This window comes from Pelodiscus sinensis, chromosome 2 (genome assembly GCF_049634645.1).
Source record: "Pelodiscus sinensis isolate JC-2024 chromosome 2, ASM4963464v1, whole genome shotgun sequence".
Lineage (NCBI taxonomy): Eukaryota > Metazoa > Chordata > Testudines > Trionychidae > Pelodiscus > Pelodiscus sinensis.
In genome coordinates this window covers 233,798,867-233,943,045 of record NC_134712.1, presented here as the reverse complement: position 1 = coordinate 233,943,045, position 144,179 = coordinate 233,798,867, and the positions used below count along the sequence as shown (strand labels likewise).

General features: G+C 43.4%; 1 long non-coding RNA gene across 1 annotated transcript; it reads left to right on the top strand.

Annotated features, from left to right (window-relative positions):
- The first annotated feature begins 31,720 nt into the window (after positions 1–31,720).
- Positions 31,721–102,085, top strand: LOC142826852 (uncharacterized). Its single transcript, XR_012901119.1, has 3 exons — positions 31,721–31,885; positions 64,877–64,971; positions 100,162–102,085. It is a non-coding gene; the product is annotated as an uncharacterized LOC142826852 (long non-coding RNA).
- Positions 102,086–144,179: the final 42,094 nt, after the last annotated feature.

Genomic DNA, 144,179 nt, shown 5'->3' with positions numbered 1-144,179 from the left:
CATTGTCTCAGCAACTTAATTACCTGCATCCTGCTTCAAAAGCCTTTTAAGACTGCACTTGAAAGAGAATCCTCTGAACTGTTATTCATGCTAAAATTCGACACTTTACACCTGAGTTTCAACAAAGGATCTAGTTATCTTACCCATTACAAAGATAGCTTCCCCAATTATCACCTCTAATATCATTAGCTCACAGACATTTACCCCCCCCCCCCTCATCCTCCTTGATTTGTCCTTTTCATATGTGTTCATTTTTTTAATTGTATCCTTTGGTATATACGGTTGTGACAATTTTCTTCCACTATTTGATCTGAGGAAGTAGGTCTGTCCCACGAAAGCTCATCATCTAGTAAACCATCTTGTTAGTCTTTAAAGTGCTACATAGTCCTTTATTTTGTTTCAGCTACACCAGACTAACACGGCTACATTTCTATCACTCAAATAACTGTCTGTTTTTTATTTATATATCATCAGAAGATTTGAATTATTAGACAGGGAATAGCTAGTTGTAATATAATTAATCGTAGGGCCTGCTCTTGCAAAGTACTTAACAGCTTCTGGCAAGTGCCAAGCACCAGCTGCAATCATAGGCTGTGTCTACACTACTGGGGTTATTTCAAAATAATAACTCCAGGTATGTCTACATGTGAAGTGGTGACCCATACAAAATGTCTGGTCCCCCTTCCCCTTTCCCCAGAACCCTTAAGCTGTCCTTTCTGTCGAGTAACTTGTAAGACCTTAGGTCCGTATATTCACCCCGGGGCGGGATGTGAGGGGGGCCTGAGCCAACCCTCTCTCCATGCCCCAGCCCAGGGCCCTAAGATGGGGGATGTCTACTCTCCTCTCACCTGGCTGATGGGGCTAAGCGCCTCAACTCATCAGCCCGCAGGCGAGCCTCCTTAAACCTGCCCTGGGCTGCTTCCTCACACCCGCTCACCAGGTCACTCCTTCAGCCCCATCTCCTCGGCCCAGTGACCCTTCGCTCGTCTGTCCTCTGTTCCCCCCTTGGTCGGGTTGGCCCTCCCTCTTTTGTAGCCCACCTGCCATCCTCCTCACCGCTCCTCCTGCACCTGAGCTGGTATCTGCCATGTTCGCTCCTCCCCCTCCTTCGCAGGCCTCCCCAGACCTGCTCTCTAGTGCTCCTGCACCGGCGTTCCTCGGGCTCCATCCCAAGACTCTGGCACTAGTGTCCTCCATGATGTGCGTTCCTCCCCCACCCTCACAGGTTTCTCCCAACCTGCCTCTTACTGTGCATGCACCGGCGCTCTTGGGGTTTGCTTCGGGGGCACCTGCGCTAGCGTCCGTCACCCTGCTGTCCACCCGGCGTGTTCTGGCCACCGCTGCTGCTTCTTCTGCCAGAAGGGAGGTCGGCCAGTTGCCGCCCGCCACTGCGGACTGGTTTGGGGCCGTGCGGGGTTTCCTCACCCTGTCACAAAACACTACAGCATTATTTCAAATAACACATCTAGACACAAATGCATTTTGAAACTGTGTTTTGCTATTTCAAAATAGTGCATCCACACTGATTGGACGTTGAATCACATTTAAGGCTGACCGGAACTGGTTTTGGATCGGCATCAAGTCAGGAGTTATCTTGTGTGGCTGCTGCCTGAGGCTATCTGAGGCCTGTGCTTAAAGGGACCCCTCCGGACAGCCAGTTCTCAGGTTTCCCTGCTTGCTTGCCTACCTTGCTGAAGGATGGCAAAGCATTTTTTTCTCTGCGTGCTCTGATTGCCCTCACTCAGGACACCACAGTATTCAGCAGCATGGAGCAGGATCCGTCCCTGGGCACTTTGGTGCTGCTCCTGGACGTGTGCTGCAAGCTGGCAGCACTTTCTGCAGGCAGTAACAGTCTCCCTGGTGTGCCCCATTGGGGGCTTGTGCCTCATTTCTCCTTCACGTCCTTCCACTTACCCCTCCCTAACCGCCCTTTTTGCTGTACAATAAAAGACGTGTTCATTACAACAAAGTCTCTTTATTGAACAAAACTGGGATGGGAGAGGAATGAATCTGAGACTGGAGAAAGAAGATGGAAGAGGGGAGGGGGAAACTGGGGAGGAGGGAGCTGGCAGGGGGAGGTAAGGGGAGGAAGGGGGAGAAGAAGCTCAGGGTTGGGGGTCTCACTGGCCCAACTGTCTCCCAACACCACGGGTGTGGGGGCCCAGCATCCCGGAGGGGGGAAGGGAACGGGTGGAGGAAGAAGTGGGAGGGGGAGAAGGTGTGGGAGGAGGAGTGGTAGCTGGGGAGGCATCAAGGGCTGGAGTGGCAGGAGGCAGCAAGCTCTGCTCCAGGGTCTGCAGATGCTCGCAGATGGCACGGCCCTGGGCAAGCTGCTCTCGCTGGAGCCACAGATCTTCACAGTGCCCCCAGGTGCTCCTGCTGGTATAGGTGGGCCCACTCCTCCACTGCATGGGTGGGCCTGCAGAGTCCTCGGGTGTGGGAGGATGTCACAGGTGGTGTGGTATGCCCTGCACTCACAGCTGTGGAGGGACAAGAGGAGTGGTCAGTTATCCCTGGGGACACAGTGGGTGAAGCCCAGCCCCCCCAGCAAGGCAAGGACGACAGGTTTCCGCACCATCAGAGCTGATGTGTTTGCACAGAGGCCATGTTCGGGATGTCCTGCTATCCCCGGAAGTGGAAGCTGCCCCTGGACTGCACCCATGCCCCTGTGCTGTATATAGTGTATGTGTGTGTATGGGGGAGAGGTCCTCTGCCTCTGCATAGAGGGGACTTGTGGAGGGAGGGCGTCCTGATGTGTCCCACCCTGGAATCAGGAGCATATCATGGCTCTTCACACATGCATGTGGTTAACAGGCCATGGCCCCTGTGTGGCAGCCAGCTGGGCACATGTGCCAAAGGGTGGCACGGCACATACACAGGTTGCTGCGTGATCCGTGGTCAGTAAGGCCCATGCGCATGGTCCCTGGTCTCCCCCCCCCATAAGGGGACAGTGATGGAACTCACATGTTGCTGCCTCCCTGGATGACACCGGAGACAGGTCCACTGCGATGGCTCGGGGGCCCTGGCTGCGCGGCACACTCCCTCTGGGCTCCTGTGGCTCCTGGCCCTCCTCCTTCTCCTCCTCCTCCATGCCCTGGTCAGGGCCCTCTGCCCCATGGTCGATGGGGTCCAGGGTGTCAAAATAGAGGCAGTTCACTGGGTCTGCCCCTGTTTGGGAGCTTCCCCCGTGGTCCTGGCATAGGCGTGCCTCAGCTCCTTAATTTTCATCTGAACCTGCTCCTGGGTTTGGATGTGGTCTTTGGTGGCCAGGCTTGCAGCCATCCTATTGTAGATGGCCGCATTCCTCCATCTAGTGCAGAGATCATGGACATTGGAGGCATCCCCCCAAACCTCAATCAGGTCCATGATCTCCACACTGAAGGTGCCCACCTTCTCTGGTCCCTGGCAGGCTCCTGGGAGCTGGAAGAATGGGCCAGGGAAGTGGTGGAGGGCTGGCTAGCACTGGCTGCCTGGCTCATGCTGGGGCCACTGGGTCAGGAGCAGTGAATACTGGATCTGGGCTGGCAGGCCTGGAGCTGACACAGACACTGTGGCCAGACTCTACCCCTTTAAAGGCTCTGGGGAAAGAGGGAGGAGAGGAGTTTTCCTGGCTGGGGCCAGAGTAGTCAGCAGGGCTCCCTGGGAAGGGCTGGAGGCCCCCCTATTTCGAAATAGCCCCTATTCCGCGTCTACACAGCACTTATTTCGAAATAGCAATTTCAAATTAGGCGCTATTCCTCTTGGAATGAGGTTTACCAAGTTCGAAATAATTATATTATTAATTAATTATTTTGAATTAATTTTGAAATAGCGGTTGGCTCGTGTAGACGCTAGTACAATAACTGACGTTATTTCGAAATAACTTTACTGTGTAGACATACCCTTCCAAAATACCTATTTTGAAATAAGCTTATTCCTCTCCCAAGCATGAGTTCTTATTTCAAAATAACTAGCCATTATTTCAAAATAAAAGGCTGGGTAATGTGGACGCTTGCCTTGTTATTTTGAAATAAGGGGAGTTATTTCAAAATAACTCCCCAGTCTAGACATGCCCATAGAGTGTTCGGGAGTCTTAAAGCTTCACGGGATGAAACCCTTCCCTAACTAGTCCTGTATACCACTTCTTGGAGGAGAAAATATTGAGGGCATTGATGAGAGAAAATATTATCTTTCTTATATAAGTTCCATAGGGGGAAACAACCTTGCCTTGTGGAATTTCATGGTTGGTAATAGTTTACAGAAAGGACAACTCTAATTTCTCCAGCTGGTAGTAAGCATTGTTATGGGAAACTGCTTTTGACTTAAAAGGACAAGCTGAAATTTCAAAGAAATGAAGAGCTGTCTTAGCATCTCACACTAGAAATGGATGGTCTCTGCTTGAAAAAATCAGAAGTGATTTGGTCTTTTCAAAATATGTTGTGCTGCTGTGGATTTTTTTTTTTTGGCATGGTGATATTTGATCTGCCCCATTTTCTGAAAAAGGAGTAATTTGGTTTCTTAGCACATATGATCAAAGTAGATGAATAGTTAAATTATTCCCAATACTTTGGATCAAATTCAAAGTCAAATTTCTTGGCTGAAAAGAGGTTGGACTCTCTTTCTCTAACTCTGTTGTCAGAACATAAACTAGAGGATATAAATAAATTCTTTATATGTTTAATAATTTATCTACCATTCTTTGCACAAAGTCCAATGACATTTGAAGAAAAAAATAGGTCTCAAACTACTACTACTACTACTACCTCTCATTTCAATCATAACTTTCATTCATAGATCTCCAAGTACTTTGAACAACAGTGATTAAGTCTCATTATTCCCCCTGTGGTATAGCTAAATATCATTATCCTTATATTACAAATGGGGGAAAGAAAAACATTAAGCAATAATAAATTGACTTGATGATGTCATTCTTAAAACAAACCATGTGTACAAAAAACCTTCATTAATCAAAAAGAGGAATTTACAGTTATTACATTCTGTAAACTATTTTTTTCCAAAAACACTAAAAAGAGGAAATGACAACTACTTTTCTATTTTCAAAAAGAATTTACAACTTTTTTTTTCCTGTTATGAATGTTTCCATTCCTGGAAACCTAGCCTAGGTGGGGGAAGTCATAGCCTTCCCAAACCACCAGGCATGGCCCCATCCACACACTGCCCCAAGAATGCCTGCTGTAGGCATTCTGGGAGTGGAGTGTTGCTGCCCCCAGAACCCACCCTCCTTGTGCTCCAGAACCGGGGAGTCTGGAGCCACAAGCCCTCCTCTCTCCCCAATGCAATGGCCCCAGGGCTCCGCTTCCTGTGGTGGTGGTGGGGGAGGGGGAGGAGAGATGTACTCAGTGCACTGTCCTGCCTCCTCCCTCCCTGTAGTGGAAGGCAAGGGTCTCAGGAGAGGGGGTGGGACTGTAGGTGAGGCTGGGGACCTGTCTCCCTCATCCCTAGCTGCACTGACTGCCCATGTTTCTGTTCTGTTCCATTTAGGTTCTTATAATTCACATGTCACACTGGAATCTGAGAACATTCATTATGGTATCTGGATATTTTATGTTATAACTTTATTTGAGATACAAATTGTTTCTCGTGATAAAATGTTTGGCAACTGGTGCTAATTTGCATAAATAATCCCAAAGATTAATTAAATGATTAAATCAAAACTTGATAGGCAGCTGGTAATAGAAACAGAACACAGTAATTGTTCTAATCTAAACTACCACATGCATTAAGCCATTTATGTGTGTATTTTTTAAGAATGGCATTACATTATATCACACAGAAATAAGATATCAGCATTATTAAAATTACAACTATTATCATATTGATAGCATCTCTTTCTAATTCAACTCTAATTATCCTGAAAGCTTTTGATTTTTTATTAATAATTTCAAAGACTGCTCCTTTTTTTCTCCTAGCATCCTTTTATTTTTTCACAAAAAATGTGTTATATATTTCACCCTGTTGACTATCTTTATTTCAGTACAATTTCAGTGACTGACTGGATTTTTGAAATTATTTTACTTAGCACACAAATTTGAAATTGTTTCAAATTAAGCCCTGCTATTGGCTCTCATTCATTCCAGTGAGGAGACATTATCAGCAATTTAGTTCCTGAGAGGAAAAACGTTAATGAAAGGAAGAGCATAATTAAACTCCGTGTAATAAATATCTGCTACATTACTGTTTGAAAGATAAAGGACAAAATAGATTTGAATTGAAAGTCAAATCTGATTTTATTATCTTGTTTTCAACATGCATAGAATATATACATTTTCTAGGTGATGTTACAGTAAAGGCTGTCATTTTAAGGTCAATTTTCTGACTGATTTACAGATGCACACAGGGGCTATGTCTACAATGGCTATGTCTACACTGAGGTCTTGCGCAAGAGGGCAGTGTGGACGCGCCACAAAGGCTTCTTGCTCAAGAACTGGCCTCCAGGAAAAAACACAGGTGGCCTCTCCGACACTCCATACGCACAATCACCACTCTCTGGTTCCCCCTAGCTGGCCTCCCCTAAAAGGCACAGGCATCCAGCAGAGCCGCGTGGCATGTGCACCCTGGGTAGCAGCCAGAGGGAGGCATGACATCTGCCCAGCCACCGCAATGTCCCACAGGCCTCACCCAGGAGCCACCCCAGAGCACCCAGCAGACCCACAGGGGCACCAAGCGGTGGGCTCCATGCTGGGGCACTGCTGAGGTCAAGGCCCTCCTGGACCTCTGGGGCCAGGAGGACACCCTCCGGGACCCCAAGTCCAGGAGGCGCAATGCACAGATCTTCACCCATATGGCCCGGGCACTGGCTGGAGAAGGACACCTGGCCTGGACCCTAGAACAGATCTGGGCCAAGGCGAAAGACCTGTGGCTCAGCTATGTGCAGGCCAGCGAGTGTGCGGGTGGCGGAGCCACTGCTTGCCCCCACTACCAACGCCTGCACAACATCTTGAGAGACATGAGGGCCGAGGCCCTGCAGGCACGGGTGGACTCATCGGTGGCCACCTCGGTGGTCCGGCCGACAGAAGCAGAGGAGGAGCATCCTGGTTGTGTGGATGCTTTCTTGCACAAGAGCTCTTGCACAAGAACCCTTGCACAAGATGTTCTTGTGCAAGAAACTGCAGTGTAGACATTGCGAGGTTTTCCAACAGCTTCTGTGGGCCCCCATGCAAGATGTGTGTGGGTGTCAACTCTGTGCTCCTGGAAGGGGCAGGACCTTGGGTGGCAAGGGAAGTGCCGGGGCAGCCAGCCCTCCGTGCTACTCAGACCACAGAGCTGCCCCCCACTCCCAAGCTCTCAGAGTTACGCAGAACATGTGGTGCTCCAGTGGCAATTTAAAGGGGCCTGGAACATTATTCTGAAATAGTGTTTACGCTACAAGGGAATTTTCATTTACACTACAAGCGACACTACTTTGTAATGTTTAGGTTGGACATTAGGAAAAAGTTCCTAACTGTCAGGGTAGTCAAACACTGGAATAAATTGCCCAGGGAGGTTGTGGAATCCCCATCTCTGGAGATATTTAAGAGTAGGTTGGATAAATGTCTATCAGGGATGGTCTAGACAGTATTTGGTTCTGCCACGAGGTCCTGCGTAACTCTCGAGGTCCCTTCCAGTTCTAGTATTCTATGATTCTATGATTATTTTGACATCATTTTGATATAATGTCAAAATAATGTTGAGCTGGAGGACTTCTTACTCTGACTGCTATAACCTTCATTTTACGAAGAGTAAAGGAAGTTGGAGGAAAAATGCTCTTTCTTGGACATAGCTTAAGTTGAGTAGCTTATTTCGGCTTTAGCCCTGCTGTATAGATGTGCCACCGATAGGCTCCAAGGAACAGGAGCTTGAATGTTTATACTGTATATTTATTTCTCATTATAGTGCCTAGGAGCTCCAAGTGCTGTACCAACACAGAACAAAAAGATGGCCGCTGCATCAAGTAGCTTCCAATCAAAGACAAAAAATGGATGTATACAGGTTGATGGGAGAATTTAAGGAAATAAGCAAACAATATTTGTAAACTTGTTAAGCTGTGGTTTCAGCACACCAGACAGCTTCATATTTTTCATTTTCTGCTTCGGCTATTGGGAACTAAAATCCATCAAGCTCAAACAACTGTGAACAGTGTAACTGTGGCCATAGTTTTCCCAACAATTGTTTATATCAAATTTGAAAAGTAACAATTGAAGCCCATAGCCCAACCTTCTTGAAACTTAGGTTCTGATCCAGCAAAACATGTAAGCACATGCTTAACTTTGGGCTGCTGATGTGTTGGGATCACAACCTAGCACACTGACTCTAAGTATATCCCTGTATCCATCAATTGTTTCTTATCTTAAAAATTAGATTGTAACATTCTTGGGGCCGAGACTGTCTTTTTGTTTTGCATTTGTATCCTGCCTAGCAAAATAGGCTGGTTCATAATTGGGATTCCCAGCACTATGATAAACGTAGGTGAATAGGGGTGTAAAAGTAAAAGGAACTACATTTATGACTAAAGCTAAGCATGAGCTCATGTGCTTTTTTGGCTTGGAGTTTTATTCTTCTTCAGAAATGTGCAGAAATACCCTGTTAAGCTGGTGAAAATGAAAATGAGTGAGCAGTGAGTAATACAGTGAAACCAAACCAAAACAATGAAGGCTGGTTTTGTCAGTCCTTACTGATTCAATGTACTATCTGAAAACTTTGTATTATTCCAGTCAGGAAACATAAGGAAAGACAGGAAATTGAGTCTTTCACTTGAAAATACTTTGTAAATTAGCAGCAGCCAACCTTTTAAGGATTTGAGGCTGAGGCTTGATTTCACATAGTTCCAAGGCCAGCATTCACTTTATTCCCTCTGTCAGTGCTTCCCATGGGATGCACCATGCAACAGTTTGCAAATATTCTGCTCAGACATTAGATCAGAATGTATGCTGGAAATGTGCAGCCAAAGTTCAATCAAAAGAAGTAATGAGAGAAAACAAAAGTAAAAACATGTATGAGCCTGTACCCTACATTAGCAGGGAGAGGGCTGCAGACAAGCTAGAGGAGGCTTGCACAACCTTGGCCAATCAGAGTGGGGAGCAGTCAGCCAATCAGGGCCAGGCTGGGTCCTAGAAAAGGCTTCAAGGGCTGAGAAGAGATGACTTTTGCTCTAGCTGTGGAGTCGGAAGGACTGGCGTCCTGATATCTAAAGAAGGCACCTGAGACTAGGGATGTAAAAGAGTAGTCGGATAGTTGACTATCTAATAAGCCTAGGCAGGGGAGGCAGAGACGCAGCAGTGTTCTGCCTTTAAAATGTAGTAAAAGCAGTCCTGGACCTACTCCCACTGCGGCTCTTTAGTTTAAATGTAGTAGGAGCTGGGCTTCCTGCATGCCCAGCTCTTATTACATTTAAACTGCAGAGCCGCAGCAGACCCTTATCAACTAATTGTGTACTGGCTACAAATTCTATTGATGTACAGTTAGTCATTTACTCAATACTTAACATTCTTACCTGAGACAGAGTAGTGCTGGGGAAATGCAGACAGAGCTAGGGAGCTAGGGAGCTCTGTCCTGACCCCAATCCCAGGCTGCAGGCCTGATACACAGTCCTGAAGGGTATTAGGGTCGCAGGGAGGAGCCAGAGCAGGAGAAGGCAGCAAGTCCATACCCTCTTGCAAATAATGAGTGGTCATTTCAGATTGTGGTTTGTCCCTGAGGCAGGAGCTAAATGACAACTAGAAGTGGGTCACTGTGGCCAGGAGGGTATAAGATGGGATGGGGAACTTTTTTGGGGTCAAGGGCTGCTGACTCACAGAAAAATCAATTGGGGGCCACTCACGAGAAGAAAAAAAACCCCTCACTGTCATGTGTCCCCCCCCCCCCCCCGACTGAGAAGGAGATACATGCTCCCTTCATTCGCCTCGCACACCAGAACCTAGGTAGGCCCACGCTAGTAGATTTTGTGTGCTCCAGCCAGCCTTCATGGGCTCCCCAATACTGAGGAGGAGCCCCTGAGTCTTAGGGACCAGATCCAGGCAGGCTGGGGGCCACATCCAGCCTCCAGGCCTTAGGTTCCCCACCCCTGATATTGGAGATTGGGGTTCTCTGGGAGGGGAGGACCTCCAGTGTGTGGGTGCATTGCTGTGGAGCAAGACCATGAGGAAAGGGCACTGTGGGCCTGAAAGGTAACTGAATGTGAGACACAGGGCAAGGGGGCGCTCCATGGTTAGAAGAGCTCATTTGCTAGGAGGCACCGTGGGGGTGCGTGATAACTTGTTCCACCCCTATATATAATAGAAGACTCTGCAGAGGATGTAGATCTGATTCTGTAGAGTGCTAAGCTCCCCGTGGCATCAATAAAACTAAGAGTACTCATCACATAGACATACTCTGGTGCTGCATCCTTGACACGAACATTATCTTAGCCTTTCCCTAGCTAATTAAATTAAATACATTACTTCACTTTAAATAGCGTAAAGGTCGAAAAACCCAAAGCTGCGCTAAGCACTAACCCCTGCTTTAAAAGAATTCTGTACCTGTGCTTGCCGAGCACACATTCTGTCTGATTTATACAAGGCATACCCAATTTGTAGAATTTTATCACCTAACTTCTGTAACACACTTTACATTGGCACCTAGACGCTGCAGCTAGCTCAGAATAAGGCAACTAACATATTTTAAGCAGGGCAACTGAGAAAGATGCTTGCACTGACCATTCATTTTTTAGCTCAATTAATTATCTTGAAACTGCTGAATTGGGCAATTTATTTATGTATTTGGATTTATAAGAACATAACACAAGAACATAAGAACGGCCGTACTGGGTCAGACCAAAGGTCCATCTAGCCCAGTATCCTGTCTGCTGACAGTGGCCAGCACCAGGAGTCCCAGAAAGGGTGGACTGAAGACAAAGATCAAGCGATTTGTCTCCTGCCATCTCTCTCCAGCCTTTGACAAACAGAGGCCAAGGACACCATTTCATCCCCTGGCTAATAGCCTTTTATGGACCTAACCTCCATGAAATTATCTAGCTTCTCTTTAAACTCTATTATAGTCCTAGGCTTCATAGCCTCCTCTGGCAAGGAGTTCCACAGGTTGGCTAGGTGGAAACATTTTCAAAGAGCTTCTTCCATATTCCCTAGAGGACCTTGAGATTACTTAAAAACCTCTGTCTACACCCCCCACCACAGTATCTCAGTCTTGAAATGTATGTAACCGCATAACACCCTGTTGGTATGTCTACACTACACTACAAACTAAGTCTTGGGGTACTAGAACTTGTGTTAGCAACTCATGTGTTTTTTTTAACCAAGGGCTTGAGAATCTATGGAATCGTTGAATGCTGAGTTCTGCCCGGGTCTCCAGCAACTTCACTGTATTATGAGACCCAAGCACTCATATTCCAGACTTTCTAGCACTCTCCTGAAATGTGGCCACTCTAGCCCTTTGCTCATGGTGCAGTGTGAAGTGTCATGATTCTTCACCAAACTTGACTGTCTAGAGGACAAAGAAAGTTGGCCTGTGGGGTATAGTTTTGTTAGGTTCCCAGAGCATAAGTCCAGTGGTGCTGCATCTATACAACAACATAATAGGACTGAAACCCCTGGTCCTGGCTTCACTCAGACTTTCAACTCTTGTGGTGCCCTGGGATTCCAGGTTTCAGTCCTGGGTCAGCATGATGTATGTGTAGATGGGAGGGTGGGCTAGATTTGAGCCTGAATTCAAAGCCTAGGCTAACATTGCAGTGTAGATATATGAAGTAGGAAAGTACTATTATCCCCATTTTACAGCTGGTGAACTGGGGCTCAAAGAAGCAAAGTGACTTGCCGAGGGTTATACAGGAGCTCCGTGGTAGATAGACGATATGGCCCTGGATTTCCCCAATATTTGGTAGTGCCCTAACTACTGGCCAGTCCTTCCTCTCTTGGTAATGGCCTGGAAACCCCACAGATGATTACTACAGTGGCCCACTATAACGCATCTCATCACTAGAAACTGGAAAGTCAGCAAATTAAATCCCCCAGCAGTTCTTTCTTCAGAATTCTCCCTAAGTTCTCCATTCTCCAATACCTGGGAAAAGATGATGTCTGCAGACTGCACTACAGTTAGAGGAGCTTGCTATCTCAGTGCCTGAGAGTGCTAAAATGCCCTTTGGGACTTTCAAATCAGAGTGTCCAAGGCTGGAATTATATTTAGGATTACCACCTTCTATAATCACATCATTGACAGGAATTTCCCTTGTGTCATTCCTGCATAGTACAAGCACACATTACTGAAAATAGGAGTTCTGGCTACCTCATACTTCAGCTGGCATGAGTTTCAGTATTTGTATAGCCTTTCTATGTAACCATATCCAGATGGAGTCCCCTCAAATACATTACTACTCACTGCAGGGACCATTGTTATCCTAATCCTTGAATGTTACATATTAAGGGTCAGATTCCACCTAGAATGTATGTGCTCTAGTGGAGGGAGGGTATAAGAAACTTTCCCACTACTATTCAAGGGCCTACATGGATTCTAGATACAATTGTAGACCCTGTGCTCATGGACTGCTCCAATCCTTTTCCCCTAGGGGTGCACAGTGCTTTGAAGTATTCAGGATGGATGAAAGTTGGGGACAATCACTGTGCCCCTCACTACACCAACCCCAGAGCTAGTGTGTTTCCTGCAAAACAGAAAACTGCACCCTTCACAACTGTGTAGCAGCAGAAGTGGGGAGCCTCTGTGGGTATGTCTAGATGACATGCCTCTGATGACATGCCTCTGCCGACCGCTCCTGTAAACCTTGTTTCACGAAGCATAAGGGAACGGTCGACAAAGTCATTCCCTGTCAACCGATCTGCATCTTGACTGCCACGCTGTGCTGAGGATCAGCTGAGCCGGCACAGCGCAGAGGCTATTTTTATTTTAATGAAGGGGGGGATATTTAAATCCCCACTTCATTGACTATGTCGGGTAGTCTAATTTACATGCCTCTGTCGGCAGAGGCATGTAGTCTAGACATACCCTGTGAATTTGGCAGATCTGATATGGTGAAGTATGTGGTGGAGTAGCTTCTCATTCATTGCTTTGGGCTGGGCATATATGTCATAGTCTAGCCCACAGTTAGTTGTCAGCATTAGTGACTCTCCAAATAATATTTGTGAGCCCAGACTTCATGAATATGTTAATTAGTTTGTTCCTACTCGTCAAGGTACCCACACAAGAAATAAAGTTAGTTTTTCCTCACAGACCGACTCAGACCAGATACTGAGTAAAAATTATGATGGGAAGAGATATACAAGATATACATTTAACAATTCTTTGAACAGAGAGAGGACAGATGGCAATAGGAGATACACACACACACACACACACACACACACACACACACACACACACACACACACACACACACACACACAGATAACTGCAAGGGATGTACTAGAACAATGTACAACACAATTACAGGTTGCACTGCCCAGTCTCAAATGAGGAAATTTGCCAGGCCAGGAGATGTCCCCTGTCACCGGCTCCTCAGTCTGCCACCAATCAGTGCAGCTGGCTCTGCTTCTGCCTCAATTGGCTGCCCTCCCCCACCTCCAATTCCTCACCATCCTGAAGGTGAGCTGGTGGGGCGGGTTCCGGTGTGGTCTAGGGACTAGGGCATTTGCCTGAGGAGGATAAGGTGGTAGGTTCAAGTCCTGCCCACCCAGAGAGAGGCAGGATAAAGGGCCCTCTACTGTCAGCTCAACCGGCACTGGCCAGCTACCTGCCAGGCTGCTGGCAGCCCCTGGTCCCAGCCAAACTGCTGAGCCACAGGCACCCTGTCTGGGCTGCTGCAGGCTCCAGCTCTGGTCCTGCTGCTGGGGGCTCTTGTGCTGCTCTGACCACACCACTGTTGCTATGGGCTCTGGCCTTACTGCCATGGGTTTCTGAGAGCTCCAACCTGTGGCTGGGCTTCTGGCCCTGGTGGGCTGCCATCCCTCTTCTGGTAGGATCACAGGACTCTAGTCCAAGAATATCTGAGATCTGGCCTGCTGCTAGGGGCTCCAGTCCAGGCCTTCAACTGCCACAAGCTGCACAGGACCACAGATGTAGTTAGACAAGAGAATTCTGGTTTTGGGAGGTGCAGCCTGTTCACAGCCAGAAGAGTGATTTCAGCAGTTTACACCAAAAAAAGAAAAATAGTGATAGATTTGCGGATGTATGCAAAATCTCTGTCCTCTTTTCCTCTTACCATCCCCTTGGGGCACCTACTTAGTTCAAAGTTGTTATACTTTAAATCCATAGCAACCATATGTGTATAAAAGTTGTCCCTCTTGCATGATATTGCCTGTTTTGGGGATTGGGGATATGCCATTTTTTCAAGGGGGCTAGTTTGCTGTTGCTCTGGGGAGGAAACATTTCTGAGATGGTATGATTTTACACATTGATGGCTTGAAGTAGCTAAGGGGATTGGGGTATTAGAATAAATCCCAGGGATGTAGATTAACGACAGAGACCAGATGATTAGATGCAGTGCATGATAAATAAATGTATCACATGAGTCTCTCTGTCTCTCTCCCTCATACACACTCACAAAACAGCCAGCCTACAGAATTTAGGTGACATATGCTATTACCTGATGTTATTTCAAGAGCCTTGACTCGAAAAAAACAGAATGTGTCTATTCAGAGGGGACAGGATGGGGGAATTGGCTTTAAGAGCTTTTTGCTTTCTAAATTGGCAATATGTGAAGTTAAATGCAGGGGATGAGAGCAAAGGAAGCTGCCTGAATAGTATTATTGTTAATTTGGAAAAAGATGTAAATTTTGCTGATTTGCAGTTTTGCAAGAATGGAAAGAGCACAATTTTATAAGTAATTTAAAAATTGCTAGAAGAAAGAATTAGAAGACACCCAGATATATGGCCCAAAGGCTAAATCATGTTCTTGACATTTCATTTTGTCTTCCATTATTCATTTCCTATTACAAAATATCCACATTTTAATGTATGTTGATATTTGTAATACATTTTTGCCTTCTTTTGGTGTGCCTTCACATACACACACACACACACACACACACACACACATAAGTACAGGCAAAAATGTATTACATTTTATATATGTGTGTGTGTGTGTGTGTGTGTGTGTGTGTGTGTGTGTGTGTGTGTGGCTACTTTTTTGGTGACATTACCTTGTATATTTAGAGAAAAGTCTGCCTGAAATTAAATCAGAGATCATTTTCTCTGCCTCACATTTCTGGATATAGTTTCCAGAATACATAGGACTAAATCTTGTGTTGACTGAATGCACTTGGGATAAAGAAGTTGTAGGAAACGGCTTTCCTTTTCTTTACCCCCAGATCCCAGTCCTGGTCCTTTTGAAGTCAATGTCAGTTTTGCCATTGATCTCAAAGACAGCAAAGTCTGGTTTCCAACCAGCAGATTTGCTCAGGAGTAGAGGAGGGCATGCTTCAGGATTTTGTGCACTGAGCAGAGACTCCAAGTGCTACACCGTTCTGTGCATGGCAGACTTAAGGAGATTTGTCTTCTAGGGCTACATCAGCTGGTGCAGGAAGTGGGCATATATTGCTTCTTCTTGAGAGTTACAGTAAAGTGAACAAACCAGTGCGCTCTGCAGTCATCAAGTCCCATGAAGACATCTCACAGACCTTCCACATGGACATTCCTTTTCTCTACCATCTCACCTCTTTCAAAGACACAGCACAGAGCAGTCAAATTTTCTCTATAGAGAACTGTCACATTTTTAATATATCAAAGCTATTGAAAATGGTTCAAAAGCTTTAAGCAATAATTGTTTCTTATTGTCACTAATAATGCATTTCTGAGATGTTGATGCTTACGCTGTCTTGGCACCAGAAAACATGATGGACAGTGGAGAAACAGCTGGTTAATGTCCATTAGTGGATAATATGCAATAGTTAATGTACTGCAATAACCCAATGGTTGACTTCAAGATCAGGACTGGCTCCTCGAACTAGGAATGAAAGTGAACTGGAAGCCTGTGAAGAGATTGGATTACATGGAGGGATAAAAGGCTCTTGGCATCTGATCCATTGGCTGGTGTATTTTGTGTGATTTGAAATCTCTGCTGCAAAACAGTTTTGATGCAATATTTTCAACCAGCTCTGTGACTATAATAGTGATGACTATAGTTTAAATGCCTTCTGGATCTTCTATTTCTACAAATTAAGTTTCCTAATTGGCTAATAAAGGTTGATAACATTTCTTAATACATTTATTTAATGTCTCCAACAATCAATATTTAAACAGCATTCATTACCTATGGTATCTTTGTACAGGTAGCACTTCTGGGACTGGTGACATTTCAGATATAATGGCCATTCTCTCTAATATTTTTATGCCAGTTCAGTTTTCACAGTATTTAAGTAAGACGCTCCAATTTGGAAACTGAGTAAATAGTAATTATACCACTTATGTTTAACATTTAGTTCTCTAACTTTTTTAAAAAATTACCAAAATAAATGGAATAGACATTTTATGTATTTGTTTTCATTGATGCACACGTTAGTTAGCTGAAACTCTGAGATACCATAATTAATAAAAAGTTATACACCAGAGGGCTTGTAATACAATCATAACAAGATTAAGTAAAAGAAATCAAAGTCAATTTGTGTTTAGTGGTTTTGGGAATAACATTTCTGTGAAGTTGTTGAACACTAATCATTAAAACACAGGAATAATCCACCTTCTAATTAAAGAACAATAAACAATTGTCAATGGCACATAATTATTAAAAGTCAACAAAGGAGGCATTAGTGTAAACAAAGATTAGAAAGAGTTCTTTAAAACTAGAATGAGAACATTATTTAATGCCTGACAGAACAGACTAAACCTAATAAGTATTTGCATTACAAAACTTGCAAATACCTGCATCAATATTGGTTAGATGGCACTGAAGCTGGGTAGTATTTTAATAACATGATGAAAGTATTTTGTCTCCCACCCTTTACTTATTTATCAAGAGATTGTTACATCCTTTGTTCCATACATTACTTTTCAATATCCCCTAACCTTAGGAGGAGGTATAATCTTAAAATAAATTTCAGGTCATTCTCTTCCATTGATGATTAATTATTTAAAAAATTGTGGGCAGATTGGAGAGGAGTTGCAATTAATTATCTGAACTGGGTCTCAGAGACCTAGTTTCAACTCCCAGCTCTGCTACAATTTGCCTGTGTGACTTGGTCAAGTCACTTAATCATTCTATGCCTTAGTTCCCCTCTTTCAAGCACAATGAACAAGTAGCTGAAAGGGGCAAGGTTACATTTGGGTACTTTTGCTCTGGATGCACCTGCCACTGACTTGGGTTTGCAAGTTTGGACTGTAAAATTGCTACAGAAACATTTAGAGCTTCTGATAGAGCCAGAACTACAGGGACCCCAGGAAGGGAGAGGGTCCTGGAAACCAAGATTTCAGCTTGAGTTTGAACATTCACTTAGCAATTTTTAGCCCTACAGCCAGAGTACCATGAACTTGTCAGCTGATCCCAGCTGGCCATGATGTGGTCTTTTATTCCAGTGCAGCAATATCCCCAAGGTCCAAATCCTAATTTGCAATAATGAAAATGAATGTTCTAGTCTTATACTAATCCTTGCGTGGAGGCACCAGAAAAGCAGCATAAAGAATTAGGCATGATTATTCATCTTGCTAGTTAAGACAGGGCCGGGACTAGGACAAGACACCACTATGATACCCATCTGGTTGTGTACACTCTATGGCTGGTGCTAACTAGGGAGGTAAGCAAGTAGTTGACTACCTGATAAACCTAGGTTTATTGGATAGTTGAGTCAACTACTTGCATTTCCTCCTTCCCCCTTGTTGCCTCTGTATCAGAGGCAGCAAGGGAGGAGGGAACAGGAACTGGTGCTGAGGGAAGCTGGCTTAAAAGCCAGTTCCCTCCAGCACCATCTCTGCAAAGCCACCTGCCTCCCACTCATAGCAGCAGAGGGAGAAGCATGGGGGCAGGGGGACAGGGGCTGCTGCTGTAAAGCAGCCTCTGCCTGAGGCAGGCCCAGGTTCACCATAAGCAGAAGCTGCTCCACATCCTGCAGAACTACTCCTGTCCTGCAGGTAGTCCCAGCAGAGAGGTAGGACTCTCTGCAGACAGGGGCTGTTGGACCTGGTGCAAACCGGGACTGAACAAGACTGGCTCATGTAGTCAATATAAATTGTATCAACTATATACAATTAGTCAGTTACTTGCCTCTTAACATCCTTCATGCTAACTGTGGGTACGTCTACACTAGTCCCCTAGTTCGAACTAGGGAGGCTAATGAGGGTGACCGAAATTGCAAATGAAGCATGGGATTCATTAGCATGTTCCCAGGCGGTCGCCATTTTGGAAACTGACTAGCCCGGAATAACTGCTCGCGTCTACACACGGCAGTGAAATGGGAGTTCGAAGTAAACCCCTAAGTCGAATTAGCTGTTACTCCTCGTGGAATGAGGTTTAACAGCTAATTCGAGTTAAGGGGTTTACTTCGAACTCCTGTTTCACTGCCGTGTGTAGATGTGGGCTAGTCAGTTTCCAAAATGGCAACTCCCTGGGAACATGCTAATGAAGCGCAGGATATTTAAATTCCGCGCTTCATTTGCAATTACGGTTGCTCTCTTTAGCCTCCCTAATTCAAACTAGGGGGCTAATGTAGACATACCCTGTGATATTAAACCCTAACCACTGAAATCATTAGATTTTCTTTCACAGCTAACTCAGCAACTGTGGGGGTAGGAGAAAGAAGAAAAGAAAAAAAATGGAGGTGGTGAAGATTCCATTTCTAAAGTATGGAAAAGTGGAATGGGTTAAATAAAGGGAAAATTAGTGGCTGCATGTTCTTTGCACCATTAAAATGATGCAATTGCCATGCTTTAATTTATTACATTTAAATACTAATAAATATTTCCAGTGATAATTGGTATATCTGTAGGTATTGAGCACAGGGGCTATGCATTTTTAAATTGCACTATAAACTATGCACTTCTTTCTCTCTAGAGTCCATGGAAACTAAGAGTTCTTTATTCTTTCATGAGCATGTATGATAGATTTCCATCTCATGAGGCTGGAGGTTTACCTTCATAAATCTGCCCTACCTCTCCAAGAAGGCAGTTTCCATCCTACACCAAAGGGAAATTGGGTGAGTTATTGCAGCCTTGGAGTTTGAATTACCAGAGTATCACACAGTTTTACACAGCTGATTCCAGTGAAGTGATGATTCAGGTCCTCATCATGCAGTGACATCTAATTATTTGCCCTGAAAGGGTTTTGGGAGATCAGATATGTGCTTCCATAGTCCTGGGAGAAGCAGAGAGCTATTGCAGAAGGACTTGGTCCTACTTTGAGCAGGGGGATTGACTAGATGACCTCCTGAGGTCTCTTCCTACCCTGATCATTTAGGATCCAGTAATGTTGGAGTCATAAGATTCTTCATCTGTGCCAGAACCAAAGAATAGGAGGGTGGTGAAACACTGAAATAGGTAACTGGAGGTAGTGGAAGCTCCATTCCTAGAGGTTTTTAAGTGCTGACTCGACAAAGCCCTGGCTGGGATGATTTAGTTGGGATTGGTCTTGCTTTTACCACAGGACTGGACTTTTCCAACACACTGGGTAATAATAAATACTTCTCTGTTCAGACATAGTAGTCCGGTTCCATTTCTATTGTAATTTTACTGTCTTTATTAGCATTTTACTACCATCAAATTTGGTATAATAACTTAGGTTTTTAGAAGAAAGCTTCTGGATAAAGGAAAATTACACAAGTACTTTAGTCCACTTCCTCAGTTGATATAAATAAGCATAGATTCATTGAGTTCAGCTAAGGATTTAGCCTATTACACCTATGAACCAATTATTAAAATTCACAGTGAAGGGGAAAATCGCAGTTGTTATAAAACATACCAAATGATAGGTTGTGAATGTTGTAGTGAAGCTTGTTAATAAATGAATGATGGAAATTGATCATCTTTGGCAGTTTTGTTCGTTATGCATATGTTTCATGCATAATCCCCTCAGATTTCAATAGAAGATTAACAAATATAATTTGCATTATAATAGTTCTTTTTTTATCCTATATAGGTTGTCCAAAGGATCTGCACACCTCATGTAATATCACCAGAAGCCTCCTTTTTTCAACTTCATTAATAGTACTTTATACATATACGATGATATCCCCGTACCTTCAAAGAAACATTCACTGAAACATCCCCTACTCACTGAAAGTACCACTATGATATCAGTGACACCATTCTAATATCATCAATATGCAGGGATTTAGATGCATAACTCCACATACACCAAGAAGGGACTATGCATTCACATTTTCCATTTATTTGCCATGATTACCATTACCAAAATCAGGTTGTTTTATTTTTATGATTGTTTGTTTGACATTGCTGAAATGATTAAGGACACAGGGGTGTACATTCTTAAGGAGAAAATGTATGGGAAAACTGCAAAGTAACATGAAAGTGATTCCAATCCATGCATCTAATTAACAAAATGTAAGTGTTTTAAAATATAAAAATAAAAGTAACAATTGAAAGATGCCAGGTGGACAGATTGCTGATGTATAGTATGTTAGGATTAGGAGTTTTCATATCCTCTTTGAATATGTGGACTTCCCAGAGATAGACATCTAGACTAGATAGACATCTATCAGGGATGATCTAGATCGGGGTGGGAAAGAGGTGGCTAGAGGGCCAGGTCCAGCGTGCTAAGCCACCAGATCTGGCCCACGGCCGCCTTGCCAGTACACTTACTACAGAGCAACTGCAGCCGCTTTAAACAGCAGGCTGTTTATTGTTCTGCAAGCTGGGCAGGGAGGAGAAAGCTTCCTGCATGGTCCCCATCCCCTAACAAAATCCGCAACCACTCATTGGCCAGTTTTCGGCCAAGGAGCTGAGACATTTTGCCGAAGGCAGGGGCAGCGAATAAAGCCTCCTCCCTCCCTCCCTGTGCAGAGCCATGTGAAGCAGCTACCTCCCCCCACCCCGCATGCACACACGCACCCACGCACACAGGGCCTTATGAGGTTCATGCAGAGCTGCTGATTGCCAACCACCTTGGTAAGTGCCAGGCAGCCAGAGCCTGCCTTTGGCACCCCACCCCTTCACTCCCCACAATTTTCTGCCCCAGGCCACCACCCAAGCCCTCTGTATACCTTATCCCCACCTCCTCCAGGTCTCTACTCTCTCCCAGACCCTGCACCCCTCCAGCACTCCTCCCCCAGGCCAGAATCCTTTCTGAAGACATACTCCTCCCTGGTCCAGCACTCCTATTCCCCTGCCCCTCATCACCACCCAAACCCTCTGCACCCCCTTTCCCTCCTCCTTGCACTTCCACCCCCAGGCCAGAATCCTCTCCTGCACCCATAACCCCTTCTGGACCTTGCAAAACCCAAACCTCTGCCCCAGATCATAACCCCCTACTTTACCCCGACTCCCTCTCAGATCCCTCACTCCCTCCTGCACCCTAGGGATCCCAAGATCCCTTCTATATCCCACCTGCCATCCCAGACTCTACACCTCCTCCACAGCAGTGCAGCTCTTGACCACTTACTAAAATCTTGGAATAGCCCCCTTTCAAAAATCATTGCCCACCTCTGATCTAGATGGTACTTGGTCCTGCTGTGAGGGCAGGGGACTGGACTTGATCATCTCTCAAGGTCCCTTCCAGTTCTAGTAGTCTATGATTTTATGAGATGTTATAAGGCAATTTTTCCTGATTTAACAAAGATTTCATGGTTAAGGGCTGGATTTTGGCTTTGTCATGATTCCTAAGCAAGCAGACTAGAAGAGAGACTGAGTACACTGCATATAATTCTTACTTAGAATGGATTAGATTGTGATATGGATAGTTACACTGATATCATCTTACTTTTCAAGTAATCTCATTGATTCCAGTGGAGCTATTTAAAACATTAATTACTACTCAAAGTAAAGATATGTGGCTGAATCTAGCCCAATTATGTTTCTAATTGTTGCACTTTTCCTTTACAAATATCTAGAAAGTTTTTTTTAAACTTACATTGCTTCAAAAACTTTTCAATTTGTCCAGAGATAATGGAGAGCTTCTTTACACATTTGATAGATCCTGTTCCTTTTAATTAAAGATACAAATATATATCTTTATTTAATTAGTTATTTAATGTATTCATTAAAGATATACGACAGCTATTGAGAGTAATTAAAATATATCATTGGGATGGCAACAGATGAGAGAACAACCCATAAGGTTGGGACTTCATGGATGTGATTCACAGGCATAATGATTTTTAATGGTAAAATAAGCCATCTTGTTCCTCTTGAAAATAATAGCAAAGCTCTAAGGGCATGTCTACACAGCAGGGCAAAAGTTAAAATAAACTACGCAACTTCAGCTATGTCAGCTGCATAGCTGAAGTCGAAATACCGGTAGCTTAATTAGGATTTTGGTGCAGTCTACACAGCAGGAAATCGAAGAAAGAACACTCTCCTCATGAAATGAGGGTTACTAGGAGTCAGAGTGAGAAGTCTTCCAGCTCAACATTATTTTAAAATAAAGGCTTGTAGTGTAGACACGCACATTTAGGGCTACGTCTAAACTGCAGGCTTTTTGCGCAAGAACAGCTGTTCTTGTGCAAAAACTTGCAGAATGTCTACACTGCACGGGTGTTCTTGCACAACTAAATTTACAGTAAAGCATTAGAAGAGAGGGCTTCTTGCACAAGAGTTATTCCTCTCCCCACGAGGAATAAGCCCTCTTGTGCAAGAGGTCTTGCGCAAGAAGGCACTGTGGATGGGAACAGGGGTTTCTTGCTCAAGAAACCCCTATGGCTAAAATGGCCATCAGAGCTTTCTTGCGCAAGAGAGCATCCATACTGCCATGGACACTTGCACAAAAGCACATCTCTTGTGCAGAAGCACATGGTAGCGTGGACGCGCTCTTGCACAAGAACTTTTGCGCAAGAACTCCTGCGCAAAAAGTTCTTGTGCAAGAAGCCTGCAGTGGAGACGTAGCCAGGGTGTCTATATGTCTCCACATTTTGCATAGTGTCCCATTTTCCCTTTGGACCTGAGATGAAGTAACCATATCCCAGAGTCTCTAGCACTCCCCTGACCCAAAATGTGGCTGCAGTGGCTCTAGGACTACACACACTGTGGGGAAACTTTACATCCCACTCTGTATTTTACAGGAAATTGGAAGCCTCTTGCTTTGCAAAAACCATCCTTGTTTGCTCTCCCTGGCAAATGCAAGAGACTCCATCCGTATGCTTTCAGATTGGTGATCACAAGAGAGTGGGTTAATGCTGACCTGAGCCATTGCTTTTGCTAAGGGAACATCGCTTCCCCTTTCAATAGACTGGATTGCAGATTGTTGGGATAGAGAGGACAAAAAAGGTGTCCCATAGAATTGTGGGATACTCCCAGGCCTCAAATCAAGCAAGGCTATGTTTACCCTGCAAAGCAATAGGCCCAGACCCTGAGTCCCACTTAACTTGAACTCAGATCCTTCATACCTACAGGGTCCTGCGACCTTGTGTCTGAGCCACAGTTTAGTGCAATTGCAGTGTAAACACAAAGGCAAGTTAGGCTTGAGCCGAGGCTCAAGCACATGCTTACATTGCAGTGCAGTCATCAGATCCTATATTACTCTTTACCCTCAAGGAAAAGAAACAGGAAGGGGAGCTTGCTGCCGAATTCATAGTTTAATGAAGTCAATGGGAGTCTTTCATTTTTTGCTTAGGTCCTCTTTTTTTTCCTACCTTTCATTCACCATTTATAGAGTTATGGTTTGAAATCCTTACCCCTTGAAGTCAGTAAGGGTATGTCTACATTAGCCCCCTAGTAAAAAGCTTCAGGCCTTTAATTACATGAATCCATTCTTTCCCCATTGAAGTCAATGAGAAACTCTTAGGGTATGTCTACACTAGCCCCTAGTTTGAGCTAGGAGGCTAATGGAGGCATTCAAAGTTGCAAATGAAGCCTGGGATTTAAATATCCCGGGCTTTATTTGCATGTTCCCGTCCGGTCACCATTTTGAAATTCCACTAGTCGGAAGTAACTTCCTGAGGCTACACGTGGCAGTGAAATGGTAATTTGAACTAACTTCTCATAGAATGAGGTGTAACAGTTAATTAGAACTAAGGACTTAGTTCGAATTACCGTTTCACTGCCGCGTGTAGCCGCAGGCAGTTACTTCAGGCTAGTAGAATTTCAAAATGGCGACTGGACAGGAACATGCAAATAAAGCCCGGGATATTTAAATCCCAGGCTTCATTTGCAACTTCGAATGCCTACATTAGCCTCCCTAGTTCGAACTAGGGGGCTAGTGTAGACATACCCTAAGAGTTTCTCATTGACTTCAATGGGGAAAGAATGGATTCATGTAATTAAAGGCCTGAAGCTTTTTACTGTGCTATTCGGCAAACACTGGGAATTGAACATAACACAAGTCTGTCCAGCTTTAGGTAAAGAACCAGGGTCTATAAGTAGGGCCTCTAAAAGATTCACATCCGCCATGGAATGGGCACAGATTGGATATATGACATACACGGACCCAGGAGTTCCAGCTGTGTATACAGAGGTACAAATATTTCTTACTTTTGTATAAAATATCAAACCATATTTTTAAAAATACATCTGAGTTCTAGATTCAAATGTAACTTGATATGTGGAAGCAAATGCTTTCATGGAATAATCACTCTCATAAAACCATTCCACATATTTACAGCAGGCCTCTTCATACAGAGTTTCCTGGCTATGGCTCTATACTTGACAGTCCCAAAAGAGATTCAATTGTAATTTTACAATCTACTAGTTCTATGATGCTGTGACGGACCGGGCCGTGTCTGGGCACAGCTGAGGGTGTCCGCTCAGGGTGAATTGCTCAAATCCGGGGCTCCTTACAGCCCCCAGACTGGTGACCTCTCCACACAGGCCACAAACCAGTCCCACAGAGCGCTTCAGCAGCCTGCCTGAAGCCTCACGAGCAAAACCCCTCCGATACCCCAGCAATAACCGTGCCCCAGATGGCCCCAGACCTCATACACAGGTGGGGGGTCCTAGCACCCAATCCCACCTACCCCGAACAAGTTCTGTCCAGTTCCAGGAAACCAGCCACAGATCTCTGGCCAATTTATCCTTTGGACCTTACCCACAAATCACGCTGGGCCAATCCTTTAGCATCTAACAACTAAAGGTTTATTAACATAAGAAAGAAAAGCATGAGAGTAAGGTTATTAAAGTACAGTACGTTACATGCACCAAATCTCCCAGTTCTCGATGCAGGCTCTAGCAGAGATGTTGCAGCTGCTGGTTTAAAAGTTCTTATTGCACATCCTAAGATCAGGATGGGTTCACAGGTCTTCCGGGCTCTTCGATCCCTGAAGTGCTGCCTCTGGGATGAAGTGCTGAGCTGAGAACAAAATGGCATCGACCACACGGCCTCTTTATACCTCCTTCCTGGCCTCTTCTGGTATGCAGCAGGTCACCTGGTCCTCAGCCTCTCTGTGTTCCCTGCTGGCTGCTCTCAGGTGACAGCCCCCATTCTTTGGGTGTGTCCTTGGCCCATTGAGAGCCATTGTTCCACAGGTAATTAGCATGTCCACAGGCTCCACAGGCTCGGCCCTGCCCAATGCTTAACCACATGCAGGGAAATCTTCAGTGTCCATACAAGTACATGCTAATAATTGCACACACAGACATTATACAAACACATGAACAGCGTACATAGGATTATCAGATAATAAGCTTCTATTCAATACCTCACATGGCCCCCTTCTATACCATTTTTGGGGCCAACACCCCCACCTATGGGTGCATCAGTGATCTGGCTGCTCCCCTCAAGATCCAGCAACATGACAGATGCCCTTAATTCATGATTAAATATACTGACACATGCTTAATTAAGGAGAACCACAGAAATGTTAGCAAGACCATTTAAGAAGAATGACCCAAGAAGAATGGGCCAAATTCTGCTTTTGAATGCACGTGCATGGCTCTTAGGAACCTCAGAGGGAGGAATGGGCATGCATCTAACTCCAGAATTTGGCACCATTGTTTAAATATAGACCTACATACAATATGTAGATGAAAAGTCTGAGTTTTCTCTTAGATGAGCCCTTCACTTCTCTCCTTCCTCAAATTGTGTGTTTGTGTTTTGGAAGGAAAACATAAAACTATTTTTACTTTAATCAGGAAAAATATGAGCTTTCTTCATTCTTTATTCTGCTGAAATTGAAATCAATGACAAAATTCCTATTGATCATGGTCTACAACTGTTATCATAATTGACAGTGATTGATCTCAAGAACTCTGTTCTTTGCATCATGCTGGCAGAGGAAAACCATATTCCTGCTGCTCTTCTAAATCCTTTTATGGTTGCAGCTCTGTAAGACTCAGGACTTTGGAAGCAGCCCAAATGGTCAGGGGAATTGCCAGAGCCTGGTGCCTAAGTAGGTGTTGGGCATCTGCACAAAACATTATAAGATTGCTATAAGATCACATCACAAAGCAAAACTTATTGGCTGCATCTAGACTGGCAAGTTTTTCCGCAAAAGTAGCTACTTTTGCAGAAAAACTTGCCAGCTGTCTACACTGGCCGCTTGAATTTCCGCAAGAACACTGACGATTTCATGTAAGATTATCAATGTTCTTGCAGAAATACTATGCTGCTCCCATTCGGGCAAAAGCTCTCTTGTGCAAATGCTTTGCTCAAAAATGCCCCAATTGCGAAAATGGCAATCGGGGCTTTCTTGCGCAAAACTGTGTCTAGATTGGCACAGACGCTTTTCCGCAAAAAGTGCTTTTGCGGAAAAGTGTCCATGCCAATCTAAATGCTCTTTTCTGCAAATGCTTTTAACGGAAAAACTTTTCTGTTAAAAGCATTTGCGGAAAATCATGCCAGTCTAGATGTAGCCATTCAGTAATTCTAAGGGACTGTATAATCACTCTTTACATTTTTGCATGTCACATGGGAGACATAGACTGAAAATCTCATGCAGCTAGTAGCAAGTAATATGCTTCTAAAAGTTATAGGTGATAAATTTCTAACCCAAACATTAGATAGCCTGACATTGGCCCTCATTATGATGTATAACAATGAATTAATACTAGATTGGAAGATGTTGGTTGCCTAAAGACAAGTGACCATGACCTGATTATGTTGAATATGTGCAACTGGGGGATGGTATGAACCAGTAATATTTAGTCCTGGCCCTTCAAGACTGCTAATTTCCCAAAGCCAAGTATAACTATGAGTAAAATAGACAGGGGGGGAATTTAGATAAAAAAATATGAATGAAAATGGAAAGTTCTTTAAGAAAATTTATTAGGTAGCCACAATTCCACAATCAAGAAGGGACAACTTTGGTTAATGAACCATCATGGTTCACTGGCAAAGGCAGCAATTTGAATTTTTAGAGTAATATAAATGCAAATTTAAAGACAAGTAAATACATAGCAATCAATATAAAATAGAAGTCATGAAGTGTAGAAAAACTGCTAAGGGAATGTAAAGACATCAGGGAAAAGTACATGTCTGGCAGTATTAAGGACAAGAAGGAATATTTTTAAGTACATTAGGAATAAAAGCAATCCTATCAGTGGTATTGGCCCATAAATAAATAGAGAAAATAAAAATTTAAACGATGATGCAGAAAAAACAGACATGTTCAATAAATATTTATAGTCTATATTTGTTAAGAAGCATGAAGATACGGTATTTTCCAGTCCATTAGTAACCAAGGAGGAAGTTCAACAACAACTGCTAGGGATACAATTTTAAAAATGATAGGTGCAGATAGTTCTTTTGTGAGTCTTGGGAGCAAGTTAATTAAGAGGAGACCTCTAGCACAGCTGTTAATTGTGAATAAATCTTGGAATACTAAGGAAATTCTAGAAGACAAGAAGAGTGCTAGTGTGGTGCCAATTTTCAAAAATTGCAAGTCACTTTAGGCTGGTTAGCCTGATATCAGTCCCAAGCAGAATAATGGAAAAGAGCTGGCTATTATATGGAATTCAATTAACAAGGAATTGAAAGGTTAGGAATATAAATAATATGACTTTACAGAAAACAAGTCCTGTCAAACAAACTTGATCTCATTCTCTGGGGAGTCATGTAGGCTGGCTAGACCTTTCAGGCAAACCAGGCTCAGTCTTGCCTCTGCCCTATCAGCTAGCCCTCAGCTGATGTGATATGGCCACAGAATGAAAAATAGTGACTACAGCTGTGAGAGTATTAGGAAAAGATTATACAAACAGAGTGGAGGATTCAGCTGAGATTTGGGGATTTGGCAGGGGAGAAATCTGCTGAGAAGGTAGGACTTGGATGTAGGCAAGAGATCCCACAGGGTGTTGGGCTAGTTTCTTAAGGACCCACACGCAGCAGCATATGTTTCTGTGAGGGAAATTGTGAGCTAAAGCCTACAAAGAGAAGGGCTGCATCTAGACTGGCATGAATTTGCGCAAATACTTTTAATGGAAAAGTTTTTCCATTAAAAGTATTTGCGCAAGAGAGTGTCTATACTGGCATGTGCCTTTGCGCAAAAGATTTGCTTTTGCTCAAAAGCATCCATGCCAGTGTAGATGCTCTCTTGTGCAAGAAAGCTCCGATGGCCATTTTAGCCATCAGGCTTTCTTGCATAAGAAATTAACATTGCTGTCTACACTGGCAGTCTTGCACAAGAATAGTTGCATAAGAGGGCTTATCCCTGAGTGGGAGCATCAGAGTATTTGTTCAAGAACCACTGCTTTTGTACATTACAAAGTCAGTGTTCTTGCGCAAATACTTGTGGCCAGTCTAGACGCAGCCAAGGGGGATCATAAGTGGAAACTGATAGTCCGGGAGGAAGAAGAAACCTGTTGAGAGAGGTTAAGATCACGTGGGGAAGGCTTATTAGTTCAACAGAGAAAGAAGGTTCCAGAGGTCCAAGAACCAGGACTGCAGTGAAACAGCACAAGGGGGATTAGAAGTAGAAAGCAGGTGAAAGAAACATCACCATGTATTGAAGAAGCAGACTGAGCCATTTCACAATATAGGGCCTCAAAGCTGGAATTTAGAGTTGGGGCCCTGAGGAAGCTAAAGCCAAGGACAAACCCAGCTGCAGGAGCAGATTAAGGCTCCTGTGTGGGAGGGCCAGTGGAATCTGAGGAAGATGGAAGAATTATGATTTGTACATTTAGCTTGAAGTTTCAGTAGGCCCTTGTGTTACCCCAGAAGTGTATTCAACTTTGTGACTTGGTTGAAGGTAGATGATCTATAGGACATGTGGGAGACAAAGGCACTTTGCCACATTGCTCTCTGACACAACCGTGAATTACAGGGGTAAGCACACAATTTTACCTTTGTTCACCAAGGCTACATCTACACTTCAGGCTTTTTGCTCAAGAACAGCTGTTCTTGTGCAAAAACTTGCTGGATGTCTACACTGCACATGAGTTCTTGTGCAAGTAAATTTACAGTACAGCTTTGGAAAACAGGGCTTCTTCCAGAAGAGTTATTCCTCTCCCCACGAGGAATAAGCCCTCTTGCGCAAGAGCTCTTCCACAAGAAGGCAGTGTAGACAGGCAACAGGATTTTCTTGCGCAAGAAACCCTTATGGCTAAAATGGCAAAAGCACATGGCAGTGAGGACGTCCTCTTGTGGAAGAACTTTTGCACAAGAACTCTTGCGCAAAAAGTTATTGCGCAAGAAGCCTGCAGTGTAGATGTAGCCCAACTGTATATTCTCCTTGTAACAGTAGGGCTACGTCTAGCCTGGCATGAGTTTTCCGTTAAAAGCATTTGCGGAAAAGAGGGTCTTGATTGGCACAGACGTGCTTTTGCGCAAAAAAGCCCCGATCGCCATTTTAGCCATTGGGGCGTTTTTGCGCAAAACAGTACTGTGCTGTCTACACTGGCCCTCTTGCACAAATCATTTGCGCAAGAGGGCTTTTGCCCGAATGGGAGCAGCATAGTATTTCCGCAAGAAGCACTGATTTCAGACAGTAGGAAGTCAGTGTTCTTGCTGAAATTCAAGTGGCCAGTGTGGACAGCTGGCATGTTTTACTGCAAAAGCAGATGATTTTGCGGAAAAACTTGCCAGTCTAGACACAGCCTAGATGTTTGTATGGCATTTGACTTAGTACCACATAACATTCTGATTACAAGATTCACAGCATACATTAATTGTGACCTGGCTAACCGATGGGTCTATCTAAAAATAGCCATTTTGGGGGAATCATCACATTAGTGTTTCTACTGAGATTGGAGAGGACCCTGCCGATGAAAACTGTCAATGACATGCAGGGCACGGGATAACCCCCAACTCTGCTGCAGGCCCTGCCACCTTGACTTTCCCCCTTGCTCCCCACCCCACTTCTTCCTGCCCCTGCTCCACTCCCACCCTATTCCCATTTTGCCATTTCTCCTAAGCCTCTGCCCTTTCCTACCTGAGGGACACCAGGAGAATGTGAGGAGAGGAGCCTTTAAAATATGCATGTACATGTGTGTACAGACTACATTGTGCTCTTTTCTCTTTAACCAAATGGTGGCTAAAAAGCTGCAGCTAGGCACTGTCACTACTGTTGACTGAGAGAAATAATCTTTCTTAAAGTTATTTAGGGTTCTAGCTCTGCTTCTAGGATGGCAGAAGCAAGTGAAGTGAGGGAAAAAGAAACATACAGTATTCAAAAAATTGTAAGATTTACAGAGTGCACGACTGGCCCCTCTTTCACCAGGCACTGTAACCCTTCGAAATAAATCCAGGGAGACTTCAGCAACTCCATGCAACACCTGAGTCCTTTACTCTTTAAACATTTTCCCACGACCATTGTCCAACTACATACAGTTGTTACAGGCTGGGTCAATAACCACACACTCTCTCTGCTCTCTCCTGGCTCATCAGGCTGGCAGGTACTCCCAGTTGTAGGCATTTCAACCAGCCCCAATTTATCTCTCTGAATTAGGATGGACATGGCAGAAGCTGATAAGGTGTGTTTGCAACAGCACCTCTCTACCACACAAATATCTTTGTACAAGTGAGGGCTTGGGACTGGAAGGGACTCTGCTTTCCCAGGGGCTTATGTCTAGACTGCAAGCCTCTTTTAAAGAGCGTCTAGACTACAACCAGTACTTTCAAAAAAGCAAGCTGCTTTTTTGAAAGAGTGTGCCCAGGCAGTCTGGATGCTCTTTCAAAAAAGACCTGTTTGCATTACATAGAGCCTTTTTTGAAAGAGCACTTTCAAAAAAAGGCATTATTCATCGTAAAATGAGGTTTTCTGTGGTCAAAAAAGCTGGCATGTTCTTTCGATTTACTTTTGAAAGAACGCAGCAGCAGTCTAGACGCAGTTGAAGTTTTTAAAAAACCCTGTAGTCTAGACACACTCTGTGTGAAAGCCTTAAGGCTGGTTGGAGCCATGCATATTTTAGTTTCTTTCCCTGATGTACTATAACCATTCTAATGAAGATTTCAGATTCATGGAAGCTGAGCAGGGGTAGTTTTAAACCTTGAGCATAAGCTGTGAAAGGCCAGTAGTGCAACAACTCACATAACTTTCCCTTATCAAAACAGGGAGAAAAAGTTAATGAGTTACTCCACAAACGTAGTTCAAGACTTTTTGCTTTAGTCTCTGTCAAAATCCATACTACTCATTTTCCCATGTCTGAACATTTTGAGTAGAGTACACTTGGTTTTGAAAGATTTCCCCCTCTAGCACTCTGTGTACTTTTATTGAAAATATTTGATTTTTTCTTCCCCCTGTGGTTTTCCTTTGGCACTTTGCAACTTATTACATTCTTCGCCTGCATGCACATGCACCTTGGCACTATGCTGCTTTAGCATTAAGATTAGGGAAATCGTGATACAACAGGTTTGCATGGCATGGCAAATACACATCTGCATGAAACATCTAAACAGAGATCTGGCATTTACTGTTTATGGAGAAGCAGCTTAAAGAAGAATGGGGTAAGGATCTAAACACATTATTCACTTCAAATCGTTAGGTTAAACAAATGTCCAAATGCATATGTATCTGAAGAATGGGGGCATGGGAAAGAAATACAATTTTCTCCATGCTGCATTTTGGAAAGCAGCATTATGTCACCATATGCCCCAAGGAAAGAAGTAAAATTGGCTGACAGGTAACAAGAGAAAAGCTAATCTTATCCCAGGCAAGTCAGGCAGTGGGAGAAGATATTAGAATGTGAAAATAAATAGTATCTGTTGCCTTAATTCATTTCACATAAAGGTAAAATCAGATATAGTCCATGTAAAAATATGACTTTAAGAGAAAAGTGCAGTTTACACTTGAGAACTCAAACAAAGGAGGAGTTAAAAAATCACAGACATAATAGTTGGATTTTCTAAACATTCCGTTTTCTAAACCAAACGCTTTAGGGCTGCATTTGGGAGGAAATTACTGGAGGCAGGCACATTTATTCTTATAAGACTTTTGCTCAGACAGATTCTGAACCTGCAAGCTGCTCTCTGCAGGACTTTGTGCAATAGAGTTCTGCACAGAAATACACTTGCATTTGCACTGGTCCCATTGAAATAAAGCATCATATCTATTTTGTAGGTTATAGGCCATATACGATACTGTAAATGACATGTTAATTTAAATACTGAGAAATAAGCACTTCCTTAATCCTTTTCAGATTAAAGGTCTACAAACCCTCCTTGCCACCAGACTTTTACATGCTGGTTTTTAGAGCAGTGTTAAGGATGTAGTAGTAGGTAACTCTGCAGCATATATGGAGGATCACATGAGTGGTCACTGCTCTAAAAATCGGCATGTTAAAGTCTGGTGGCAAGGAGGGTTTGTAGATCTTTAATCTGAAAAGGATTAAGGAAGTGCTTATTTCTCAGTATTTAAATTAACATGTCATTTACAAGTGACATGCAGCTATTGTATGTTAGGTGCAATGCATGAGATTAGCTGGATGAACTCTTGATTCCCAGAAGAAAACTCCTGTTCCCTTACAGATAGAAGCTTTCTACGGGACTGATACAAATCTGAAGAAGTTGATGGAAAAACTCCCTTTGACTTCTAGAATCTTTGGTTCAGGCTCAAATGCTATGAATTTCCTCCAAAGAGGAATTTAAATGAGGCCGATCGAAAATTCAAACGAAACGTGGATTTACAAATCTTGCACTTCATTTGCATAATTGCATGAGAGCGCTTTTTCAAAAAAGGGTTTTTCAAAAAAGAAACAGCAGTTTAGACAGGGGTCTTTTGAAAAAAAAACCTTTTTCGAAAGAACCCTGTACATCTCAAGGAGTATAGGTTCTTTTGAAATGTAGTTTAAACGTGTCCTAAATGACTATCTAGACACTAACATATCGTACAACCTATGACATATTTATGTTTCTTATTGCAGTCAGAATAGGTTTTTTTTGCCTGTCGTGATTTCATGAGAGGCAAATCTTTGGGGTAGTTATTCGCACTTTACCATCCTTGAGATAGACTCATGAAAGAGAATTTCAGTCAGTAATCTTTTCTGTATAGTATTTTGTTTGACAAGTGATATTCCATTGTGCTGTTGACCTAATACGAATTTTAAGAAATCATACCTTAGCCCACCTATCTGTCTAGCGACTATCATCTTCTACATTATATATACAGATAGGAAAACAAAACACTACACAGATTTGCAATACACAAAGTCCATTGGGAATGATAATGGAAATAATCTCATACAGTTAAAATCAAAGTAATGTGTGCAAGCTATTTTTATTAATTTGAAATGCAGCTAAGAAATTTAGGAGCCCAATTCTTATTGAAATCCCCTTGAATTTTGGTCCCTAACTCCGTTAGGCTAAATATCTGCCTTACCTTATACACTGCATGTAATCATATGATCATACAGTTCTTGGCATAAAGATAAAGCCCACTCATGTTGTTAATCCTATGGACCTCATGGGAACTAGTCACATGAGAAAAGTCACAGGATTGGGCCTACATAATGTGCTGCAATCATGTTTACTATCAGGCATTTTTAAAATTGGCTTTTCCTCCAAGATGTAAGCTAAAATAATTGTTGACAAAGGCTTCTTTCATTTCTTAAACCACAAAGAACAGAATCTGTGCCATGTTTTGCAGATGGTAGAAAAAATGCATGGGAGAAGGAAATAGAGGGGAAAAATCCAGTTACTCATAGCATTTGCAGAATGGAGGGAAACACCACCACTGCAGAACTACCACAGAAATGGAACAATCCGTTTTGATGAATGTGCATTTTGAGCCACTGAACAGCTGCAGTGGCAGGGGAGTGGTGGGATGAAAGTGAACTCTGCTGTATTATTCAAGTTGTTAGTTACCTTGCCTCACCAAGATCAGTCTAAAAGGCCATTCAACTCTTGGTCTCTACACTGCCATTAAGGATATTATTAACTAAAGCAAATACCATGTGATTATGAGCCAAACAGCTGCTGACAAAAGGAAGTGGAATGCCCCATCAAAACAAGTTACCAAACAGCCATGGAACAATAACAACTTGGGCAAGTTACATGCCCTGACCATACACTTCTCTGTTTCTCATATTCAATGATCTTACAATTTCCTGATGGTTTGGCCCTTCTCTTGTACATATGTATCTACTATCTCATTTTCATACAGAATACCTGTAACATTGACACTCACTGCTAGGTTGCATACAATGAATTATACTGAATCCTAACCCAGCTTGTTCAAGTAAATGAAAGGACTCCCCCTGTCTTCAGTGGGCTTTCAGTGTTATCCCTGATTATTTGAATATTAAAGAATTGCAATATGAATTAATAAAGAATATCTTAGAAATGCAATACTTGCCCTTACAGTTTATAGACATATAAATAGCAGGTGGGTTATCATGATTAGCAGAAAAACAAGAGCATGTTGTTTAGAATAGGAAGTCCATTAAGGTGGAATAATATAGCTTGTCCCCTAATTAAATCAAGTCTTCTTAGGAAGCTCTTTGTTAAAGCCCATGTACTGGCTTAGATTATGTTGAATCTGTCTTAGCAGTTAATGAGTAAAATGAATGCCAAATGTAACTGAAGAAAGATAAGATCAATGTATTTAACTGCAGGGCTCCAAGTGCGGGAAGCCAGAGAGTAGCTATCTTGTTTTCATTTTTTGTTACCCATCTTTGAATAGGGATGGTTTAAGTATCTTTGTTTCTTCCTTTTTGGCAATGTTTTTGTTGTTTTCTTTATTGTAGTTTCTTGTATGTATCAGCATCTTGTCTCATCACATGTCTGTATCAATGAGATTTTGTGGTTTTAGTCATGGGATTTTTTAAAATATATATACAGTAGAGCTACATCTTGTTCTCCTTCTTTTGGGAAAGCATTCTGCACAGGATCAGAGGTGATGTATCCTGGCAGAAGAACACAAGAAACATGCAGACGTTAGCTTTTTATAGCATACAGACCAGTAGATTTCAGTTATGATGTGCTCTCCATAAGATGATGGCCCTTTATGCAGTGACTTGCATGTAAAATAATGCATACAGAATAGTGGAATAAAGAGCCAAGGATATCTGAGAGGAGAACAAGTTCCCTACAATAATGATAATGAAAAGACAGGAAGGACACTGGGCCCTTTGCATTGATCATCAGAGGTAACTGACCATGAAAGCAATTGTAAGGTTTATCTTATAGTGGAGTGAAATAGTAGATGGGTACAGCCTGCCAACCCAGGAGATCCACAAATATCTCTAGGTGCTTCCATGGGAACAATGCAGGTTTGCAGTACCTCTGATTTGGCCAGATACTTCAAAGCATAAATGATCCTTAGAAACACTATTTATGTACAGCTTATTGCTGCATAAAAACTGTCTTATAGCAATTATAGCCAAATACCCATTTTTCATAATTTGGCATGTTTCTTGTTCTTTGATATTTATCAGATGTATTCACAGTTAGGTAAGAGCCATAAGTAGCTATCATGTTCTTCTTTAAGGGCAAAGAAAGGGGCTTTATTGTTCACAGTATCACATGTAACAGTGCAGAGGGGTGTATGTGTGTGTGTGTGTGAGAGAGAGAGAGAGAGAGAGAGAGAAAGGGAGGGTATTCACAAGTTTGATCATGAGTTGGGTTGTTGGCTGCTTCTAAAGCTTTGCTACGGGAACATAGTCATAGTAAATCAAAGTTATGGTCTCATTCATGTGGCATAACACATTTAATTCAAAAAAACGTTGTCTCTGTCTAAGGACGGAAGCTCATTTGAGGTTGCCTTAGACTAAAAGGTCTTCTACATGGTTTTTGTCTTCTCTTTGTTGGTACAGCACCGTTCACCAATGGTTCTGATCCTGACTGAGACACGTACAAAAATCTTTATTAAATTAATATTCATTTGGTTGCAAGGTCAAAGCATTTAAAGTTAGGAAATTCCAGCTTTTTCTTCTGTCTGGCATCCCCATTACTGTGAGTTTGCAACCAGGGTAGCCCATTTTGTACCATCCTCTGTTAATCTCTTTGCAAATCTCTTTTGGTCTACTTAGGATATTGCATTGCCCATCCAAGGTGCTTTTCTGCCTCACACTCTTCTGACATCAACTGTCCTGTCCAGAGCTCATAAACATACATCTTTAGCTGAACCTCTTAAAATGTGCCCTGCAAATTGAATCTTTTCATAAAACCTCTAAGTATGGTTTCTTGTGTTCCTTTCATCTCCAACACTTTCATTGGTTAAGTGATCTATCTATGTTATCTAGTATTTCAGAATTTTTCTATAACACCATAATATTAGGGTTTGTAGTTTCTGAATTATAGTTGTTTGATTGTCCATCTTTCACAGTTGTAATTTAACACAGAACCTTCTGGTGGGGACTTGAACTGCTGTTTAGCTGCCTGGTATGGTTGCAGGTCAGACCACCTGATGAACTTCCAGCAACTGCGCTGACAACCAGACGTTGCCAGGAGCGGGGGTACCCTTAATCCTGAGCAGCAGAAGTGTTACAAATCTCCAGTAACTTCATCAGACCTGACTTAGACAACAGAATTGTCATCAACATAGAAAACATATTCACTCATTTTACATTCAACTTCTTGTGTTTCTTCATTTAATCAAACACCTGCTATCCATACTGAATAAAGTCAGTGATATTATTTCAATTATTTCTTCATTCATTATTGGTGAGCTTACCTGATTGATCTCTAAATGAGGTTTTTCAGGCCTATTATCACCTTAGAATTCTTTGCTACATTATTACTGTCTCTCATTCTTATCTTTAGAGTCTGTCAGATATTGTCCATTTTTGTTCTTTTGAGTAATATTAATCACCTTTCTTCTGTATTTAAAGGATCTTATCTTTTGAAACATCTTACTTTGTTCTCTTTATCCAGTTCAACTTATTTGCATGTCTCATTCAGCCATTAAGACTTGGCTAAACTGCATTTATGCTTTATTAATTTATATAGTCTTTAAAATTCCTTTTTATTTTATGCTGATCTTTGTGCTTTCTCATTTTCCTTCTTTCTTCCATCGAAACAGTGATTTCATCTGTTTTCCATGGGTTTTTCTTAGCTAGTATTTTCTTCCCTACATGTTAATCTTCAATAGTAGTTTTCAGATGTTTCCAAGTCATTCGGTCTTTGTTTTCTGCAACACTTCTTCATAGTGATTTCTCAGAGGTTCAATGTTCCATTCTAGCTAGCATTTGACTTTCTGTAACTTTTTTTCAGTTTGTTATTCAGTCTCATCAACCCCAGTCTGTGAAGTGACCTATATTCTGCACTTAGCATAACCATACAACCTTAATTCTTCCCCTTTTTGCATCCACCCTGCCTCATTCAGTGCACAGGGTAAGTATAGTAAATGGTTATGTAATTATGTGTTATATTGTGAGATACAGTGATCGTGAAGCCTATTCGGTTCTCTCTTTTCCCCACAATCCTTGGGATTGGAGGAATTCCTGCTCATATGATGCTTCACTTCCAGTATGGGCAGAATACACTGGCGAGGCCATATGTGAGTTTTAAGGTGAAGCCCTAAAAGCCTAGTTCTTTTCTCCTTGCTGCTATTGGAACTGCTTTGGCAACTCCCATATAGTCCATCCTGCTGCTGCTTTTGCAATATGAATTCAGCTTTAGGATGGCAATGTCTTCAGTTAGTATTTTGGCGAGAAAGGGAAAGGGTGATTTTTAACAGTGTGTAACTCAGTGAAAACTGAACAGAAGGTTGTATCTATTGTTTGCAGCAGGCTTTTGATATTTTGCAATGCGAAAGCCCTCGGGCTAAAGAAATGTCTCATCTTTTTCCGTGTAATTTTATTCAGGTTGCACAGGAAGTGTGACCAGAAAAGAGACCCAAAATATTTTATAATGGAAAGGGTTAGCAATTTCTGTGTTTATATTGTCTACTAAGTCCCATTCATTTCAGTATTTACTTCAATACCCTGGAAACCTCAGGTTCATCTTCCATAAATTTTGTTTCCAGCCTCTCCTTCCCAGCCTCTCCTCACACCCACTTTTCCTTCCAGATGATTTCTACTCCCTCTCAACTGCAGCCATCCGCCTTACTGTTTCAGATGTGTGCTATGAAAAGTAGAGTTTATTGTAACATTACAATGTGCCAAGAGTAAGTAGGGGTACTTAGTTGTGCCACCCCAAGAGCCTAATGGGTGTGGTTCACTGTCACATGTAATGGCACTTAGAACACTTACAGCAAGAGATAAGAACAAGGGAGGCTCTTCTACAACCTAAGCTACGAACCAGGTGGGGTTATAGCTCAAGCTGTTGAAGTTCCTACAGTAAACTCTAGGGCTACGTCTACACTGGCCACAATTTCCGGAAAAGCCATGCAAATCAGGTAAGTCAGGATAGGGAAATCCGCGGGCGATTCAAATATCCCCCGCAGATTTAAATAAACATGTCCGCCGCTTTTTTTCCAGCTTGGGGAAAAGCCGGAAAAAAAGCGTCTAGACTGGCGCGATCCTCCGGAATAAAGCCCTTTTCCGGAGGATCTCTTATTCCTACTTCAAAGTAGGGATAAGAGATATCCTCCGGAAAAGGGCTTTATTCCGGAGGATCGTGCCAGTCTAGACGCTTTTTTTCCGGCTTTTCCCCAAGCCGGAAAAAAAGCGGCGGACATGTTTATTTAAATCCGCGGGGGATATTTGAATCGCCCGCGGATTTCCCTATCCTGACTTACCTGATTTGCATGGCTTTTCCGGAAATTGTGGCCAGTGTAGACGTAGCCTAGAGGTCCTATGTTCAAATCTGCCAGATAGTGGTTACAAGTGGGGGCTCATTCAGGACCCCACTAGTTGTGTGGCTTACACAGATACTCCTGAAAGTTACTAATACAGAGTCACAATTTGAGACTGTGTTCCCTCTTTGCTTTGGGCATGTGAAATCTGTATGTGCCACATGCCAGGTCCATCAGGTTATTTGTTTCCTTTCTATGCAGTTCTGTTCTGCTGACTGGTGCATGGAGGGAGCTGTTTGGATTCTGGCTGTTCTCCACTTTTGCTTGTCTCTTCCCTTTCAGTGTCCGCAGTGCTTACCTACATGGCAATGGCACTAGCAACCCCATGGAGCCTGCTCTCTGCCTGCAGTTCCATGTCCCATGTTATCAGCCACTCCCTTACATCCCTGCCTGGGTGCGCTGGGCAGGAGGCAAGCTTGCCCTTCAACAGTTAATGTTTGTACAGTAGTTCAGAGATGTAAACCACTATAGAAGAGCTGTCTGCTTAATCTCCTCTAACCCGTCTATTGTATTTTTGTAATACCCATCACTGTATACTAGGTAAACACTGAAAACTCTTTATCTTTGAAAGCTGGAGAGCTGCTCCCAACCAACTGTCATTTCTCATTTGTTTGTATTTTATTCACTTCTAAGCTGCTTTTTGTCACTCTGCTATCCACCAGTTTGATAACTGCCTACACTAGCATGACTCCATTTAATTTACTTGAGTTTCTCCTCATTTACACCAGTGTAAATTAGATCAGATTCCAGCCCAGAGGTGTTCACAGTATGAACTTTCCCTTTTATTTAAATACTAGGACTTAATATGCATGCATTTGGAAGGACTTATTTTCCAGTCTATTTCTAGTCTACTTAGTAGGTCTGGTTGATTTAAACTATTACAACTTTTCCCAGGAAAGAGTAGCTTGTTTTGCCCTTTTTATCATCCGGTAAATGCCAGATGAGTTTCGGTGCAATAACAGCCAATGTAAAAGAAAATAAGGAACCAAATAAAATTTTATTGCCTTAGAAACAAACCTATTTTCCTTTACCTTTCCTCTGAAACACTGAAACCTTCTCGGAATCGCAGCACAGAACATGTGTAGGTTTACTTTGCGAATGCTAGTAATGTATCTTTCCCTTTATGCTTCCCTGTGCAGGAATGTAAACATTCTAAACTCTGAGCAAGGAAATAAACATTTTATACAGTCATCTGAATATTGCATATGACAGAAACTCCTGCTCCAAACAGAGTGATGAGAATTGGCTTCTAAAGGAAAACATGAGTTGTGAATCACATTTCTGCAAAGGGTAGCCCAGCTTCAGGCAAGGGAGCAGTGTTGGATTCAGGGAGGCCAGGAAGAAAGGAAGAGAGAGCCCTTTTAGGATGATCTGGGGCTAGTACAGATTTTCACTGGGTGTACTTAGCCCCATTACACCCCTAGAACACAAAAGGTATGTCTAGACTACATGCCTCTGACAACAGAGGCATATAGTCTAGACGTACCCAAAGATACAGGGATGGTCTTTTGTCTCATCTAACAAAGAATTCCAAAACATCCACTGGCAGAGGTGCCGACTTTCCACTGCCCCTGTGGTGCTCACCCCCCACTCCATCCCAGTCCCCGCTGCCCCCAACCTCTTTCTGCCCTTGCTCCTCCCCAGCTCCGCCAGTGTCTCTTGTAGACTGAACAACTGATATCAGTGAGGAAGAAGTGCTGGTGGCAGGGTCTGCCACAGGACAGGAGGTGCTGGGTAGAAGAGGGAAACTTAATGAGTGGGGCTGTTGGTGAGTGTGGAGTACCCACTTGTTTTTTCTTTGCATAGGTGCTCGTGCTCTGGAGCACACACAAAGCTGATGCCTGTGGCTCACTGGTGCCACTGGTGCACTTCATGCCGTGTTTCTCTTCTGTGGCTCAGCTGCCTCAGTGCTTTCTATGCCACATGCCTAGACTTATAGGGTATGTCTACACTTGCCCCCTACTTCGAAGTAGGGAGGCAAATGAAGCATACCAAAGTTACAAATCAAGCCCAGGATTTAAATATCCCATGCTTGATTTGCATGTTCCCGGCCAGTCACCATTTTAGAAATTCACTAGCCCGGAGTAACTGCCCGCGTCTACACGCAGCAGTGAAACAGGAGTCCGATTTAAAGCCCTATCTAGAATTAGCTGGTATTCCTCCTGCAATGAGGTTTCTAAAATGGCAAATTTCTAAAATGACGACCAGCCCGGAACATGCAAATCAAGCATATTTAAATCCTGGGCTTGATTTGCAACTTCAGTATGCTTCATTTGCCTCCCTACTTCGAAGTAGACTTTAAGGTCAGAACAGACCATCATATCCTCTAGTCTGGCTTTCTGCATATTCCAGGCCTGTTTGCTGCCTTTAAATTGGTTCAATATATTTAACAATTCAGCAACGTTGTTTAATTCATTTTCTTCTATGCATGGGATGTCTTGTGCAAGGCAGAATAAATCTGCAGGTGAGCAACTTTTCTAATAAGTATCTTGATACTTTGTGTTTCTCTACTGCCTGTCACTGAAGATCTTAAAAACCACTTCCGAGTATTCTCATCTCCAGGTGAAAAACTGACTGACAAAGTGGCAATTGGCTTGAGTTACAAAAATGTTGGTTACCCAAAGGCTCCACTGAAGTCAAGTGGAGGTGTGTATGCTCTACACCTCTAATGATCACAAAGCTACAAGTGGCATATCCAAAGTCAGTCAGTGAATTAGGCCCAGCTTCTCAAATATATTTAGGGTCTTAGATTTTATTGAGTTGGGAACCTAAATACCTTTGTGAACAGGTCCATAATGACGTAATGGAGTTCAGCCTTCTAGACTCCCAGTCCTGTGTCAAATGTCTGTCTCGTAGACTTTTTAAAAGCCATATAACTTTTCCCAGAGGCTCTTGCTCTCTTCTTTTCCTCCCCCGTAGTGACACTCTTACTTTCACTGCAGCTAGGGCAGAGCCCACATTTCCACGATAAATTCACTGGGGTGCTTTCAGCCATGCTGTAAAATGGGATGTGAAGCAAATATGTCTTTGTTCTAAAGGCTTTCAACATGGGAGGGAGGAAACTATTTTCAAATCATTTTAAGTTATACAAAGTATGTGTATGTACAGACTACCTGATGGTGCTGGGTGCTGTAAAGGTTTTATTGCCATGAGTCTGAGATGATCATATTACTCAAGGGTGAGCTATGCAGGTTTTCCTAAACAAGAGGCAATAAAAACTTTACAGCTCCCCATGTCATCACATATTTTCATTATGCTACATACCATATTTTTTTGACTTTACTCACTTTTGTCTTTGCTTCTAGTCTCCTTCCAATTTTCTTTCCTCTTCGTGCTACAGACTAAGATTGATTGGAACAATGATGTCACTGACACAGATATAGCTTGACCCACATCCCGCTGAAGACAATAAGAATACTTCCAGTGTCTCCAATTGGATCAGGCCTGCGATGCTCAGTGCCAGGTCAAGTTGGTGGGCCTGACCCTGAAAGATTCATTCACAGGAGTAATACTCACACATGCAAGCCGACAAGGAGACTATTTATATTAGTAAGGATTATTTATAAAAGCAAAGAATCCTTATGTGAACAAGTCTTTACAAGATTAGGCCTAGATGAGCAAAATGCTTCCTAGTCTAATCTCATCTAATCTCTTCATATATTTCCAACTCTTTCGTCTTATTTATGGTTATTTTGATTTTATCTCTGTTCTATATTTATTACTACCAGATTTACCTGATGTTGCTTGGGTCCTTAACTTTTTTAAAATAAAATTAAAATGTACATGTTTTATTAAAATGATTATATTTTTCAAAAATACAGTGTTTATTTTTAAGAAATTAATTTTAGTAATTTTTTTTAAATTGTGATTGAATCAAGTATATTTTTCTTCATTCATATAAACCTCTAATCATTTGCTGTGTTTTAACAAAAAGGGCTATAGTCAAATTGGTTTCTAATAACATTGTCTTCTAGTTTTCAAACCTTAACCATTGGTATATCTGTACCAAAACAGAGCACTATTCCAAATTTCTCTGTTTTATCTCTTTTGGTAAGGTTTATTCAGAAGCAATCCTATTCCGGGTTCCTCCTGTTTTTCCAGCTCATTTTGGTTCAGTGTCTCTTAACATTTGCTCACTTATGTCAGTTTTTTGAGAACTGTACTTGATTTGGTGAGTCTGTCTCTTTTCTTCTGTTTAGTTTTATGAGAAGCAATTCCATTCCAGGCATATCCCATTTTCCTGGCACAACCAACACCTTGCATCGCTTAGTTATAAGAGGAAGCTTCATACCAAGTTTAGTAGTCCTAGGTCTTATCATTTAAGAGGAGTTTTTTAAATGTATAATAGAATTCCATTGTTATGGCTCCAAAGGACTTAACTTAAGGATGAAGCCCTCATTGAAAGAGACACTATGAAAACATAACAAGAAGTCCTGTGGAACCTTATAGACTAACAGATATATTGGAGCATAAGCTTTTGTGGACAAAGACCCACTTTGTCAGATGCATGTGGGTCTTTGCCCCATGAAAGCTTATGCTCCAATATATGTTAGTCTCTAAAGTGCCACAGGACTTCTCGTTGTTCTTGCAGATTCAGACTAACATGACAAACTCTCTGATACTTATGCAAACATAATAATAATAATAATAATAATTAATAATAAATAAAATCCCTGTCCCAGACAACTCAAGTTCTTGGTTTTAAAGTTCTGTACGTTCTATATCCATTTACTTTTGTGTTTATGTTCATACATCTATTTATTTAGTATCTAATACATCTATGTTCACTGCATTCATCACAATAATATCTCATTTCTTTGATTCGATTTCAGTATCTTTTGATTTATCCCTGAGTTACAGGAGGAGTTAATCTGGCTGTATTTCTATGATGGATGGAATCCTGATTCAGGGAACACTCCTTTCTAAAGAATAACATGGACACATGTGGTGGATGACTGGGTAGGTAGGCGGATGAGCCAGCAGCTGGAGGAAAATTCATTGGGTTGGATCCTTTCCTTATTTCTTATTTTTGCTTTTCCTTGGCTAAATAAATGTTCTGTTTTGTTGCTGCTGTGATTTGTTGTTTCTTAAACAAACATTGCCAGTTATCTGTCCATGTGTGTTTGTTCACTGGAGATGGGAAAAATTGTCTTTCAGAACAAAATATAATATAAAAAAGATATATAACTCTCCAAAATCATATTTAAAATACAAAAGACAGCACATTAGCTCTATAATGAGTTCTTGCTGATGTGCTTTCTTTTCCTCCCATGTAATGCATTAGAAACAGACAAGTTTCAGTCTTAATTACAAACCTCTAGTCAGTTACGACAATAACCTTACTGTTAATGACATTTTGTATCTATAGTATTCATGCTGCTGTATAAAAATACAGCAATTGGGGGTGGGGTTCAGGAAACCAAGAACCACTTTGGTCCAATATGTTCAGATCAAGCAGTTATCATCTGATTCAAGAACAATGACTGCTTAGAACTGTGAAAGAATGTGTGTTATTATTTTGGACATGCGCTTTGCAGTCATCATATGATAAGACACACTGACATGGAAAAGTTTTTGTTACAGATACCCTCAGATCAGCTGTTCTTATCTAGTTTTGGCAAGTGTTTGAAGGAAATTATCGGGCAGACTGCAGTATGATACTCCCGTTGAACATATTTTTTTCTAAAAACAACAAGTAGTCCTGTGGCCTCTTAGAGACTAATAAAAATATATAGTTTGAGCTTTCATGGGCAAAACCCACTTCATCAGATGATGAGATGATTGAATTGCCTGTTTTAGCACCTGCAGTATCCAAAGGGTTTATTAATTGCTTCGTTTGCTTTAAAGCCACCTTATTCTGTTCTGGAAAATATATAAGTGCAAGAATCTACCTCTATGCTTTTGATGAGTATCAGTAGGCCCCATAAGTAATTATGGGGCAATCCGAAGATCAAAAGTGTCAGAATCTGGCCTGTTGTGACTTAAGCCTTATACCAATGGAATTGGCCTTATACCAATGGCAATTGGGAACAACTCTGGTGAATCAAGGTACTACCAGTGGGAGATATTAAATAAGTTGAAAGATAAGTTCCACTGAAAGGAACTACCAAAATCCTAGACCCTCCAGTTTTTTAGGGACATTTCAAAGATATAAGAAACCAAAGGGAAATAGTAACATTCTCATTTACTTCAAGTGAGGCCAGAATTTCCTCCCAAATCACTTATAAACTGAGAGACATAGGGAGGAAACTGCATGCAAGAACAGTGTTCAGAGTAGTGGCTGGGTGCCTCTTATGGTAGTCCCTCATTTTTTCGTAGCATCCATCAGCGCTTTTCAGGGATTGATGGCAGTGTATGGTACTGAAATGGGAAAAGGGACTCATGCAGGAGAAAGACGTGATTCACCGCATTTCATACACAATTTAGAGGGAAGCATTTTCATTTACAACAGATACATAAAGAAAGGGCTAACGTGTGACTTTGGTCACACCCCTGGAGAAGGAGTGGTGTATAAACTTCAGTATGACAGGGCTAATCTCAAGACACATCAAAACTCAGAGATATTTCTCTGAGTCACAACTTCTACACTATCTCCTCTTCCTCTGGCATGATAGCAGTTAGTTGTTGCCCTATATTAGCAGAAAAGTAGAGCACCACTCGCTGCATCTCCAGCTCAGCTGTTCTGGCCAGTGAGTGACAAGGATGTATAACCAAGACTCCCATATTCCTCATCCCTCCCTGTCCACCTGTGCTGCGGAGTGAGTAAGAAAGCATGTGTAACCCACCAGCCAATGTGAGTTACTCATCTCCCTCTGGACCTGATCCATAGAGAATGTGGATTTATTATAATTCATAGTATAAGAGGCTGGCTCTTTTGCTCAAGATGTAAGAACTCATCCTTTCAGCTTTAGAGGTCTTCAGTTTAGTGGCACTCAAGTTGTTGGCTGAATATATGCTTATATATCCAAACCTTCAGAAGGGGATTCTCTTGCATAAGTGTATAGTCCAAGTCACAGTCTATTTCTCAATGTTGCAATTCTTCAAAGGTTTTTATATGTATACCTTATTCTATGACAATGGTAGAAACACTAAAGATCACAATACCTTCCAATATATTGCAGTACAATTTATAATACTTTGGAAAATTACCACTAAGTGTGCTTTCTTTCATGAAGGAAGTAACCCTTCTGCTGTTATGAAGTTTTGGGTATTCTGTACAACGTGTATAAATATTAACCTGACCACTGGCCAGAGAGACTTTGTACATGAGAATTTTTTCTTATTTAAGTAACATGAACTGACTGTGCTTGGAGTACTAAAAATCCCTCAGATGGTTGGAAACCCCTCTATTGTTTTAGGCAGTAGATTCATAAGGAAAACAAGTCAGGCAATAGGGAAATCCATGGGATTAATTGGAAGGATTTCCCAGCCTGCATAAGAAAGTAGAGGAGCTCACTTTGAACAGGTTAATGATATATACTCTGTCCCACAGTTCAGTGGTTCATCAAAGTCCCAGTCAGAACGTTCAGAAATATTTGGAGTCAGATTCTCATTTACACCACTGAGGATCCAGACCAGTATCATTGTAATCACTGAAATTGTTCCACTGATACAATAGAGATTTGCATTTTGCCCTGGTTTTTCCCATTGGATGCTGGATAGTGCTAAGCTTATTAGTAGTATGATACTACAAGTACAAAGAATTAATTGTGTCACTCAGGCATGTCCCAATGTAAGGTGCAGTGCAGAAACACACTCCTCAGGAAGGCCTTTGGGAACTATATCTCCTAGTGCTCCCAGGTTGTTTTGAAGGATGGATGAAGTAATATGCTTACATCCCTTTGAAAACACTGCTGGCCACTGTGTAGGCGTGGGGGCAGAATGTACCTCCTTTTATTGATTGCACACAAAAAGGATAGGAACTTTGTAGGAACTCCTGGGCTCCCTCAGGTCAGGGATTACATTACAGATTGTGTGAGAGTTGGCAGAGTCTGTTCTCCTAGTATGTCTATATAAAGGCCAGATTGTTGCTAAGGCCAGATCTACACTTGGGAAGAAAGTCAACCTAAGATACTCTGTACCTTAGTTCAAATTTCCACAGCATCCCCACTGTGGGAGGTCAGTGGGAGAAAATCTCTTGCAATTTCCCTTACTTCTTGTGACCCAGTGGAGTACTGTAGTTGATGAGAGAGCAATAATCGGTCAATTTAGAGGATCCTTACTATACCCACTAAATCAAACCCTGAGAGATTGATATCCCGAGAAGTGGAGACAAGCACTTGTGTAGCAGCATGTGAAAGGCAGATGAATGGTTAATACCCAATGGCAACAATTACAATCTGTAATTCCAAATACCTCTCAACTGATGTCTCTACAGCATACTTACCCCTCTGTTATTATTGGAAACTTAAACATTAGTCCAATTTCCAAAGCCTTATTCATTAAACTGATATATACGTGTGGCAGATTAATTTAAAAAAAGGAACAGTATTGATTTAGCTGTCATGTGGTGCAAGAAACAACACTAGCTATCCAAGGAGTACTTCTGTGTTTTCACTGTAAACAGCTTCTGGGATTTAACCAACACTTTCTCACATAGCCTGGGGCATCTAGTCATCTGCACATGCTCCGTCGATGTCAGATGACTGTCATAGTTTTCAAAGATTAAATGAATGGAACACTAAAAGATAACAAGATACAAATCAGTTATGAGTAATACAGCCTTCCGAGGTTTTTACCCAGCACTGAAACTGCAGTGTCAGAATTTTAGTGGCTAACTAGCTAGATTAAAGAGATTACAGTGATTGTCTTATTTTGCTGTTCTTTAAGGGTATGTCTACACTGCAAAGTTAATTCAAAATAACAGCCATTATTTCAAATTAACTTTAATAGAGCCTATACATGCAAACTGCTATTTCAAAATTAATTTGAAATACCGGAGCACTTAATTTGAATTTTGTAAATCTCATTTTATGAGGAGTAACGCCAAATTCTAAATAGCTATTTCTAATTAACTGCTGTGTAGACAGTTAATTCGAAATAGGGGACCTCCAGCCCTTCCCAGGGAGCCCTGGTGGCCACTCTGGGCACAACCAGGAAAACTTTCTCTCTCCTCGCCCAGCCCCGGAGCCATTAAAGGGGTAGACCCCGGCCACAGTGACTATGCCAGCTCCAAGCTTGCCAGCCCAGAGCCAGCAGTGGCCACCGGGGCCCCTGACCGAGTGACTCCAAAACATGAGCCAGCAAAGCACTGGCAGCCAGTCCTCCACCGCTCCCCAGGAGCAGTCTGCCAGCTCCTAGGAGCCTGACAGGGTCTGGAGAAGGTGGGCACCTTCCTGGTCCAGGGTGGAGATCATGGACTTTTTTAGGTTTGGTGGGGGGGATGCCCCCAACGTCTATGAGCTCCACACTAGATGGAGGAATGTGTCCTTCTATGGCAGGATAGCTGCCAGACTTGGCACCAAAGGCCACATGAGAACCCAGGAGCAGGTTTGCATGACAATCAAGTTGGTCAGGCGAGACCCCCAACCCTGGACCATGAACTTCCCATCCTCCTTCTTCTCCTTGCTTCCCCCTTCCAGCTCCCTCATCCCAGCTTTTCCCCTCCCCTCTTCCACCTCCTTTTCCCAGTCTCCCCAGAGGTTCACCCCCCCCAGCTTTGTTCAATAAACCCAGTTTCTATTTTTGAACATATGTTTCTTTTATTTGACATCAGGAAGGGGGACTAGGGAGGAGTAAGTGGAAGGACGTGAGGGAGGAATGGGGCACGAGCCCCTGGTGGGGAGGACCGGGGTGTCTCTGAGGGCTCCTTGGGGTGGACGCTCTCCCGCAGGGCCTCCTGGATCCTGACAGCCCCCCGATGAACCTCCCAGATGACAGCCTGCAGCAAGTACAGCTGGGCTGATGGTAACGACCCCACGAAACACACTGGCGTGCCCAAGGGCAGATCTGGTTCCATGTGGCCAAGTGCTGTGGTGTCCCGAGTGCAGGCACTCGGGCACTCCAAGACAGGACTGCTTTGCAGCACCTCATCAAGGTAGACAAGCAAGCGGGGAACCCTGAGAACAGTCTGTCCGGGGTAGGGGTAGTGTCCCTTTTAGCATGAAGCTCAGTTAGCCTCAGGCAGCAGCCCCACACACTAAGTCCTAACCTGATGCCCTGCCGGCACTGGTTCCAGCCAGCCTTAACTTCGGTTCAGGCTCCACTCAGTGTGGATGTGCTATTTCAAAATAGCAAAACACTATTTCGAAATAAGTTTTGTGTGTAGATGCGTTAATTCGAATTAACTATTTCGAATTAAGTTAACTCAAATTAACGCTGTAGTGTAGACATACCCTGAGAGAATAATTGTTTTTCAATTGAACGTCAATTCTTGAACTGCGGACAAACTGTATTTTGAGTTAAATCACATCTGATTTTTTTCAGAATCTAAATTAATATTTTCCCCAAGGGGGCAGTGATTTGAACCTAGATCTTTTACTTTGCAGAGAAGGACTTTAACCACTAGGCTAAATTCTGTCAGGAAAAAATAAGGGAGGTATAGGGGGTTGGGATGAGGAAGAGGGAGGAGAGAGAAGGGGCGGTCTGGATGAGACAGAAGGCACTTGCTGGCTGGGGGCAATATGGGGAAACAGAAGGCCTCTGCTGGCTGAGGGGAAGACAGAGGGCCCTTGCTAGCCGAGGGAGCTGGGGGGAAACAGAAGGTCCCTGCTGGCTGGGGAGGGAGGCTTGGTCAGAAGACAGGATAATGGGATACATGACCCAGTATGGACAGTCTTATGTTCTAGGTTAGGGTACGTCTACACTACAGCATTAATTTGAGTTAACTTAATTCAAAATAGTTAATTCAAATTAAGCTAATTTGAATTAACACATCTACACACAAAACCTATTTTGAAATAACGTTTTGCTATTTTGAAATAGCACGTCCACACTGATTGGACTCTGAACTGAAGTTAAGGCATGCCGGAACCAGTGCCGGCAGGGCATCAGGTTTGGATTCAGTGTGCAGGGCTGCTGCCTGAGGCAAACTGAACTCTGTGCTTAAAGGGACCCTATCTCCACCCTGGACAGACAGTTCTCATGGTTCCCCTCTTGCTTGTCTACCTCGATGAGAGACAGCAAAGCAGTCCTGTCTTGGAGTGCCCTGAGTGCTGCTGTGTCTCGTGGGGTTGTTGCCATCAGCCCGGCTGCACTTGCTGCAGGCTGCCATCCAGGGAGTTCATCGGGGGGCTGTCAGGATCCAGGAGGCCCTGAGGGAGAGTGTTCACCCCAAGGAGCCCTCAGAGCTTCCACAATCCACAATCACTGACTTTAAGGCTTTTGTGAAACCAAAAGCTTGATAATTATTTTGATAAAAAGATTGATAACATTTCAGTTACATTTTTGTTTTATGTAAATTATTTTGAAAAATAGTTTGAAGATATATTTCAACCATGGAAAATGTGAATGATATTGACAAATTTCAATTCAGGATACAAATGAGTCACACAGTTTTAATAGTTGAGGGTAACTATTACAGTATAACTCCAATAGTCCGGCATTCAATAGTCCGGCACTCCTGATAGTCCGGCATCAAAATGGCAAGCGCCTAGTGAGTTTGCTTCGACAAAAAATGAGTCACAAGGTAACAGCGGCAGCAGCTGAACTGAGCAAAAAGGGTAAAAAAGGTTTTAAAAAACTAAAACATTACAGTATACTGTATACAGTATGTACAATAAAGGGTATGTCTACACTACCCCGCTACTTCGAACTAGCAGGGGTAATGTAGTCATCCGCACTTGCAAATGAAGCCCGGGATTTGAATTTCCCAGGCTTCATTTGCATAAAGCCGGCCGGCGCCATTTTTAAATGCCGGCTAGTTCGAACCCCGTGCCGCGCGGCTACATGCGGCACGGAGTAGCTAGTTCGGATTAGGCTTCCTAATCCGAACTATCTGTACTCCTCATTCCTCATTCCATGAGGAGTACAGCTAGTTCGGATTAGAAGCCTAATCCGAACTAGCTACTCCGTGCCGCGTGTAGCCGCGCGGCACGGGGTTCGAACTAGCCGGCATTTAAAAATGGCGCCGGCCGGCTTTATGCAAATGAAGCCCGGGAAATTCAAATCCCGGGCTTCATTTGCAAGTGCGGATGACTACATTACCCCTGCTAGTTCGAAGTAGCGGGGTAGTGCAGACATACCCAAAAAGAGCTAAGAACACTTTATATACAGTATATAATGTACACAGTATATATATAACCACCTTATAGTACCTCCTGATAGTCCGGCATATCCGATAATCCGGTACCACTTAGGTCCCATAGGTTCCAGATTATCGGAAGTCTACTGTATTATGATTTATCTGCCAAGGTAAGTGATAAAGTTGCCATTTCTTGATATCTTTAAATCATGACTGGGTAATTCTCTGGAAGGTATGTTTTAGTCAAGCACGTTATTGGGATCCTTTCAGGGGTAACTGGTTGAAATTTCCTGGCCTGTTTTATTTCCTGATCAGACTATCCGCAGTACTCAAACGTAATTAGCCAGGGGATAGAAATGGTGTCCCTGGCCTCTGTTTGTCAGAGGCTGGAGAGGGATGGCAGGAGACAAATCACTTGATCATTTTCTTTGGTCCACCCCCTCTGGGGCACCTGGTGCTGGCCACTGTCAGCAGACAGGCTACTGGGCTTCATGGACCTTTGGTCTGACCCAGTACAGCCGTTCTTATGTTCTTATGTAATTGTACCACAACCTTCTTCTGAGAACAAAAGTTACACATGATCCCACACAGGGCTGAAAAGCCCTGCTGACTTGAGGCAGCGGGGGCGGGAAGGACCTGAAGCAGAACCTCCACTGCCGAGGGCTAAAGTCAAATCCCAAGCCATGCTACCCAGTATTGAAACCCTCAGGGTTTGGCAGGCCTGCCAATGGCAAACAGGAGGTGGGGAAAAGGGCAATTGCCCTGGGGCCCAGCAATTCAAAAGGGCCAGGGTTTTCCAGCTACTGCATTAAATCACTGTTTGAACCCTGGGCCCTTGAAATCATCACCAGAACTCTGGGTGGTGGACTCTGGGTGATGCTAAGGGCTGGTTGCTCCCAGCCCCACACCTTCTACCCAAGGCTCCACCCGTTCTGATAGTGCAGAGCCCACCCTTTCCTCCACATTGCCCAGGGGCCCAGCAAGCTTGCTGGCCCCCCAGGGTTTTGGCTTCAGTGCCAGGTGGCAGGGCTCTGGTTTCAGCTTCAGCCCCGGGCCCCAGTGACTCCACTAAAGCTGGTTCATGAGTCGTGACTCACAGTTCAACAGTCACTGGACAAAATGATCCAATGATCCTGTTTGGCCTTGACATCTACGGCCCTCTTTGGCGATGTGCAGTGAAATTGTTTTCTGTTTTTCAAACACATCTAGAGGGAAGCACTAATACTTTGCGTCTGTTAATTAAAATCTTTTGGCATTAGTTTGTGCATCTTACGTACAGCCCTGGATTAGGGGCATTGAGAAGCTGCTCTGTTCCTCAGAGAGATTGCTGGTGCCCTGTGAGAGAGGAGGTGCAGGTAGGAACACAAGATGTGCAACATTCTCCCCTTATGTGCACAGTTGGCTGTATTGAGCAATACATATCTGGGGTGAACAGGAAGCAGAGCCCTAGCCTTGACTGTTTCCTACCTGTTCCTGCTCCCTTAGGGTGCCTTGAGTTCCGGGGGAAGGGAATTTTTTTTTGCTGAGAATTTACATACCATAGTTACAAAATCAAAGAATTTCCACTGAGCGGGAGCTTTATAAATATCAGTAAATAGCTTAAATAGACAAACAATGAAATGTGCATGTTGCAGACTCATGGATGCTCCCCCTTCTTCAGTCCAGTGGTGCTTACTCAACAAAATGCCTGCAATAAAAAAATAAAAAATGATCTTTCTGAAATCTCTCCAGTTTGTAATAATCATCCACTGACTCCCCTTTCATATTAATGAATATCTGATGTAGCATGCAGGCATGCAGAAAGAGCTAGCAAATGGTGAAATGCAAGGCTTCTTACCTGTGGAACAAATAATTAAGTTTAATGAATAAATCTTCATTGCATCAAAGTACTGCATGTTGGTGCTTTGCATAATGTGAAATTCCTCTCACCAAGCAGGAGATATACTACAGTAAATGAATTAACAAAATCTCCAGGGAGTAGACTGTTCAGCGAAACACACAGACAGAAGGAGAAAGACTGCTGGAAGGAACTGCAGAAATCTTTGTTTATAAATTTCCCAGCCACCCCCAACACTCTTCATTTCACTCTGTGTTAGGAAACACAACCTGAATGTGCTGGATTTCAAAGGAAAACATGTGTGACGGGGTTTCTGGGTGCGAACACCACGCCCCTATCCCTTCGGGGGGGGGGATAGTTAGAGGGGGCTCTGCGGACCCACCCGTCTCTCCACTGTCCCGGGTGTCCCTAGCCCAGTTTAATCGCGGTGCCAGACGATGGGTGCGATCACCCCCTTTGTCCTAGGTCGGGCGGCGGGGGGGTTCGGCGGACCCACCACCGCGTGAGTCCCTTCCCCCGTGGTCCGGGACGGGGCCCCCCCACCCCTCAGGGGCTAGTAATCGTCTGGGGGGGGGTCGGGGCTGCGACTCGGTCCTCGCCCCGCCCCTGTGCGAATGTCTCTAGTTCCCAAACGCCTGCTTTGGGATTGGGGTGAGCGGGGAGTGGGGGACCCGGGCCCACCCTCACCTCCGGGTCCCAGCCTGGAGCCCTAAGTGGAGTACAGCACCTAACAGCTGTCCCCCACGGCAGACGGGGCTGGTGCCCACAACTCGCCTGCCCACGGGCGCCAAAAGGGTCCCGCTCCAGGCTGCTTCCACTCCCTGTCGGTCGGCTCCCGCGGCCGAGCTGATGCCGGTTCGCTTACCCCGCCGAAGGCGCCGAGTCCGTCCCAAGGCGAGCCGCCAGCTGCTTGCGCCGTCCTTTCTTGTTGTCCGGGGTGCCGGATGTCTGGTCCCCCTGGAAGCCAGACCGCCTGTCCGAGTCGTTCCAGTAGCTCGTCTACCCTTGGCATAGGGTACGCATCAAAGCGGGACACGGCGTTCACCTTCCGGAAATCTATGCAAAATCGAGTTGATCTGTCGGCCTTGGGGACCAGCACAATGGGGCTGCGCCACTCACTTGCTGATTCCTCTATGACCTCCCACTGCCTCATTAACTGGACCTCGCGCCTTACGGTGTGCCAGGCTTTCCGGGGCAGGGGTTGCAGTGGGTCCTGCACAATCCGGCCCTCCTCCGTGGTGATCTGGTGTATTCCTAGGGTCGTTCAGCCTGGTTGCGGCGTGAGGATCCCCTGGTACCGCTGGAGGATGTCACGTAGTTGCGCCTGTTGTTGTGGGGTCAGGTCGGGATTAAGGCTAATCTCGAGCTGTTCCGTTTCTGCCCCGCCCCATGGTCCCAGGTCGTCCTCTCCTGATGGGGGAGCGATTAGTAGGGCGTCCCAGGGTACCCACTTCTTCAGAAGATTAACGTGGAAGAGTTGGGTCCCCTGGTGTCGGCCTGACAGCTTAATTTCATAATCGACTTCCCCTATCCTCTTGATGACCTCGAAAGGTCCCTGCCATTGCGCTAGGAGCTTCGATTCTTTTGTGGGCAGGAGTAGCATAACTCGGTCACCTGTCTGGAACTCCCGCCGACGTGCATTGATGTCATAACACTTTGCTTGACGGTGTTGGGCGTCTTTGAGGTTCAGTCGAGCATACTCGCCCAGACGACTTAGTTTGTCCCAGAGCTGCACGATGTATTGCACCGTCCCCCGCCCGGTGGTAGGTTGGCTTTCCCATCCCTCCTTCAGGAGGTCGAGGATTCCTCGGGGGCGGCGTCCGTACAGCAACTCAAAAGGAGAAAAACCTGTGGAAGACTGCGGGACTTCTCTCACTGCAAACAGAAGGCTGGGTAACATCAAATCCCACCCCCTAGGGTCATCCTGCACGAACCGTCGCAGCATCCCTTTAAGTGTCTGGTTAAACCGCTCAACTAATCTGTCGGTTTGTGGGTAATAAACCAAAGTTCATAGCCGCTGAATTTTCAACATTTTGCACAGCTCTTTGATGACCAGGGAGGTCACGTTTGGGCCCTGATCCGTGAGGATCGCTTGCGGCAGCCCCGTTCTCGAAAAAATCCAGAGTAGCTCCCGCGCTAGCGTGGGGGCTTTCGTGTTCCTCAGCGGGACGGCTTCGGGGTAGCGGGTGGCGTAATCTACGACCACCATAATGTAGCGGTGCCCTCGCCCCGAGGGTTCCAAGGGCCCGACCAGATTCATGACTATCCGCTCGAATGGTACTGCCACTATAGGGAGAGGGACCAGGGGAGCTTTCGGTACGTGTGCTGGGGCCATCCTTTGGCACTCGGGGCATGACTCACAGAAATCCCGCATGGCCCGGAAAACCCCGGGCTAGTAAAATCGTTGGAGGACCCGATTCAATGTTTTCTCTCACCCGAGATGTCCTGACCAGGGGTTAGTGTGCCCCAACTCAAATACCTCCCGATGGAACCGGGCGGGAACCACTAGCTGTTTCCACACCCCCCCTCCCCACCTCCTCCGTAATCCTGTATAAGCGGTCGCCCCATACCTGGAACTGTGGCCCTTGGGGTGCCCTCGCCTCCTCCAGTCCCGCGTCCTCTGGAACGATGGCCTGGTCCCAGGCATGTTGGAGGGTGGGATCCATCCTTTGCTCTGTCATGAAATCCGGTTCCGCCTCGAGTTCCAGACAAATCGCCCCCTCTGTCGAGCTCGTCACTGGTGTCCTGGCGTCGGCTTCCTCTATCTCTTTTCCGGCCATGGGGGAGTTCTGACCCTTCAGGAACAGCTCAAACCCCGGCCAGTCCTGGCCGATGAGCACGGGGCAGGGCAGGGTCTTGGCTTTCCCCACCGGCCAGACTCGATCTTGTCCGCCCCCGGACAGGTGGAGTTGGACCGTGGGGTACTCCCTTACGTCCCCATGGATGCACCTCATCCATATGGGTTCACCTTCTGGCCATACGGGGGGGACTAGGTCGGCCCGAACGAGGGTTACTGGATGGGCCGGCCCTCCATCAACACCCTTCGTACCACGGGGCTTCCCCCGTTCCCTCCGTCCCCCTGAGCCCGGCCGCCTCCCCTTGGTTCAGGGTGCAGTCCATTAGTGGACATTCCCGCTTGAAGTGTCCTTCCTGACCACAGTGGAAGCAGGGGCCCCTTGTTCCGGGTCAGGTCTCCCGTGGTCCTCCTTCTGGCCGTTGCTTGGCTTCAGCCCTCTCGGGGGTGGGGTGGGACCAAACGGGCGCTAGCCGGGGGGGGGGGAAGTCCCGCCCTCTTCGCACCCCCTGTGGAGGTTCTCTCCCTGGGGGTCTTCCCTGGGGCCAGGGCCCCCCTACCTTCAGTCCAGGCAGGACGACTCTTCCGCCGCTACCCTCCTCTCGTTCCGCGAGGAGGTGGGCCTCCATTAACGTCACCACCTCATTGAGCATTGTGGGTTGATTCCGGCGGACCCACCTTTGCCCTTCCCTTGGCAGGATATGGATGAATTGTTCCATCACTACTATTTCAGTGACTTGGCCGCCTGTCTTGTGTTCTGGCTCTAGCCAGCGGTTGGCCCATTCCTTCAGTCGCTGAGACACTGCCCGGGGCCGTCCCCCACCTTTAAATGCCTCCTGTCGAAACCTCTGCCGGCAGGTCTCCGGGGAGTGGCCTACCTGGTCTAAGATCTTGCACCTTGTGGTAATTCAAAGCATCTGCCACTGCGAGGCTATGATAGGCGAGTTGGGCTGGTCCACTCAAGTAGGGGGCCAGTAGGGTGGCCCATTGGTCCGGAGGCCACCGGGCAACCGTCGCCACCCTCTCAAAGGTAGTGAGGAACATTTCGGGATCGTCCTGGGGACCCAGCTTTGTAAGATGTAGGGGCAGATTAGGTCCTTCCCCCACCATTCCTTGTCCTCCAGCTGCCGCCCCCATCGCTTTTCTACGGTCTGCCGCCACTGGTCCTGTTGGGCAGCTAATTCCTGGATCAGCAGCCTCTGGTGCTCCTGGAATTGAGTGGTCAGCTGCTGGACTAGTTGCATCTGTTGCTCCTGTTGAACTTGATGTTGTTGCCGCTGGGTCTCACTGAACCACTCGAGGAACTGTCGGGGCTCCATCGGATTGCCCGTCACTTCCTCGCCCACCACGGGCACTGCCGGCCGGTTGGCCTGTTCGCATTCATCTGTGGGGGAAAGTTACCTCGATACCCACGTTCTCCACCAGTGTGACGGGGTTTCTGAGTGCGAACACAGTGCCCCTATCCTTCCGGGGGAGGTTAGAGGGGGCTCTGTGGACCCACCCGTCTCTCGACTGTCCTGGGCGTCCCTAGCCCAGTTTAATCGCGGTGCCAGACGATGGGTGCGATCACCCTCTCTGCCCTAGGTCGGGCAGGAGGGGTGTTCGGTGGACCCACCACCGCGTGAATCCCTTCCCCCGTGGTCCGGGGCAGGGCCCCCCTCCGCCCCTCAGGGGCTTGTATTCATCTGGGGGGGGTCGGGGCTGCAACTTGGTCCTCGCCCCGCCCCGCCCCCGTGCGAACGTCTCTAGTTCCCGAACACCTGCTTTGGGGTTGGAGTGAGCGGGGAGTAGGGGACCCGGGCCCACCCTCACCTCCGGGTCCCAGTCTGGAGCCCTAAGTGGAGTACAGCACCTAACAGCTGTCCCCCACGGCAGACGGGGTTGGTGCCCGCAACTCGCCTGCCCACGGGCGCCAAAAGGGTCCCGCTCCGGGCTGCTTCCACTCCCCATCGGTCGGCCCCCACGGCCGAGCTGATGCCGGTTCGCTTACCCCGCCGAAGGCACCGAGTCCATCCCAAGGCGAGCCGCCAGCTGCTTGCGCCGTCCTTTCTCGTTGTCCCGGGTGCTGGGTGTCTGGTCCCCCTGGAAGCCAGGGTGACGGCTCCCTGCCCTTCCTCCTTCTGGGCGGACCACTGCCGCCTTTGTAGGCGCAGGTGAATGATGCCGTGGGGGTAAGCCCCACCTCCCCAGCGTCCTGCCCGTGGCCCTCCTCCCGCCGTACGTCCACGGCCCCGCCCTGCGAGGCGAAGTGCGGCACCCTGGCCGGGCGCGGCTCTGTGGCTTGAGCCTCCCTCCTCGTCCAGCGGCGCGCGCCTGCCCGCATCCTCTGGCGGGTCCGTGTTGGCAGTGCGCCGTTCAGCCGGCTGCCGGCCCTCGCGGCAGCTGCTCTCCCATGGACCGCAGGGGTCTCTCCCCCACGGTCAGTGCGGACCCGGCCAGGTCCGTCACTACATGGTCTTCTGATATCAGGATTACTACACTCAGTTTAGGTACCAGATAAAATAATTCAAGCACACTTGCAAAATTATAAGGTTAAGCACAATAAAATATCCATGCCATTATGAGAAAGCTATGGGAAAAATAAAGATAATAGCTATCTGTTGAAATCACTTTTAAATGCCAACCCAGCAGATCTGTAGGTTTAAACTTCAGGATTTGTGCTGACTCTTTTGCGAGTAACCCAACTCACTAGTTACATTATATGTGAAATGTGAGAAATAGGTAATATGATTACAATAACTATCCAAATCCCAGTTCAGCAGAATAACAAGGTATTATGTATACCATATGTTTTCTGAAGCAAGCTAAAAGTGTGAATAACCGAAGCAAGCAATATGGAAATGTAAAGGCAGTTTAGGTCTAAATTATAAATGAGATGCTTGCAAACAGATGGTTGACTATCAGATCTTGTCCACTAGTCAGCCTACTACTTGAGATATTGGTCCAAATTGAAACCTGACTTACAGCCTATGCTGCTTCACTACAGTTCATATGCAAGGTCGACAGCGGGTTAGAATCTGGCTCCTTTGTCTAAATGGAGTTTTACACTTACAAAAACTGGACACTCAGCAGACCAAGAGGCACAAATGAAGTCCTTATTAGCCATTTCCTGTTGTCTAAAAGGCAATCAGAAAGTAGCAGATGTTTTATCAATGGCAGCATCCAGTTCTTCACAGCAATTCATTTTCACAGTCTCCAGAAAAGCTGAAAGCCATGATACAAAACCTCTCCCCTGAGCTTCATTTAAAAAAACAAAACAAAACAAAACTGTTTCTATTGCAGCAGAATCTCCAGTAGGTGGGTTCTGACTAAAAAAAGTCTGTTATCTTTCTTTGTCAGGGTTTCAATCCTTTGTAGCAGCGAGAGTCATTCTGGAAGGCTTTCCCAGTAAATCAGGCCAAGTGGTTTCATATAGTCAAATACTTTCTAAGGGAGAAAGACTTGTCTGGTGATTAAAACAGTGGGGGTATGTCTACACTGCCACCCTAGTTTGAACTAGGGTTGCTAATGTAGGCATTCAAACTTGCAAATGAAGCCCAGAATTTAAATATCCCGGGCTTTATTTGCATGTTCCTGGGCACCGCCATTTTTAAATACCCTGTAGTTCAAACTACCTGCCCATGGCTACACACAGCACAGACTAGGTCGTTCGAATTAAAGCTCCTAATTCAAATTACCATTAAACTTCCTCCACTAGGTTACACTGCCTCTTTAGCTTTCCTAATATTTCATATTAGTTACATGGATCACCCAAACTACTCAGTGACAATGAGATGGTTTATAACATGCAGCTCAGAATAGAAAGGCTCTGGTGTTGGTAACTTTTGAAACAGTGCTATGTACACACACAAGGGTACTGGAACAATTTTTACAGTGTGGCTGCTTAAAACCATTGAACCAAACTGTAAATACTGTATATGATGGAAACCACTTCAAGCCAGGGGGTGCGGTATCACCTGTAGTTCTGGCAGGCATGTATAGGAGAGCTGACTGACTCTGGGGTACCCTGGGTAAAGTGGGGGAAGTCTCTGTGCTCCAGGAAGGGGCGGGGCCAAGAGTAGAAGGGGCAGGGTGAAAGCAGCAAGCCCTCCTTATCACATGGAGTGTGGTGCTGAACTCCCCAACCCCTGGAGTTGCTCGGAGCACAGGGCATGGTGCTGCAGCAGTTTAAGGCCCGGGGCTCTGGCCGCTGCAATAGTAGCAGCAAGTTGTAGGCCACTTTGCACTGCCAAGCCCCCGGATAATGGCCATCTTTACCTCCCGCAATCGGTGGGCCTGCTACATTCACACAATCATTCTAATCTAGAATTCGCGGGTGTAACATGAGAGTCTATTAGCCTATATTATATCTGTTGGACAGGCGATCTGTGTAGCTATTGATAATTCCACCAAACGTGCATGATTTCTTATCTGTATCACCAGAATCCAGTGTTTTCTCCATATTGAGCCAATAAACAGTGATGTGCCACTTTATATCAGCTGAGACTCTAACTCATTATTCCCATGTTAAGAATCGTCCTTTAGGGCATGTCTAAATTAGAAAATTATTTCAAAATAATTTATTTTGAAATAATAACTCCCAAATAACTATTTTGAAATAGCATGCCCACGCTACAGGAAGATTCAAAATTAATCCGAGGCAGGCTCCCTTAATATGGATGCGCTGTCTTGACTTAGAGCCCCAGGAAACAGCAGGGAATAATTACTTTGAATGACTCTGGGGAGTAGTTATTTTGAAACAGCAGCAGTGAAGCATCCTCACTTGTTATTCCTTGTGGAATGCAGGAGTTATCATTTCAAAATAACCTTATTTTGAAATAATGGGCTTGGTAGTGTGGACGCTTCACTTGTTATTTCAAAATAAGGGGAGTTGTTTTGAAATAACTCCCTAGTGTAGACCAAGGCTTAGGAAGAAAGTACAGGTTGAAACTCTCTTAACCTGGACTCTCTGCTTTGGCAACATCCATGGTCCTACCTGCCCATGGATGTTCCAGGACCAGAGAATCCCAGTAGAGGGCTAGCACCCAGGAGCCCTGCAGGCTGGCAGGATAGCAGGGCTTCCTGGGAGGATAGCGGGAGCCTCATGCATGTCAGCAGGAGCCCGGTACTGGGGCTGTGGGGCTACCTGGCAGCAGGAGCCAGGCTCTGTAGCAGGAACCCAGCATGCAGAGGCGGTGGGACTGCCAGGTGTGGTAGTGGGAGCCCAGGAAGCAGAGGCTGTGGGGCTGCCTGGTAGGGCAGCGGGGGCTGACAGGGAAGTGGAGCCAGTGTGGGGGAGAGGAAGCCAGCTGGGAGGGCAGCAGTCAGCCCAGGCTAGAGGGGGCTGGTGGCTGAGAGGCCAGAAATGACCTCCCTGGTCTGGCAAAATCCCTCATCCAGGACCAGTCAGGTCCCCAGGGTGCTGGACCAACTTGTAGATCATGATATCATGCTACTCAACATATTCACTGGTGGCATTCTTTCCTGCTAGCATAGCACACTGGTTCTACACACACACGCGTAGCAGCTAGAGGTTCTAAGCCCATTTAAGAATTAATTTGACAATGTCAGTGTGGAACAAGTCAACCTAGATAATGTTTTCAATGTGAATTACTCTGTCAGTTGAGATTAAAATCTTTAAACTACAAATTTAGAAATAACACCACTTTCTGAAATGCCACTGCAGGGACTTTGTTGATGGCTTTCACCTCCTTTCCTGCTGACACTGTTAGTCCTTGGCAAGTAGTGGTTCTTGCCACTGGTGCCGCTCATCACCTTTAATAATTTTGTCCTCACAACAGGCCAGCAAGGTGGGGATGTGGTATTATCCATGTAATAGGGGACTGAAGAACAGAGAGGTGAGACTAAGTGACTTGTCCAGCAAGGCCAGATTAAGAAGGGGGATTTAAGGGCTGCAGACCAGGGCCCCAAGATAAGGGAAATCTGGTTAGCCTGGGTCCATGGACTGCAGCCCCTAAAAACCTTGTGTTCCGGGCCAAAGCATCCTGGTATGGAGGAGAGTGATGGCTCTGCATGCTGCCAGTCCTTTCATTCCCTGGCTAACGCTGCATCATTGAAAGCACCAGGAAGCTCTGTTCTTATGCTGCCCTCAATGGTAGGCTTCACCCCTGCAGCTTCCATTAGCCAGGAATCCCAACTAAAGGGAGCTGATGGGGCAGTGCCTGCGGGCAAGCATGGGCCATGTGGAGCCAATGTTCCCCCCCACACTATAGGGGAGCTGTGCTTGCCCAAGCCCTGAGCCCCCTTCTCCACCATAACTCCCTCCCACACTCTGCACCCCAGCCCCGAGCCTTCCCTCATACACTCCCTATCTGCTTCCCAGACACCACACTCCAACTCTGAGCCTCCTCCTTTACCCTAACTTCAACTCAGACCCTGCATCCCCACTTCAAACTCCTTCTCTGAGCCTGCTCTCATACTCCAAGCCCTTTGGGCCCAGCCTGGAGCCCCCCTACTACACCTCAAATGCTTTATCATTTGACCAAATCAGGGCAATTAGAACTTGCTGATCGAGAAAGAGGTGGCTGGTAGTGTCAGTGCTTCTTCCTTTTGTGGAAATGCATGGGCAGAACTAAATAGCCTTGTGGAGTAGGAAGGAAATGGAGAAATGAGGAAGCAGCTCATTGCTAATGCTGACATCACAAATTGAAGCCAGTTGAGAATTTGAGTGCCACATCTCTGGCATGCTGTCACCCAAAGAGATTTATCTGGATCTCAGCAAAAATAGTGACTGTGGTTTGCCAACAGTATTTTGCCCTAGAACCACACGTTTAGAGCAGCAGATGGTATAGTCAGGAAATATCTCATTTGAAACCATGACTAGTTGTGCATTTGTTTATGAAGATCAACCAACCATTATGAGATTACAAACATAACTGAATTGAATAGCATAGCCTGCAGTGTTAGCAGTCTAATATAAATGGGTGTAGGCAGCCAATTGGTACAGTGGCAGAATCCAGGTATGTGTGTATTTATAGCACAGAATGTTCTGCATGTGTTGACATATACCCTGTGGTCAATTAGCACAACAGAATGGCAGAATCCAGAATTGTTCCCTGTACTCCTTGTTGGCAAGTGTTTGTGCATGTTTGGCAGGCAGAGAGAATGACCCTGCCATGGTTCTATTGCTTACAGTTCCTCTTTCCTGTTGCTGAAAATATTATTGAGTTTTGCTCTGTTGACACTGGACGTGGAGAGCGGGAGTGGGGTTGGGGATGGACACATTTTAATTTTATTTGCATCAATGTAACTCTGGAGTCACTTCATTAAAATAGTGCAGTGAAATTTTACTGATATAAAACTATCATACGTGGGCTAGTGATCAGGCCCAGAGACGTGTTTTGTTTCTTACATGTCAGATGGGAAGGTGTGATCTTCGTTTATTATGCACAGATTTCTCTTTTGTGTCCTTTCTTCTCTTAACAAGAATGACTAAAACAGCCAAGAGAGAAATGTTACTCTCTGCAGCATTTCTTTTGAATACAGAATATCTTTGTTTTGATGCCTTGTGACTGTCAATAATTTGAGGGAAAAGATTAAGCCAAATTTAATATAACAGCAAATGCTTTCACTGGAGAAGTTAATGGACATTCGGCTCTGGGCCAGGTTCACTTACATTGGGTTTACACTGGTTTTCTCCATTAACTTCAAAAATGACTCTCCATTTACATCATTGTGAGAAGCTGACAGCATGTGGGTTTGATTGCATTAAACAGTATGTTTTCCTTTTGGAACTATTTCTGTTTTGATCACTTGCTTGTTTCCATTTGTAGTTTATTCTAAGGACCTCATCAAAACCCATTTAAGCAAGTGGAAATAGACCTATTCACTTCAATGAACTTCGGATCAGTCTCTACATGATGTCAAGGCAAATATCGTTAGAAGTGGCAAGCAATAACCTAGTCACTAGAATATATTTATATTTTCTCCAGAAAGAGAATTTTTGACATTCATGTAAAAGGTGCTACATAGTTAAATCCTAATTCCTCTGAAAATCCCAGCCAGCCTCCAACTCCCTTAGGGTATGTCTACATTTGCACCCTAGTTCGAACTAGGGATGCAAATGCAGGCATTCAAAATAGTCAATGAAGCGGGGATTTAAATATCCCGTGCTTCATTAGCATGATCTCGCCGGCGCGTTACTCCACATGCCAGCTGTTTTGAAAGGGAAAGTGCGCGCCGGGACACATTATTCGAACCAAATCCCTTGGTTTGAACTAACGTTACTCCTCATTTTTTGAGGAGTAACGTTAGTTCAAACCAAGGGATTTGGTTCGAATGAATGTATCCCGGCGCGCACTTTCCCTTTCAAAACAGCTGGCATGTGGAGTAACGCGCCGGCGAGATCATGCTAATGAAGCACGGGATATTTAAATCCCCGCTTCATTGACTATTTTGAATGCCTGCATTTGCATCCCTAGTTCGAACTAGGGTGCAAGAGTAGACATATTCTCAGGCTCCTTAGCGAATTTTTACAATTAACTGAGAGTCAATGTGATCCAATGGATAGAGCAGCAGACTGCAGCACAGGACACCTTGCTTCTAGTCAATGTCTCCAGTCCTACTACTGACTTGCTGTGTGACCATGCACAAGTAAATTCACCGTTCCCGTCTGACCCTGTGTCTGGCTTGTCTATATAGATTATAAACTCTGTTTGGCAAGTGGTCTCTGACTATGAAATTATACAGAACATTAGACAGTGGAGCCCTGACTTGGTTCAGACATTTAGACACTACTGAGACAGAAATAATAATATTAGCCACAGAACAGGCAGAGCAAAGCCAGTGGGAGTAGAAGCCTCTTCACACTAAGGATGTTAAATATCGATTAATTTACTAGTCATGTAGTCGATAGGCACTTCAGCATTTCTCCATTGAAATGTACAAGTGCCCCAGCTCTTTATTTGTTATTGCAAATAAAACATATTTTTCATTTTCATCATGGTTTTTAGGCAGGTGGAAATTTGTCTCTGCAACACAGGAATGTCTGCTAAATGAACCCTGAGTGGGAACTGAAGCACTGGAGAAGAAAGACGAAGTTAAACTGGTAAAAAGAGAGGGAGCTGGAAATCTTGATTTTTTTTGTGTGCAAGGATATTTACCTGTTCATGCTTTTTGTTTTGTTTTGTTTTGTTTTGTTTGTTTGTTTGTTTGGATTCCTTTATCAAAAACTGAAAACATTCAAACAGCTCTGGAAGAAGGCTTTAGTAACATTGTAACCCCCCTACAGATCTGCTCCAATGACAATTTAAATCAATAGTAGTCTTTTCATTGACTTTACTGGGTACTGGTCTAGACATCTTAACACTACCTGATCTGTAAATATGTTACTTTATGTTAAAGTCAAACTAAATTGGAAAGAATAATTTGAACTACTCATGCACGTTGTTGAGTTTATTTGCGATAAAGGCCTGGCTATCTTTGTGAAAATATCTTTGCATGTGTAGCAGTAGTAGAAAGCAAACATAATGTAATGAAACATAAAGAATAGGATAAGGTAATTCAGAGAATATAATATCATTTTATAATGTCACAACCTCACTTGGCATATTGTATTCTTGTCTGACTATCTCTGAATGATATAATGGAAAAAGGAGTTTAGAAAGAAGAAACAAGATTAGCAATGAGAAAATTCCACATGAAGGGGGATTAAAAAGGTTGAGACTGTAAGGTTAGGAACAAATAAAAATAACAAAGTTGCAGGAAATAAAGGGTAAAAGGAGGGGGGGAAGTAGATGTTTTTCTATAATTTTCTTTGCAATCCAAGAACAAGGGGATCACCAAATGGATAAAAAGAAATAATTTTGTATGCAGTACATAAATAACTGCTAAAACTCACTCAGAAGACGCCATTGAATCTAAGAGCTTAGCAGAAGTCAGAAAAGAAAACTTTTGTGCAGATAGTAAGAACTTCTACAATTGGGTTTTGTCTACCCTGCTGGCTTTTGCCAGCAGACTATGCAAATGAAGCACTGAATAGCATTTTGTCATGCTTCATTTACATAATCTATTTGAGCCATTTTTGTGCAAAGGGATTTTGCGCAAAAACAAGCAGCGTGGATGTTTCCTTTTTGTGCAAAAAACCCTTTTTGCACAAGATCCTTATGCCTCTCCCGGAGTGTAGACATAGCCTTGGATGGACAGTTGAATGAATGAATGAATGAATGAATGAATGAATGAATGAATGAATGAATGATACAAACTATTACATTTCAGGGCATAAAACCGGCAGTTTAAATTAGAAAGAAAGTCTTTCCTATGGCCAGACTAATAAATAATTATTCCTTCTAGAGTTTATTGTACTTTTTCCAGTAAAATCAACTGAGTATCAATAATCCTTGTGTTCAATTCTGACTACATGAAGTGATGGTGGATATGGCTATTTTCTGAATTTATAGGGCAGGTCTATTGTAGCAGCATATGCTATTAGAGAGAGGGAGAGCCAGCACTGGCATCTAATCAGTATGAGAAAGCTCACATAGCTTTGCTGACAAGAATTTAAGTTAGATAACAAACATGCATTGGCTTGATAGCAGGTGGGTTAAAGGGTAGCAATTGTATTTGGGTCTTCTGTCTTTATTAGTGCGTCAACATCACATCATAGGTCAAAATAAGATATTCAATTTGAGCTACGTGAATTACATATCTTATTTCGATCTTATTTTGAAATTGCTTAGTTCATAATTTGGTGCTATCTTCACAGAACTAAAATTCAAAATAACCTGCTATTCTGAAATGACTCTTACTCTTTCTAGAATTAAGTTTACAGGAACATCGGAATAGCGAGCCCAAAATAATGAGCTTGCTGTTAAGACATGGGATAGCAATTTCGAGATACTCATGTATCATAGATTAGAAAAGCATAGATTTTTGTTTGACATGGTTTCTCCTTTCCAAAATTCCTTTAATTTTGTTTTTAAAAAATTAAAAAGTCAAAATTGAAACAAAATTTTATCAAATTGAAACATTCCCTTTGGCCCCCAAATGAATGTTTTTCAACTTTTCAACTCATCTAAAAGTTCAAAAAACTTTGGTTTTGATTTAGTGTGTAAATATGGTTTCCCCAACACTGTTTTTTGGAATTACAATAAATCTATAAGTCATACAGCCCTTCTAAAAGCTCAGGGTTGTGAGACACCTAGTTACTACCTGCTCTTAGTGTGACAAAGTATTTCTGTGACTGCTGTGGATCAGCTTTCTGTCTCCACACAAGCACTGTTTTCCAGTCCTCCACAATTGGTCATAACTCGGTTTGTTCATAAGTCGGACCCCATAGAGTTACACGTGACCGCGCTGTTTGTAAGCGCAGATTGCTTTTGTAATGCACGGTCCGCCATTTACGACAGCTTTGGTCATAACTGCGAATGGTCGTAAGTCAACCGTTCGCAACTTGGAGACCCACTGTAGTTCAACCAAGCATAAGATTGTCAAAAAGAGATTCAAAAGATAGCAAGTCAGAATATTGAAAACAAATAGTTACATTTCAGATGAAACCATACAACACTTTCTAGAGCCTTGACTTAATTCCCAGGAAAGTCCCCATCTCCTAGGCTGTGTCTAGACTGGCAAGTTTTTCCGCAAAATCATCTGCTTTTGCGGAAAAAATTGCCAGCTGTCTACACTGGCCACTTGAATTTCCGCAAGAACACTGACGATCTCATGTAAGATCATCAGAGTTCTTGCAGAAATACTGTGCTGCTCCCGTTCGGGCAAAAGCCCTCTTGCGCAAATCATTTGCGCAAGAGGGCCAGTGTAAACAGCACAGTGAAAATGGCGATCGGGGCTTTTTTGCAGAAAAGCACGTCTAGATTGGCCATGGACGCTTTTCCACAAAATGTGCTTTTGTGGAAAAGCGTCCTGTCAATCTAGACTCACTTTTCCGAAAATGCTTTTAACGGAAAACTTTTCCATTAAAAGCATTTCCGGAAAATCATGCCAGTGTAGACGTAGCCCAACGGTATAGTTTACCCCAAGTCTCTTTCTTCTCTCTTCCTCTCTCTCTCAGGCTATGTCTACTCTGCAGGCTTTTTGCGCAAGAAGCGTTTTGCAGAAGAGAACTTCAGCACGTCCACATTTCAAAAGCACCTTTTTTCTTACAAAAAAGCATTGGATATACCTATGCCACAAAAAGCCTTCTGTTCTGCCGTTCTACTATACATTTTCTTGCGCAAAAATTCTCTTGAGATGTGGAGACTCAGTGAGTTTTTGCTCAAAAAACCTGTATTGTGGATGTAGCCTTCAGATATACCAGATGAAACCTTTGAGTTTCATATGAAAACAAGGTTTTCCCCCACATGTACTGTTTATATCTCTGTATTAATTTCCTTCTGAAGTGTCCACAAGCTTTTCATTCCTATTTGACTTAGTATGCTAAAGACACAGAACACATCGGTACACCAGTGTCTTCCACCTCCTTTCTGGACAAATTTGTCCCAAGACATGCTACTTTTGAGTAATTTGCCTTAAACTTCAGGTTGAACCTCTAAAATCTGGAGTCTTTGGTCTGGTGGATTATGGATATTGCTGGACTAGAGAGCCCTGGATGGCTAGGTTCAGAATCATAGCCCAAGCTGGACTGGCAGTGGGGAGCCCAGACAGCACAGCCCTGGCTATGGCTGGTGGCAAGGAGTGCAGTCCCAAATAGGGCTGGAGGTAGTAAGGGCTGGCAGCCAGGAGCACAACCCCAATTGGGGTTGGTTCTGTGAGAAGCACAGCCTCCGTCGGGGCTCGCTCAGCGCAAGAGCACAGTCCCACATGGGGCTAGCGGCAAAGAGTTCAGCCCCAGCCAGGGTTGGAGTCAGCTGGAATCATCTGGGTGAGCAGCCTGGACCAGCAATGTGGTGAGGGTGCAGCCAATGCTGGGGTTGGAGGCATCTGGCAACCCCCATTATTCAGGAGAACTCCGGTTCTGAGGGTGCTGGACAAGAGAAGGCCAATCTGTACAAGACCTAAAGAACATAATTTTCAGCATACACACATAACTTCTCTCACATCTGCTATTATACATCTCACAAAATGACTATGAAGACCAGCGTGACACAGACTTTCACTAGAAAACGTACATGCCTTTTTTGGGGGGGCAACTCAGGAGATGCTTGTATCCTGACCTATCCCTGTGCCCTTTGCATATTGGCAACAAGAGGTCCTTGGGTCAGATTTACCAGTTTGTCTTTGGTGTAATTTTTAGCAGCTTTAGTACTGTTCCAGTTTGCACCCAGCCACAATGGTCCCAATGGGCTTTCCCACAAGTGGGAATTGTCAAGTGCAATATATCTCTAGCTATGTCCCCTTCTTATTCACATTCTTGCATCATACTTCTTAGGGAGAGGAAGGGGGATAGGTAGACCTGGTGCGGATACTTGGAAATTCCCTTGTACTTTGCCTATCTTATTTAATATATAACTTTTTACAAGAACTTATGCTAAAAAAAACAAAAAGTAAACAAATAAAACGCCGCTCATGTTTAGCTCCATTTGGACCAGTCCATAAGAAAGGAAATACCTATAAATACAGGATCATGTAAATAATCCTTCTCCTCTGTAGATTTCCAATCAATTTTGCAAAGAGTTCAGGTAAATGCCAAAGAGTTCAGGTAAATTTTGTAGTAATATTCAAACTTCCGGCTGCTTATATGCTCCAAAACTTGAAACATTTGATTTTTTAAATCAGGTGTTGCTAGTGCCTGTAAGTGCCACCCTGCACATGACTGAAAATGACTCCGCAGTCAAACTGTATTTTAGGCATGGCAAAAACTGTTACCAAAGAAATATGATATCCATTTTATTTTCTTGTGGTCCAATTCACATGAGGAGTGGGTGAAGATGCTTCTTGAGTAGATGAGCTCCCCAACCTGTGGCTTTCCCATACTCCGCCCCTTGCCACTCCATTCTGCCTAGGCCTTGTTCCCTCCCCATTTTCTCCCTCTTCTCTCTGCTCACCCATTTCAGCCAAATTCCTGAACCCAAATGTAGCAAATGACATTTGAAAATAAACACTCTTCTAAAATTTCTTTCTCAAGAAAATGGAGCTTGTTTTTACTGCATGCCAGGGTTGGAATCATGCAGACTGGACATGAAGAAGGTACTTAATTAAAAGCATTACATTTGGGGATTAAAAATGTCATTCACAGGTTTTTTGATATACCCTGAATTAGGTCAAAGATTTATTGCAAGAACTTTGTAGTAAGGGTAAGTGAGCTGTCCTGCTGACTATAACATTAAATACTATGGAATACATGATGCAGCTCTTTCTATTTAATATTTTTAAATTGGTATTTCTAAGATGGTTGTATATTTTAAATGTACTCTTAAGCCTTCATAAAGTATTCATTCCAGATTATTACATATTTAAAGCACTGAAACAAAGACATTATTTTAAATTAATCAATCTGAGCAGGTTAGTGTGTTCATAACAAAGTTCATAGCTTTAAGAAAAGCATGTATTTAAAATTTCACCATCGCTATATCTACACTGTGCCCGTTTGGTGCAAGAAATATGCAAATGAGGTGAAGCATGGAATATCACTGTGTCTTATTTGCATAATTAATTAGGCTCCATTTTTGCACAAGAGGCTTTTGCGCAAAACCCCCCTCTTGCACAAGAACCGCTCTTCCTGAAAAAAATGCGGAAGAACGGGTCTTGCGCAAGAGGGTTTTTTCGTGCAAAAAGGAGCCGTGTAGATGGCTCGCTTTTGCACAAAAGTCTCCTGTGTATAAACAGAGCCTCATTAATTATGCAAATGAGGCACCGCGATATTCCACGCTTCTCCTCATTTGTATATTTCTTGTGCCAAACGGGCGCAGTGTAGACATAGCCAATATGTTTATGTTAAAAATATGTTTCCAAAGATTTTAGGCATAACAAAGAATTTTATATATTACTAAGTTACTGATTTTGGTGAAGGGTCTCTTATTAGTTCATCAAATAATCAGAAGAAAGGAAATGTATTTCTCTAGCTATCTGGAAGAAAAGAGATGTTGTCCCTTTAAATGCTCTCCTCAACAATGGAGTGAAGAGAGAAATTACTGCAGGGATGGGCAGAAAGGAAAGGAAGACTTTGGGAGCAACTTTTTGTACCATAATATTTAAAATTCAACGTGTATATTAGATAAGGGTGGTCTTTTGAATAATTTATTTAAACAACTATATATCTAACGATCCAGACATTTAAGGCTAAAGCTGTATACTCAGATTGTGCATCTAAAAAGTGATACAAGGAATGTTTAGAGATGTGATTTTATTGTCTTCGGCCACAAACTAATAAAATATTGAAAACAAATTTTAAACTAAGGTCCTGTCATATTACGGTAATTCACAAACAACTTTTTTTTCAATTCAGAAACTAACCATATATACCTCTGGGTTGACACATGCCTATTAAATGGCTTCATTACCATTTAATGACTCTTTCACAGGTTCAAAGTTATGCTAAGCTGGCAGCTGGAAGCTAGATCCCCTCTGGAAGTAGACTCACAAGTTTGCAATAGCCTGCTCTGAGAGCCTGCAGGAATAGTTAAAATAGGGATAGGAAGAGGGGAGAGGTTAAGCACCAAGACCTAGGGAAGGCATTGCCTCTCCTTGCCTCTTATACCTGCTGCCCATGCTGATTTAGTTCCCATTAATACTAAAGGGAGTGTTTTAATTGATTACAGTGGGAATTTGGAGTGGCCCTATGAATTTAATCCTGCAAAATTTTACTCAGCCAAGTCTTTAATCATGAAATTAATCTATTGAATCCAATGATATTTCTCACATAAGGACAGTTGGCATGAGTAACAGTTGTCAGGGATGGGGCTAGGAATTAAAACAGCAGTTCTCAATCTCATTGCACTGTGGCCCACTTCTGATAACGAAAATCATTACATAACCCCAGAATGAAGGCAATGAAGTCTGACCCTGCTCAAGGTTCACTGTTCCGGGTGCGGAGGGAGGGGATCCATAGCCCAAGGGTTTAAGCTGTGGGTATGTGGGGCCTAGAATCTGAGACCTCCCCCCTGGGGCAGTGGAGCTCAGGCTTCAGCCCTGGGCCCCAATAAGTCTAGTCCTGCCCTGGTGACCTCATTAAAAAGGGGCTGACGCACACTTTGGGGTCCTGAACAATGTTCTCTTTAATCTTTTCCATCCATGTGCAGATTTTTCCCATCCATGTGTGGAATAAATGTTATATACACTGAGACATGTGTGAATATGCACCACCATTAGAAAAAAAAATGCTATAACCTGTGCGTGCTCTGCTGATCAGCTGGGCAGCATTTGAACCTCTCCTGTGTGGCTGCACAAGTGCACAGCTTAAAGGGAATACTGCTCCTGATGTATAGTTTGAGAATCCCTGAATTAAAGCTTTGTGGTTTTCTATACTTATTCTAGGAACATTAATTTTAAAAAGAACTATAAAAATATAATTTGAGTTTTCTGTCACAAAAGGAGATACCATTGACAACTTTCTTTAAGATGCTGCTTAAAATCACTATTTTCATTACTTTTAAAATCATTTTTTAAGGAACTGCCTTGGAGTTGCCAGTGAAGACACCATATCCCATTTGATGTTGACCACTTTCTGTCATGTTACACAAAATTGTCATATACATATTTCTATCCTAATTCGCATATTGGATTATATCTATGATGAGTTGTTTGAAAAAGTCAAAAAGATATGATTTTCTAATATTGTATCTAAACACTAAAGAAATTACTTTAATAGCTCAGCACACTAACAATCCGCAAGAAAACTCAATGACAAAAGTGAATAGCTATCAGTCTGATATTCACAAAAACAAAGCCTTTGTGAATATGAATTTATCTTTTTAGGGTGTGATCCTTCAGGGATTCTAACTACTGCTATGCCATTTCTAAGGCTACGTCTAGACATAAGAACATAAGTATGTCCATAGTGGTTCAGACCAAAGGTCCATCTAGCCCAGTATCCTGTCTGCCGACAGTGGCCAGTGCCAGGTGCCCCAGAGAGGGTGGACCAAAGACAATGATCAAGCGATTTGTCTCCTGCCATCCATCTCCAGACTTTGACAAACAGAGGCCAGGGGCACCATTCCTTACCCTGTGGCTAATAGCCTTTTATGGACCTAACCTCCATGAATTTATCTAGCTCTTTTTTAAACTCTGTTATAGTCCTAGCCTTCACAAGGCCTGGCAAGGAGTTCCACAGGTTGACTGTGTGCTGTGTAAAGAAGAACTTTCTTTTATTAGTTTTAAACCTGCTACCCATTAATTTCATTTGGTGTCCTCTAGTTCTTATATTATGGGAACAAATAAATAACTTTTCTTTATTCACCCTCTCCACACTACTCATGATTTTATAGACCTCTATCATATCCCCCCTCAGTCTCCACTTTTCTAAACTGAAAAAAACAGTCTCTTTAGCCTCTCTTCATATTGGACCCATTCCAAACCCCTAATGATTTTAGTTGCCCTTTTCTGAACCTTTTCTAATGCCAAAATACCTTTTTTGAAGTAAGGAGACCACATCTGTATGCAGTATTGAAGATGTAGTTTTATAGTTTATAGTATAGTTATAAAACTATACTATAGTTTTATATAGGGGGAGTAAGATATTCTGTGTCTTATTTTCTATCCCTTTTTTAATAATTCCTAGCATCCTATTTGCTTTTTTGACTGCCATTGCACACTACATGGATGTTTTCAGAGAACTATACACGATAACTCCAAGATTTCTTTCCTGATTTGTTGTAGCTAAATTAGTCTCCATCATATTGAATGTATAGTTGGGGTTATTTTTTCCAATGTGCATTACTTTACACTTATCCACATTACATTTCATTTGCCATTTAGTTGCCCAATCACTCAGGGTATGTCTACACTACAGCGCTAATTCGAACTAATTTAGTTTGAATTAGTTAAATCGAACTAAGCTAATTCGAATTAGCGCAGCTAAACCTAAAAACTAGTTCGAATTAGTGTTTTGCTAATTCGAACTAGCATGTCCACATTGAGTAGACCCTGAACAGAGGTTAAGGATGGCCGGAAGCAGTGCCGGCAGGGCATCAGAGTAGGACTTAGAGCGTGGAGCTGCTGTCTCAGGCTAGCTGAGGGCTGTGCTTAAAAGGACCCGACCCCCAACCCGGACTAACAGTTCTCAGGGGTGCCCCGCTTGCAAAGCAGTCCTGGCTTGGAGTGCCCTGAGTGCCCACTTTGGACACATCGCAGCACTCGGCCATCAGACCGGCTGCACTTGCCGCAGGCTGCCATCCGGAGGGAGGGAACAATTGGGGGGCTGCAGGAGAACTTCCACCCCGAGCAGCCCGCAGAGCCAGCCCAGTCCTCCCCATCGGGGGCTCGTACCCCCTTCCTCCCTCACCTCCTTCCACTTACCCCTCCCTAGCCCCCCTTCCTGATGTACAAAATAAAGGACACGTGTGTTTTGTCTTTATTGAACAAAACTGGGGGAGACTGGGAAAAGGAGGTGGGAGAGGGGAAGAGAGAGGCTGGGAGAGGGGAGGGCAACTAACATGAAGAGGGGTTTGGAACAGGTCTCATATGAAGAGAGGCTAAAGAGACTGGGACTTTTCAGCTTAGAGAAGAGGAGACAGAGGGGGGATATGATAGAGGTCTATAAAAGTATGAGTGGTGTGGAGAGGGTACATAAAGAAAAGTTCTCCATTAGTTCCCATAATAGAAGGACTAGAGGACACCAAAGGAAAGGAATGGGTAGCAGGCTTCAAACTAGTAACAGAAAGTTCTTCTTCACAAAGCAAATAGTCAACCTGTGGAACTCCTTGCTGCAGGAGGCTGTGAAGGCTAGAACTAGAACAGAGTTTAAAGAGAAGTTAGATCAATTCATGGAGGTTGGATCCATGGAGTGCTATTAGCCAGGGGGTAGTAATGGTGTCCCTGCTCAAAGTTTGTGGAAGGCTGGAGAGGGATGGCACGAGACAAATGGCTTGGTGGCTATCTTTGGTTCATCCCATCCAGGGTACCTAGGGTTGGCCACTGTCGGCAGACAGGCTACTGGAGTAGATGGACCTTTGGTACGGCCATTGTAAGCTCAGGGCTCAGGGTCGGGGGTCTCAGTGGACCACCTTGATTTTCATGCGAACCTGCTCCTGGGTGGCCAGGCTGGCAGCTCTCCTGCCCTAGACAGCCACTTTCCTGTGCCTAGTGCACAAGAGGTCGTGGATGAGGTCCACGATGTCTGCACTAGACCAGGCGGGTGCCTGCCTCTTGCTGTCCCGGGCAGGCTCCCGAGAGCCGCCAGCCTGGTCCCGGGAAGAGGCGGAGGGCTGGGAGGCATCAGGTGGCTGGCTCGAGCCGTGCCAGGTGCAGGGTCTGCTGGCTGGGTGCTGGCAGGCTTGCACCTGGCACGGGCACCGTAGCCAGCCCGTGCCCCTTTAAGGGGTCCAGGGCCGGGAAGGGGGCAGTAGAGTTTCCCTGGTGTTGGCCAGAGTGGCCACCAGGGAAAGCTGGGGAGGGCTAGCCTCCCACTAGTTCGAATTAAGGGGATACACAGCCCTTAATTTGAACTAGTAAGTTCGAACTAGGCTTAGTCCTCGTGGAATGAGGTTTACCTAGTTCGAACTAAGCGCTCCGCTAATTCGAATTAAGTTCGAACTAGCTGAGCGCTAGTGTAGCGCCTATCAAAGTTAATTCGAACTAACGTCCGTTAATTCGAATTAACTTTGTAGTATAGACATACCCTCAGTTTAGTGAGATCTTTTTGAAGTTCTTCACAGTCTGCTTTGGTCTTGACTATCTTGAACAATTTAGTATCATCCACAAACTTTACTGCCTCACTGCTTACCCCTTTCTCTCGATCGTTTATGCATAAGTTGAATAGGATTGGTCCTAGGACTGACTCTGGGCACTAGTTACCCCTCTCCATTCTGAAAATTTGCCATTTATTCCTACCCTTTGTTTCCTGTCTTTTAACCAGTTCTCAATCCATGAAAGGACCTTCCCTCTTATCCCATGGCAATGTAATTTACACAAGAGCCTTTGGTGAGGGACCTAGACTGCAGGCTTCTTTCGGAAGAAGCTTTTTCCAGAAGAGATCTTCTGAAAAAACTTCTTCCAAAAGAGAGTGTTGAGACTGATTGGATGCTGTCTCACATAAAAAACCACCTGGAACCACTTCAGCCAGAGCTTTAGGTCACCAGTTGCTTCCGAACTGGTGCCGGAGCCTTGCAGAGACACGCGCTTAAAGGGATCCCACGGACAGCTGTTTCTCTACTTCTGCCATGTGCTTGCCTACTTCTTTGAGGGACAGCAAAGCTCTCACAGTGCCTGCTGTGGTTGCCTTGTTTTCTTGGATGCCACAACTTTTCTCTTGGTGCCATGGAGCAGTGCTGCCTCTGGGCATGCGATGGCCCCATATGGCCATGCTGTAGTTTTTGCAGCAATTTGTGCCAGCTGCCTTTCTGCTCCTGCATGAGCTTGACCTTGAGATCATTCTTGGGACCCTAACCACATACCTTTTTCTGAAACAGCTCTTTTGGAAAAAGGCTTCTTCCTCATAGAAAAAGGAGTACCAATGCCAGAAAAAACTTTTTGTTCTTTTGATTTACTTTCAAAAGAATGCAACTGCAATGTGGATGTAACTCAGGTTTTGTCAGAAAAATGGCCATTTTTCCAACAAAACTCTGTAGAGCAGACATACCCTAATTATATCTGCATATGTAGGAAGACTAACAAGTTGATACTTTAACAGTGGTCTCCAACCTTTTTACACCCAAGATCACTTTTTAAGTCTCAGAACAGGCGAAGATCTACTGCCCCGCCCCTTCCTTGAAGCTCTGCCTACATTACATGAGGAAATCTAATGTAAATGTACTGCGCACATGCGCAGTTCAGAGAGGGCTCAAGAGCTACTCTTAGAGCCCCTGAGATCTACCGGTAGATCGCAATCTACTGGTTGGTGACTACGGCTTTATGAGATATGATCCTAGCACACTGAGATACATTTTCACTTGTTTGGCATTCTTTCATTTTGGGGTTAATTCTGTGTGTAATAATGGGCTTCAGATCAGGGATGCCAACTGCTGAAAATTTTTTTTAAGGACCACTCAACTTACAGGAGTAAGGGGAGGGACTCCTCAGCTCTACTGCAAAGCTTGGTGTTTATTTATTGATCTCTAAATGTTTTGATGGATTTTATGGAGAGGTCCGATTTTAGCTTTTTTGATGGACTGTCTATTAAATTTACTGACAGTTGGCAACCCTGCTTCAGATATCATCACCATGATCAGTTATTCAAGAACAAAATGTTGAAAATGAGTTATTCCCTGACAAGGATTCCACACAATGAAATATCCAAACAGACCTAAGTATCATAAAATGATAAGGACCTGGATTTGGGCCAGTCCTGTTTGTGTCATGAAAGGCTTCAACCGTTTTTTGTAGTGAAGCTCTTACATTTTATGTTTGGGAGCTAATCCTGCATCTATTTCAGCCAGCAGTCTTGGGATTTTAATGGAAAAAGGGTCTGAATGTTGATTTTAACTTTGTCCTTGACCTGAACAACTGATTGCACTCAGATAATATGGCCAAGCAAGTTTTGAAAGGGATCCCAGACTGTCACTTTTCAAACATTGCAGTTATTAATAAATAGGGAAATTCTCACTTTATTTATTAAACTTCAAAATCCTTAATAATATTTGTAGAAAAATAGAGTGTTTATCTACCAATAAAAATAAAATAAAATAAATAAAAAGATTACATTTGCCAAATGTAAATCATTTCATTTTTTATTATAATGAAATTTGTTTTCTAGCTTTTGAAATTAATTTATAAAGACAGAAATGTATTCTGGTCCATTGTCTTTGAGATGAATAACCACATTATTATTTGCCTGTCAGATTTAAGTACGGTTGTTAATAACAGAAAGACAGCTACTAAAAATTCAAAACAGGGAGGGTCCCTTTGGAGGAAATTGCTGTTCTAATCTCTGCTTTCCCCTCTGATTCAATTACTTCCCTTCACACATACCTTTCAATGCATGGCCTCCAATCAGGAGTGAACGATTCCAAGAATTCCATAGAAAATCTGTAAACAACTCTACAAAAGTGCAAAGCTAGCTAAGCTTCTCAAGATTCCAGAAATTATAATTTATGAGACCTGCATTCTCTCCTCACACAGCCCTAATTGAAGTAAAAATGTCTAATATAAAGAAAATGTGCTACAGGCAGTCCCCGGGTTACGTACAAGATAGGGACAGTAGGTTTGTTCTTAAGTTGAATCTGTATGTAAGTCGGAACTGGCATCCAGATTCAGCCGCTGCTGAAACTGACCAGCGGCTGACTACAGGAAGCCCGAGGCAGAGTTGCTCTGCCCCCGGCTTCCTGGAATCAGCCGCTGATCAGTTTCAACTGGCTGAATCTGGACGCCAGTTCCGACTTACATACAGATTCAACTTAAGAACCCCAGGCATCCCCAAGTCAGCTGCTGAAACTGATCAGCGGCTGATTCCAGGAAGCCTAGGGCAGACGCCGCTCCCGTCCTCCGGGGTGAGAAAAACCCTGTTCGTAACTGCGGATCCAACGTAAGTCGGATCCGCATAACTCGGGGACTGCCTGTATACATGGAGAAGTATTTTTGGTTAATATGCTTTAATAGTCTCTTTCATTAAATTAAAATTACAGCCATAATTGTGGTTTTTAATAATCCTTCTTATTTATCAGAGACTCACGCTGTGTACATTTAGATTCACATATGTTTACTTTATTGGCTTCTTAGTAATGAACCAAAGATCAAGACACCCCTGAACTTCTGATAGTCACACTGAAAAAACAAAAGAAATTAAACTAAATATTATCTTCTTTGACTTACATTAAATGTCTTTTTTCTAACTAGAGGTAGTCCAAAATCTGAACTTCCATCAGGACAAAATGTCAACATTGTTTTTAGAACACAAAATGCAGAAAAAATACAATTTGGAAATTCAGTTTGGAATTGTCTCAGAGGGTATGTCTACATTAGCCCCCTAGTTCTAACTAGGGAGGCTAATGTAGGCATTCGAAGTTGCAAATGAAGCTCGGGATTTAAATATGGTTTCCGTGGAACGAGGTGTACCGGTAGTTCGAATTAGAGATCCTAATTTGAACTACCAACTTCATGCCGCGTGTAGCCGTGGGCACGGAGTTCGGACTAAGGGACATTTAAAAATGGCGGCGCCCGGGAAGATGCAAATGAAGCCCGGGATATTTAAATCCCAGGCTTCATTTGCAACTTCAAATGCCTACATTAGCCTCCCTAGTTCGAACTAGGGGGCTAGTGTAGACATACCCAGAGGGACAATTGTTAGTCTGCATCTACAAAAACAACAAGGAGTCATGTGTCACCTTAGAAACTAACAGATTTATCAGGGAATAAACTTTTGTGTGTAAAACCCACTTCATCCAATGAATTGGAGTGGAGGTGACATAGGCCCATGTAGACCTCAGAAGAGCAGGACAATTACCTCCTGCATCTTGCATATAGCATGACTGATAATACACCCCAGAATAATATTTCTTTTGAACTGCGTCACATTATTAGCTCATATTCTGTTTGTGATACATTATAATCTCAGATATTTTAGGCACCTAGCTAGATATTTCCCATTTTGTCCTGTCTTCCAAAGTGCTTGAATCATCTGTACATTTAATAAGCATATTAATAAGCAGGATGTGGACACATTGGAGAGGGTCCAGCGGAGAGCAACCAATATGATTAGGGGGCTGGAGCAGATGACCTATGAGGAGATACTGAGGGATTGGGGTTTATTTAGTCTGCATGAGAGAAGATTGAGGGGGGATTTGATAGCAGCCTTCCACTTCCTGAAGGGAGGTTCCAGAGAAGATGGAAAGAGGCTGTTCTCAGCGGTGACAGATGGCAGAACAAGGAGCAATGGTCTCAAGTTACAGTGGGGGGGAAGTCTAGGTTGGATATTAGAAAAAAATGTTCACTCAGGCTTTGTTTATGCTGCAGGGTTTTTGTGCAAGAAGCTTTTTATGGAAGAGATCTTCTGCAAAAGCACATCCACACCTCAAAAGCGCATCGCAAAACCAATGTGCTTTGGCACAAGAGAGTGTCCACACTGCATGGACACTCTCACGCAAGAAAGCTCTGATGGCCATTAACAGAATGGTCATTGGAGTACCTGTGCTTTTTGCGCAAGAAAGGAGTTATTTCTTGTGGGGAAAGGAATAACTCTACTGGCAAAAGCCCTCTGTCCTCTCAATTTACGCACTTGAGGTGTGAATGCTCTGCCAGTTTTTGCACAAAAATGGTCATTTTTACACAAAAACCTTGTAGTGTAGACATAACCTAAGAGGGTGGTTGTGAAATACTGGAATGGGTTACCTAGGGAGGTGGTAGAATCTCCATCCCTAGAGGTTTTTAAGTCCGGGCTTAACAAAGCCCTGGCTGGGATGATTTAATTAGGGTTGGTCCTACTTCGGGCAGGGGGCTGGACTGGATCACCTCCTGAGATCTCTTCCAGCCCTAGAATTCTATGATTGTCCAAGTCATTAGTGAAAATATTGAATTGTACCTGATAGAATTGACCACTCTGTCCTACTCATGTCTTTCCATTTTGACAATGAACCCTAGATAACTATTTTGAGTATGGCCTTTCAACCAGTTTTATAATACCCACCTTCTAATAATTTAATCTACCCCACATTTCTGTAGTTTGCTTATGAGACTGTAATGTGGAAATGTGTCAAAAGCCTCAATAAAAACAAGATATGTCACCTCTACTGCTTTTCCCTAATGACTTGTCCAGTAACCCCATCAAAGAAGAAAATTAGATTGGTTTGGCATGATTTGTTCTTGACAAATACATTCTGGCTATCACTTATATCCTGATTATTCTCTAGGTGCTTACAATCTCATTGTTTTATAATATGTTCCAGAGTTTTTCCAGTTATTGAGGCTGGACTGACTGGTTTATAATTCCCTGGGTCCTCTTTTTAAATATGGGTAGTGTGTTTGTCCTGCAGTTGTCTGGGAACAAACATCCTCCGTGAGTTCTCTGAGATAATTGTGAACAGTTCTAAGATTTTTTTGGGTGGTTTTTAAATACTCAAGTATCAATTTCATTACTCTCTGATGATTTTAATACACCTAACTTGTCTAAATATAATTTAACTTTTTAGTTTCCTTTTTGTTTTATATTCCTTCTCCATTGTTAATACTAATTGTGCTGCGTACCTGGTCCCTATTAATTCTTGTAGTGGAGAATGAAATAAAATGGGCATTAAACGCCACTGATTTTTTGGTAATCAATTATTACCTCTTCTTCCCCACTGAGTAGAGGACATACACTTCCTTCATTACTTTTTCATGCTCTTCTTATTTTCTTTTATGTCCCTTGCAAGTTATTACTGATTTTGAACTTTAGTCTTTCTGATTTTGTCCCTGCATAATTATGCTTGTGTTCCTATCCTATCCTTAGCAATTTTTTTGTGTCTTCACATTTTTGTAGGGTTTCTTTTTCAACATTTTTATTCCATCAAGGACTGTTTATTGCCAGCTTACTATTCTTCCTGTCTTTTCTTTACAACTGAATAGCTGTCAATTGTCTATTTAATATTGTCTCCATAAGAAACTGCCAGGTCTCCTGGACTCCTTTATCTCTTAGATTTTCTTCCCTGGGAGCTTAACCACCAGTTGGGTTTCTTGAAGTTTGCCTCTTTGAAGTCTGTTGTCCTTATTCTGCTGCTGTCACTGCTTCCTTTCCTTTAGAATCATGAAATCTATCACTTCATGATCACTTTCATACAAATTGCCTTCCACCTTCAGATTTGCAACCACTGCCTCCCTATTGGTCAGAGATAAGTGTATAATGGCAGTCTCCCTGGATCCTTCATCCACTTTCTGAAATAAAAACTTGTCCCCAGTACTTTCCAAATACTTACTGCACATTTTGTCTATTACTTTACCATCAGATATTTGGGTATTAGAGTCCCCTGTTACTATTAAGTCATGCACCTTGCATATTTCTTTTATTTGTTTTTCTGAATTCTTCATTTATCTCCTCTTCCTGAGTTGGTGGTCTTTAGTAGACCCTAATCATGTTGTCAACCTTATTTTTTTCATTTTATCTTTACCCAGGAACATTCAACTGGTCTGCCTCTCACCTCTTTCTGGATGTCTGAAAAAAGTATACATATTTTGCTGTGTAATGCAAGACCTTCACTCTTTTCCTCCTGCCTTCCCTTATGAAACAAGCTATACCTCTATACCAGTATTACAGTCATAAGATTTACCTCACCAAATTTCCAACACCAACGGAGTCATAAAGTAGTCTAGGTACTAACTCTTCCAGTTCTTCTCCACAATCATTACATTTGTGTAGCAATGACAAGATGTTAATCAGAATTCCCCACTAATAACTTTTGTTGCTCTTATGATCCTATGGTAAATTTTCCATGTCCTCTTTAACATGGAAGTCTATGTTATAGTCACCATTCTTGTGCTTAAGTGTGGGTTTTTCATGTTGTTCTCTTTGAATCAAGTATTACAATCCAAGGTGCAAATCAGAATAGTGAGGGGTTGTATCACTAATTTTCCTGAATCCTTGGGTGCCTCACAAAGCTCTCCTGCTGCAACTCCACAACCTGTGCTCCCCACAAACAGCCAGAGAGCATGACGATCACACCCTGAGTATCAATATATAGCTGCACCCTGTTGGCAATACTCCAGTCAGCTCTCTGGCTTCTACCCGCCTTAGGGTAGTTCGAACTAGCGGGGGTAATATAGTCATCCGCACTTGCAAATGCTTGCAGTCTAGACGTAGCCTTAGAGTGAGTTGGAGTCACCCCACTACTAGTAACGGAGGGTATGTCTACACTACCCCGCTAGTTCGAACTAGCGGGGGTAATGTAGTCATCCACACTTGCAAATGAAGCCCGGGATTTGAATTTCTCGGGCTTCATTTCCATGAAGCCGGCCGGCCTCATGGAACGAGGTGTACAGCTAGTTCGGATTAGGAAGCCTAATCCGAACTAGCTAGTCCGTGCCACGTGTAGCCACGCGGCAAGGAGTCCGAACTAGCCGGCATTTAAAAATGGCGCCAGCCGGCTTCATGCAAATGAAGCCTGGGAAATTCAAATCCCGGGCTTCATTTGCAAGTGTGGATGACTACATTACCCCCACTAGTTCGAACTAGCGGGGTAGTGTAGACATACCCTCCGTTACTAGTAGTGGGGTGACTCCAACTCACTCTAAGGCTACGTCTAGACTGCAAGCTTCTTTTGGAAGAAGCTTTTCTGGAAGAGCTCTTCTGGAAAACCTTTTTTCAAAAGAGAGCATGTACACAGCAAAGCACAATGAAAAAATGATCTCTTTTTTTGAAAGATAGCATCCACGTTGATTGGACACTATCTCACATTTCAGGTGTGATTACTGTGGACGGAGTGGCCACCAGGGCACCTGTGCTTTTCCCTGGAGGTGTCTTCTTTCAAAAAAACACTCTCTTCGCTGTCCACACACACCTTTTTCTGAAAAAGCTTTTTTGGAAAAAGGCTTCTTCCCCGTAGAAAGAGGCTTACCACTGTCAGAAAAACCCCTGTGTTCTTTCAACTTTCTGTCAAAAGAATGCAATAACAGTGTAGACATAAGTGTAGTTTTTCTGGGAAAAATGGCTGGTTTTCCTGAAAACATCTCAGCTGTGTCTACACTGGGCCACTTATTCCGGAAAATCAGCCGCTTTTCTGGAATAAGCTGCGAGCTGTCTACACTGGCCCTTGAATTTCCAGAAAAGCAACGATGCTCTACTGTACAAAATCAGCCCCTATTCCGGAAAAACTATTCTGCTCCCGCTCGGGCATAAGTCCTTATTCTGGAACACTGTTCCGGAAAAGGGCCAGTGTAGACAGCCCAGTAGTCTTTTCCGGAAAAAAGCCCTAATCGCGAAAATGGCGATCGGGGCTCTTTTCCGGAAAAGCGCATCTACATTGGCCATGGATGCTTTTCCGGAAAAAGGGCTTTTCCGGAAAAGCCGCCTGACAACGTAGACGCTCCTTTTCTGGAAAAACTGAAAACGGAATAGTATTCCGTTTTAAGCATTTCCAGAAATTCATGCCAGTGTAGACACAGCCCTACAGTGTAGATATACCCTGAGTCCATATTTTTCTCTAAAACGTGTGTGTTGGACAGTTCCGATTTTAGAGATCCTCTGCCCTGCCAAAGACAATTTTCTATTTTAACTGCCATTACCAAACAATTCAGTTTAACACAGTACTTGACTATTTTTTATGTAAAGAATAAGACAAATTAATTTAAATACAAAAAGATAGTACAAGTCATTAAATTCAGAAATGGTTACAAGATTATTATAAAAATGGTTCCTGGTAGCTAAGACTTAACTAACTAGGGTTGGTTCAACATTAAATCATTCCATGTTCTCAGTAACAGGGCAAAGGTAATTTTGAGATCAGGATCTGCCTCCAAAATCCACAAATCTGATTACTTTGTCTTCTTAGTTGAGAGAGAGAGACAGAGACAGAGGTAGTTTTGCCCCTCACTTTTATAGTCCAGTCCCTCATTAACATGGATTCATCTGAGGGTTACCTCTCAAAGTAAAGTACATTCAAACAGTAAAGAAGGTGCCATGGAGCCTAGAGATGAAAGTTCCCCTGTGCTCTTTCTTCTTCCCTGTGTATGCTGAAGTGCAGATTTGCTTTGTCTCCTTGCTGTCTTCAGGATCCTGTTTGCTACTAATAAATAAATTAAAATAAGCACACATTCCTTTGTTTAAAATAGACCTGCTTAGCTACTCTTGTCCAGCTAGGGCTACCTGGGTTTGGACAAGTGCTACCAACATCAAACAGGGAAATCAATAATTTTACATATACAATTACCACATACATTTCACTATGCTTTGTTGATCATTTTCAAATGATACCTCACAACGCATATTTTCTACAAAGATTATTACACTAGTGTGTAGGATGTGAATATGGGGGTGTGTTCAGTTACATCTAATTTAAAGGCCTCCTTACTAGACTGGTGAGTTGATACACAAAGATGGTGTTCCCCTTCTTGATGAGGTGGCCGATCTCTCTTCCCAGCAGACCTTGTTCCCATGATTGAGGAAGCCAAAGCCCTCCCATCAAGACCATTTGTGCAGCATGTCTTCCCGTCCATGATGTACTAGAATGCCTGTAACTGACATGGATTTTTCACAAACCTCCTAGCCATTTGCCAGTCTGACTGACCTAATCACACAGCACTTCCTACCCACCTCTCATGGAAGTCACCTGATAACTAGGAACTCTGTTCATGAGTCACCGATAATTTGGTTATCCAAGAGTTTATCAATGGTTGGAAATAATATATTTACTTCATGGAAACTGAATTCAAATTCAGTACTCTTCACAGACAACCAAGAACAGAAGCAGTTACAAATTGCAATTAAGAAAAAAAAGACAAAGTGGGTATCTTTTTATCTTTTACAGGGCCAATTTCTGTTGGTTGAGAAGACAAGTTTTCACCACACACACATGCACTTTTCACCACAGTCAAATTCATTTCCAAAGCTTTAATGATGTGTGTTTTTTTCACAAGGGCAGTTGTACAATAGCTCATAGGGGGCAAAGGAGCTCTTTGTAGTATTATCTCTTAATTCTCAGTTGAAAAGCTGTATTTTGGATTTTTGTATTTCACGCACATTTAAAAAGGGCCTGTCTATGCAATCCTGCCACATTTGAGAGGGTTTGGGATGAACACAAAGGAAACATCCTAGAGTAATCAGACATTTTTCATGAACAATCTCATATTCTGACAAGTGGACTATTGGTGATGATTAGAGCAAAGAGGAACCTAATTGCAATATCAGATACCACTAAGTGTAACATAGCTCTAAAAATGTATCAAATTACTTATGTCAAGAAGTATACTTACTGTATAGCATGCTGACATATATATGCTTACATGAAAATGCTTTTGTAGGAATACACATCTGTATTCTATTTATAGATTCATTTCCTTTTAAAAACATACCAATAATAAATAATTTCAACCTGCTGTGATGTGGGGGATACTGTAAGAAAGAGATTCAAAATCTGAAGGGACATTGGAAAAATTATAATGTAAGATAAACAATATGATGCAGGATTGATTTGTATAAATATAACTGTCTATAGCCATCATCTCATGATGATTCATCATTTATTATCATAATTAACTTACAGTAATAAAATAAAGATAACACTAAATTTCTGAGGAACGGAAGTACATTTCCGTCACAGATGAGGAACAGTCATAAAGAATATCATGAACATAAGCAAGATGCATCCTGCCATTAGGAAAGCTTACTGCTTGAAAGAAAAAAAGAAAGAAAGAAAGAAAGAAATCTAGGGAAATGGCACCAACTGTAAAAAGAGGGGAGAAATGATACATGATACGGCATTTCGTTTTAGAGACTAAAAGATGCAGTTGATGACACAAAAGCAAAATCCAGTAACACACACAATGTATTGAAGGAAATGAAGAAAAAAAAAGGCAATAATAGCTTTTAACCAGTGCTTTTAACATGGCTAAATGGCAACAAACACCTCTCCAGAGAGTTAATCCCTCAAATTTGTGAGCTCACTAAAATCACTACTAAAACACACATTGAAAAACTAACCTGAGATTATATCAGTGAGCAGCTGAGTCACCAAACATTTCCAAAGTGCTCCAAAGAGGAGTCAACAGATCTGACAACAGCAGTTGTTAACACAAAAGATCACTGTGTTAACTCATTCAAAATCTGAGATATATGTGTGTAGAATAGTGATATAAATGTAGCCGTGAGACCAGAGAGACCACAAAGAGTAAAAGATGAAAACGGTGGTGGTGTGAGGGAGATGTTTGGGCTGAGTATAAATGACCTTAGGCTTTTTTTGTTTGTTTTGATACTCAGGTGAATATACTGCTTAAGAAAGGGGTTGGTTTCAACATAAGTAACTGAATTTCTCTGTTCACAAAGCAGAAAATGGTGAGCAGTGTCAGAGCAAGCTTTCATTCAATGCCCTTTGCCATGGAAGGACCAATTCTAGGTCAATTATGAAATTTTCAATTATGAAAAGGCCATAAAGATGGTTGAAACTTGTGAGGGGGTGAGCTGAGGGGGATTGCAAATGGCTGGTAAAAGAAACTATCCAAACAAAAACGAATTATAAAAGGTTAAGTCTAATTTCTAGTACATTTTTTCTTGAAATTTTACATTAGAATAATCTTGTCTGGCTATAAAATCCAAAACTTCTCTATCTATACTGGAACAAGGATTTTAACAATTAGTTCCATCTCTAGTCATGATTGTGGATAATGTGTCTTTCTGACTTTAGGGTAAAAAACACAAGGCAAAATATGGATGTTGCAGGTTTACTATCCACCATAAGAAATGTGGACTTAAACTGAAAGGCCTTCCTGCATTCTCCAAACACTATTTAGTGAGATGCTTCACAAAAGCTCCATGTACGGTTACTATCTACAAACCTACAATGTTCAAATCAGGTGAAAAACTTCACACATACCTAATATTTTATCATAAATATTATTGTTGCTTCCTTAAATATCCCCACTTATTATGGACAGAATTTGATTTGAACATCTACACAGTCATATGAATGTATTCTGCACCTTGGAAAAGAGATGGTTTCAAGCAACTAATATCCCACCTCCAAACACCCTGGTCTTTGGTACAGTTTGGACCCAGATCCATGCCTATACATCTTCACCAATGTCAGTGAGATATCTTTGTATAGGAGATGAGAGCGTAGAGCTGGAAATCCCATGGTCAACACAAACTCTTTTTCTCCCTGCCTCTATGGAGTACAGTACAGATGTGACAAGCTAATGGCGCTTTAATTCCCTCTGGCTGCAAGGATTTCATAAAAAGATGATTCTTTTCATGTACAAACTCTTTCTTCACCATTTCCTTTCTAAAATCCTATTTCCCCCTTTCAATAATGCAACAGGTTCTATATATTTTGCTCATTTTTCATGGTCTTCCTATTGTGTTCACTGGTCTTCCTGCTTTATTTACATTTAATAATGTTGCAGAGCATGGGGGTTGGGGCCAGTTGCCTTAATGATTGTGATTCAAAGGAGGAAGTAAATATTTGCATTATCACAGAAACTTTATAGAGGAGCACATGCAGAATCCAGCTGACACCACACTTCCTGATGGAGGGCACTGCATTTAAAGTAGCCCGAATGTTTAAAATGCATGAAGTGAATACATAAAGTATTTGAAGGGAGATTATATTTTATCATGAGTCATATGGTGAAGGTCACTTCAGAGAACATGGTTAAAAAAAAAAGAATAGGCTTAAAGAACAATATCTTTCATATTTTTTAATAAGCTGTTTTTGACAAACCGTATTCGGCATGTGAAGGGAGAACCTGTTAGCGTTGCTAAGAAATGAGCCACAATCCTTGATATTCACTAATAAGACAAGCTTGTCAGGCTGTCATAGGAGGCGCATGAGACTTTGCATACAGCCAGTTAGCCTCCTGTAAGCTCCTTAACTACTTTCTCTACAGTGCTGCACTCTAAAGATTAATAATAGGCACAGGAAATGTAAATGGAAGATTTACCAATCGACTACAGTGCTGAGTGCATTATGCCATAAACAAAATGAGATTCTCTAAAGCTCCAAATTCCTGGAAGGCCTAAACTAAAACCAGGGGGGGAAAGAATCAAAACAAGTAGCCAAGAAAATAATTGCCTTATTCCTGAAGTATTTTCTCAATCAAGAACACATTTAACTCTTCTTCTTGTTAGCTGTGAATGCAAAATGTGCTTCAAATGTGGGTGGGGGTAACACATGCAATATCATTATTCCCTAAAATTTAAATATAGGGCCTGCATCACTGTGTTAGTCCAGATTTCAATGGATTTACTCAGTCACAAATGTGGTCCAAAGGTTCTTAGAAACCTGGGAAAATAGTTGTAAGAGGGATTGCTATTCATGTATATATGTCATGGCTAGCTAGTCTTGGTCATATTCTGAGGCACTATCATCTTTAGAGTATACATCACAGAAACAACAACAAAAATGACAGCACATTTGTGCCATGTAGTGAAAAAGTGCTCATGACTCTCAGAATATATGTATGTCATTCTTTACAGCAAGAAAGAAGCTGATCTGCTTTTATGGCACCTTCTTTTTAGACATTCAGACTTTGTGTCAAGTGAAATTTACCATGCACAGAGGAGCAATACAAACATAATACAATTTGGACTTATATCCAACTTAATTGGTTTGTATTGTGCTGGCCCTCTTTAGAGGAATTCCACCCTTAGGAATGTTGAAGACAATGGGAATACAGACTGAATTGGGTGCTAGTGCTAGTGAATAAACTGGAAAACTCCTCCATGAATTTACACACCCCTTTTTTGGCATTTTCAAATTAGTGGAATTACTGAAAGGGTTCCATTAGAATGTCTCAATATGGTAAGGAATTTTTGAAATTCAGGGGTATGAAATCTCATACATTTTTGGCTAGGTTTCATGAGGCAAACCCCAGCATAATTACACTGCTCCTTTTATGATGAGAAAAAGCACATACAAATGGCATAAAGAGTATCATATTGATGGGAATCATATGGCAGATAAAAGGCTATGAGTAAGACAGCTTGAAGGAATCTTCTCATTACCTGAAAACAGAAACATTGCTGAGAATCTTATGTTAAGTGGTGTTACTAACTGCATCACAAATATTTACTATATACTTGTCCCTGCTGCACTAGAGCAGTGTTTCTCAACCAGTGGTACAAGTACCCTTAGGGGTACTTGAGAGAAGTCTGGGGGGGGGGGGGGAGTATGTCACACAACTGAAATTTGGAGAACTGATTTTTTGTTTTAAGTTTTACAGCACTTTATTATTTTTGTACTTTTTATACCTAAACATTTCATCACTCACCCAGCTACGATTAAGTTGTTTAAATGACTGTGTTGCAATGGTAGAAAAAAAATGTGTGTCTGAAAACTGTAGGTACTGGGAGTACTTATACTTTTTTTTGAAAGGGGTACTTTATAAAAAAAGGTTGAGAAGAACTGCACTAGAGTATACTGTGAATCAGTGGTTCTCAAACTATGGGTCCCGACCCTGTACTGGGTCATGGAATCTCAGGCACTGGGTCTCATTGGTTCTGGGTGATCGGGTGACCAGTGGGGATGTTAAGGCAGACTACCTGAATGTCCTGGCACTGCAGACTGCGTTGCACTCCAGAACAAACACAGGAACTCAGAATCAAATTTTTGACTCAGACATCCTTCTCCAATGTGGATCTTTATCTTCCTACTGCACCTTCATTGGCATCTGTGGAATTAGCCTTACCCTGCTGTGAGTGAATCAAGCCCTTTATGTCTGAGTACTTTAGTCTGAGATGGTTATCCCACAATCAAATGTGACTAGTATGTCAAACCTATACATTTCACATTTTGTAGACTGTTTCGATTTTTTGTTTTGTTTTTAACCTAGATCAATATTTAACTCCAGATGCCTCATCCCATTGGAGATAGAAATAGTAAGATTGTTTTTGTTGATGTAGTGTAAACTGGAAATCTAATTTTCAAATGCTTTGCATATTTTTAAAATCGCTTTTCTATCCTAACTTCTGATTAGTTGCTTTTTCATCTTTGGTGATATATACTTTAATGAAACAAAATGAATATGAAAATCAATGTTCTATTTACTGCCTTTTTCCAAGGTAATCTGCATTCCTATAAATGGGTACTCAATATAACATTGAAAAATCACTTTGTGTATGCAAGTAGGCAAAGAGTTCACTGCAATTTACATACTGAAAATAGACTAGTACAATGTGCTTATAACCAATGTGTAATAGATGTACAGTAAGTGGAATTGTCTTTTTCACTAGGGCTTTTCAGCAGCTACTGCTTGTTATTATCTTTGAGTTCTCAGAGGTATACAATAGCACAGCTGCAGAGTTCTCAGATATGAAAAAACAAAACAAAACTCAATTTCATATCCCAAGATCCAAGTCAATAAATATTTTAAATGGGCTATTATTAGTTTCTTAAATCTTGACTATCATGTGCTCTTTTGCTATGGGATCTCAGAATAAATGTCAGGAATAATTAACCGACATTTGGTGAAAATCCCCAAAGAAAGAAATTTCTGTTCTTTAAATCTCCCCACAGGAATTTCAGAAATCTTTCATTATATTTCCTTTTTATTACTGCGTAACAAGATTCTGATATGAGTGTGCCTAGAGCTGAGCCCTCTCTTTCTTTAGGAAACATCAACTGTATAGAAATCTAATTTTATTATCATTTTCATTTATTTTGCTCTGAGAAGGGTCCAATTCCAGATCCCATTGAATTCAGTGAAAAAAGGGAGCACCGAGTCCAATGGAAGAATCTTCAAGTCTTAGGGTACATCTACACTGCAAGCTTATTTCAAAATAGAGCGTCCACACTACAAGGAAGCCTCAACATTAGTCTGAGGCAGGCTCCCCTAATGTGGACGTGCTATCTCGATTTAGAGCCCCAGGAGCCACTGGGGAGGAATAACTTTAGAATGGCCCTGGTGAGGAGCTATTTTGACATAGCAGCAGTGGAGCATCCACACACACCATCTTCTGAAAGAGCTTTTTTGGAAGAAGCCTTATTCCTTGTGGAAAAAGCTTTCCGTTATTTTTATTTTCTTTTGAAATTATACAATTCCTATGTGGACACTAATATTGTTTTTCCCGAATAACGGCAGTTCTTCTGGAGAAGTAGTGCAGTGTAGATGCACCCTTAGTGTTATCATGTGTTTTGTAAAATATATATTCACACACACACACATATATAAATGTCTAAAAAGTGCATTGCACATTTTCCTTTTTCCAAGTATTTGCTTGTTCTGTAGCTGAGCAAATTTTTTTCTCAAACTTTTTCAGTGAAAAATGTGCATTACACAGCTGCAAAATATTTCACAAATTTGTGCCGCTGTTGCCAAAGTGTTCAAAACATTCTAAATATTTGAATTTGATATTTTTAAACAAAATGTTTTGATTCAAAATACCCTTTTGCTTTGAAATTTCCTTTAATTATATTTTTTAAGTTAAAAATGCTCAAAATCAAAATTATATGTTTCATTTCAGGCAGAAGAAAATGTTTTTGTTTTGTCTTAAATTATTTTTTCAACTTTCTGGGTTACCTAAAATGTTTATTTTAATTTCAAGACAACCTGAAACATTTTTTTTTTCATTTTTATGGAACAGCCATGACTCACACAGAGACAATCTAGATAAGGTTTTTTATTGGGCCAACATTTTATTGGGCCAACATTTTATTGGGCCAACTTCTGTGGGTGGGAGAGTCAAGCTTTCAAGTTTTTAGGTTCTCTCTCATCAACTGAAGTTTGTCCTCTTAGAGCATGCCTACACTTGCCATTTAAAATGCAAAAAGTCCCATTTTTTGCACAAAAACCACAGGAACATCTACACTTGACATGACTTTTTGTGGTAAAACTCGGAAGTTTCATAGCAAATAGAAAATCATTACCACAAGGAGCATACAGCTCTTAACAGCAATGCTTTTGCAGAGATGTGCAAGTGAAAACATAGCTTTTAAGCTCCAGAGCAAGGATACTCAACTTCGGAAGCCCCGGGGGCCACAATGATACTCACAGCACATAAGTGTGGTTGCATGTATATGCAAATATATATACAAATATATGCAAATAGCTTCTTTCACACTGATGGGCATGAGTACAAAGATTAAGGCAAGACTACACAACACGCAGGCCCCATTTAAGTCAGTTCTACTGGTATTTATAGAATGCAATCCTTACCCGATTTCCACCCATATGACAGCACTTTTAATGAGCAATGACAGCCCAGGGATGTAACTTCTAAAACACAAATTGTCAGAAGGCCATTATATTGATTGTGGAGCTCTATTGTGGAGCGTGTTTCCAGTGGAGGCCATGTTCAAAGGATCCCATCTGCGGGCCTCGTGTTGAGCCCTGCATGAACACAAACCACACTGCTGTCCACAAACAAAAGGGCCATGGGCAGCATGCAGCCCACGGGCCATATTTTGAGTAGTCCTGCTCCAGAGGATACTCCATAGGATCAGCAGCTCAGAAGCTCTGACACCAGGTAAACAAATGTTCACCTTTCCTCCTCTAAAGCTCAAGGGTTCCTTTTTTATTTTTTATGTTTTTTGAGAGGGGGGCAAGTGTTCTCTTATCATCTGACCAGGTGACAATGGAGGCTGTGAAGGCTAGGACTATAATAGAGTTTAAAGAGAAGCTAGATAATTTCATGGAGGTTAGGTCCATAAAAGGCTATTAGCCAGGGGATAAAATGGTGTCGTTGGCCTCTGTCTATCACAGGCTGGAGAGGGATGGCAGGAGACAAATTGCTTGATCATTGTCTTCGGTTCACCCTCTCTGGGGCACCTGGTGCTGGCCACTGTCGGTAGACAGGATACTGGGCTAGATGGACCTTTGGTCTGACCCAGTACGGCCATTCTTATGTTATCTTATGTTATGTTACAATGGCTGCTCCACATAGCAAACAATCCCCTGCAGGAAGCAATGCTGAGTTACCAGAGCTGATCAATGGTTAAAAAGAGGTGGCTCTGCAGGGACCCAGAATGCCCCATTATTACAACCCCCCGCCCACACACACATACACACACAAACACATAAGATCTATCATCAAAATGTGGAGATCTGCACTGTGGGAAAAGAACATAAGAATGGCCATACTGGGTCAGACAAAAGGTCAATTTAGCTCAGTATCCTATCTGCCGACAGTGGCCAATACCAGGTGCCCCAGAGGGAGTGAACTGAACAGGTAATGATTAAGCGATCTCTCTCCTGCCATCCATCTCCACCCTCAGTGTGCTGCTTTCATTGATGGTGGAAATGCTGCAAATGTAAATATTCTCTGATGCTTTTGGAATTGAGTGAGTACACAAACCAGCACTTTTCTTTCACTAGTTCACTATCACCAGTGAAACTCTGCAAGTATAGACAGACTCACCCATATTGTCTATCTAAAATCCTGAAACCAACTAAGCTAAAATAATGCTGTATACAGGGAAACAATCAGTTACCTACTGTGTTTTCCTAATTTAGATTTGACAGTGTTCTGACATATTTGATAGATAAAGAAAAAACCTAAACAAACCAAAATTCATGAAAATGAGTTGAAATAAAAGGGTATTTTTATATCTAGCTAGCTAGCTATTTAGCTTTCTATCTAGTTGTTTCATAAGTGTGAAATTCTCCTCACTGCAAGTTACGAGAAGCAGATCTGAGATCACCACTTCAACTCTGAGATTTAACTTATGTGTAAATTTTGTGTTGGTTCCCTAGAAAGGGAGGAGGGGTAACCCAGTGGTTTGTGTATTAGCTTACTAAATCTAGGGTTGTGAGTGAGTTCAATCCTTGCAGAGGCCATTTGGGGCAAAAATTTGTTAGGGATGGTACTTGGTCCTGATGTGAAGGCAGGGGACTGGAGTTGATAACCTTTCAAGGTCCCTTCCAGTTCTAGGAGATAGGCTATCTCAATTTAAACCATGGAGAGTATTAAAAAAAAAAATGGTTCAGAATCAGTACATAAAGTTTATAAAAACCCACATGTTCATGCATTCAGAAAATTATTTTGAATAATGAATCCACCCTAAGGGTGTATCTACACAGCAGTATTATTGCGAAATAACAGATGTTATTTCGAAATAACAACATGCGCATCTACACAGCAAGCCATTACAGGCAGTCCCCGGGTTACATGGATCCGACTTACATTGGATCCCTACTTGCAAACGGGGTGAGGCAACCCCGCACTAGCTGCTTCCCCACAGCAGACCAGGGAGACGCGAAGCTAGCGCCCCCCCCCCCCCCCGCAGACCAGGGAGACGCGGAGCGGCTTTTCTCAGCAGACACCTCAGCTTGAGAATAAAGGACTGAGGGAAGTGAGGTGTGGGAGAATAAAACTGAGCTCTGGAGAAATGTTTCCCCTACAATATGTACCAGTTCCGACTTACATACAAATTCAACTTAAGAACAAACCTACCGTCCCTATCTTGTACATAACCCGGGGACTGCCTGTATTTCAAAATATTGTCAAGATGGAGAACTTCTTACTCCAACTTCTGTAACCCTCATTTCATGAGGAGTAAGGGAAGTCAAAGGAAGAGTGTTCTTCCTTCAACTTCCTGCTGTGTAGACAGCGCCAAAAGCCAAATTAAGCTTTTTCAACTTCAGCTACGCAACTGACGTAGTTGAAGTTGCATATCTTACTTCAATTTTTGCCCTGCTGTGTAGACGTGCCCTATGAGCTGGTGATTTGGTTACAGAAAAAGACTCTAAATATGTCTGATGAATTATCAGTTGCAATTTTTTCACTTGGCTCTAATATTAATATTTTTAAAATTAAAATATGCAACCTTCAGACATAGATAGATAGATTTGGCAACTCTGAAATCTTCCTTGCTCATAATATTCAGTATATGTACCATTCATATGTAAAATAATGACATCTCCTGGATACATTCATGCCTTTGTAATGAGCATGAATCCTTATTGCAAGGATAAGAAAACACCCATCATGCATAAGCAGCCGAAAACCTCATTCCTATTTCTATTGCAGGCATTAATGACTGTCCCAAAGCAAACTTGGTATGATGACTGGTTAGGCTTGCAAGACAGGGTAGTATTTATGAATAATTTTTTGCTGACAATGTTTTTCCCTCTGTGCATTTCATGGCTTCTGAAACTGTGACTCTGGAGAAATTCCTTATTGGATAGTTATTTATGCACTTTTACAGCAGATAATGACCATCCTATGAAATAATGAAAAGGTGACTAGGAAGAGAAAAAATGTTGACCATGCAGGGCTTACAAATACTCAAGGGACACCATCTCATAGAAGCACTAAATAGAACTTAGAATAGGCAGTTTTTGCAGTCTGTATTTTCTGAGGCGAGATTAAAATTTTAGTCTGACATTTATTTTAATCTGTTTTAGGCTATGTCTAGACTGCAGGCTTCTTTTGGAAGAAGGTTTTCCAGAATAGAGCTTCTGAAAAAGCTTCTTCTGAAAGAGAGTGCCCACATAACAAAAGTGATCTGCTTTTTTGAAAGATAGAATCCACACTGAATGGACATTATTTCACATTTAAAATGAGATTACTGTGAATAGAGTGGCAACCAGGGCACCTGTACTTTTTCCTCTTTCCTCTTCTTGCGAAAGAACTCCCTCTTCCCCATCCACACACGCTTTTTCCTGAAACAACTCTTTCAGAAAAAGTCTTCTTCCTCGTAGAAAGAGGTTTACTAATTTTGGGAAAACTTCTCTGTTCTTTCGATTTTTTTTTTCAAAAACATGTGATTGCAATGTGGACATCATTGAAGTTTTTTTTGAAAAATGGCTGTTTTTCAAAAAAAAATCCCTCTGCAGTGTAGACATACCATCAGAAAGCTGCAATAACCACACTGAAAACAGGCTTGTCGTAACCCCCTGTTAGCTATAGGGTATGCATGGTTTACACCTGGACTACGTCTAGACTGGCCCCTATTCCGAAATAGCCATGCTAATTTCCAAGTTTGGAATAGGGAAATGTGCGGGGGATTTAAATATCCCCCGCGGGATTTAAATAAACATGTCCGCCGCTTTTTTTCCGGCTTGGGGAAAGTAGGACTTGAAAGTAGAAATAAGAGATCCACCGGAAAAGGGCTTTATTCCGGAGGATCGCGCCAGTCTAGATGCTTTTTTCCGGCTTTTCCCCAAGCCGGAAAAAAAGCGGCGGACATGTTTATTTAAATCCCGCGGGGGATATTTAAATCCCCCGCGCATTTCCCTATTCCAAACTTAGAAATTAGCATGGCTATTTCGGAATAGGGGCCAGTCTAGATGTAGCCCTGGAGTAATATAACAAACTATGCATTTCTTTTTTTACAGTCTGCATAAGTAAAACAGTAAAAATTAACCTCAAATGTTTTCTCTCACCCTTAAAAAAATGAAATAATTGAAGATATTGACATTTAAAATGTGAGCTCTAATGCACTGTTCAAGTGCTCCATACAATTGTAAAGGAAACAGTATGTGGAAACACAATTCTCATTAAAGTTGCTGTTGTTTGCTTTATGTTCTCTTTGTTTTTTCAAAGGGATAGGTGTCCTTTGCCCTATTACTGCAAACCTATAACAGGTATCAGGCAGGACAAATATACCCAAACATAAGGAAGAATGGGAAAAGTTACAAAACAGGGAATAGCTCTTTTTCTTTTTTTTCTTTTTTGGCTCCAGGCTGATATTTCAGGATACAGGACAACTGTGAGAAAATAGGGATAGTAGCACTCTCTCTGGAATCAGATTTCACAATGGGGCTAGGTCTACACTGCAGTGTTATTCGGAAAAAGAAACGCAATATGCAGTACACAAATTGCGTATCTTTTTCCTATTTACTTTTGAAAGAGGCTCTTTCAAAATTTGACATGTCTACCTGGCGCCAAATGTCGAAAGAAAGTGCTCTTTAGACACATCCTTTATTCCTCATTGATTTACAAGAATGGTGAAAAAGCGTGTTTGCTTTTTTGAAAAAAATTTTTTTAAGTGAACGCGTTTCTTGGACACAGCATTGCTTTTCCGGGATACCTATCCCGGAAAAGCAATGCAGTCTAGATGTAATCTAGGTTGTGATCTCATCCTAATGTGGAAGTTGAATTTCTGTGTTGGAAGGATGTGCTGCTGCATTGGTGACAAGGCTTTACTTTTACCCCACCAGCTTCCAGGTGTTAGTGATCACTGGAGGGTCGATAGTGTTCTCTGCACAAAGGAACAGCGGCTATGCTCCTTATGATTTTCTTCATCTCATGGACGATGCTTGGAAGTGTTCCCTGTAAACGGAGTTTTTGGGCAGCTACTGAGGAGAGATTCAAATGCTGCCCAGCTAATTAGCAGAGAACCCACAGCCTCCAACAGATGGCAACTTGTCTTTTTATTGGTGGTGTACATCTGCACTTTCCTTGGTACATGTAACAAAATTTATTCCACACACGGATGGAAAACATTGCTGGGTACAATCGACCACTTAAGTTTCTTCTCTGCATTTTCTCTCTCTCTTTCCTCATCTCCAGACTGGTGAGCTGAACCCAAAAGTGTTCCCTCTTTCTACCCCAAAATGTTAGGGAAGTTTGCATCTGATACAGAACTGGATCTGAATGTCACGTTCAAGATTAGGTGTGTTATAATCTAAACCAAGGTCCTCAAAACCAAACTCTTCTAAACCTCAGGTTTGGGAGCACTTAGAGGCAGTTGTGGCTATGAATTTTCCCTTTCTGGTCTGTTTCTGTTTATTAATGTCACCCTCTTCTCTCTCATCTTCAATGCCTGTACTTTCAGTGCCATATATGGCTCTTGCACGCCTTCTATTGTGCAAGTTTCTTATCTCTACTGACAGAAATATATTACACATCACCATTACAGACCTAAGAACAGAATAGCTGGCAAAGTCTGTTGATGTGAAAATCTCTCTTTGTTTTGATCCTGTTTGGGTGTGTGTAAGTGTAGAAATTTTCCTTCCAACTGGTGAGTCAACAGGCCTCATTTTCAATCTGTGCTGAACACAAATACTCATAAATGGTTTGTCAGTAAATCATGCACATTTTATGCTAATCCTTTGAATTTTTTATTATGATTATGAATATGTTCATTAGATAATATTCTTTGTAGGCCACAGCTAGTATTACGGCATCTCATTTCCCCTTTCATCATAACCATTGACCTACTGTAAAGGATTTATAGCACGCATTTAAAAATGCACTTTATTTTCTGTGCTCCTAAAATCTTTCTCTGCATAATTAACCCATAAACAATTTAAAATCATAGTGAAAAATACGTCGCAGTTATTTTTTAATTAGACACATGAAATAAAATGAGTTAGACAGTAATAGGTTTTGGATACTTTTTGCATTTAGTCATGTATGCTGAAAGATCTTTGATTTTCAAAGAGAAATTTTGTGATGTAGTAATTCCATTTTAAGCACTTTTAAGGAAGGACTGTCAAGGGGGAAGGGAGAAAATAAATAATGGCTGAATTCTAAGAAGTATTTATCTTGCAGAGCTACAAAAAGAGTATATTCAATGATTTATTTAAAAATACCACCAATTTGTGTGTGTGTGTGAAAAAAGAGAGCAAGACAGAGAGTCTGTATTTGTGTTTGTATGTCTGTGTTCATGGAGGAAGGAACAAAGCCTATAAAAAGAAGAGCACTATTTGCTCTGATCAGACAGTGAATTCTACAGTTCTCTATAACATATACAGCCATATTACGGCTCTCTTATCCTGTCAGTGGAACTCCTTGTGTGTGAGCAACTGCTGACTAGTGCAAATAACAGTGTCAAAATCTGGCACTTAGGCTGGGATTGAGCCTAAGGGAATTAGGAGTCCTTTGAACTAAACTAACTCTCTCAGGATTCCTTAGAAATCCCAGCCTTAATCTTTTGCTTTACTTGCCATTTCATTTTTTAATAATTGCTGAGCTATTTTTTCCCTTGGCTCATGAGTAATAGGGAGACTTGTTTCCCTCTGAGCATTCAGAAGTGCCAATATTCAGTTCCTGCTGGAGTAAAAATTATTCTGAAGCTCTTCTCCTGGGAGCTGGTGAACACTGTGTACACCAAAGTGACAGCTGTCACCCTGTGTCATTTGCATTGGAGAAATACTGATATTACATGTAAACACTTCACAGTCAAAGCTTAACAGGTACTTAGCTCAGGATCATTTTTTGCACTGTCAGAGCTGATGTGGGCTGTTTATATCTAACAACTACATTATTATGATTATTGAGCGCAACAGCTGCAAAATGAGTGTTCTCTTTCTTTTCATTGGCTTGCTGGAGATCAGATGGCATCAAATTACAAGTTATGTTGTTTCTATCTGAGGCTAAGAAAGAATGTTCTGAATTTTTAATCCCATAATTATTTTATGCTGTCCTTTTGTCCCATTATTCAATAGATAAAAGAAGGGATCTGAGACACAGCAGATGAATATTGTTTGTAAATATGCAAATTAAATATCTATGGTATGTTGGTGGAGTAGTTTGTGTTACAAGCCTAAAAATGTGAGACTGAGTTCAAGCTTGTGGTTTTACAGAGGTGTACAGCAGGGAGTGAAGGAATGGAAGAAGGCAGATCTATCACGTTAGAACAGATATTTTCTGATTCTGAGGCTTAATCTACAAAATAAAACCTATGTCAACACCCAAAAGTTGACAAAAAATTAATTTTCTGAGGATGTTCACTCTTGTTCCCTCTGTCAACAGATCATGTCCACATTGGAGACACCATCATCGATACAGTGAGCAATGCACTGTGGGAATGTATCCCACAGTGGTGTGTTGTGGGAAGACACAGCTGAGCTGATCCTTGTGAATCTTGGGATTCCCTCCAGGTTATCTTACAGCAGTGGTCACCAACCAGTAGATCAGGATCTATTGGTAGATCTTGGAGCCTCTGACAGGTGATCCTGACTGGTTTGTTCACGTGGCTATCAAGTGCCAGCACTTCAGCTGCCCCTCCTTCCACTGCTGCACATCTCTGGCCCTTTTCCTTGGAGCTGTTTCCCAGGAGCCTCCTGTTTGCTGGACAAGGCAGGGCAGGGATAGGATGGGTGCTGATGTCAAGGTGCTCCCTTCTCCCACCCTGTATCCTATCTCCACAGACCAGAGAGAGGGCACAACAGGACTAGGGATAGAACAAATTTGTTACCTGCTCTTGGGAGTGGTGCAGGGCCAGGGCAGGGGTGAGCCTGCCTTAGTCTCATTGCACCATCACCCAGGAGCCACCTGAGCTAAGTGGTGCCCAGCTGGAGTCCACATCCTGAACCCCTATCCCAGTCATGAACCCTCTCCTGCACCCCAAACTCCTGCCCTAGCCCCTGAGGCTCCATGCATCCAAACACCCTCCGAGAGCCTTGCCCAGATAGAGCTAATTGCACTTCATGGTGAAACCATCCTGAAAACCAGTGAGAAATCCTGACCTGGTTGAAGTCAATGGCAAAACTTCCATTGTGGAGTTGCAAAGGCCCAGGATTTCTACCACAGTTTCTAAGGGTATGTCTACACTGCAACACTATTTCAAAATAACTAGCGCTATTCCAGAATAACTTAGTCCACATCTACGCAGCAAGCAGTTATTTCAAAATAGTGTCAAAATACTGTCAAGCTGGAAAACTTCTTACTCTGATTCCTGTAACCCTCAGTGTACAAAGAGTAAGAGAAGTCAGAGGAAGAGTGCTCTATTTTGAAACAAGTGCCGTGTAGACACTCCCTATTCTGAAATATGCTATTTTGAAATAAACTATGCAATTGACATAGCTCAATTTGCATAGCTTATTTCAATTTAAGCCCTGCAGTGTAGAAGCACCCTAAGATTCAGAACAAACATAGCTTAAATAATTTTGCTGCTAGCATCATTGAACTCCTATATTACAAATAAAGGCTTTGCACACTCTAAGGCTGTGTCTAGACTGGCCAGTTTTTCTGGAAAATCAACCGCTTTTCCAGAAAAACTTGCCAGCTGTCTACACTGGCCGCTTTAATTTCCGCAAAAGCACTGACTTCCTACTGTAAGAAATCAGTGCTTTTTGCGGAAATACTATGCTGCTCCCATTCAGGCAAAAGTCCTTTTTGCACAAAAGTTTTGCGCAAAGGGCCAGTGTAGACAGCTCAGATTTGTTTTCCACAAAAAAGCCTTGATTGTGAAAATGGCGATCGGGGCTTTTTTGCGCAAAAGCACATCTAGATTGGCCATGGACGCTTTTCCGCAAAAAGTGCTTTTGCGGAAAAGCATCCGGCCAATGTAGACACTCTTTTCTGAAAATGCTTTTAACAGAAAACTTTTCCGTTAAAAGCATTTCTGGAAAATCATGCTAGTCTAGACGTAGCCTAAGGGTTTAGGAAAGTTCCAAAACATCTTAATTTATTTTAATGAATAAAATCAACTCTGTGTCTGAAATCCACTCATTACTGGTTGGTTGATTTTTTGTTTGGATTCATTTAGGAAAAGTGTTCACTGCCTAAACTTTCACTTTTTCCTTTGCAAGTGTGGCATTTTTGTTCTGTTGCTTTGGGCTTCACTGGAGACTTGTAAGAAAAAGCTTACTATATTTAAAGAGGCTAAGAGCAAATGACTAACATGCTCAAGTGGTTTAAAGACCTTTTTCATAACTCTGCCTGCTGTTGTGACCTTTAAATCCTGAATTGTTCCTTTTCAATCATAAGCCTGATCTGTAACATTTTTATACTGCACATAGATCCAGTGGATAATGATTATTCACCCCATATTTCCAAATGTTCCTTGGGGACTTGAACCCAGGTCTCAAGCTCCCAAAGTTGTACGGAGCAAGTAGATGGTGCAAGTCCCTTAGGTCACAAGGGCATCAGCAATGACTCCTGAGTCATTAACCTGAATCTTCAATTATGTGTACAAAATCTGCAAATCCTACCACCATTAAGATTTTTTCCCTGTGAGACTGTTTCTAAATTTTAATAGTTTTATTGAAATGCTAAAAACAGCAAAAGAGAAGATTATTTGTGTTAATAATTAGGATGCTGAATGCCAGCATCTCCCCCCACAGGAGCTGCCGCAATGTTATTTCTCTCACAGTTAATAGAGGTTTAAGTCTATGCATAAAGAACTATGAAAAAACAGCCTTTGCATAAATGCATGCACTTTGATCAGAATGTTGTTAGAAATAATGGAATAGTTAAAAAAGAAGAGCTAAATTGTGTCAACAGCCTGCAGCCAACAGCCTGCATGGGCCTCTGGACAAGGTGGGGGTTGTAGCTCTGTGCTCCAGGAAGTGGGCGGGGGAAGGGCTCAGGAAGAAGGGGTGGCACCTAGATCTCCATGGCACCCAGAACACAGTGTCCACCCCCACAAATCCTCAAAGCCACATGGAATGTGTCACACAGCTCTCCGGCAGCTATTTAAAGGGCCTGGGGCTCCGGCTGCCGTAGCAACAGTGGCGGCTGTGAGCCTAGGACCCCTTTGAATCACTGGACTCTGGGCAACTGCCCCCTTTGTAACCTCCCCAATCCCTGTTGGTGGGCCAGTGTCTGCCTTTCCTTCTATAGCACAAAGCACAGAGGCAATATGAAAGTTTCAGAGCATCCCATTGCTCTCTTTAGGCCATAAGAATCACGGCCCTTTGTATCAGAATCATGGTCCTGACCCTCTCTTCCCCTGTGTGCCTAATGGTAACTTCAGGCAGAAGATGATTGGGCAGACCCTTGTGGCCTTAAATTCTATAGGGCATGTCTACACAACAAAAAAAAAAAGCCACAGCTGGACTATACCAGGCAACTTGGGCTTGATTATGTGAGGGACACTGCTCAGAATGCTCTTCCTCATCCAGCATTTGTGAGTCATTCTGCCTATGTCTGCATGTCACAGCAAAAATAATTCAGAGACTACAGATTCAGTGATAATAAAGAGGCGAGGGTGAAGTGAGGTCAGAACTCATCTTCAGGTAAGGAATTTTTCATCTGGCTTCCATTCACTGAGAACACATTGTTACTTCTCCTGTAAAGCTTTAGCCTAAGTGCTGTCAGTTACACTGTCCTTCATGACTCTCATATTCTTATCAGTCTAGAAGAAACCATGGCTGTGTCTGCATGTGCGAAACATGGATATACCTTCTTACCATTTAGAGGTGCAAAAAATTGCTACTCACCATTACTGCAACCTAACATCTAGCCAGTGAGCTCAATGAGGCACATAACAATTGCACCTCCCTGACTACCAAGGAGCTGTCTCCTTCAATAGAGGGGACAGTAATTTTCTCTGCAGCTTTTTTTTTAAAATTCACCCTCTCATCCTGTGCCTGCCACTCACACAATTACCAGCATCATTTTCCTTGGGACTTGGGTTAAGATTAAGCTAATATCCAGATTCTCACTTATTTCATCCAGATTCTTATTTTTTTTCAGATAGGTACATGATGGAGCTATCTTCTGTGGGGAGGAGATACTTATAGGAGGTACTCCCGAGGTGACACATGGTAACACTCAGGAGGTCCACCACCTCTTTATGCTCTGCCAAAATTTTGGGGAGCCCCCACATGCTCCCTCCCTGACTTATGGGGGGTCCTCCCTGCATCCCCTCTCGCTGCAGGCACTAGTTGCCTCTGTCCATGTCATTCACCTTTTGTTGACTTGTTAGGCCATCTAACAAACAGGTTGAAAAGCAGAGCAGAAGGGATTAAGCTGGCAGGAGTCCATAGTTAAGAGTTCTCAGTGAGGAGAAATACCAGTCTGTCACAACTCTGCAAGAGCTGCCCAAGAGGAATGAACAGAGTCACCATTGGCCTCTGGTAAGTTGCTCAGTTAGTCACAGAGTCCTTTACAGTAGACTGAACCTGTGAAGCAGCTGGAAACAGGATTGGAGTCCTACCACAAGTATAAGGAAATGACAGTACTATCCAGTGTGACCTGTGGTATTTCTGACCCACTGTACCAATGAATGTGGAAGGGGTTCAGTTAAAAAAACAGTGTTTATCATGTAATGAAAGAATGTATCATCATGTATAAAGGGGTCGACATAAGTCTGCACAAGCAACCTCAGCTCTGGTATTCTGTGATTATTCAGTGCTTGACTTCACATGCTAGAAAATGCTCTTTTGATGTATTTGTTTCCTTGGTTTTTAATGTGTGCAAGCATAATGCCAAGGCAGATTTTTAAAGGGGAAATCAAATTCAGCTATGTGCAACTCCCTGAGACATGCAGGTATGCATCACCAGCACATTCTGATCCCTCAGACATAAGCATTGTGCCACAGACTTTTACTGTTTAAGCTACTTAAGCTATAGCAAGAGAAGATTTGTATTCTAGATGGATCCAGGTGGAACGATCAGGATGCAGTGCAGTCCAGCTCAATACTCCTCTCTCTCTCTCTCTCTCTCTCTTTCTGTTCTCCCAGCCCCCTGGAGTTGAGAAAGCTACTTTCACCTGCAGTGTCTTGGGAACTTTAAATTTGGGGGAGGGAGGTGGGAATATGCTGCTGTAATCAGATACTGGGACTGGAAGGTGAAATTAGTTGGGAAGGAAGCCCAGTCTACCCAAGCTCTGTCTCTCTTCCTACCCCTTGTTTTTCTTCCACAGGGCGGGTATGGCTCACTAAGGCCATAGCTAGGTTCAGGAGCAGGAGTTTCCCACATCCCCAGGTGCAGATGCTGCAGAAGCTGCCACTGATTTGATGGTGGCATGAACTAGGCCTCATGTTGCTCATGCATTTGGTGAGGCTGATGAAAGTGAAATGGTGATTTTATCAGTTTTATAGTTCAGCAAAAGCTGAACAGAATTTACTGGGACAAAAAGACACTTCTGTAGCCTAAGGGCATTTCTTTCTGCTGAATGTTAATGACCTTCTGCAAACAATGGCAGCGTAAATGCTTCTTAAAAAGAAGAAATCTTTTATAAAGAAAAGATGTTAACCTAAAGATAGGGACTGCTATGAGATGCCCCTGTAATACAAGAGGTGCTGCTACCAGGAAGATAATTAAAGAGAAGTTTAATATAATGAGCCAATAAGTTAGGGTAGCCTTATATCAGAGCTCACATGTCTACAGAATGCATGGATATTTAGCAGCCATCATACTATTTAAAATGTACCCAACTGATAATTATAATTTAGCATCATCAAGTATAATTGCACATAACATCTCTGTCAATTCCCTGCAAGTTAATATCTCATACTTTAAATGGGGAAGGATGAATTTTTGTGAACTCTTTAACATATGTTGGTGAAGAATGTAAAGTGCAGGAAAAAAGGAATGTAAGCAAAATCTTCTAAGCAATTCATTTCAGAGTAAAATCTTGAAAAGCTGAGCACAGATAGGGATTTTAAACAGTGCTACCCATTACAACACACTTTTGTTCTTTGGGATGGCTGAATCACAATGCAAAGAAACAGTGTTCCCGAAGTTGACAACATAGCTGGAAAGTCCAAAGTTATGTGGAAATCACTTTTGGGCAGCAATTCTTAAGGTGCCTGAGAAAGAACTCTGAATTATTTCTCACAGCATGATCAGTAATGGCTCTAGGTAGCTATTATACTATGATTGGTTTTTCAAGCTGCTGTAGTTTAAATTCCAACTACAATTTTGTCATTGACTTCAATGGGGGCAGGAAAGGGATCACACTGTCAGGAAATAGAAATAACAGAGACACAGACGTGTGAACAATTGCTGTTCCCTCACTATGAAACTGGTTAAAAACTACATCCAGGTTGCAATAGTCCTGAGTACTGATTCAGGAACTGAAAGTTACTCTGCTCTCTATTTACATGAAACAGAAGCACAAATTGAGGGTAAAGAATTAAACCTTTTACATGTACAGATTTCACTTTCTAGTAAAGCGATTATTCCAGGTGTCCATGAAAGGGACAAATCTTGCCCATTTTAGTGAAAGCAGCAGCCTCATTGTAAACATTGAGAGTACTCATTTGAAGAAGTTGATCAGAATGGGACCCTTATGGAGAGGGAAGAAGAGATTGTGACTGGGTCATAGGTATTCTTAAACTTTTTCAAAGCATGGATGACATTTTAATTCAGAGGTTGTCTCATGGATCATCTCCCTTTCTAATCAGAAATTCTCATCACCTTTCCTCTGAACCAAGAAAGTTCCTGTCATCTCCACTCAAACTTGCAACTACATCAGGTGTCTGTGGCAACTACAGTAATCAGTTTTGTGGAAAAGTGATATAGAGAAAGTAAATCATATGTCACATCAGTTGTCTTTCAACAGCACTTAGCAGCTGAAAATCAGGAGAAGAACCACACCATATCACTATTCACCTCTACATCATCAGCAAAAGCTCCTTAGACTACAGGGTGGTCCACGGACCAGTCTGGGAATCCCTGTCTTAAGGAAAAGCTTCAGCATTCATATCTTTAGCATTCTGTTTATTTTTCTCCCATATTTTTTCCATATCCATAATAGAGCTGATGGGAAACCACAGAGCATGTTCCCTAAAAAAATTAAAAAAGAAACAGAAAAAAAAATGATATTTTTTCATCACATTATTTGGTTTTCCATAAGACAATTGTTTGGGTTCATTTTTGTTGGAAAACTGGAATATGAACATTTAGTTTAGAAAAATATGTGGACATTTTCCCCTGTACCAGCTCTACTTAATGTTGTAACAGATGAACAATTGTGATCTACATAAAATCCACATTATCTCAGTAGTTGGAATTGGAGAATGTTGAATAAACTTCTCCACATCAGTATTCAAACCCAGGAGTCATGGCTCAGGGCCACAAATAATCCATCTCCAATTAGAGAAGATTGGCTATGTGCATTAGAAAATCTAAGTAGCTGTCTTTCAGGGTGCACAGCATACACAGACAAGTGCAAAGGATTTTATTGCATTAATGAAGGCTTCAATAATGGATATTATCATGAGCCCTATTTAGAAAATCAGATGATTGGAGAAATTTAGATTTCTGTTCAGTATTTCATTCATGACTGATTTCTGAGCAGTAAATTATGGTCCAAAGCCATTTTAGCTGCCAGTGGTCCTTGTGAGTTTGTGAATATCATGTGTAAGCAGGGGCTGAACTGCTGCTTGCTGTCAGCCAGCTGAAAGGAGGGGTGGGTGTGCCCACTACAGTTGTTTAGCTCTACAAGGTAATTAACTGTTAACTGTTGACATGTAAATACTGCTCAGGAGAGAATCCAAGGTGTGGCTATGTAAATCCCATTCAGCCAGGGCTGATGGAGGGTCAGTGTTGGAATGGAATGTGGAGAATTGTATATAATTTGGGACTGTTGTGGGGGTCACTAATCATGCTACCCCTAAATGTGGGAACTGTAAAACATGCCACCAGTGCTTGCAGGAGAGACACCACCATCATGGTAAGAGGTCTCGGAAGAACAAGCCTCCCCCCTTCCAGAGTTGAGAGAACAGAGCTGGGGGAAAGGGTTAAAGGACTTGAGTCAGCCTGCTTCACACCTACCAGGTGTGAGCTATAAGACTAGCCCAGCCTGCACCTTTCCCCCTTTGTTTTAAGGACAGACCTAAAGCAGACTCCCTGAGGAGTCTTTTTGTTTGCTAGTCCAGTGAAAGCTGGATTCATTTGAGAGCTGAAATCACTGGTTTGGCTGAGAGCCGAAATCACTAAGCTGAAATCACTGGTTTGGCTGAGAGCCAGACCTACTGCAGCCAGTAGAGTGGCAGCAGGCGAGGAGCGGCGACTAGCGGCGTGGCGCGGCGTGGTGCGGCAGCAGGTGAAGAGCAGCCATCAGCGGCGTGGCGTGGAGCGGCGGCAGGCGAGGAGCGGCCATTAGCGGCGTGGCATGGAGCGATGGCAGGCGAGGAGCGGCGACCAGTGGCGTGGCGTGGAGCGGCAGCAGGCGAGAAGTGGTGACAGGTGCCCAGCGGAGCGTCCAGAGGTGTGGGACGAGACAGCTGGTGAAGCGTAGCGGAGTTTTCGTATAAGGTGCCCCCTATCTATCTCCCCACCCCCATTTCTACCCAGGTTGGGAGGTGAAACCCTGCGGGTGAACTTTGGGACTCTGGGTGGCACAGAGACTTGTGGGGACAGAGACTTTTGGGGAGTCGGTGGACTTCGGGCGAATCTTGGCCGGGGTGGGGGCTCATGTTTGGGTTATGAACTCTGTTTGTGGTGTTTTCCCCAAGCTAATGCCGTATGAATTCTTCCTCTGTTTCATTAAATGTTCTTTTCCTACACTCAGACTCAGTGCTTGCGAGTGGGGAAGCATTGCCTCTCAGAGGCGCCCAGGGGTGCGTGAATTTCCCAGATCACTGGGTGGGGGCTCGAGCCGGTTCTTTGTGAGATTGACCCCAAGATATTGAACCCAGCCCTGGTTCCTGCCAGGCCTACCCGGCAGAAGGGCTACATTTTGGGGGCTCGTCCGGGATTTACTGGGTCAGTACCCCTCGCAAGCACATGTTGAGTGAGTTGCTGTTGTGGGAAATAATTGTGATTTGTATTTGAGGGCATTACTGTTTGTATCATGGCTTGTCTGTCAGGTTTGTTGGGCCCTGGCCCAGAAGCCTCTAGCTCAGAGGCAGCAACCTCAGCAGATGATTGGGCAAAAGCCCTGGGGCAAATCTTGGAGAAATGTGTGCTATCCCATGCTATGGCAAGCTCCTATTGTAAGTTAAGATTATTCCCTGGGGAAGAGGAGTTTGAACCCTGGCTGGAACACACCACTGAAATGCTAGAGCATTGGGCTGTGCCAGACGGAGAAAAACGAAGATGTTTAGTAGACAGTCTCCGGGGCCCAGCTTTAGATGTGATTCGCACCTTGAAGCTCACTAACCCTGAGGTCAGTGTAAAGGACTGCCTAGAGGCCCTCACTCACACCTTTGGGAGCATGGAGGGTCCTGAAGACAGTTTTTGTAACTTTCTCAATGCTAAGCAGCACCGAGGAGAGAAGCTCTCAGCCTATGTACAGAGGTTGGAGAAGTTGCTGCAGAGAGCTGTCATTAGGGGAGCCGTGACTGCTGAGCAGATGGACCAGACCAGATTGGCTCAAATTGTAAGAGGAACTCCATATTACAGCCCGATTCTACTACACCTCCGGCTAAGAGAACGACTGGAACACCCCCCAGCGTACTCCCAACTGATAAAGGAGGTCAGAGAGGAGGAAGAAAGGCAGGCTACCAGTGGGCTTTGGGAGGCCCAGAGGCCTAAGCCAACCAGCGCTGCACCCCGACAAACAGCCGGTGTGCTCATGGTGAACACCAGAGGAGACATTGCCCAGCAAGTTCAGGTCCTGACAGAACGGATTGCTGAGTTGCAGAGAGCCATTGACCAAGCGCGGATTTGCAGGGATGAGGAACCTCAGGCTGTGGTGATGGATAAGTCAGCGCCTGGAGCTGCCATCCCACCCAGCCAAAAGAGGAGAGGATCGTTCTTCTGCTACCGGTGTGGTCAAGATGGGCACAGGGCTGCACATTGCCCAAATGAGGAAAACCCCAGTTTAGTTTATGGAAAGCTGAGAATCAGTCATGAGACGGTCGGGGGACAGGGACCACCCAGACCCCCAGGATTTGACGGATTCCCCAGAAGAGACCACTCAGCTAGGATCCCTTCAGGACTGATAGGGCCTCGAGCAGAGGTCACTGTAAGGATTGAAGGGGCAGAGTGCAAAGCAGTGCTTGATACCGGATCTCAGGTGACAATTATATTCCAGTCATTCTACCAACAGGTGCTCAGGCACCTGCCTATCCAGCCATTGACTGGCCTTGGCCTGTGTGGTCTCAGCATGAATGAATATCCCTACAAAGGGTATGTCATAGTGCATTTGGAATTCCCTGAGGAGGTGGCAGGGGTAAGAGAAGAGGTGGACACAGTAGCCTTGATATGCCCTGACCCTAAAGGGGTCCCTGATGTGTCAGTACTGATAGGGACCAACTCCAGTCTCTTCAAGGTGCTTGCAGAATACTGCAGACGACGGGCTGGGGACCAATATCTGGATACCCTGATGATCCATACCCTTTGTGCTGAAGCCTATAGGAAGATTGAAGATGCTAAACAGGAGATGTCTGAGCTACCAATGGGTACTCTAAGGTATGCAGGCGCAAACCCTTTAGTAGTGCCTGCAAGGACAGAGCAGGAAGTGCTCGTCATGAGCACCTGGCTGAAAGGCAATAAACGAGTGTTCGCCATGGTAGAACAACCAACTGAGGGAGAGCTTCCTGATGGGGTCCTGGTCCCCTGTGGAGTTATAACTTTACCAGCAGCATCCCAGGACACAGTCACAGTACTGATTGCGAATGAAACAAGTCGTGATATTATTGTGAATCAAGGGCAAAAGATAGCAGATCTTTTCGAGACTGAATCGATTGTGAGTCCCCAGTGTGAACCGCACATTCAGACTATAGATCCATCAAGGTTTGACTTTGGAGATTCACCCTTGGACGAAGAGTGGAAGGATCGCCTGAGGAAGAAGCTCTCTGAAAGACCCAAGGTATTCTCACTGCATGAGTGGGATGTGGGGTGTGCCAAAGGGGTTGAGCATAACATCAGACTACATGATCCCCGACCTTTCAGGGAGAGATCTAGAAAAATTGCACTTTCAGAGATGGATGATGTGCGACATCACCTTCAGGAACTGGCTGCAACTGGCATCATTTCCGAGTCCCACAGCCCCTATGCTTCACCCATTGTGGTAGTCCGAAAAAAGAATGGGAAAATTCGGATGTGTATTGACTACCGCACCCTGAACCGCCGTACTGTGGTTGACCAGTACACAATGCCCCGAGTAGAAGATGCATTAGATTGTTTATTGGGAAGCCAGTGGTTCTCAGTATTGGATCTTCGAAGTGGATACTACCAGATCCCCTTGGGAGCAGAGGACAAGGAGAAGACCGCCTTCATCTGCCCATTGGGGTTTTATCAGTTTGAACGCATGCCTCAAGGGATCTCTGGGGCCCCCGCCACATTCCAGCGCCTCATGGAGAAAGTTGTAGGGGATATGAACTTACTGCAAGTCTTGGTCTATTTGGATGATCTGATTGTATTTGGAAGGACCTTGGAAGAGCATGAAGAGAGACTTCTTAAAGTACTTGACAGGTTGGAGGCCCATGGGCTGAAACTTTCCATTGATAAGTGTCAATTCTGCCGAACATCAGTGAAGTATGTTGGTCATATTGTATCCCAAGAAGGTGTGAGTACCGATCCGGATAAAGTAGAAGCACTCACTACCTGGCCGCGCCCCAGAAACTACAGAGAGCTTAAGACTTTCCTTGGATTTAGTGGCTACTATCGGAGGTTTGTGAAGAATTATGCCACCATTGTAAAGCCTCTGAATGATCTTACCAGGGGATACCCGGCCATCAAGAGGAAAGCTAAGACCAAGAATAAGGGGAGACCCCCACGACCTCCCGATCCAAGACAATATGGCCCCCTAGAGCCTTTTGGACCACGATGGGAGGAGGGATGTGAAAGGGCTTTCCGAGAGATCATTAGCTGTCTAACTCATGCTCCAGTCTTAGTTTTTGCTGACCCAAACAAGCCATTCCTCCTACATACAGACGCCAGTTTGGATGGTTTGGGAGCAGTCTTGTACCAAGATGTGAACGGCAACCGTAAACCTGTGGCCTTTGCGAGCCGAGGGCTGTCTGACAGTGAAAGTCGTTACCCCATCCACAAGTTGGAGTTCCTGGCCTTGAAGTGGGCCATCACTGAGAAATTTCGGGACTATTTGTACGGTGCTAATTTCCAGGTATGGACAGACAACAACCCACTGACTTATGTACTGACAAGTGCTAAGCTGGATGCTACTGGACAACGATGGGTGGCCGCCCTGGCCAGCTATGAGTTCAGCATACAGTACCGATCAGGGAGAAACAATGTAGATGCAGATGCGTTGTCTCGGCGTCCACAGCCAACAGAAATTGGTGAGATTCCTGTAGATGGAGTGAGAGCTATCTGCAACGGTAGTTATCAGAAATCCAAGGCACATGAGAGTCCTCATGGGTGTGTTGCAGAAACACTGGGCCTACCCCCTGAGAGTGTACCCTCTGTCTCCGTGAACTACATTATGTTGGACCAGTCCCCCTTGCCCAGGCTCAATGCTTCTGACTGGCAGAGAGCACAGCTGCAAGATGTCGACATCCGTAACACACTACTTGCAAAAAGAGAAGGGAAAAGCCCTAGTGCAGTTGCCACATCCACCCCTGAGGGTAAGCTACTGTTGCGGGAGTGGTGCAAACTGGAACTAATACAGGGGGTGCTGCACCGGATCACCGTAGATCCTTTGCAAAATCGACGAACGCAACTAGTGCTACCAAAAGAGTACAGAGCCTTGGCCATGAGAGCCCTGCATGATGATTTTGGGCATTTGGGAATGGAGAAAACCCTGGAACTTATCCGTAGTAGGTTTTACTGGCCCCGAATGGCTGAAGATGTACGAAAAAAATGTGAGACCTGCGCCCGATGTGTTCATAGGAAAACTCTGCCTACCAGAGCTGCTTATCTGGAGAATATCACCACCAGCAGGCCTTTGGAGTTGGTGTGTATCGATTTCTTGTCTTTAGAAGTGGACAGGAAAAATATGGGGAACATTTTAGTAGTGACTGACCATTATACCAGATATGCACAGGCATATCCCACACGTGACCAGCGAGCCACTACTGTGGCACGAGTTTTGTGGGAAAGATATTTTTCAGTGTATGGTCTCCCAACTCGGATACATTCTGACCAGGGGAGGGACTTTGAGAGTCACCTCTTGAAGGAGGTGCTACGATTGTCCGGAGTTAAGAAGTCCAGAACAACACCTTACCACCCCCAAGGTGACCCTCAGCCTGAGCGGTTCAATCGGACTTTACTAAATATGCTGGGGACTTTACGCCCAGACCAGAAAGCATCCTGGAGCCAGCATGTCGCATTTTTGGTGCATGCCTACAATGCTACAAGAAATGATGCTATAGGGGTCACCCCATTCTTCATGATGTTTGGACGAGAGCCGATGCTGCCTATAGACATATGCTTTGGAGTATCAGGAGATGGCGAGAGTTATGAGACACACTTGCAATATGTCTCCCGATTACGAGAAAAACTGCAGAATGCCTATCGCTTGGCTACTGCAGCTGCCCGGAAAAATGCAGACCGTAATAAACACCGATATGATGCGCGAGTGCGCCCACAAGAGCTCCAACCTGGGGACAGAGTTCTGCTACGAAATATGGGTATTGCTGGCAAACACAAGATTGCCGACAGATGGAAGGCAATGCCTTACCGGGTGGTGGAAAAACTTAGAGATCTACCGGTCTACAAGATTAAACCAGAAACTGGGCCAGGGCAAGTAAAAACAGTACATCGGAACCTTCTGCTGCCTGTGGGAGAATTGGTAGGCGCTCCTTACGAAATGGACCATGACATGGGGCCTCAGCGAAAAAGAAGTGTCCGGCCAAGTCAACCACCCATCATGTGTGGTGAGTCCAGTGAAGCTAATCTGCCTCTATCCAGCACCTTTGAGAGTGAATCTGAAGAGGAAGATGATCCCATTGAGTATACTGGGATGCAGACCAGATTCCGGACTCCATCAATGAGACATGGAGAGAGCTCCACTTCTTTGGCTCTGAATCCTATGGCTGAGGCATTTAGGCCTGTGGAAGGAGGTTCGGTGTACTCACCTAGACAAACCTCGGAGGATGAGTTTGTCCCATCTACATCTTCAGAACTTCTGGGAGAGGAACAGGCTTGTGATGACACACCTGTGTCAGTGGACAGAGAGTATGTTCCAGGGGAAGGTGTCCCCAGTGCCCTGGACATCCCAGCATCTCAACAAGAGGTGCAACGGCATGTATCTGAAGAGAGGGTACCTACACATAACCCCTTGTCAGCCCTACCCCCAGAAGAAGTCCCCACAGTTCCTGCTGTGCCTGTGCTCGATAGGCGTGATAGGGTTATAAAACCAGTGAACAGGCTAACTTACAATGCACCAGGAGTGGTTAGTGAGGATGTGATACACCTGGCACACAGGCTGGTAGAGGCCATAGTGGGGTTCCTTAGACCCTTTGAAGAGAACTCACGTTGCTGGTATAATCAGGAACATATTTTGCCGGGACGGCAAATTTTTGACTGGGGGGAGGATGTAAGCAGGGGCTGAACTGCTGCTTGCTGTCAGCCAGCTGAAAGGAGGGGTGGGTGTGCCCACTACAGTTGTTTAGCTCTACAAGGTAATTAACTGTTAACTGTTGACATGTAAATACTGCTCAGGAGAGAATCCAAGGTGTGGCTATGTAAATCCCATTCAGCCAGGGCTGATGGAGGGTCAGTGTTGGAATGGAATGTGGAGAATTGTATATAATTTGGGACTGTTGTGGGGGTCACTAATCATGCTACCCCTAAATGTGGGAACTGTAAAACATGCCACCAGTGCTTGCAGGAGAGACACCACCATCATGGTAAGAGGTCTCGGAAGAACAAGCCTCCCCCCTTCCAGAGTTGAGAGAACAGAGCTGGGGGAAAGGGTTAAAGGACTTGAGTCAGCCTGCTTCACACCTACCAGGTGTGAGCTATAAGACTAGCCCAGCCTGCACCTTTCCCCCTTTGTTTTAAGGACAGACCTAAAGCAGACTCCCTGAGGAGTCTTTTTGTTTGCTAGTCCAGTGAAAGCTGGATTCATTTGAGAGCTGAAATCACTGGTTTGGCTGAGAGCCGAAATCACTAAGCTGAAATCACTGGTTTGGCTGAGAGCCAGACCTACTGCAGCCAGTAGAGTGGCAGCAGGCGAGGAGCGGCGACTAGCGGCGTGGCGCGGCGTGGTGCGGCAGCAGGTGAAGAGCAGCCATCAGCGGCGTGGCGTGGAGCGGCGGCAGGCGAGGAGCGGCCATTAGCGGCGTGGCATGGAGCGATGGCAGGCGAGGAGCGGCGACCAGTGGCGTGGCGTGGAGCGGCAGCAGGCGAGAAGTGGTGACAGGTGCCCAGCGGAGCGTCCAGAGGTGTGGGACGAGACAGCTGGTGAAGCGTAGCGGAGTTTTCGTATAAGGTGCCCCCTATCTATCTCCCCACCCCCATTTCTACCCAGGTTGGGAGGTGAAACCCTGCGGGTGAACTTTGGGACTCTGGGTGGCACAGAGACTTGTGGGGACAGAGACTTTTGGGGAGTCGGTGGACTTCGGGCGAATCTTGGCCGGGGTGGGGGCTCATGTTTGGGTTATGAACTCTGTTTGTGGTGTTTTCCCCAAGCTAATGCCGTATGAATTCTTCCTCTGTTTCATTAAATGTTCTTTTCCTACACTCAGACTCAGTGCTTGCGAGTGGGGAAGCATTGCCTCTCAGAGGCGCCCAGGGGTGCGTGAATTTCCCAGATCACTGGGTGGGGGCTCGAGCCGGTTCTTTGTGAGATTGACCCCAAGATATTGAACCCAGCCCTGGTTCCTGCCAGGCCTACCCGGCAGAAGGGCTACACATGAATTTCAAAATGTTCAAAAATCTTTCAAATCTGCTCTGCATGTAACTACTTTAGTAGTTACATGAGAATTTAAAACATGTATTTCCTGAAAGAAAAGTGAGCAGGAGTAATTACTATTCATTTTTTTTCTTCCAGCTTTGCAAGTTAAATTGCACTCAACACTTATTTCTCCCCAGTGCATGATACAGCGGAAATCCTTCCAGAGCAAATGCACTGAACTCACACAGTTGGCTTCAGCAGCAGCAGCACTTAAAAACAAAAAAAGTAATGCAGATTAATGAATGGATGATGTAGATACACTTTGTCAGCACCATTCGCTACAGGGATCTCTTTAAACTCTGGAATTGGGACTTCCCCGGAAGGTCTGTTTGCTTATCCTGTGGTAGGTAAAACGGAGCCATATTTTTTTAGGTATTTTTATTTCTATAGTTTCAGAAAGATTGTTGTTTTCTTTTTAAACATTCCAAGGATGGATCTATTGAATAATAAAACTTAAGTGTCAAAAGACTTAATCAGTCAGCAAGAAGCCTGTGATATTTCTCTCCAGCACCATCCCACACATTCATCTGTCTTTAATAAAAGACCATATTAACTGATTTTCTATGCTTGCCTCTGACTAAGTATCATTTGTTATTTTCTTTCTGTGGGAGGGGTTTCAAGATTTATGGGTGTGCTGAGAAAACATGGGAGGAATCTGCCAGAGGGCAGTTTCTCTGTAGAGTGAAAAATGTACTCAATGAAGTGCACTTATACAAACTGTCCTTGGCTCACAATGTTACTTTCCAAGGGTATGCCTCACCCGGCCTCCTGAGAAACAACTTAGTTAGTAGTTTTCCTCTCTGTGTGGTTTGTTAACGTATGGGAACAGAAATGTTGAGGCTTGTTGCACAAACACGAGTCATCTTGTTAATGAAAGTTCTTCTGACACTGAGATTGTGGGAAAAGATAGAGGTCCTGAAGTTGTGAAACCAATACTACATCTTCATAGGTTGCTGCATGAAACTGGTGTATTATAAAAGAGTTCCATGGTTTTATATGGTAAATTATGTGAGATTCAAAGGAATGCATTCTGAAAAGGCTCTGAGTAAATAGGCATAAAGAATGCACTCTTTATTTACAGTGTTCCTGATCTTATTTATTCTGAGATTGTTGTTGTTTGTTAGCTTTTATTAGGAATTCAGAAGACACCATTCCATTGGTCCACTGATATCCTTTTTTTCAATAATAACCAATGGCTGATATCACTGCAAAAGGAAAAAAAAATCCATTTAAGATCTGCATCAAATCATGGCAAAAATAGTGAAACAATATATTTTAAAAAATCATTACAAATATTCAGCAAATATTATACAGTCAGCTCCACTTCCCACTTTGAAATGCACTTTCCCAAATGTACAATGTTGCACCTGAGTCAAAATTCTATCCTTATATTCCTGCACACCCACCACCATCCCATTGTTAATCTTATATCTTTAGGTACATGTACCAGTCTGATTAACCCATTGTTTTCAGAGAGTCATGAATAAAATTAAGCTCATTCATAAGTGTTAGGGCCTCAAATTGTAAAAGTATAAATGTCACTAATATCCACAAAAATGTTATATTAAACATTTTAAAAGGGGCATATTAAACGGACTACATAGTTTTATTTTTAACTTTAAAAAGCAGAAATCTTCTCTCCTATCAATGTTTTCTGATAGAGCCTTATATTTTATATGTCCTCGAATATATATTTAATTATATTTTATATATGAAGTATATATAAACCTGGTGTAGTGGAAAGGTAAATAGATATGGGATATTATAAAATATAGCCTGACTTGTTGCTAGAGAAAGTAGATGGTATAAGATAATTAACTTTAAAATAATTAGCCATTAAACTACAAATAATAAGCAATTGGAGAGGTTCATTCCAGGGTTTAATCTTGCCCTTGGGAGGAATTGGGAGATCAAATGCTGTAGGAGTGGGGTTGAAAAGGTTCAAAGCAGAATTTAAAGTAACTCTTCTCTAGCATAACCAACTAGCATGGCTGGTAGAGATGGAACCCTCTTTTGGCTGAATCTCCACAGGGTGTATTTGTCTTCACTGTAGGCCTGATCTGAAACTTGTTGGACAAAATAGATTCCCAGTTACTTCAATGAGTTTTGAATTTGACCCAATAAGCTTTTGTTAAGTCACAAGCTAAAGTGCCTTACCGTGAGGCCTAATTTGTGCATTAGTTCACTAGAATGGGGTGAATCTAGACCAGTGTATGCTACTGTACCAGTTCACACAATTTTTGATATATGTTAATGGGCACCCTTCCTTCTATATGAGTCAGGGAAGAAAAACAAATTGGAGTGTTACTGCAACTACAACTTCTTCTGCTCCCTAAATTAACCATTTTTCTTCCTGCATTTCTTCTTTCTTTTCCACAAGTGTATAATATATATAACTGGCCTCCAACTCTGACTTACCTACTGTCTAGAATGAAGCTCATGACTGAGACTCCAATCTAGTTAATAGACTGGATTTCTGGCTGTGTTGTAATTAGACAGCACATCAGAAAACTCATAAGCTATAAACTATGCCCTTGTGAGAGCGCTGCACCTGCTTTGATTAAACACAGCCTTTTCAAATAGATGAGTTATTGACCATAATGGCTTAAGCACCATTTCCACTACAATTACTGCTAAATAAAGAAGCTTTGAGAGGCATGTAAAAGCTAGATCTTTATGGCAAAAGGTGCAAATGTTTATGCTCTGAAAGTAATTTTCAGTGTTGAATTAAAGTCCATTAATTTAAGATGTATCTAGGACAACTAAAGAAGAAATGACCTGCTAGTATGTTTAAAAGAAAAAGAAAAAGGAGTCAAAATTAGGGCTGGATGAACTAGATGGATGAAAAAGGAAGCTTGCCCACAGCAGCTACATTAGCGTTCACTGCACTGAGCCCCCAATATTGAATGAGGTTGTGTATGCTTACTCTTGGTGAGTAGTCATTTAATCTATAAACAGTTAAATGAATAGGACTACAAACAGACTGGATGAATATTCATGTGTGTGCTGGACAGTGACCGAGGCCCAGTGTGTGAACAAGTTGCAGCAGACATATATCCTTCAAGCAAAGAATCTTTGCGATATAATGCAAACATCATCCAGTCATGCAGTGGCATTAAGGGGCTAACCAAGAAGAATCCTGCACCATGGACGTGGACTCCAAAAGGGAATATAGCACGCAAAGGTCAGCAGCTTCCAAAAAAGGTCCAGGATATAGGACTCCAGCTACAAAGAGTGAGTGACAGGAAAGAGCTTCATGGGGGCAGCTGATTACAGGAACCAGACACCAGAGTGCAGGAACACAGCTAAATACTCCCCTCAGACTGGCTCAGAAAAGCCTGGTAATAGCTTCTACTTGCTATTCTTCTTGTTTTGTGTTTCCATTAGCAGACCTACCAATGTGGGGGGCAAAGAGGCCCCTTGCCCTGGGGCTCGGTAATTCAGAGGATCTGGGGAGGGGTCCCAGCTGCTGTCAGCAGAGGCAGCTTAAACCCTGGGCCCTTTAAATCACCACCAGAGTGCCATGTGCACTCCATGCAGCTCTGAGGGCTAGGGGTGGCTGCCTCGTGGCCTGCATGGTGCATTCTGGGTAATAGCGATTACCACCATATTGTGTTAGTATTCCTTGCCAAACTTTTATTCTGAAGAGTCTTGGCTGAGCTATGTTTGTGCACGTTCATTTTTACAGTGAGGTTTTTCCTCTAACAGTACATGATTGATACCAAAAGGTCCACAGGTCACAATGAGAAGTAAGTTCCGGGTAAAGAATGTACCAAGGTTAACTTTCAAAGGCAACCTGTTCCGCTACATGCCAAACAAGAGTAGATTGAGTGACCACACCCCATGCTGACAAGAAAGGAAGTGACTAGGAGAAGACAGCAGTGAGGCGTCCTGTAACACCTTATAGACTAAATGAAATGTTGGAGCATAAGCTTTCGTGGGCAAAGACCCACTTCGTCAGATGCATCTGACGAAGTGGGTCTTTGCCCACGAAAGCTTATGCTCCAACACTTCGGTTAGTCTATAAGATGTCACGGGACTCCTTGCCGCTTTTGCAGATTCAGACTAACACGGCTACCTCTCTGATAAGAGAAAATAAGATGTCATTTACACAAGTAGAGGATGACGTTCAAGACTTTGATCAGCACTCTCTGGTCCAGGAGAAAATGGAGGAAATTAGAAAACTTTACTATTCAGGATAACAGAACAGATAATGACGACATCCTCAGATGTCTTAGCATTAGCATTCCCTTGGGCCACTGGCTGTATAGCATGGCATCAGCTGGAAACACAGGCTTTCAGTTTACTGCAGCCAGAGGGAGGTTGGTAAACGATGGGTACCTGGGCTGAGGTGAAAGGAAAAGGAGAGCAATACAAACAAATACTGTGTATCAAGTATCTTGCTTTGCAGGCAAAAATATTGATTTCCAGGTTTATACTAACTCAGAATCATAAGGAAAAATAAAAGCCACAATAATCCAACTCTGTAGTCAGTAATGTTGTGTTTTTAAATGCACCTTTGATTATTTTATTTGAATCTGTTTTAAAAAGCCTGAAAATCATTAGGAGTGTTTAATATCTCTAATTGCAAACAGGAGGGCAAATCTCTTTAGGTGCTGGCTTCAGGATAATATCAATTCCAAGACCAACCAGGCCAGCAAAATAAATACTGCTCCAATGATTATTATTTTATTCATTTGTATTACAGTACCGCTCCCCCCCCCAACCCTGATGCAATCAGAACCCCACTTTGCTGTACAGAGGCATACTAAAAGACACTCCCTGCCCTAAAGAGTTTACCAGCTAGTAGAGTAAAAGGGCAGACAGGAATTATTTATAGTCACAGTGATTCCAAGGCGAGAAGGGAACATTAGAACATCTTATCCAACCTCTAGTATCACAGAATTTCACTCAGATACCCCTGCTTTGAATCCTATATCAATGTGTTTAATTAAAGCATATCTCCTTGAAAGACATCCAGTCTTGCTTTGAAGACATGAAGAGATCAATAATTACACTTCCCTTGTGTTCAATTATTCTCACAGATTCCAAGGCCAGGAGTGACCATTGTGATCATCTCATCAGGCGTTCTGCATGACCATAAAATATTTCCTTCACATAATTCCTAGAGAAAGTCTTTTAGAAAAAAAATCAAATCTGGATTTAAAAATGGTTAGTAAATGGAGTCTCCACCATGACCTGTGGTAATTTGTTCCAATGATTAATTACTCTCAATTAAAAATGAAGCTTTATTTCTTATCTGAATTTGTCTAGCTTCAACTTCAAGCCTTTGGATCATATTTTACTTTTCTCTGCTAGTTTGAAGACTTCATTATTTAATATTAGTTCCCCAGGTAGGTACTTATAAACTGTAATCCAGTCACCCTTTAACCTTCTTGCTAAAAGGACTTTTGAAAATACAAGCAAAATGCAGATGGAGAACAAAAATTCATCTTACTAAAGGATTAAAAAATAAAACAGCTTTAATTTATGATTAATTTCCTAATGCAGGGGGTCAGCAACATTTTTCACCATGAGGACCAAAGCAGGCAGGTTCATTGACTAATCACCTTTTGAGGTTCAAGGAAGAGGATCATTTGTTTCACCAAGCAGGGTACACACATGGCCACAGATGTACCTGATCTGAAGACCATCGTAGTTAATGGAAGGATTCTCATTGACTTCTTTGCATTTTGGGTCAGGCACTGACTTTAGAAGTAGCTACTATGCATGTATGCCTAACCACAATAACAGGTTTTTTAGACATACACATATCATAGGGAGCAGGATCAATCTGTCAGTGGGCCCTCTCTGTTCTCAAGCATCTTGGTAATTAAATATGTCTGATCAACTTCTGTAGAAGGTGGGTTCATTAGTGTACTGTATTATTTAACACTTTGTATGTTTTTACAGAGCAATTAAATGCCCATGGCTGGCTCAGGTCAGCTGACTCTAGCTAATGGGGCTCATGTTGTGGTGTTGTAAAATTGTTGTGCTGACTTTAGGTCTTGAGCTGGAGCCTGAACTTTGGGTGCATGCAAGCTCTGGGACCAGGGCTATCATAATTTTTGATTGGGGGGCCACTCCAAGATTTTGGTAAGTGGTCAATGGCAACATTTTTTTATGGCAGGAATTCAGGGTCTGGGATAGAGGTTGGGGGCATAAGGAATCTCAAGGTAGAGTACTGGGGTGCAGGAGAGAGTGTGGGGTCTTAGAGGGAGTTTGGGTGAAGAAAGAGGCTATGATCTGGGGCAGGGACTTGTGGTACATGATCTGGAAGGGGGTATAGGTGCAGGAGGGGATTCTGGCCTAGGAGAGGAGTTTAGGAGGAAGTGCAGGGTCTTTGAGGGAGTTGTGACCTAGGGGAGGAGGGAAATGCAGAAGGTTTGGATATTGACCCAGGGCAGGAGGGGTGTTGATCTTGGGCAGGGAGGGGCTGGTGTTCCAGAAACGGGCTGCAGCCAGCAGGTGCTTACCTCGGTGGCTCCCAGACAGTAGCCCTGCAGGCAGGCTCCCCCAGCCACAGCTTCAGGATGCTCAAAATGGCTGGCTGCTCCCTGTGACTCTCTGCTCTGGACACTGGTGGGGTGGCCTATGAGCCAGATTGGGCAGCAGGCAGGTTGGATCAAGTGGCTTGTTGGGCAGGATCTGGGCCTGTGGGCCGTATCTAGCCCGCCCCTAATCCAACCCAAGCCCAAAGGTCTATACTGCAGTACTTAGTGCCACAGCCAGAAGTTCATGAGTCAGGATAGAGTGATGAAGGCCGAAGACAACCATGCCACAAGTCTTTTATTCCAGTATAGATGTACTTTGGCTGATATTGTTCACATACAACTATTTCACTTTGAAATTTCAGGGGATAAAGAAATATATGGATTACTATGCGTGATTTTTTTCTTGATGGGGCGATCTTTTTTTACTAAACATTCACCTATTTCATATTTGCAGCAGGCAAATTATTTTTTTTTCTTTTGAAAAAGTTATACCATCCTCAGGGTGAATAGGTGGGGAAGGAGTAAGATACTACCATTTTGACATTGAAATCTGAAGGTGTCAAGGTAAAGCATGAGAACAGCTATGACTAAGAATTAGCTTCACATTTCACGCTGAAGATGTTGCCTTCTTGGAGTTTAGATTTTCCTTTTATTTTGAAAGAAGTGTCTGGTCTCACTCTTTTAATGTTACAGAATGGCTACAATACTTTATACATGACGAGCATGAGGGAAGAACCCTATTATCATTCTCCTCGGTAACATGGTACAACGTGAATTAATCAGAGGGAAATATTCATCCATTTCATGAGGATGCCTGAAACGTTTGCTGCCAGAATTCCATGGCTGTCATTTATTACTGACATTGAGAATTTTTTTTTATGCACTTGTGAAAGAGCTTTCCAAAAACCACTAAAGTTTATGAATTGCTTGCAAATTTGCAGTGGATAAAGGTGGAATTTTTCGCTACCTTTCCAGGTTCTTGTTGCTAAACTCAGTCTTTTCGGAGCCAATTCCCCTTACATTTCAGTCGCCTTACATGGTAATTTAATCTTACCCAAAATGTTTTACAAGTTCTGAGCTGCTTTACCAGTTCTATTATTACAGTGGGGAGTTTGGTCAGTGTATTTTTATGCAGAGAGACTTCAACATCAGGGTAAAATATTGTCTACAATACAGTAAGTTTTCTAAATTCTTATTGTAAAAAGAATCGATAATGTTAACAAATATGACAACATAGTATCGGAGAAAACTTGTTGGATTTTAATATTATATGTTAAGCGTAAGATTGTAATTACCTTACTCATGGTGTTATTTGATCTTTTAATGTAATGTGGAATCCTTGAGGGTACTAAGGACTTTTTCCATAAATTAATGGAAATTAATGGTCTTCTGTATCTCTAGGTTGTTGCTGTAGACTCTGCAGGATCCAGTCTACTAAGGGATAGATGCTTGAGGAATGGAACCATTGCTTAGCTCTACTGTATCTACAGAACATAGAATATCTCATATGTTTGTCCACATTGTGTCTGGGTTAAAATTAGTAAATGTGCATATTAAGAAAATAGTTATGAAAGAAGTTAATCTTACTTTTGAGGCAAATTGATTCCCAAAGAGGTTGTCTGTGATTTATTCTGCAGGCACATGTAGCTACTGATGTGCTGCTCTAGTTAGGGTCAGTTTCCTAATTCAGTCACAGCAGAACAAACCCAAAGTATCCCCATAGAATCATCGAATTCTATGTCTGAAAGAGACTTCAGGAGCTCATCGAGTCCAATCCCCTGCCCGAGTCAGGACCAACCCCAACTAAATCATCCCAGCCAGGGCTTTGTCAAGCCAGGACTTAAAAACCTCTAGGGATGGAGATTCCACCACCTCCCTAGGTAACCCATTCCAGTATTTCACCACCTTTTTTTGTGAGATAGTTTTTCCTAATATCCAACCTAGACCTCCCCCACTGTAACTTGAGACCATTGCTCCTTGTTCTACCATCCATCACTACTGAGAATAGCCTTTCTCCATCTTCTCTGGAACCTCCCTTCAGGAAGTTGAAGGCTGCTATCAAATCCCCCCTCACTCTTCTTTTCTGCAGACTAAACAAACCCAAATCCCTCAGTCTCTCCTCAGAGGCCATGCGCTCCAGTCCCCTAATCATTTTGGTTGCCTTCTGCTGGACCCTCTCCAATGTGTCCACATCCTTTCTATAGTGGGAGGCCCAAAACTGAATGCAATACTCTAGATGTGGCCTCACCAATGTCCAATAAAGGGGAATAATAACTTATCTAGATCTGCTAAAAATCTTCCTCCTAATGCACTCCAATATGCCATTAGCCTTCTTGGCTACAAGGGCACACTGTTGACTCATATCCAGCTTCTCATCCACTGTAATCCCCTGCTAAACTATTACTTAGCCAGTTGGTCCCCAGCCTGTAATAGTGCTTGGGATTCTTCCATCCCAAGTTCGGGACTCTGCACATGTCATTGCTGAACCTCATCAGATTTCTTTTGGCCCAATCTGCCAATTTCTGTAGGTCACTCTATACCCTCTCCCTACCTTCCAACATATCTACCTCTTTCCCTAACTTAGAATCATCCACAAACTTGTTGATGGTGCAGTCCATCCTCTGATCCAGGTCATTAATAAAGATTTAGAAAACAACAGGTAGTCTGTGTAGCACTTTAAAGACTAACAAAATATGTAGATAGTATAATGAGCTTTTGTGAGTGCCCACTTCTTCAGATGACAAGAGTGTTGGATGTCCAGAACCAAAGATAAACAGTCCATTTATCCAATCCATACCTCCTTAACTTGTTGGCAAGAATATTTTGGAAGATCGTATCAAAAGCTCCACTGTATGATGAATGAGTTTCATAAGCTGGAAGTAGCCCAGAACGCAATCATGCCCTTCTATTGTAAATTTTGCAGAGCAGACATCTATCCTTGTACAAATTTTTAAAGTTCCTAGTCAAATTTAAATTAAAAAGCACCTAAATTATTTGGGAACAGTGTCTTTATGGTCCCATTTTCAAAAGTAACCGTGGCAGTGGAATTTAGGCTCCTAAACCACTTGAGCACTTTGTATTTATTTTCCACCACCATCACTATCACCATCAAAGTGAACCAATGATCATTACATTGACATGTTTCTCTCTCGTTGTCACTCTCTGTGGGTATGTCTACACTACCCTTCTAATTCGAACTAGGAGGGTAATATAGGCATACCGCACTTGCAAATGAAGCCCGGGATTTGAATTTCTCGGGCTTCATTTGCATAAACCGGGCGCCGCCATTTTTAAATTCCCGCTAGTTCGAACCCCATGCCGTGCGGCTACATGCAGCATGGAGTAGCTAGTTCGGATTAGGCTTCCTAATCCGAACTAGTTGTGCCCAGTTTATGCAAATGAAGCCCGGGAAATTCAAATCCCGGGCTTCATTTGCAAGTGCATTATGCCTACATTACCCCGCTAGTTCGAACTAGTGGGGTAGTGTAGACATACCCTTTTAAACTTAGAAATCAAAAGAATCCTTACTGATCTTCTAAGTTAATTTCTGGACCAGCTATGGAATCTTATTCTTTATTGCTTTTATTTCTGGTTTGCATTTTTTAATCACAAAATGTTCTTGATTGGTAGTCCAAGAAGATAAATACATATTTCAGTACACAAATGCCACCAGAAGCAATGCAAGTTTCCCACATGACTCAATGAAGGGAGCAAATAATATCAGAAAATGTGGAAATGGCAGATGTGCCAAATGACGTCTTGCCTTACTTTTTGGGTTTACCAAAAAGATTAACTCTGTTCAGACAGCTAACACAGTGAAAATGAGGTTGGAGCTGAGGCTAACATATGGAAAGATTAAGTTAAAAATTACTTAGAGAAATTCCAGGGAACTAGAAAAGGGCAAATATAGGGCCAATCTATAAAATGGGAATAAGGATAACCCAGAGAATTACAAATCAGTCAATTTCACATCAGCATCCAGAAAGATATTGGAGCAAATCCTGAAGCAACAAATTATTAACACCTGAAAGATAATAAGATGAAAAGTAAAAAACAACATAGAGTTGTGAAGAACAAATCATACTACACTAGCTGAATAGCTGTCTTAGGGTATGAAGCCTTGTGGATGAGAGGAAGTGGTAGATGTGGTATATCTCAGTTTTAGTAAGTCTTTTTATACCATCTTGCATGACATCCTCATAAATAAACCAGGGAAATACCACCTAGTTGGAGCTATTAGAAGGTTGGTGTTTAGTTGGAAAACTGTTTCCAGAGAGTAGTTATTGGTGGTTTAAAATCAAGCTGGAAAGGCATGTTGAATTGGGTCCCACAGGGACCTGTGTCAGTCTGCTTCTTCTCAATGTTTTCATAAATGGTTTAGATATGGCATAGCGAGTGCACTTCTAGGCTGTGTCTAGACTGGCATGATTTTATGCAAAAGCAGTTGCTTTTGCGCAAAGTCTTGCTGCCTGTCTAGACTGGCTGCGAGTATTTGCGCAAGAACACTCACTTTGTACGGTACAAAATCAGTGGTTCTTGCACAAATACTCTGACGTTCCCGCTCAGGGATAAGCCCTCTTGCGCAAGCATTCTTGCTCAAGAGGGCCAGTGTGGACAGACAAGTTGATTTTTTGCACAAGAAAGCCCGATGGCTAAAATGGTCATCGGAGCTTTCTTGAACAAGAGAGCGTCTACACTGGCATGGATGCTTTTGCGCAAAAGATGTCTTTTTCACAAAAACATCCGTGCCAGTATAGACACTCTCTTGAGCAAATACTTTTAACGGAAAAACTTTTCTACTAAAAGTGTTTGCTCAAAATCATGCCAGTCTAGACGCAGCCCTATAGTTTACAGATAATAGTAAGATGGGAAGGGTTTCAAGAGAGGAAAGGATTAAAATTGAAAAGGATCTAGACAAACTGGAGAAATTTTCTGAAATACAAGGAATGAAATTCAATAAGAACAAATGCAAATTAATTCATTTAGGAAGGAACGATCAGTTGAACACAGAGAAAATGGGAAATGACTGCCTAAGAAGGAGTACTGCAGAAAGAGACGTGGGAAAAACAGTGGATCATGGGCTAAATATAAGCCAACACAGTGACACTGTTGCAAAAAACCCCAGACCCATTCTGGAATGTATTAGCAGGAATGTTGTAAGCAAGCTAACCCACTGTGGCATTTAATGTCAGAAAGGGGAACTACACAAAAATGAGGAGGTTAGATAAACAGAAATTAAAAGGTGCAGTGACAAAAATAAAATCCTTGCAAGCTGCATGGAAACTTTTCCAAGATACCAGAATAGAGAACCAAGTTAAATGTATATCCCAAAATAAAAAACACAGTAAGAGAACCAAAACAGTGCCACTGTGGCTTAACAACCAAATAAAAGAAGCAGTGAGAGATAAAAAGGCATTGTTTAGAAAGTGGAAGTTAAATTTTAGTGAGGAAAATAGAAAGGAACATAAACACTGTTAAATTAAGTAGAAAAACATAATAAGAAAAGCCAAAAAGGAGTTTGAAAAACAGCTAGCCAAAAACTCAAAAAGCAATAGCAAAATGTTTTTTAAGTACATCAGAAGCAGGAAGCCTGCTAAACAACTACTGGGACCCCTGGATGATGGAGATGCTAAAGGAGCACTCAAAGATGATAAAGTCATTGTGGAGTAACTAAATTAATTCTTTGCTTTGGGTTTCACGGCTGAGGATGTTAGGCAGATTCCCAAACCTGAGCCATTCTTTTTGGGTGACAAATATGAGAAATTGTCCCAGATTGAGGTGTTGTTAGAGAAGATTTTAGAACAAATTAATAAACTTAACAGTAACACGTCACCAGGACCAGATGGCATTCACCCCAGATTTCTGAAAGAACTCAAACGTGAAATTGCAGACCTTTAAATAAGGAAAATGTATTTACTTTTCCCCACAACTTAAGAACGAGGGGGTCACCAAATGAAATTAATAGGTAGAAAGTTTAAAAAAAAGGATATGGCTAGTCTGTGAGGATCTATTGGAAAAAGATATGCAAAATGCGCTCTGCATTTTGCATATCCTTTTCCAATACTTTTGTTGGAAGAGGCTTTCCTGAAATTTGGCCCATCTAGACGGGGCCAAATTTTGGAACCCCCCCTCTTTTGAAAGCCCCTTTCTTCCTCATGGAACAAAGAATACAGGGGCTTCCAAAAGAGTGTTTACTCGTCCGCAAAAAAAAGCAGAAGAGCAAACATGTTCCCTGAACATGGAAGAGTTTTTTCGGGATACCTCTGGTATCTCGTCCCCTTCCCCCCCCCCCAGTCTAGCTGTACCCAAACAAAAGGAAGTTTTTTTCACACAGCACATAGTCAACCTGTGGAACTTTTTCCAGAGGAGGTTGTAAAGACCAGGACTTTAACAAGGTACAAAAAAGAACTAGATAAATTCATGGAAGTTAGGTCCATCAATAGCTATTAGCCAGGATGGGTAGGAATGGTGTCCCTAGCCTCTGTCAGAGGCTGAAAATGGATGAAAGGAGAGGGATTACTTGATGAATCTCTGTTCTGTTCACTGCCACTGGGCATTGGCATTGGCCACTGTCAGAAGATAACATATTGGCATAGATAGACTTCAGGTCTGACCCAGCATGGCCACTACACATACAAACCACTAGTTCAAACTTAATTCGAACTAGCAGAGCGCTTAATTCGAACTAGGTAAACCTCATTCCACAAGGACTAACGCCTAGTTCGAAATAACTAGTTCGAATTAAGGGCTGTGTGGCCACTTAATTCGAACTACTGGGAGGCTAGCCCTCCCCAGCTTTCTCTGGTGTCCACTCTGCGCACCACCAGGGAAACTCTTCTGCCCCCCTCCCGGCCCTGGAGCCCTTAAAGGGGCATGGGCTGGCTACGGTGCCCATGTCAGGTGCAAGCCTGCCAGCATCCAGCCAGCAGACCCTGCACCTAGCACGGCGTGAGCCAGCCACCCGCTGCCACCCAGCCCTCCGCCTCTTCCCGGGACCAGGCTGCCGGCTCACAAAAGCCTGCCCAGGTCCGCAAGAAGCGGGCGTCCACCTGATCTAGTGCGGATATCATGGACCTCATCCACAACCTCCTGTGCACTAGGCACAGGAAAGTGGCCGTCTAGGGCAGGATAGCTGCCAGCCTGGCCACCCAGGAGCAGGTGTGCATGAAAATCAAGGTGGTCCACTGAGACCCCCGACCCTGAGCCCTGAGCTTAGAATGGCCATACTGGGTCAGACCAAAGGTCCATCTAGCCCAATAGCCTGTCTGCTGACAGTGGCCAACACTAGGAACCCTGGAGGGGATGGACCGAAACAATGACCAAGCCATTTGTCTCGTGCCTTCCATCTCCAGCCTTCCACAAACAGAGGCCAGGGACACCATTTCTACCCCCTGGCTAATACCACTCCATGGACCCAGTCTCCATGAATTTATCTAACTTCTCTTTAAACTCTGTTCTAGTTCTAGCCTTTACAGCCTCCTGCAGCAAGGAGTTCCACAGGTTGACTATTTGCTTTGTGAAGAAGAACTTTCTGTTATTAGTTTGAAGCCTGCTACCCATTCATTTCATTTGGTGTCCTCTAGTCGTTCTAGTATGGGAACTAATGAAGAACTTTTCTTTATGCACCCTCTCCACACCACTCCTGCTTTCATAGACCTCTATCCTATCCCCCCTCAGTCTCCTCTTTTCTAAGCTGAGAAGTCACAGTCTCTTTAGCCTCTCTTCATATGGGACCTGTTCCAAACCCCTGATCATTTTAGTTGCCCTCCTCTCTCCCACACTCTGTCTTCCCCTCTCCCACCTCCTTTTCCCAGTCTCCCCCAGTTTTGTTCAATAAAGAGAGTTTCTATTTTTGAACACACGTGTCCTTTATTTTGTACATCAGGAAGGGGGGCTAGGGAGGGGTAAGTGGAAGGAGGTGAGGGAGGAATGGGGTATGAGCCCCCAATGGGGAGGACTGGGGTGGCTCTGCGGGCTCCTCAGGGTGGAAGCTCTCCTGAAGCCCCTTGATTAACCCCCCCTCTGGATGGCAGCCTGCGGCAAGTACAGCCGGGCTGATGTCCAAGTGCTGTGATATGCCAAGTGTGGGCACTCAGGGCACTCCAAGCCAGGACTGCTTTGCAAGCGGGGAACCCCTGAGAACTATCTGTCCGGGGTGGGGGTCGGGTCCCTTTAAGCACAGCCCTCGGCTAGCCTGAGACAGCAGCTCCACCCTCTAAGTCCTTACCTGATGCCCTGCCAGCACTGCTTCCGGCCAGCCTTAACCTTGGTTCAGGGTCCACTCAGTGTGGACATGCTAGTTCGAATTAGCAAAACGCTAATTCGAACTAGTTTTTAAGTCTAGATGTGCTAATTCGAATTAGCTTAGTTCGAATTAACTAATTCGAACTAAGTTAGTTCTAATTAGTGCTGAAGTGTAGACATACCCTAAGATAGCTATCAAGCATTTATCATCTGACAAGAACACAAAACAAAACTTTGTGTCAGTGAAGACAAAGCCTAAGAGAGAAACTACTGTATGTGTCCTTAATCCAGAAAGACTGAAACCACTTTTTTTTAAGAGGCCCAGGCAGGTTAGTCTACTGCATCAGTCATTCAAATAACCTGTGCAGATAGGTCTGATGGATAGGTACTACAATCCTCTTTGTTTCGCTGGGTCTCCTGCTGCCATTGTATCACTCTGGCATACCTCCACTCAATGAGGAATTTAGGTATGCTCAGGTTACAAAAACAAACACAACACAAAGGTCGTTCATGGGCTAAGCACTTGGTTTCAGCAAAACAAAATATGTGGTGTGCCCTGGCAGCTAATCAGGCAAATAAGAAAAAAACAATCAGCGAGATAAATTTGAAAGCAAAAAAAAAAATCCCTAAAATAATACAGGGGGAATGTTCAACCCACAATCTTTCCTTTCTTTTCCTTTCCCAACAAAAGAACTGAGAAAGTTAACTAGAGGCTTTCCTGTCTGTTTTGTGGATACATATATCCTCAATAGTTACTATAAAACCAGAACTGTATGGTTTTTTTGTAGAATGTGATTTAATAGCTCCCCCTTCTTTTTTTTTTTCTGGAGTTTCTCTGAGGCTGTGTTATTGTTCACCATCTGTGACCTTTTCACACAGATCTTTCTCTTTATTGCTATTTTTCTCTCTCGCTTATGTGTGCACGCGCACACACATACATACATACACACACACTGCAATATTTAAACCTGCTGGCATTATTTTACTGTCTCCACCACATTTGGCAATTCTTCCATCTCAGTCATTTCAAGTTGCTCTCCAGTTTCCTCATTTCTGCATAATTGATGCCATATGAAAAATTGTCTTTGATATCCCCGTTCCCTCCGACCCTCACATTTGCTCATCTCTCCTTACACCCCTTCCCTATTTTCAGCTCAAAGTCTTTTTTTTGTTTTACTAACAGCTGCTTGCTAGTACACTTGTGTTGCTATTTTTTTTTTTGACAATACTGGACTTGGAAGGGCTGCAAAAGGTACATGTGGAGTGGGGAATGTTGATTTTGCTTTAACTTTCTCTCAGCTTTTGTTTGCTCTTTAGTCAGAAAATCCCTATTTTGATCCAGCAAGAGTAATAGGGATCTATGTTTGTACTCCCAAAACCATATGACTCAAGGACTCGGGGCTCAGTTCAACAAAAAACTTAGGCACGTATGCGTTGCTTAACACACTACTGAAAACAGTTACTAAAATGGAGAGCACAGTGTGAGAATCTATACAGAACAGAAAGAATAGAATTCAGTGGGACTTATGCCTTTGCTTAAAGTACATGCTTAATGTTTTGCTGAATTGAGGTCTAGATTCTGATGCTGAACATAAGAAATCTTGTTAGTATTTATTGGTCGGTGGAATTCTGCTGTTTCACAGATTTTTACACCTGTTTTTTTAGTTTTACCTGATTCAGCAAAGCATTTCAAAACATGTTTAATGTCAGGAATATGCATAAATGCTGAATGGGGATGGATTTCAGTACATGCTTAAAATTAAGCATGTGCTTAAATGCTTTGCTGAATTGGGGACTATGTGACTAATATTTCAATTTGATTATTTTGTCTATTGTCTTTGATTACTTTGGCTTTGGAGAAGCAAAATATAAAATATTTACTACCAGGAGGAGGTAAAATTTCCATTATAAACTGTGAAGCTTGCTTGGTTCCAGTTTTGTTATGTTCAATGGGCTTGAACCAAAGCCCATTGAAGCCAATGGATGTTTTTTATTGACTTCAGTGGACTTTGGATGAAACCCAAAGTGCCTATTCTTTCAAGACTCTGAGCCTCCAGAGCTGAGTTTACTTAGCACTTTGCAGATTCAGACTCTACCAGAAATCAGCTCGGGTTTGATACAAGAATTACAAACAATTCAGAAATACTACAGGTTAAACCTCCGTGGTCCGGGACTCTCTGGGCTGGGAAGCCAGTGGGAGTGCTGGGGCATTGGCGGTGTGTGTGTGTGAAGGGGGTGGGGTGGGTAACAGAGCTTGCAGTGGGCTTTGGAAGCCAGCGGGGCTGCTGGAGTCCCCTGTGCAATGGGGGCCACAGCTGGTGGGGCCAGGAAAGAGTAGGGTGCAGAGCCCACAGTTGGCGTGACTGGCCTAGAAGGGCCACGAAAGCCCACAGATCTGTTGCCAGACCTTGTGAGGCTGGTGGGGCCTCTGGAGCTTGCAGGACTGCCAGGGCTGCTGGAGCTTGCAAGGCCGGTAGGGCTGCCAGAGCTCATGGAACTGTCTACCTGCAGGTTTGCTGCAGCCAGGGGCCTGAGGGCAGTAGAGCCAGGTAGCTGGGAAGAGGAGCCCAACAGAGAGACTGCCACGCCCCTCATACCTCCCCAAGACCTTCTCTGGTCTGAAAAACTCCCTTGTCTGGGACTCATCTGGTTCCAAAGGAGACACACTAGGGAGATCCAACCTGTATTAAGAAAACTTGAACATAGTTCCCAGCAAACCTACATCAGTTCCTAAGCCTGGAGGAAACTAGGTTTTGTCTGATCCCAAAATTCCAAGTAAAACACTCATGAATTAAAATGAAAGAAATAGTCACAGGATGTCCTATAATTTACTGTACTTCACCCAACTCTATTTTTCTTATTAAAGGCAATATCCTTCTGATTCATGTTTAAACACATAAGACATATGATTTTAAATAAACTTTTAAGAAACCCCTTCCTCTTTTTCACATTGTTTTTTAAGTAAAAAATGATATGTTTATAAGTTGCAATAAGAAAATCAACTGTAAACATATACTTTACTGGGAGCATCGTAGGCATAATTTGTCAGTGAGTCCTGATAAAGATACACATCAACACATCGTTAAAGTCACTGTGGCTTCAAATATTTAAATAACCCTCTGGGAAAGGTCATGGTACTCAATAATACTAATCCAGAACTGACTTTCACAAGTAGAGCAAGAGTGAAGATACTCTGAAATATTTTCCATATTAATATTTTGCAAAAAATTGGATAAACCCATAAATATTGTGGTGCCCTTTATGTTTTTCCTGTTTGCCATAATCATATAACTTAAAATAAAAAAAAATCCAGTTCTTAGTGCTTATTGTATCCAGCATTTTTAGTGCCAGGAAATATTCAAGGACAAAGATACACACAGAACCACACTGGTCTGATCCTGACACTGTTGGTTTGCATGGAGGGGATGTAGGACTGGGATGCATTAAGTATATAAGGGTATGTCTACACTACCCTGCTAGTTCGAACTAGCAGGGTAATGTAGGCATACCGCACTTGCAAATGAAGCCCGGGATTTGAATTTTTCGGGCTTCATTTGCATAAGCGTGGCGCCGCCATTTTTAAAACCCCGCTCGTTCGAACCCCGTGCAGCGCGGCTACACAGGGCACGAACTAAGTAGTTTGAACTAGGCTTCCTGGAATGAGGAGTAATGGTAGTTCGAACTACGAAGCCTAGTTCGAACTACCTAGTTCGTGCCCTGTGTAGCCATGCTGCACGGGGTTTGAACGAGCAGGGTTTTAAAAATGGCGGCGCCCCGCTTATGCAAATGAAGCCCGGGAAATTCAAATCCCGGGCTTCATTTGCAAGTGCGGTATGCCTACATTACCCTGCTAGTTCGAACTAGCGGGGTAGTGTAGACATACCCTCAGATAGTAATCTTCCTTACAGACAAAAGACTCATCTTCTCTGAGGGTATGTCTACACTACAAAGTTAATTCAAACTAACAGCTGTTAGTTCAAATTAACTTTAATAGGCGCTACACATACAAACCGCTAGTTCGAACTTAATTCGAACTAGCGTAGCGCTTTAATTCGAACTAGGTAAACCTCATTCTACGGGGACTAACGCCTAGTTCGAATTAAGTAGTTCGAATTAAGGGGTGTGTAGCCACTTAATTCGAACTAGTGGGAGGCTAGCCCTCCCCAGCTTGCCCTGGTGGCCACACTGGCCAAACGAGGGAAACTCTTCTGCCCCCCTCCCGGCCCCGGAGCCCTTAAATGGGCATAGTCTGGCTACAGTGTTTGTGCCAGTTGCAAGCCTGCCAGCACCCAGCCAGCAGACCCTGCACCTGGCACGCCATGAGACAGCCACCCGCTGCCACCCAGCCCTCCACCTCTTCCCAGAACCAGGCTGGCAGCTCACAGGAGCCTGCCCGGGGCCGCAAGAGGCGGGCGCCCACCTGGTCAAGTGCGGAGATCGTGGACCTCATCAAGGTTTGGGGGGAAGCCTCCAACATCCACGATCTCCACACTAGCCACAGGAACATGGCCGTCTACAGTCACATGGCTGACAGCCTGGCCGCCAGAGGCCACATATGGACCCAGGAGCAGGTCCACTGCAAAATTAAGGACCTGCGGCAGGCCTACTCCTGGGCCTGCCAGCCAGGGGCTGACCCAGAGGCCTGCCCCCACTTTGAGGCCCTGGACCACATCCTGGGTGCTCACGCCATCCATGTCCCCCGGGTGGTGATCGACCCCGGGGCAGAGAGCCCCATCCCTGATACCGAAGAGGAGGAGGAGGACGCCGAGAGCCAGGAGCCTGCCCAGGACCCAGGACCCCCGAGGCACCCCACAGAGCACATCACCTGTGTCGTCCGAGGCCAGGAAGGGGTCCACATGTGAGTACCATCATGCTCCCCTTATGTGTACGGGGGGCTGGACGGAGTGGAAGCCCAGGGACCATGTGCCTGGGCCTTGCCCACCATGGAGCAGCAGCTGGGTGTCATGCAGGGGCCCTGGCCTTGCAGAGGGGGGCTGGGTTTCACCCACCTTGTCCCCAGGGAGAATTGACCGCTGCTCTTGTTTCACCACAGCCGCAGAACCTGGGACTGCAGGGCGCACCACCCCACCTGCAACAGCCACCTGCACCCAGGCCAGCAGGTGCACCAGGAACCAGGAGGAGTACCAGCAGCGGTACCTGCAGTTCCTGGAGCACCAGCTCCGCACCCAGGACCACTGAGTCTGGGAGGACCTGCGGCTGTGGCAGTGGAGTGTGGAGGCCACCTCCAGACCTTGGTCTAGAGGTTCCTGCCTCCTCCTGCTCCGGCCCCTGCAGCCGTCCCAGCTCTCACTCCTCCTCTCACCGCTGTTCCCCCTCCTGCTTCCTCCGCACTCCCCGTCCCCACCCTCCACACCCACTCCCCCCCAACGCTCCCCCGCACTCACAGTGCTGTGAGACAAGAGAGCCAGCAGGACCCTCAAGCCTGAGCTTTCCCTTCCCTTCCTCCCCTTCCTCCCCCTTCTAGCTCCCTCCTCCCAGGTTTCCCCTCCCCTCTCCCACCCTCACTCCTCCCTCCCCCCGCCCCAGTTATGTAAAATAGAAATGAGATTTTTGTTGGCAAAACAGGTGTCTTTATTTGACATTAGGAAGGGGGTTAGGGAGACGAAGGGGAGGAGGGTGGAAGAAGTCCCCAGTGGGGCATGCAGGGAGAGGTCAGTCCTCCTCCTCCTCCACCTGAAAGCTCTCCTGCAGGGCTTCCCGGATCCGGACGGCACCCCACTGGGATTCCTGGATGGTGGCAGTGCGGGGCTGAGTGTAGTGGCCAGCCATGCACTCAGCCTCAGCCATCCAGGCTGGCAGGAAAGCCTCTCCCCTTCTCTCACACAAATTGTTCAGCACACAACATGATGCCACCATGGGAGGGATATTGTGCTCAGCGAGGTCGAGGCGGGTGAGGAGGCACCTAAATTGTGCTTTCAATCATCCAAAGGCCCCCTCCACCACGATGCGGACCCTGCTGAGCCTGGCATTGAAGGCCTGGCAGGAGGGGTTGAGGTGCCCCGTGTACGGCTTCATGAGCCGGGGCTGTAGGGGGTAGGCCACATCCCCCACCAGGCACACGGGCATGTCCACATCCCCGACCCTCATGTGGCGGTCAGGGAAGAAGGTCCTGGCCTGCAGCCTCTGGCACACGGAGGAGTTCCGATACACCCGTGCGTCGTGTGCCTTGCCGGACCAGCCCACATTAATGTCTGTGAACTGTCCCCGGTGGTCACACACGGCCTGCAGGAGCACGAAGAAGTACCCCTTGTGGTTGACGTACTGGGAGGCCTGGTGTTCCGGGGCACGGATGGGAATGTGCATCCTGATGATGGCCCCCCCGCAGTTGAGGAAGCCGAGGGCACCGAACCCCTGGATGACGGTGTCTGGGTCGGCGAGGCAGACCACCCTGCGGAGCAGCACCCGGAGCAGCACCTGCAGAGAGACACAGCAAACCGTGAATCACTGGGGCGCCCGGGTGGCTGGGAGTGTTCATGCCCTGGCACTGCCCAGCACCCCACTCCCGAAAGCAACCCCCCCCAGGTGGCGTGTAGTACGGCCGTGACTGCCCAAACCCTCCGGTGCGGGGCACTTTCGCCTCCCCCCCCCATTTTCCCTGGGGCAGCCCCTCTTGTTCCCAGCCCAGTGGTCGGTGGGTGCTGTACCTGCATGAGCACTGCTCCGACGGTGGATCTCCCCACGCCGAACTGGTTCCCGACGGATCAGTAGCTGTCCGGCGTGGAGAGCTTCCAGAGGGTGATGGCCACACGCTTCTGGAGGGGGATGGCAGGCCTCATTCAAGTGTCCTGTCACCGCAGAGCAGGGGCGAGCCACTCGCAGAGCTCCAGGAAGGTGTCCCTCATCATCCTGAAGTTCTGGGTCCACTGTCTGTCCCTGGGTCCCCAGTGCTCCAGGATGATGCGGTCCCACCAGTCGCTGCTGGTGTCCAGACGCCAGATGTGGCGGGGCCCGCTGGCGTCCGGGTGCTGCTGTGGCTCCTCCACGGCCCCCAGGGAGGCCAGGTGGAGAGGTAGGGGGCTGACGTGCACCAGGTGGTGCCAGGCAGCCTCCAACCATTGCTGGCAGGCTTGCAGCAGCAAGTCCAAAAACTGCACCAGAAATCCCAGGGCGAGCTCTGGCTCCATGTTGGCAACTGCGGCGACGTCCCCAAAGGGAACCACCGACACAGACAGGCGCAGAGAAAAACGCTTTGCTGTCCCTCGGCAATGTAGGCAAGCAAGCAGAAAAGCTGAGAACTGGCTGTCCAGGGGGGGTCCCTTTAAGCATGAGCCTCAGATAACCTCAGACAGCAGCCACACAAAGCAACTACTGACCTGATGCCCTGCCGGAACCGATTTCAGCTGCCCTTAAGTGCGCCCCAGCGTCCAATCGGTGTGGACGCGCTAGTTCAAATTAGCAAAACGCTAATTCGAACTAGTTTTTAAGTCTAGATGCGCTAATTCGAATCAGCTTAGTTTGAATTAACTAATTCGAACTAAGTTAGTTCGAATTAGCGCTCTAGTGTAGACATACCCTTATTGACAAGCAGATTGGATTTCTTGTTAAGTTTTCTTCCTGGCTTTCAGAAGGGACTTCCAGCAGATCTGAAATCTGGAACTTCTTCAGTTCTTAGTACCTGGGTTCTCAAAATAAAAAGGCATTTCTTTATGGCATATCTCTTCACACATTTCTGGCTGTCAACATAACATTTAAATTTCAAGTCCAATGATCATCAGCTCCAGTTTACAGATTTCTGACAGGATGAATTCACGTTTTTTGTTTTCTTTGGGGCTTGAATTATATTGCTTGACAAAATTTTGCTTTGGGAGTTCTTCTTTCCTGATGGTACCACAATACTGACTGAGTCTAAAAAGCTGAAGAAATAAACTTTGAAGGCCTTTTTCTTTGTACAGGAGTCGTGAAATTACTTATACATTTTCCACTATGAGCTCCTGGCTACTCAGTACCATACGTATCTTTTTGTTGTGCTAACACAGCACATGACTAAAGATGAAAACCAAAGCAGATGAGTTTGGCAAGTGCAATATTTTCTTTGTTTTCTTTTTTTGGAGATTATGATTCAGGTAACCACACAGCTTTCAACCAATGCAATTTGTTTTTCTTTCTATATCCATTACAATGCAATCAACATGAGAAAAAAAAGCACACATACTAAAGTCTGAGGGACTGCACATTTTTTTAGGTAGGTTTTTATATATATAAAACAGGAGAAGGCCCATATCAGATTAATAGTGTGTGCCGGTTAATGGGATGGAAAGAATGATAGGCAAACTTGAATTTTAATGAAATCAGATAAATCTATTTCCAGGTTAAGGGCAAGATTATAATATTTACTTTAGTCCCCATCCTACTGTGCATATGAGTTCCCACCTCTCTGTCTCCATGGAATAAATACATATTATTGATTTTCACTACACTCTATCTCACATCCATTGGTTATATGGAGTCTTAATTTAATCCCCTGTCTAATGAGTACATCTGAGCTGTCAGGTTGGCCACACTACCCAACTGGCTGAAGGATTCACAGTCATGCTCTTAAGAGCATTGGGGTTCCTTGCTAAGGACTATTTTAATACGATAACAATAACAATAACAATATATTCATAACTATATTCAAATAAATATGTAACTTGTTTCCTCTATTCTTCGTGAAATAAGCATGCCTCAAAGCAAGGGGTCATTTTATATTTTGATTATTTTAATCTACTATGAGCTTGACATTCTATGATGTACATTTGAAATATAAAACTTCACACAGGAAAATCCTGATTGAAATTCAGGGTTTTGGTGTATGTTTGGAAGGGTTTTATAATAGTCTTTCTGATATATGTTCAGTGTATGAGATACACTCAACGTATGGTATAGCACATACATTTCTGTTTGGTTCCATTTCAGATCCATTGCATATTCCATTCCTAGGAACACTTACTATGATTGATCCAATAATTTAGTATCTCTCTTTATTGTATTTTAGGCAGCAAACTTATATCATGATTTGCCCTACTTACACAAGCAAATAAAGTACAAAATTCAGGGGACAAACTCATCTTCAGATATATTTCCAAAGCCTGCTCTGCCCTTTAAGTATCCAAAATCCCTTTGAAGTCAATTAATGCCTGATCCTACACCCTTAAAATCAGTGAGGGTATGTCTACACTACCACCCTAGTTCGAACTAGGGTGGTAATGTAGTCAATCGGAGTTACAAATGAAGCCCAGGATTTGAATTTCCCGGGATTCATTTGCATGTTGCCAGGCGCCGCCATTTTTAAATGTCCGCTAGTTCGGACTCCGTGCCCCACAGCTACACGCTGCCCGAACTAGGTAGTTCGGTCTAGGCTTCCTATTCCTACTCCTCAAGGAGTAACGGTAGTTCGGAATAGGAAGCCTAGTCTGCACTACCTAGTTCATGCCACGTGTAGCCGCAGGGCATGGAGTCCGAACTAGCGGACATTTAAAAATGGCGGCGCCCGGCAACATGCAAATGAAGCCCGGGAAATTCAAATCCTGGGCTTCATTTGCAACTCCGGTTGACTACATTACCACCTTAGTTCAAAGAGTTTTGCCTTTGACTTCAATGTGTAGGATTGTGACCTGGGAGAATAGGGGACTGCAAAAACAGGTCCTTTTTGATGGCAATAGAAATTGTGTGGAGACAATGAGACATAGGTGTGTACTTTATGACAGACTCATTCCCTTTCTAACTATTATAGCTTAGCTGATGTTCCAGCTATTGTGTAGCAAGGGAACTTAAATTCCCCTGCTCCAGGGATATTCAATAATTTTTGATGTGGGGCCACTCCACGAATTTGGTAAGTGGTCAAGGGCCACACTTTTCTGTGATATTAACGGAGGGGGTGCAAGTTGAATGGAGACAGGAGCTTGAGGTATGTGATTGGGTTGTAGGAAGTGTTGTGGGGTCTGAGACAGAGTTTAGTTGAAAGAGGGGGTTGTGACCAGGTGCATGAGGGGCTACAGGAGCTGGAAGGAGTTTGGGTGCAGAAGTAGATTCTGACCTGGTAGTATGGTGAAGGAGGGAGTGCAGAGTCTGGGCGGGAGTTGTGACCAGAGGCAAAGGTTTGGGGGGGGGGGGCAGAGGGTTTGGGTTATGGACTGAGGTGTGGGAGATAATAGGTGCTAATGCAGGCTCTGTCCAGGAGGCACTTATCCTTGGCACAGATGATATAGGAAACAGTATTACTATCTATCAAATTGCACTTCTCCCCATATGCCTGAATTGAACAAATGCTGCAGCATAAGGTTAGGCAGCTCTCTATTAGCAGAGTTGTTGCTCTTAGATTTGGAATAAAACCAAGGTCCAGGCTCACTGTGGTCATTAAGGTTCCTTGGTGCACTTCTCAAGAATATGGAATGGAAACCTGAGTGTTTTGGCTCAATTCCAATATGGAAAAACTATATTCTACCTACCTAAAAATGCTCTTGCAGTTTCAGTTTGATAAATCATCGTTCAGTTCCTGCCCAGGATGTAGTTGTGCTCTGTTGCATTCTGTTTATAATGCTCCTTCTGGGTAAAAGGCGCTATAGAAATTCAAGCCATTATCACTGAATGTAGAGCTGAGGTTCAGCTCTGCTTTTATTTAACAAATTACAGTGTCTCTAACTTTCCAGTCTTTGGTGTTCAAGGTTCTCTCTCCTCACCTCTCCCAGTTTTTAACTCATGGATGAACTCTTTCTGGCAACCACTTTATCTTCCTTCCAGCTGGCAGATCAAATAAATACCTTCTTTGGGAACTGATGCTAATACACAAGGAAACCAAAAGAAATGCATGTTATTTAGCAGTCCAGCCAGCCTCACTTCCCTTGCTCCCTATCCTCACATTTGTGGATTATATCTGCATTCCTAAAGAAGGCTCGACTGGTAACTAAACTTTGACTCTCCTGGACTGTAATGTTCTGTGTCAGACAACGCTGGGACGTTTACAATGAACATGTAGGTACCCAGGATGTTGATGCTTCTGACCAAACATCGGGGTGAAAGCAACTTAAATTTCTTACAGGCAGGGTCCTATCACAACCCCCCCTTTCCCGAGGGGCACACATATTATTAAGAGGCATTTTTCCCACTTACTTTCTACTGTAAATTGTGCACCTGACACAATGGTCCCTAAAACTAGGATTTAATCTCCTAAATACTGGCTTTTCATAGTTAAGGCCCTTTGTGGATGTGGCCCATCACAAATTGTCTGAATGTACCTGCATTTTATATTTGTGACATTTTTGGTATGTTTGATAAACAGTGGTTTATGCCAAAATAATGTAAGTATCTTCAGCATTGCCAGGGAGATGGGAAATTGCTTTTTTACTAAAAGCAACACAGAGAAATTCTAGCAAGTCCTACATAAAGCATATGTAATGATTCTTAGCATTCTGATGGTAATGCTACATTATTGTAGTATATTGCATCCAAAGTGACATTCTGTAGTGTACTTTGATTTAGAAACTGATCTACTCAAAATACAGTACAAAGTATATATATTTAAAAAAAAATGGGAAGTAGATGGTAAATATGCCAGCACAGAAATTTCCTTCACTAAATTGTAATTGCAGGAGGAACTGGTAGTAACCTTATATTAAAGTTGCCTAACACTTACAAAAGATTCTCTCTTTTTTTTTTTTTTTTTTTTTTTGAGAAGCTCTAGCATATCCATTGTATATGTGCCTTTGAAATGCACGAGGAGGAAATTTGGTGGACTAGCGAAGTGCCTTTTCTTTATATCATTAACTTCTGTTCAGATTTTACTGAGGTTTGTTTGTACTTGTCAGGAACATGTTGGCAACCTGACAAAATAATAACTACTCATGAATATGTTTGAATGCTGGACTTGTCTTTGCCAAAATAGCTGCAACAGCAGCAAAAGTACACAGTGTCCTATGAAGCCTGAGAGCTGCTTTGGGTGAGGGTGGGAGCAGATAAATTTTCCTGCACTCCAATTCCAAGCACTTCCTGACTTGTGCATCCCCTTCTGAGATAACAGCCTTCTACTGTTGCCAGCTAATGAGCTAGCCCTGTAGTTCAAATGATAGCAATCCATGCTGAAGTTTCTGGAATCACTGATGCTATGGGATGGAGAAGTGGAATTTGTTTTTACCTTTTTTCCTTTTAAAAAATTCCAAAGCTCCCTAAGTTAAAAGAACATTATTCAGGTTGGGCAAACACCCAAAAGTTACACAATATCAGATTTATAGTTGCGTCTGCAGTCTTAACTCAATTCCCATGTGTATATGAAATATACTACAGTTTTTAATTACACAAACACATTACCTTCTTTGAACAGAACACCTGCCTCATTCTGTGCACAGGATGGGTACACAGAAGCACACATGGGTACACATAATAAAGTTTCCGTAGGTAACTGTAAATGTCATATTAGCAATCTTTTAGAACTGTGGCTTTAGAACACAAATAATATTATTTTAATGTAGCTTTTATGTAGTCCTGTTGTCATCCATCTTGTTGAATAATCATGCTCATGAAAAATCAGTTTTGGAAAACATCCAATAATGTTTACAAACCTAACAATGCACTTTGTTTTTATTGAAGTTTAAATACTAATGATGTGAACACCTGATTACATTTGTACTTGACAGAATAATAGGGCTCATTTTTTTTACAAGAAAGAAAATGTTCTGGCCAAGGAAGTTCAATGTGCATCTTTTAGAATGGAGTGCTATTTTTTTTATCTGTGTCTTCTGGGGAATTCCTTTAGGCCAATAATTTGACCTACTGTATATTGTTTCTTCTAAAACACTTTGCTAATTTCTTGTATTTTAATTTCAAAGCTAATGTCAACGGAAGTTGCTCAGCACTAACAAACCAACATTCAAGCCAAGAGACAATGAAAGAGTTCTGAGACAGCCCTTCAAAGATTCTATTACAGGCCAAACAAATGCTGTTGCAAAAAAAGCCAACACGATTATACGATGCATTAACAGGAGTGTTGTGAGCAAGACATGAGAAGTCATGCTTTCACTCTACTCTGCACTGATTAGGCCTCAGTTGGAGTATTGTGTCCAGTTCTGGGCGCCACATTTCAAGAAAGATATGGAGAAATTGGACAAGGTCCAGAGAAGAGCAACAAGAGTGATTAAAGGTCTAGAAAATATGACCTATGAAGGAAGACTGAAAGAATTGGGCTTGTTTAGTTTGGAAAGAGAAGATTGAGAGGGGACTTGATAGCAGTTTTCAGGTATCTAAAAGGGTGTCACAAGGAGGAGGGAAAAAACTTGTTCTTCCTGGCCTCTGAGGATAGATCAGGAAGCAATGGGCTTAAACTGCAGCAAGGGAGTTTTAGGTTGGACATTAGGAAAATGTTCCTAACTGTCAGGGTGGTTAAACCATGGCATAAATTTCCTAGGGTGGTTGTGGAATCTCCATCTCTTAAGGAAAGTTAGATGTCAGCAAGTCACCAGGTCCTGATGAAATGCATCCCAGGATACTCAAGGAGCTGATAGAGGAGGTATCTGAGCCTTTAGCTATGATCTTTGAAAAATCATGGCAGACAGGGGAGATTCCAGAAGACTGGAAAAGGGCAAATATTGTGCCCATCTATAAAAAGGGGAATAAGA